This window comes from Hirundo rustica, chromosome Z (assembly GCF_015227805.2).
Source record: "Hirundo rustica isolate bHirRus1 chromosome Z, bHirRus1.pri.v3, whole genome shotgun sequence".
NCBI lineage: Eukaryota > Metazoa > Chordata > Aves > Passeriformes > Hirundinidae > Hirundo > Hirundo rustica.
In genome coordinates, this window is record NC_053488.1 from 78856492 (window position 1) to 79000289 (window position 143798).

The 143798-nt window shown below is 40.6% G+C and overlaps 4 protein-coding genes and 1 long non-coding RNA gene across 12 annotated transcripts in view; 2 read left to right on the forward strand and 3 right to left on the reverse strand.

The window, feature by feature from the left end:
• PHAX (phosphorylated adaptor for RNA export) overlaps positions 1–7166 on the forward strand; it is a 10448-nt gene extending 3282 nt beyond the window's left edge. The window contains exons 3-5 of the mRNA XM_040090771.2: positions 857–977; positions 2732–2815; positions 3820–7166. Of these exons, the coding sequence (XP_039946705.1) occupies positions 857–977; positions 2732–2815; positions 3820–4089 (475 nt within the window). The 3' untranslated portion in view covers positions 4090–7166. The remainder of the gene's footprint in view (positions 1–856; positions 978–2731; positions 2816–3819) is intronic.
• Positions 7167–25780: 18614 nt separating this feature from the next.
• On the forward strand, positions 25781–47886 carry LMNB1 (lamin B1). Its single transcript, XM_040089320.2, has 11 exons — positions 25781–26127; positions 34701–34857; positions 35721–35846; positions 36827–36997; positions 38346–38471; positions 40943–41163; positions 42469–42694; positions 44681–44785; positions 45231–45350; positions 46053–46166; positions 47164–47886. Exons 1-11 carry the CDS (start codon positions 25781–25783, stop codon positions 47203–47205), a joined length of 1755 nt encoding a protein of 584 aa, XP_039945254.1. The 3' UTR covers positions 47206–47886.
• On the reverse strand, positions 45848–113127 carry MARCHF3 (membrane associated ring-CH-type finger 3). 6 transcript variants are annotated; one of them, XM_040089322.2, is made up of 5 exons: positions 112727–113084; positions 71693–71912; positions 70469–70673; positions 57989–58198; positions 45848–47340 (listed from the first exon to the last, which is right to left on the reverse strand). In XM_040089322.2, the coding sequence occupies exons 1-5, from the start codon at positions 112983–112985 to the stop codon at positions 47155–47157; spliced, it is 1080 nt and encodes a 359-aa protein (XP_039945256.1). In that variant the 5' UTR covers positions 112986–113084; the 3' UTR covers positions 45848–47154. The 6 variants fall into 6 exon arrangements, with proteins under 6 accessions (XP_039945256.1, XP_039945255.1, XP_039945259.1 ...); XM_040089321.2 differs by having other exon boundaries at positions 70469–70676; positions 112727–113077; XM_040089325.2 differs by lacking the exon at positions 112727–113084 and adding an exon at positions 111922–112041 and having other exon boundaries at positions 70469–70676.
• LOC120765064 (uncharacterized) lies at positions 103885–106324 on the reverse strand. The gene is made up of 3 exons (XR_005704364.2): positions 106245–106324; positions 104528–104646; positions 103885–104081 (listed from the first exon to the last, which is right to left on the reverse strand). It is a non-coding gene; the product is annotated as an uncharacterized LOC120765064 (long non-coding RNA).
• A 4231-nt stretch (positions 113128–117358) lies between the features above and the next one.
• CZH5orf63 (chromosome Z C5orf63 homolog) lies at positions 117359–127057 on the reverse strand. 3 transcript variants are annotated; one of them, XM_040089328.2, is made up of 5 exons: positions 126699–127057; positions 124398–124528; positions 121642–121762; positions 118912–118968; positions 117359–118162 (listed from the first exon to the last, which is right to left on the reverse strand). In XM_040089328.2, the coding sequence occupies exons 3-5, from the start codon at positions 121759–121761 to the stop codon at positions 117986–117988; spliced, it is 354 nt and encodes a 117-aa protein (XP_039945262.1). In that variant the 5' UTR covers position 121762; positions 124398–124528; positions 126699–127057; the 3' UTR covers positions 117359–117985. The 3 variants fall into 3 exon arrangements, with proteins under 3 accessions (XP_039945262.1, XP_039945261.1, XP_058279960.1); XM_040089327.2 differs by lacking the exon at positions 126699–127057 and adding an exon at positions 126089–126131; XM_058423977.1 differs by lacking the exon at positions 126699–127057 and having other exon boundaries at positions 124398–124946.
• Positions 127058–143798: the final 16741 nt, after the last annotated feature.

The window sequence follows — 143798 nt, forward strand, 5'->3', positions numbered from 1 at the left end:
TCTTCTTTCAGTAGTGCAGGGGAAGAAAATGATGTTAGGGAACAAGACTTAGATTTACTGACAGTTAGCTTGACGTTTAACTCAAGTTCAGGTTTATTGGACATAGTAGCTTTTATACACGTGGTATTCGGAATCTGGCAATACTGCAGTAATTAGTTATTAATGCTGTTAATAGTTCTGGGTAGTACCTCATTTATTAACTTGAAAACTTTGAGCGTATTTCTTGCAGTAAACTCCTTTTTGTTATATAGAGCTTCATTGAAACAGGGCAGAAGCATTTTTTTCTATTTATTTTCTAATTGTAATAGTGGTGGCACTGAGCTGTATCAATGGGGTTCTGGTTATACTGTAATTTTTGTTGTTTCCTTTTAATAGATTATCACAGATCAGTCAATAAACTGATTTTTTCCTTGTTAGGTAGGTTTGTCTGAAATCGCACGTGATACAGGGGAACTTTTACACTTCCTGTTTTCTCCAGTTGCTGATTAAACTATAAAAAATTAATTTTAACTGTTAAGTGTGCAAGAAGCTTTTATACTTTGACTTCAGAGGTTTGTGCAGGTCTTTGCTGTTTCCTATTTGGTTTGATATTTCACACATCAATAGAAGAAAAATAACCACTCAAAGCATTTTCTTTGAAACAAGTTTTTAAAATGTGTGCTTTAGGGAAAAAACATCCCTCAGAAGCTCAGTATTTTGAAATCTGATTCAATAAACCATTTAAGCACATTTGAAGGCATAGTCTTTTCAGCAGAAAATGAATTATTATTCATTGTGGAAGTCCCACAGTCAGTTATACTCCAGGAATTATCCTGACAATAAATGTGCCTTTCCTTTTTTCCCCCTCTCTGTTCAGACTGTGTGAGCCAAAGAAAGACTTAATTGCTCGAGTAGTGAAAATAATTGGGAAGAGAAAAGCAATCGAGCTGCTGATGGAAACAGCTGAAGTAGAGCAGAATGGTGGACTGTTCATTGTGGTAAGGAAAATGTCATCCTGTGGGTTTGCCAGGGATGGGGAGGGAAACACAGCTTTTTACCTGTAGAATATTCACACAGTGCTGTTGCAAGTCTCTTGTGCTGGACATGTTCTGGAGTTTTGTGGCCTTTGCTTGCCATGAGACCCCCCCCTTAATTAAATTCTCATGTAACCTTCCAGCAGGATTTAAGCAAACAGTAAGGTGAATGAACTGTAAATTACCTTGGTTCTTGTGCTGAGATTGGTGTCTGATTTGCAGGGATAACATTGTGTCTGTTACTGTGGCTCTGTTTGGAAACTTTCTCTCACAGACTTGAGCCTGAAGGATTCTCAGGCTTGAATAAAGAATAGCATTCCAGTATCCCATTTGCAGAATAATTTCCAAAAGGCAAACTGTATGCTTTATTAGGGAACCACTGGCTTCTGGCAGAGCAAAACTGAGCACTGATTTCTGTTACAAATCATGGTAAAAATTCCTATTCTCCATGTCGACTTTTGGTATGTTTTTGTTCTCGTTGTATAATAAGCCTCAGTGTAAAAAACACAGTTGGTAAGAAAAGCCGTGGGTGAAAACTAGGAAATACTTTCTCTTGATTACGGATTTTAAGTTCCATCACTTGGAAGTAGAGAGGAGGGGAAAAGCAAGTGGGTCACAATCTAAAAAAACCCACCAAAATGAACTAAAAACAAAACAAAATAACCACACTTCCTTCCCTCAAAAAAGAAAAGGCAAAAAGTTCCAGCTAGCTATTTGTGCTGCAAGTATTCTGTTTTCTTGAAAGTTAAATTAAAAAGTGTTTAGTAGAGGAGATGAAGGGACGCAGCTCCTGGTGGCACAGGTTGCTTTGGGAGTAGATCAGAGTACACTCTTTGAAAAGCAGATCACAAAAGGTGCCATGAAATACAGGTGATAAAAAGATGTTCACATATGCTGTTTCAAGAACCTACTTAAAACCTGACCTTCCCTGTTCTTAAAATTTTTAGATTATATAGTACATTATTTAGCAGTAAAGTATCACATTTTGCACCAGTATCATCTAGTTTTTACTGGAGTAAAAGTAGTGGTTTATACTGCAAATTTTAATTGAATAACGGTATGGTAATTAGCACTTGTAATTTACAGGTTTCTAAATTGAGCCCATTCCATGCACTGCTGTTGCAGCACTGAAAACTGCTGGGTCAAACATGGTGGGGAAGAATTTTAAAGTACGTGTTGTGTTTCCTGTGCCTTCAACAGGAATGCAAAATTCTGTAGAAAACACAGACAAATTATAGCATTTCAGAGCACAATGATTAAAAAAACCCCTGAGACGAACATAATTTTATTAAATTAGTTTTAGACATTTTAGACATTTTACTGGGCTTACGTGTTAGGAATACTCTAAGTGTTTAACCTAGTGCATAACTTGTTGCAGATATCTGTGAGAGAAGTTAGAATATTATTCATATTTTGTTTCTTCTCTACCAAAATCAGGTTTACTGTGTCGTTTTAACAATTTAGCATTATATTCTAAAGGATTTTTTTTGTAACTTCATGATTTTCTGTCCAGATTTAGCAGGCTGATTGTTGACCTTCATATGACTAATTCAATCAAAAATGAGACATAACCAGGGTTATTTTCATGTGATATATGACACGGTAGAACTTAAATTGGCTTTATTCTGTCTCAACACTGAGAGTTGTCTTACAGGCTATTTTTTTGTCAGCACGTAGCATTAAGCTTGCTATTCCCAATTTTCTCTCTCCCTATTAAGAATGGCACTAGGAGAAGAACACCTGGGGGTGTTTATTTAAACCTGCTGAAGAACACACCGAGCATCAAAGAAGAACAAATCAAGGTAAAAATGTCAAGAGTTCAAATGTACGTTCTCATTTGGTTTTTTTCTTCCTCCTAGAGATGTTATGACTGAAACTCTCTAATTTCTAACAAATTTAACTGTGTATTCCATTGAAACCAGACTTTCACATTCAAAAGACAGTCAAAAAATAAAACTCCTACTCAAAAATTATTGAATTGCCATTAACTCTAAGCAGAGAGAACTCACTTTTGCATGTTGCCAGTCATAAAAACCTATCGAGGAAGATGAGGTTGTAGAATCTGGCAGAGGGAAATGTTAGATTTTCCTAATCTGTCTGTTTGTATTCTTTACAGCAAAGTTGTCTATATTGTGTTTTTCCCATTGGAGCTTTGTGTCATTGTGCATAGATTGAATGTAGGTCTCTCAGGAGAATATTTTTGTCCTGTATGTAGCTCCACCTGTGGCAGTAGGCAGAATTTCTCATTAAATCAGTCGGTGGTTTGAACCTAATTTGAATTGCTCACTGGGCTCATCTGTGGTGCACTTTAAATCCGTTTTGTAAGCTTGTAAACTTTTTTTTTTTTTTTTTTGGTGGCATGTGCATAGAGTTTTGGATAGCTTTTATTTTGCTTTTAGGTGGCTACAGGTCATTCTGTAAACCCTTCTAGGGTCTGGTACTGGGAACTGAGAAAAAAGTCAACTTTGTGTCAATATTGTGATTGTTTGTTTGCAGGGGAAAAAAAAAAGAATCAGGAAAATAAAACGCTAACATCCTTTTCATAGAGTACAGTGGTTCAGAAAAAAAATTTAAAAGTTGCAAGACTGATCACTTTACACTATTAAAAAAATAAATTTTCCATTCTACCCCTCTTCCTTAAGTGCAGTCTTTTCTCACGCTTCTGCTCTCAATCACAGGTATTTTAGTTAAATATTGACCAGTATTTGTAAATTTTTTTTTATTACTTCACTTTTTTTAGGAAATACCAGTGAAATGAATATGCAAAAATTTTTTTGTTATTGTTGTATATGTGTTTTCTTTCAAGGAAATATTCTATCTGGAAAACCAAAAGGAGTATGAAAACAAAAAAGCTGCCAAGAAGAGAAGGATACAAGTTCTGGGGAAGAAGATGAAAAAGGCCATCAAGGGGCTTAACCTGCAGGAATATGATGATGCATCTCGTGAGACTTTTGCCAGTGACACAAACGAGGCTCTGGCTTCCCTGGATGACCTGCAAGAGGGGCACCATGAGGCAAAGATGGAACCTGAGGATACTATTGAAATTGACAATGCCCATGATTTGGAGATCTTTTAGTTACTAATATTCTTAATAACAGAGTCTCTATAAAAACATGTTAAATGAGCCTTTCTTCTAATCCCGTGGCTTCTTGTTTTTAAAGCATGGGGAATACTTGATGCTGAAGAGGAGGAGGTAATTCTTAGTTAAATTTGACAGCATGAAAGACTTTTTAATTGTCCTGTTACTTGTTTGCTGAGTCCTCAGAAACTGTTAAGATTTTTCTAGATAACAGCCCTGCATCACATTAGGAAGTGTTTTTAGTCACGTGTTAGGTTTAAGAGTTCTAACTTTAGGACTTTCTAAAGGCTGTTTTAACCAAATACTTGTAATATAATTTGCTGAAGCACACAAAGTCACCAGATGAGCAGTGCTCTTTACTACAGATGAACAGAAATGACAGTATAAATTTAGTCTTGATATAAAATATTATATATTCTTAATGTGGCAGTGTATTAACAAAAATAGCAGTATTTATAGGATACAAGACCTGTAAAAAAATTGGTTTGTGAAATAAACTTAATTTTAGTGGTCAGTGACCTTTGAAGAACAATCTTGTAAATAAGTGGAATTGAGCAATGTATGTTTCAGATTTCTGCAGTAGTTTTATTCTTTGTATTCCAATGCTGACTTGAGCTTCCTGTCTGTTCTGTCTAAACACATCAGACACACATTTTCCACAATAAGACACACACCTAAGGTCCATGGATTTTTTTGTTTGCAGACAAATATAACTGAAAGCCTTGAAGAGTAGTGAGATTTTACTGAGTTGTGTTCCCTTCAGGGGTCTATATAGACTGTATGTGCATATATAAACCCTTTACCCTGTAGTTCTTGTTTCTGTCCTCCTGTGTGTAGTGAAATAATGTGCAGCTTGTAGAAGATCTGGAGTTTTTTCTGTGCTGACTCTTGCAGGGGATTTTTTTTTTTTTTAATTACTTGATGCAGGAAATGATTGTGTAGTTTGTTAGTTTGGCCAAAAACAATTTTTATGTTGAATATTGCATTTAATATAGCTAAAGAACATGTGCAGCATGGATATGTATGATGTCTGAAGTATTTTGTTACTAATAAGTTGTGGCTTTTTTTTTTGTGAGTAGACACTATTCATCCTAACTTTTGCACATAAATTTTGTTCGCCTTTGAGTCCTTGAGTTTCAGAAGGAAAGTGTGTGACTACGACACATAATCAGTTTATAAGATTGAACAATTCAGTACTGCCAAGAGCTGGCATTTAAAGGATTGCAGCACTTGGAGAAACAATTCTTACATATAACAGCACATTCCATTACCTGCCTTAAATCTGGGTTTTGTCTTTTCTGCTTTTTTTCTGTTCAAGTTTCAGAGCTCCTAATTGTTAAAAAGTTGCCCCTCAGATGTGCAGCATGCCTTTGCTCCTGCTGAAATAACAAAATCATTATTTTTTTCATTAATTTTCCTAACCAGTGATGGCCAGAGTAAACCAGTAACTCCCATACAGGAAAAAGAATTTTGTGCTGTTTTATTGTTTTGGGACTGTACCATTTCATCCTGGTTTTGGGAACTGCTTGGGGATATGTCTTAACTGTTTACTGGATAGAATCAGCAAATTGTAATGTTGGTTTAAGCAAATAATTGTTATGTAATTTGCATTGTGTATTTTTTTAATGTTAATATTTCTAACGTTGATTTCCCAGGGAAGGGGTACTGAAATGATGTGTAAACTATTGTCTTCAACAAAAGGGTGATACGGGCATTAAGGTATTTGAGAGGGCGGTGAGGTTGTGGGTGGCCAGGGGGACTAGTGGCTGAGGGCACTTCGTCTTTTCAGCTGGAGAAAAGGAGACTGAGGGGAGATTCACTGGGGTCTTCAAAATATTCAGAAGGTGAAGAGGAGGGGCAGGCGCTGATCTCTTCACTCTGGTGACCAGTGACAGGACCCCAGGGAATGGCCTGAAGCTGGGTCAGGGCTTTCAGGTTTAGACTGGATATCAGGAAAAGTTTCTTACTCCAGAGGGTGGTTGGCGCTGGAATGGGTTCCCCAGGGCAGTGGTAACAACACTAAACCTTACAGAATTCAGGAAGTGTTCAGACATTGCTCTGATCAGGCACAGGGTGGGATTGTTGGGGCTGTGTAAGGCCAGGAGCTGGACTAGACTGTCCCAGAAATTCCACGGTTGAGTTTCTTCCCCATGTCTAAGAGACCTTTTCTTCTTGTGGTTTTTCTCTGTTTTCCCTGGCTTTCAATGGAGTCCTTCCGAAAGCAAGCCCGTTGAAAATGCTGAGGTCAAACTCACTCCTGTTCCAGCAGCAATTTTCTTTGGTATGAAACAGGTTGAAATAAGCAGCACCAGTTTTTGTGTGTTGCTGCAGTTGAGACTGGTTTTCGCTCTCAGCTCCTACTTACCTTCAGTCTGTCCTGGGCTGATCTTGCACAGGAAACAGCCCTGCCCGTGTTTTGTTTGGGAGCAGATCTGTCTGTTTAGATTTTGGTAGCTCATGTTCTGCAGACAAAAGTACAGGCAACACGGGTTGGGGTTAGAGCTCTTCAAGTTTCTCTGATGAGCTGGTGTGGTTGAGGCATTATCGTTACTGCAAATGAAGACTGTACTATTGGTACAAGCATCACCCTCCATCCCATAAACTATAGCAGCATTATGAGCCATCTCTGTTATACCCGAAGAAGATGCTGAAAAAATGAGGGAAATGTGCTTTGATCTGAAAACACAAAGCTTGTTTTGCTACCTTGCACCCAAAATTCCAACTGGAAAACTGATTTTTGGTACCACTGGAAAAAATAGTTTATTAACAGTTCAGTTTTACTGAGGATCTTGAAAGCATCATTTGAAGTATAATCGCAGTTTTATAGATTCTCCTTCCCCTTCCAAGTAGATGATCTCGTTAAGGTGTTCTTATGCCCTCTGGGCTTATTAACTGCTGTTTTGCCAAAATTCTCAAGCAAGTGTGGAATGACGCAGTTCAAGGTATAAAGGTGAAGGGAAAGGGACATGACTGTATTAATTATGACATTTTATGTTACAGAGAACATGAATTCCTTGTATTTTTTCAGGGTAAAGGTGATGGGGTAGACTGAATAATAAAGACAATTCTTGAAAGTTGGGGTGGGTTTTTTGGTTTTTGATTAGTCATAAAATTTGAGTTTGACAACACCCATTATTTATCCCCTTAACTTAGACCAGCACAGACAACTCCTACAACTCATACAATTCTGTCACAGGCAATATTTAAAAAAAAAAATAAAAAATTTCAATCTACAGAGGAGAATTCATGCTCCAGTGAATGCCGGCTTCTTAGGTGCCCTGCTCCTGTTCCTAATTCTTACTGGTCAGCAGCTTCTCAGAGATCCAAGCCTTCTTCTGAACCACTCTGGGGCTTCAGTGGATCTGGAACTATCCAGCCAGTCTCAGAGCTTTGGCATCACAGTTTCCTTAAGGAATGTTGCAGAGACGATGACTCCAATTTCTTGGCACCACCTCTTGAATTCAGCGGGCAGCTGGAAAACATGTGGCAACCTTTGCAGCTGCTATGGCCTCTTGGTGATTTTGGACCTCATGTATACCATCTTATTTGTGACCTGCCAGACCTAAGAACTTCTTGCAGAACAAAGATTTACTTAAAATTTACGTATTTGGAGGTTTCTTGTCTCCCCATCTGCAGTTCTGATAAATGCCACTTTTTCAGAGCTGTGGGAGGGGCACTCAGCTGTGGTACATTTAATATTGCCCTGCAAAGTACATTTCTAGAATCACAAACATAGGACCTAAATACTGACAAATAAGAAAAAGCTGTATCAGAACGGAGACTACACACAATTTAGCTATTCTACACACTTTCAGGTTGTTGGGGTTCTTGTTTCTTTTTTTGACTAGACTAGAAAGATTTACTTAAAGAAACAAAAAACCCAAAACAATAATTTTGTATCATTAAATTCAAACAGAACACCCCCCCCCAAAAAAAAACTTTACTATCTCGAAAACTTTTCCACAAATAGGATTTTTTATTAATTGAAAACTTACTCGTGATTCAATATACCTTTGAAAGGTATTGTCATTTTTCTGCAGAAGTTGTACTTTACTAATTTGCATTTGAATTTTTCATGTTTTGTTAATGATTAATGGTGATTTTTGGTTTTTCCCCAATGTATAGTACAGTTATTTACAGTAATTATTTTACATTTGATGCTTTGTACTGACATTTGAGTACATACTGTACATTTGAGTTTTGTACTGACACCTTTCCAGACACTAAAATACCTTTATTCAATGTGCAGAACTGGGGAAAATAGATCATGGAAGACCATTCTGTCTTGGAGCAGCAGGAGACACCTTGCCATGGAGCTGAAAGAAAAGCACCTTCCTCCTAAATGAATGAATGAATGAATGAATGAATGAATGAATGAATGAATGAATGAATGAATGCCTTGAGAAATTTTAGTTGCTGATATCCTCACACATTCCCATTTCCAAATGTTGGGCAACTCTGATTGCTTTTCCATTTGGAAAACTCATGAGCTGCTTTTTCCTCTTAGAAAACAAACTGGAACAGAATAGTATGTAATGTTTAAATAGCATATAGAACTGCACCAAACTGTTGTGTGGACTACTTTATTTATAAAGAAAAATAATTTTAAAACCCCAGCAATTTGCCTTTATGTTGACATGCTTTCCTTGTTGAAGAATATGACAACCTAAAATATTTAGGACTCAAGGTTTTGGTGGAAAATCAGAATGACTGTTCAGATGTACAAGGGCTATGTAGCAGCCCAATCTTCTTCTTCTTCCCTAAGTAGTCTCAAATCTAAAACACAAATTGCATTTACATTTACTCACAAAATATATCTTGCGCCTTGCTGCTGCTCCATGAAGAACAACTGTTATAGTAGATAAAGATCTATGGTTGACACAAACTTCTTTTCTACAGAATTTGCTGCTAATATTGAGTCTTTCCATGCTTTAAGAACAGGTAACACCTGTCTGCTTTTATTTGTTTTTGATTTTAATGTTATTCCTCTGAGCTATTTTCTGCAGACTGTTTATTTCTTACTTTACACAGATATTCCCCAGTGAAAGGCACTGAAGATGAGTTTCTGTGCCAGATCCTCAGTACCTCTCAAAAGGCTGGTGCTTTTTGTAGGCTTGGATGCCTGAGTTTAGCCAAGAGTTCAGAGCAGAGGAATTCCCAATCACCACAGCTGGAAAGTGCAATAATCTGCAGTTTGAAGAATGATATAATGAAAAGATCAGGGTACCAAGCAAGCAGATGAAGAAGGGTCTTAAGGATTCCTTAAACTGAAGATATATTTTCCTGGGTTCTGCCTGCCATGGCTGACTGCCTGGGCTCTAAGGAACACTCTGCTTGGCAGCCTGCTCTGGCAGTGATCTTCTCCAGGAGTTTCCTGTAGATAAATCCAAAAGCATTTTTGGGGATAAGCTCCATGCCCAAGAGCCCTGGGCTCTTAGGACACCACTTCCTTTCCTCTCTCCCTCCCTTCCTCCCTGCTGCAGTTTTGTTTACTCTCTTCACAAATGAAAAGAGGGAAAAGACATAATACTGCTGCAATTTTCTCTGCACAGCAACCCTGTAGAGAATGGAAGGGGGTGTGCATGTGAGACAAGCCATAAGGTAATTCTAAGAGTCATCTCAGCAGTTACGAGAGGAGGTAAACAGATGAGATTACAGCAGGCATGAAAGAGGTTGTTCTTGTAATTAATATATCACCCTGCTGCTATCTACAAAACCATAATCCTTGCCCAAGAAATAACTAAGAGTGAGATCAATAGATTCCTCCAGCAAGCCCTTAAAAAAGTGGGAAATGAAATGAAATGAAATGAAATGAAATGAAATGAAATGAAATGAAATGAAATGAATAGAATAGAATAGAATAGAATAGAATAGAATAGAATAGAATAGAATAGAATAGAATAGAATAGAATAGAATAGAATAGAATAGAATAGTTCCTATGGAAATCATCTAGTTCAACTGCCTGACCATTCTAGAGCTTTAACCAAAGGTTAAAACCTTTTATTAAGGCCATTGTCCAAATAATTCTTTGTAAGGCAGTGGGGTATCTATCACCTCTTTAGGAGTCCTGTTCCTGAACCTCCTCTGAAACAGCTTTGAGCCATTCCCACCCATCCTGTCACTGGATCCCAGGGAGCTCAGTAGCTCCCTCTCCGCATCCTCTCCTCAGGAAGCTGCAGAGAACCACAAGGCATCCCTCCAAACAGGACAAACCCGAACTCCTCAGTTGTTCTTCATGGGACATGGGACTCTGGATGCATTCCATTACCTTAATTTGCTGTTTAAACTCTGCCCATCCCTGCACACAGAAAACCCCAATGCTCCTTTGGCCTTTTGGGAGTTTTTAAGAGCTGCCAATTTTATGAAACTTTAGCCTTCCAGCAGTGAACAGGAACTGATAATGATGCTAAACCGCCTCTGTGAAATTACTTGATTTGAGTAATATAGTTATAAAATAATTAAGACTATTTTATTTTTATGAGGAAATGAGTTTAAGTGGGAAAAGCAGAATTTTTTTCTCTGAAGATGTAATTACTTGCAATTTTCAAACCAGCACACTTTCAGTGTGGTTCAGAAATTCCTAAAAATGACTGAAAGTAGATACAAGTGCCTTGGAACTTCAAGGTGAAATAGGTAGATGTTAACAGCTCATCATGTAAAACTTTTAGCCTCTAAATTGAAACCACGCATTAGGATTTAATGAGCCTCTTTCAAAAGTGTCAAAATTATGTGCAGAATGCAGTCCAGAGTTGGTTGCGGGAAACAAAGCTGCACTACAACTGTCATTTTCTTACAAGTCGTTGATTGGCATTGGGTAGAAAAGAGAGAAAAACATTTCCATTGAAATGTAACCCAGTGATTGAATCTTGGTGAGAGGAGTAATTTCATTGGAGATATTTTACCACTAACCAGGGCAGGGGAAGAAGGCTTTAAGAGCAACGTGTTGGAAAATGTCACCTGTAGTTTCCCTACTCCTTGCATGGCAATTTCTGCATGCCCACAACTCCCTCCAAAATATTCCAATTTAGCATTGTGATTGTCCATAACTCCTCTTCCTCACACAAACACAGCAGAGCATTTGGTCCAGTTGTCTCTTAAGGGTGATCAGACTTCACTAGCAGCATGCAGACCCCTGGGCTATCCTAAATGTTTCAAAGCTATCAGAGCAATGGTTTCTACTATGTTTATTGTATAGTGTTTTGGAGAAAGAGAGTTAGAACTTCCAGGAGGTGGAACTCAACCTCACCTGGAAGTGAACTTCCTCCCCATTACCGGAAAAAAAGGAAAAACATTAAGGGTCTATAGGCTAAGAGTATTTGAAAGATTTCAGAGATCTGTTCAGGAGACCTGAGAGAAATTAGCTGGTCTTTCTTAAACTGAAAGATAAATAGGAAGGAGTTAGGTTCAGTGACTGGTGGTTCAAGCTGAAGATATGAGAATGGCACCAAATTGAGCAGTTGCATCGCTGAAGGAAATCCTCTGCAGGTGCTGGATAATGTCTGTGAATCAGGAATGTGAGGCAGCCAGGAAGAAATCTGGATCTGCGTGTGCTCTGGGAGGACACACTCTCCCAGAGGAAGAGTAGATGGAGGAAATAGCAGTTTGATGTCGGAGAAGTTAAGGAGGTGTTATCAGCAGGACCTGGTGCCAAACTCAGCAAGCTCCATCATCTAAAGCGATGCTGTGGGCTCACTGAAATCCAAATGGAGGAACGCACCATAACACTGCCTTGGCATATGCAGGAAAATTAGTTTTATTTATATATATTTATTTAGTTATATGCAAAACTAATTTTAAAAATTATGACAAAGTGTGTCATCTCTGCCGTCCTCTAAGTGTCACTCCTGCCCAAGCATTCCCCAGAGAAGGATATGCATGAAAATAGTTTTTTGTCAACAGGAGTTGGGTGTGGGAATGTTTGTGCCACTTGAATGTGCTTATCAGAGACCAACAGTATTTACTTTTAAGAATAATGGTAATTAAAAAGATAACGCATTAGCACTGCTTTGTGTTTCTGAGCCACTTCTTTGAAGACGGTTTTATGATGTTTGTCCATAGAGCTATAATTTTCACCTTTAAAGCTCAGTCAGGCAATTATACAAGAATTACCAGGGGAGGAGGAAGAAATAATGAATTTTCTGTTCTAAAGCATAAAAACACTACTTGCAAGTGAAAGGGTTTATCGCAAATAGATCAACTGATTAGTAAAGGTAACAATTAATTGGATTTTTCAGGTATCTGTGAGTAGGATAGTTCTTTTGTACTAGGACTTGGCAGTTGATTCAGAGCGAAGCGTGAAACTTATCACGCAGGCTGAATTAAAAAAAAATTACTTCCTTATTCTTTATTGGTTGTTTCTGTACACCATATTTCTCCAGCATGATATCTTTCCATATTGGTACACACAAGAGGAAGTGGTATTTTGCCAGGGCACATTTAGGGGAAATCACAGACAAGAAAAATTAGCTACATCCTGAAAGGAAAGGCAGGGAAGAAAGAAACAGATTTTGTTGCTTTATGTCTTTATTCCAGAGCTTTGGAGAGGATTGCCTTGCAGGTCCACTATTGCCTATCTGCAAGAATATTTTCAGAATTAAGTCATCTCTGCAAGATGTTCAAGCAATCTTTGGCATGAGGCCTGAAATGATTATTCAGATATCTTTAAATTTTTGGAACAAGCAGAGTACTGTTTGAGCCTTCGAGAAGTTTGGGAGATGATGAATAGATTCTCAGAGTTCTAGAAAGCATAGGAGTTTTCTTCTTAAGCCAGCATATCAATACCTTAGCTATTACCTTGTTTGCATTACACTACTTTCTTTGTAAGAACACAGAGGAAATGCATTATCCTTTAAAAAGCTTTGTTGTCAGAAGCTGTTTTTCCTACTCACAGGCTTCTCCAAGGCAGAGCACCTTTCATTCATGAGGTAAGATTTCTGTCTGCTAATTCCAAAATGTTTTTTTATCAGTAAGAATATTAACTCAAGTTCTTTTTGGTACCCTTAGCAGCATCTAACATAGCTTGCCACTTCAACAGCGCCCAAGAGATGCATGAAGTATTCACTTTTGCAAATGGGTACAGAATCAAATAAGAGCCTCCTGTGAAATCCTGTCCTCTGCTGAACAGAGAATTAAAGTTGGCATGGATGAGCAGTCATTTATCCCTGGAGATGGAATCTGGCCCTTTGTGAGATGCCATTTGGAATTAATTCCTAAATCCCTTAAACCATGAGGAACCAAGCTTTTAGGATTCCAAAAATTCTTCATGTGCAAGGCAGCCAATTATCAGTGCAAAATAATTTTATGTATTATTGTAAAATAGTATTACATTGATGCAAGTAAAAAAATTTAGCTCTGTATGTAGAAATTGCTTTTCTGCTGTAGACTCCAGGACGGTGTAGATAAATGTAGATGAGAGATCTCTGAAGTTCGGTTTTAGAAGATGAGGTTTATTGTAAAGGATATGAGGCCTTGCTCTGAGCTGCCAGGCTGCAGCTCATGGCAAGGCCTAGGAAGGTGAGGGAAGGGAGACGTAGGGAGAGGAAATTCCAAGAGCAAAGAGCAAAGAGACCAACCCATCCTCGCAGTCCCCTGATAAGGGGTCTCAAGGTGGGCTGGAACAAGCCTTGGGCCAATGGGGTTACAGATACCTGATACTTCAGGGGAGGGTTACAGGTGTGGGATGAACCATACATTGGGGGTGAGACAGAACATTCCATTTGACCTCTGGGTCTATCTGCAGGTGACCTTCAGCTGGCCACATAACTGTTTTCCCCGACATCCTAGTAGCTAGGACATCTCAAACATCAAAACTTACTTTCAATTTTATCTCACTTACAGGTTTCACATTCTCAGAATCTAAGCAATCATATTTATAGGGCTTTCTGACTTCATCCTCCCCAACATCTGTAGGAAATGAACAAAAGACCTGAAACTTAGGAAGGTATGACTTAACAACAGTGATTCTCTCCTCAACCTCCTTTGAGAAGTTTCTAAACATAATATGATTTTAAATGTAGTTTTTAGCAGTTTAAGCAAGAAGCACTATAGTGACCAAGAAGTGCATGTGTACTCAATGAACTCAGTGTGAAAATGAAGCTGATTTGGGGAACTTGCTGCAAACAGTGTCCATTTGGTGACAGCTAAGGCCAAAATCCACAATAAGACACTCACAGATCATGGAAAGTCTTATATTTGGAGACTTACCTCACAGAAAAATAAAATTAAATAAAATACAGGAGCGTGAATCTACAAGAATACATATAAGGCTCAAGGAAAATAGTTGCAGGTAAAATAAAAAAGAAATAATAACGAAAGAATTCTTGTTACAGAACAAATAGTCCTGTCTTTAGTCAGTGCTTTGTTATTTAGGAGCTGAGGGGACTGGTAAAGTTTTCCCCTCCCATCCCCACCACAGGAATTGTGATCCTTGATCTGAAAGATCAGATTTTGTGTTATTGGACCTTGGTTTATCTCACCTTAATTTCTAAATTCATGTTCGGGCACTGAGCTGATCTTTCAGAGAGCTTGCTAGCTGAATACTAGAGGAAAAAACAAAACATAACTTTAGCCACTGAAACCAAGTGGAAATAAGCAACTTTTAACTCTCTGTAGTTAGTTCCAGGGTGCTCTTGCACTATTTTTAATGGATGTAGGGAAACTTCAAGAATTGGTGTTCTATGAGCAAATTTGTTCTGTGAAAGGCAGTTTTTAATGAAAATTATAGGGTGAGATCAGTTTTGCTGATTTACTCAGGATCTGTACAATTATACTCTTCACCCTGGTATAGATCCTTATGAGTAATTTGTCCTGCCCGTACCTGTGCACTGAAAAATGTTTATAATTATGTTATTAGTAATTTAAAAGGTAAGAACCTGCCAGTAATGTGCATTTCCTTCCAGAAGTAAGAAGCATCATGCTAAAATTAAATAGAGCCATAGTTAAAATGTAATAAAAAACAAAATAATAATAAAAAATAACTCTTAAACTTGCAGAATTGAAATTTTCCCATATTTGTGGTTGTAATGTTGTATTCATGAAGCCCATGACTAGAAACTTATAACCAAATACATTTCCTTCACAAATTTTGGCAAATCTTTACATTTGTTCTCAAAGATTTTTTTTTCCCCCCTAAAATGGCTACTCAAGTGCTTGTATAGTTTTATGGGGATCCACAATCCCACCTAACTTAGGATCACAAATAGCTGGGCTGTGAAAACACACTGCTATGACAGTTTTGAAATTGCAATCTTTTTTCTCTGCCAAATAAGAGTTAGATACAGACAAAACAACACTTAAAATGAAAGGGTTTCAACTATCAACTTCAGGAGCCTGAGAAAGTCTGCTCTATTCAGACTTTTCAGAAAACTCATTTAAAAAACCATACAGAATTTCCACTGGAGAGATACTGTAAGGCAGTATTACACAGCCAAGAAATGAAGTTTTCTTCATTTAGCTTTAGGTAGAAGACTCACCTTAATTGCATTGAAATTGTTTTGTAGCTTACAGTATTTTCCTTATGTTAGTGCTCTGCATCAGAAATCCCTTGACAGGTTGAAGTAATCAAAGTTTCTAACTCTGAAACAGTACAATTTTCACTAGGCTTTTCCATGAATGTGACTTTGAAAGAATATTTCTACAGCCAAGATGCCAAACTTTAAAATCCTAATTAGTACCTTGCTGAATCATTTAACAAAACCATAAGGCTTTTATACGCCCATGTCCTCAAAGTATGAAAACTGGTATTTCCAATGCCTGTAACACCCTTAGAACAAACTCTGACACTCCTTATCTTTGCAGCCACATAAAAGAGACTATTGGTATAAAACTAAAAAAAAGGGCATGTCTCAGCTAGAAATCTACTGTGTGTTTATTGTATGTGCACTGTCACCCACGGCAACTCCTGTAGAAGAAGACAGACTGTCCACATGTTAAGATTTTAGTGTTTTCACCAAAGGTCTCAAAAAGCACCCGACCCCACCCCACCTCATTGCATCAACCCTTCCTGTGCTGACAGCAGCTCTGCAGGTGAGGTCTCACCTCAGTACGGCAGAGGGGCTGATTCTCTCCTCTCCTGACGCCCACGCTGGAGGATCAGCCCAAGGCACATTTGGCTTTTTGGGCTGCAAAATTAATAATTTGTGTTATCTCTATAAATAGAGTTGGTTTTCCAGTCTGAATCCTGTGAGGCTCAATGACACCTGTGTGATCCTTTAGACAATAAACTGCTAACCAGCCCTGGGGCTGGGGTTGGATCTCCTCTCTGAGAAGGACTTCATAAAGTCCTTCTTTGCCGCTCATGACATTGTGGGTGGACGTCTGATAATGCCCAAGGTCGTGGCTTTGATCCCTGGATGAGCCATTCACTTAAATGCTGGACTCGAACAATGCTTCTAGGTGCCTTCCAACTCCGAATTCTGTGGTTTCTGTGAAACCTTGTCTGAAGCTCCCACCCTGTCTGCCACGGGCTCGCTGCTGGCTCCGTGACAGCACCACAGCACTTGCAGGGAGCGTCCTGGTCTTTGCTGCTTCCTTGGTCTCCTCTGGATCAAGGCAGCCTGAGTTGCCAGGCAAAAGATGGTGGGATCGAGGTCCACCTCCAGGTCCACCTCCAGGAGCCCTTGTGTCTGGAGAGAGCCCCCGGCCGCCCCTAGCTCTGGCTCCCCACTCTCCGCCGAAGATGGGAGGGAGGCTCCTCCTCACCCTGCCCCCTCAGGTACCGCGCGGCCCTCCCCGGGCACGGAGCTCCCTCAGCTCCCGGTGCGCTCCCAGCAGCTCCCCCAGCCCTGCCCGCGCCCTTCAGTGGGGCTGGCCCCAGTGACCGCCTGTAGCCCAGGCGCGGCACTGGGCGAGGCGGCCGCCCAGCCCAGCTGTGAGGGCAGGAAGGGCAGGGGGAGGCCGAGGCCCGGCCCGGGGCGTCCCCTGGTCTTGGCGGGGACAGGAGACAGGCTGCCCAGAGACTCCGGGAAATGGATCTTACCAGTGAGCCTTAGGGCCTCAGGTTCCTGCAAGTACCTGAGGCTCTGTTCAGCCTTGATCCCGTCCTCTGCCAGCAGGAGAGAGCACAAGGGCGCGGGCATGTCACAGAGCCGGCAGCTGGCCAGAGCAGTCCTTGCTGCCAGACCTGCCCCTGCCCCTCGTTGTCCAAAGGCCTCCCTTCCTGCTCGGTGCAGAGAGGGGAGAGGCACCTCAAGAGCCCTTGGAGGTTGTGTTGTTGAGGACAGGACCAAGGGTACGGCTCCAGGCTGTGGCTTTGTCTTCTGCAGGGCAGGTGGGGCAGGGCTGCAGAGCCGGAGGGCAAGGGGCGGCCCTGGCCCAGCTTCGGCCCTGGTGTTTGATGCCTATATAACTTAGATCAAAATTACAAGGTGCTTATATAGCTTAAGTTGTATCAATATAACCTAAATCATGACTTTTTATGTATCAATATAACCTGATATATCTATATAACCTGATATCAATATATCCTAAATAATTACTTTTTATATATCTATATAATCTAATACCTATATAGCCTGAAGCATAGCATTTTATATCTATATAACCTTAATCATAACTTTTTATACAATGTAATGGCTAGTATATGGCTAACTACTTGCTTAATGCTGAATAGACAAAAAAAGAAGAACAAAACTCACCAGGTAGATAGATTTAGAGATAGATAAGTATAGTACTAATGAAAAATTGGCAAGTGCAAAGCCAATTAGCTACAAAACAAAGAATTTAGACTGGTTAGGACCAGAAGACAGAGCAAGGAACACCGTAACTGTGCATGCTCTGAAGACAAAATTGAAAAGTTCAGATGCGAAGGAGACTTTGGAAGTCGCCATCAAAGATCCCTGACAACCCCCAAACTGGGGAGGTGCAAGCACAGTGCAGAAGAACCATTTATCACCATAAGATCATACTATGTAAATTAATTCCCATGTGTATATGATGATGTTATAATGACATAGTAACACTAAGCAGGACTTACCTTATAAATGTTCCACAGCACTTGGCAAAGGGGGGTGAGTTAGGAAAAAATCCCCTCACCTCCAGGGCTGCAATAAACAAACACCTGCTCTATAGACACCAGTCTATAGGGATTTATTTCCAGCCTATCTTTCGGGCATCAGGCTCATCCTCACCAGGCACCTGCTGATCCTCCATGGTTTCTCAGTCTGCTCCAGGTGCTTGAGCTCCTTCAATCTGAGGAGCACTGCAGCCGGAAGAAGGGTTTCCCTGGAGACCTGTAGCACAGCAGAAGCTGGAGACGGCAACAGGGTCCAGGGAAGGACACCTCTGGGCTTTGTTCCTGGAGTGATCCCACCCTTAGAGATCCCCACAGCTGAGATATGCTCCCACCAAAGTGTCTGGGAGTCTCTTGGGGACAGCTGTGAGGGGCAGGGACTGAGGCTTGAAGCCCTGACCTCCGACACCAGTGGGGACAGCTGGGATGCCTCTGAGGGTGCACATGTTCAGCCTCTGTGGCCGGGAGATGCTGCCAAGTCCTTCTGGAACAGGCAGGGCAGGTGTTGGAAATGGCTGTACCAGCTTCTCTGCCCCTGCTCATTCTAGGTCTGCATAAACCCTTCCCATGCACTGGGCAGGGGGAACACTGCCAGCAGCCCTTGCCTCAGTGCCTGGGACTCCTGGAAAGTGTCAGTCCCCTCTCCTGACCCCCTCTCCCCATGCCCCCATGCATTCTTCTTGCCTGTTTTAAAGACACAGCTTCCATTCTGTGAGAAAGTCTAAGCCAGCTCAGCTTCCCAGACAGGCACGAGGGAGGAAGGATGTTTGGAGCAGTCACCCCACCTCCTGACTCCCAGTTCAGGCCAAGCCAGCAGCCTTCCCATTGCCCCAGAGCCCAGCTGCCAGGGTGCTGCCCTGACACCACACTGCTCACCATCTCGGCTCTCTCCGACAGCATCATGAGGCCCCTGAGCAGCAGGGAGACCAGATCACTGCTTGGATATGTTAGGAATCTCAAAGCTTTGTACTGCTGAGTGAATTCCTTTTCCTCACTGTCAGAGGCCAGCAGCTGACAGGAACCCAGCAGTGAGCTCCCAGCAGAACCGGCAGGACTGCCTGCATTGTGCAGCTCCTGGTCCCCAACAGCAGCTGAGGACATGGGCACCGGGGCTTTTCCTGCTTACTCCCAGCCAAGGTGATGAGGCAGGTGTTCTCCTCAGTGTGGAAGAGCCCTTTGTGCCAGAGTTGGACATGCAGCTCCTTCTCCAGAGTCTGGGGCACAGAGAACATCTGCTCACAGTCTGAGGCTCTCGCTGCTAGGGGATGTCCTGAAGCATTCCTCAGGTCTGGCAGCCAGAGAGTCTCAGGATCTCTCTGCCTACAGAGGCAGTCCTGGGGACTGTTGGGGCTGACAGCCCTTATGTGGTGCCACAAAGGTCAACATGGCTGTGGGCCAGTTTCGTGGAGTTCATGTGAGCCAGCTTCACAGGCAGGGCAACCAGGCTCTCCGAAGCTGACACTGCATTGGTATGCACCGAGATTTCTTGGCTGCTGTTCACAATTTGTGCAACCTGGAGGGGCCACAGGTGAGGGTGGTGCAGCCACTGGAGTGCAGCCTTGTCCTCAGCTGCCCTTCCCATCCCTGTCTGCTGCTGTAAGGTGGTTTCAGGTCTACCTGGGCTTGGGAAGGAGACAGGCTGAGCTCCTGGAGCATAGGGCGCTGGCCCTGCAGAGACCCAAAGCTTGCAGTGGGCATGACCGGAGCTGTGCTGGGACACCAGAGTGTCCCCTGCTCGGGGACAGCAGGAGTACTCCCTCCAGGGACAGCTCTGTCCTTTTTACATTGTGGTGGATGGGAGTCCCTCCATGCGTGTGACATGCAGCAGAGTGAGAAAGCCAGCCACATGTCCAGTGGTCCCATGCAGGCAGCAGAGTGGGGGGTGGTGTGTGTGTAAAATTTCAGGGTTCCCTAAACCGTCTGTGCCCACCCCATAGCCATCCCCCATGCAAGACCTGCTGGAGAAGGTTGGCTTTCCACCCCTATTATTATTTTGGGGTGTGCAAACATAGCAAAAATAATTGTGCTTAAAAATTATTTTATAGTTGATAATGACAATCTTCCAGATGTGGGTGTGTGGAAATGAGACATTTTTCACTCCAGAAATAGCACTAAATTATTTTCTAGAGGAGCAGCTCTGGAAGTGAAAACCCTCCAGAGCCCCAAACTCTCCAGATGTCATTAAAACAGAAGAGAGGCTCTCTGAGCGGCAAGAGAGCAGCATATGTGAAAGACAAGCAGGCTGCTAAAATCTGTTTTTCTGAAATTCTGTGCTATACTTGTCCAGAGATGTGGAGCACATCAGCTTCACAAGCACTCACCTTAACTCAGAGAATCTAGGAAACTCACCATGTCTGCTGTTACCTGCCACATGCCAGATTAGACTTAGGGCAAGTGTTTAATTTTCTTTAGGATTTCTTTTTTTTACTGACTCACACAACAGTTTTGCTTTTCTCCCCCACCTGTAAGGGGACAAGGATCTGTTAACTAAGACTTTGAGTTGTGTTTAATCTATTTCATATAATTAACCTTTGAAAACAAAGCTGACACTTTCATAAAACTAATAACGAGGTCTCAGAAGACAGCAATAATTGATGTATTCTCTAACCATAAACATACAATGTAAAATAAAGTTGTCCTGTCCCAGGACCAGCCACAGCAATGCGCTCTCATGTACTAGTAGGGTCAACACCTCTGTAACTTCATGGCAAAAATAATTTTTACCAAAAACTAGTACTTCTGTATAAGTGTAAGCCATCTGTGCTAACAACTGTGTTCTTTAGCAAGGAGATTCTGTGTTTACAGTCTGGTTTGTAGCCTGTTCTGCAGAAATGTAACTTTTCCAGTTTTGCATGGTCTCTTTTAAAGTGATCCTAACCTGACCTTCATGTGGAACTGTGTTATTATGAGTTCCTGCTTCTCCTTTGCCTTCCACAGCTTCTCTCTCTCTCTCTCTCTTTTGGTGTTTTGCAATCACTGTGGGGAGTGATTTCAACCACAACTAACAGCCATATCAGTGCTTCTCCCCTGTGGGTAGCTCTGCAGTGCGAGTAGACAACTCCCTGGGCTGTTCTCAGCCAAAATCAAACGCCCACCCCATGTGTTTATCCCTGCATGGCCCAGCATCTCCCTAAGCAAGGCAAGCTGGAGAGTGGTGGTTTAGATGATGATTTGGATGATGAAGACCAGCATAGTGATGGCTCTCTTTGCTTCCGTTCCTCCTGCTCTGCTTCCCCTGCCCTTCTTGATCTTCCAGCCTCTCACAGGCACATGCTGTGTGTCCACATCCCAAATGTGTTTACTCATCCTATTTCAGCTTCTTCTGGAGAAAGAGATCCCACAGAACACTAAATATGGTTTTTGAATAAAGTTCATTCTGCTGAATGAAAGATTCAGCAGAAATGAAAAACAGACTTTCTATTCTACCTGAAACAGCAGTTGAAATAAATGCAAATTTTTTTTTAATGTCATTTGTTTATTTCCATTTTATATACTCATTTAGCTCAAACAGTATTGATAGCTCTGTTTGAATCCTGGTAAGACACAGTGCTAAATTAATATTTTTAAAGTATTTTTTTGGAAAGGCTTCAAGTTCTGCATGAGGGAACCTGCGAAGTGCAGTGTAGTCATACTTAAGTTATTGCTATACAGAGCAGCAATTAGAATTTGCACAGGGACCATGCAGCAGTCACAGTTATCATTTTCACATCACTGAAGCCAAAAGCCAGGTAGGAGTATTACTATTACCCCATCTGCCCTTGTGAGGAGTCTCCAAATTTTGCTCTTTCTAAACAGCTGCAGACACCCCCATGCTCTGTCCTGCTGCCATGGCTGTTACAGAAAAAAACCTTTCTATTCATTTTTTGTTGTTTTGCTGGGTTTCTTGAAAGCCCAGACTGAGTCAAATTCTCTTTTTGACTCTTCTTTAGCAGAAATTCCCCAGGTGGAAACAAACAGACAGTATCTTCTCATAAGTACTCAGCTTAGGTAATATAAAGTTAAATATTTGTAGGTTGTTTTTCTTTAGCAGAACAATATCTGAATCACTGAGGTTACCTTCAGACTACAGACATATATGGAGAATGTATTCACTATGTCCACTTTAAAAGTAAATATGGTATAAATACAAATTATATATATATATATAATCTATTTTAGCAATACAAAGTTGGCAACAGCAGAAATGGCTCATTTACTAGGATCTATGCAAATTTCCCCCAAATTTTCCAGATTCTAGAATTTTGCTTAAATCATTGTACAGAGAAAACCTTTTGCTATTAAATGCTCCATATTGGAAGGCTTTTGTTTAAAAATGTCTGTTATTGAAATAGTTTCCACATTTTGAAGAGGTAAGTACAAGAGTACAACAAGTCTGTTGGATCTGTTAAGTTGTGTACATGTCCCATATACACAATTTATGCTGACTGCAAAGTTAATAAATTAAAATTAATAAATTGTAATTGCAGTGGCATTTTGAAGCCATGTGGAAAGTACTTGGGGTGCATTTCAGAGGTGTGTCAGAGGCAGGGCTGAGTCATACAGGTAAACACCACATTCATTCCCTTTTCTTTGTTTGTTTGGGTTTCTGATGGAGAGAAAACACTCCTGGTTTTCAATCTTTGTGAGTCTCTGAGCACTGGATCTCTGATGGGTTTAGCCCTGGCACTCTCAGGCTCTTCTGGACACAGGAGGTTCATCCCATATGTGCCTTGCATCCATCCAGAGCTGTCCTAAGTAAAGAGGAACAATGCTGATATTCAGTTTTATAAGCCTACCATCAACCCAGGCACAGTTTGAAGACCCATCCTTTACTCCCTTTTTCAGACTAATCCAGCAGGAAGAATTCAATCACACAAGCAGCAGACAGAAATCTCAGATATAAGAAAATGGCAGGAAAACTGGCAGCAGTAATGATTACTTTTCTTTATGGAAGATAGTCTTGCTGTTGAAACCAACACGTTTATATTTTTAAATAATGAGATATCAATAGATTCAACTATTATAATTTTATGTGCTTAGGAAATGCTACATTATATATATATATATATATATATATATATATATATATATATAAATAAATCAGGTGGAAGCAGAAACCTGAAACCAGACTTGTGAAAAATATACACAGAAGTGGCAAGATTAATATTTAGTTTTTTCACTGGGTGGTTACAATAAGTAGACTGATCTGACTAGCTGCTACTACTACAATATTAATTTCCATTTAATTTTTATAGCATTAGCTAACCTTGACTGCTAAATAAGCACCATTTAGTTTTATCTCATGTGGTAACCTGGGAAGTTAAAATGCAGTGGTTTCAACAACAAAAGGATAAGTTGTGAGTCTACTGAGGGGAGAGGAAAGCCTCCTTACAAGTAGTTTGGATTTTAAATACATCCTTTTGATTTGGGAGGTGAAATGGAACACATCACACCCATACCTCTCTTGGGAGAGAAGAGTGCTTTGATTCAGACCAGCTGCAAGACAAATATCAGGGATTGGGGAAGGGATGATACCACACTTTTTTATAACGAAATGAAAAGTCTATTTAAAACCAAGCAGATTTAAATTCTGGAAGCAGACAGAATCAAACCCAGCACTAAAGACCTGCAGAGGGCTCAGTTTGTCTAACAATAAAACCTCCCAAACTTTGTCTTTTTTACAAAGGATCTGTGAACACAGATCCTTTCACACCAGTGCCAGCTGCAGGGTAAAACTACCCTGGGTTATAATCCTACTGTACTGACAATTTTATGTTCCAGCAGGTGCTGTAGAATTTTTTTTTTTCCCAGCTGCTATCACTCTTGTTACACAGCTTTTCTAATTTTCCAGTGGAAAGGGAGCAAATTCTAGTAATGGGCAGGGAAGGAAAAACAAGAAAGGGATAATGGTTTGTGTCAGCAAAGGCACCATGTGGGAAAAGCAGAAGCTCCCCATTCTGACTAAATTACTTTAGTTATATTAATCTCTGTGATTGGAATATATTCTTTTTTCACTTTGAAGGGCTGTTACCTAGCAGTGGAAATTTGCAAAAGGTTTCCTGTTTTTCCTGAAGAATGAATGTTCAACCTGAAAGTGAGTACCTCTCAGTAACAGCAAAATTTCAGGAGCCACACTGACATCAGCCAAGGAATATGAAAATGCAAACTCCAGATCTGGGCTGAGTCCACCTGAGGAACTGCACTGAGTCCTGAAACAAAGGAGACTTGCGGAATCGTGGAATCAGTTAGGTTGGAAATGAGCTCTGAGGTCATCAAGTCCAGCCTATGATTGAACATCATTTGTCACCCATTCCATGGCACTAAGTGCCACTTCCAGTCTTTCCTTAAACACCTCCAGGGACAGTAATTCCATTATCTCCCTACACAGCCCCTTCCGCCCTCCCATCCGGTCGCTGGTCACCTGGGAGACCCCTGGATACCAGACTCCTTCAAGGCACTACATAGGGTGCCCAAGCAGAGCAGGAGTCTTTTAATCACAGCGAGCAGCCTGTGGGTGAGGGAGAAGTAAATTCGGGGGATAGAAAACAGCGGCACAGCAAAATTCCTTATTTATGAGGCGTTTATAGCTGCCGCTGAAAATGAGCCCAAGTGTGCCCAGGCACCTGAGAAGACCAACGGCCCCTGGGCTGTCCCAGCCATGGTGTGGCAGCAGGGGCAGGGCAGTGACCCTCCCTGTGCTGGCACTGCTGAGGGACCACCTCAAATCCTGGGGGCTCCTCTGGGCCCCTCACGACAGGGAATTGAGGGGCTGGAGCTTGCCCAGAGAAGGGAACGGAGCTGGCGAAAGGGTTTGACCACCAGGAGCGGCTGAGTGAGCTGGGAAAGGGGCTCATCCTGGAGAAAAGGAGGCTCACGGGGGACCTTGTGGCTCTGCACAACTCCCTGACAGGAGCGGACAGCGGGGGGCGGGGGGTTGGGGAGGCGGGGGGGATAGGGAGTCGGGCTCTGCTGCCAGAGAGCAAGAGAAAGAGGGAATGGCCTGAAGATGTGCTGTGGTGGGGGGAGTTAGGTTGGACATCAGTAGGAATTTCTTCATAGAACGGGTGGCCAGGCAGTGGAAAGGGCTACTCAGGGTTGTACTGGAGTTACAATCCCCGGAGGTGCTTAAGGAAAGCCTGAAGGCGGCGCGCAGTGACAGGATCTTGTTGACAGGGTGGTGTCCGGCCATACACTGGGCTCGATCATCCCCGCCGGATTTATCCCGTAATTCTGCAATTTATAACCACGGCACCAAACGAGTGCATCTCCCCCCGGACCGCTCGGCCAGGCGAAGCGCGCTGCAGAGAGGCCGTGCGGTGGGCGCCGCGGCAAAGCGGACTCCAGGTCCCTTTGTCCGGGGCCATGGGCGGGAACGGGGGGTGGGAATGAGGGGCGGGAACGGGGGGCGGGAACGCGCGCGGGGCGTGGGCGCGGCCCGAGGGGTGTGGCCTCAGTGGCGCGCCCTCCAGCCGTTGGCGGGTTTTGAATTTAGCCCGCGCCAGAGAGCGGCTCGCGATTGGCTGGCGCCCGGTCACGTGGGCGGGAGGGCCGCGAGCGCGGTCCGGCGGGGTGGGCGCGCGGCCATATTGGATCGGTGCGGAGCCGGCGGAGGAGGAGGCGACGGCGGTCGGTCCGTGCGTCCTCCTGTCCGTCCGTCCGCCCGATCCCCGCCCCGCCAGTGTCACCCCTGCCCGCGCTCCATGGCCGACCCCACGCCGCGGACCCGCGGCCCAGCCGTCGCCGCGATGCCGCAGAGCCCTACGCGCATCTCCCGCCTGCAGGAGAAGGAGGAGCTGCGGCAGCTGAATGACCGCCTGGCCGTGTACATCGACAAGGTGCGGAGCCTGGAGACCGAGAACAGCGCGCTGCAGCTGCAGGTGACCCAGCGGGAGGAGGTGCGGGGCCGCGAGGTCACCGGGCTCAAGGCGATCTACGAGGCGGAGCTGGCGGACGCGCGGCGGGCGCTGGACGACACGGCGCGGGAGCGCGCCAAGCTGCAGATCGAGCTGGGCAAGCTGCGCGCCGAGCACGAGCAGCTGCTGGGCAGGTGGGCAGCGGGGAGAGGTCCGGGAAGCATCCGTGGGATGAGGGGATGGAGGTCGGAATGCGGTCGGAGCGCTGGCGGAGGCACCTGCGGTGCGCGCCCTGCGGTGCTGCCCACCCGTCCCGCGGGCGCTCCGCCGGGGGCTGCGCGGCCGGGAATGAATGAGGGAATGAATGAGGCACGGGCAACGCTGCCGCCGCTCCGCCCCGGCGGGAAGCGCCGGCTCCGAGCGCCGCCCCTGCCGGGTGCCAGTGCCCCGGTCCCCGCAGCATTCGCGGCCGGTCCGGCACCCGTGTGCCCGTCGGGATGGCTCCGACCGGTGCAGACAGAAAAAGGGGGACGTTTTGGTTAGAGAGGTTAGATACTAGGCAGAAAACTCGTACTGTGCGGGAGGTGAGGCGCCAGAACAGGTTGTACAGGAAGGCTGGGGCTTCAAACAGGAGGTGAAGCGCTCTAATTGCCACCCGCAGTAAGAGGGACCTTAGAGCAGCTTCCTATAACTAAAGGAGGCTGGAGAGAGATTTTTGACAAGGGCACGGAGTGGTAGAACAAGGTGGGAATAGCCTTAAACTGAGGAAGAGCAGGTTTAGATGGGATATTGGGAAGAAATTCTTGGCTGTGAGAGAGGTAAGGCCCTAGCACAGGTTGCCCAGGGAGGTTGTGGATGCCCCATCCTTGGAAGTTCCACACCAGGCTTGCTGGAGCTCTGAACGATCTGATGTAGTCATTGGCATCCCTGCCTCTGGCTGGGGACTTGGAACTAGACGGTCTTTAGAGACCATTCCAGTCTCTTAGCATTCTGTGATTCCATGACTATTAACTGCCCCCTGCACGGACAGTGGGCCATCTTTAAGATTCAGGCTGCTTTGGAATGAAAAACAGAACTTTTCTGAAGTAGATTAATATCATAATATGAAAATGCTCACTGGGTAATACATGGGGCATATTTAAAACAAAAGAGAACTGTAATTTCTGTGTTGCTTCCAGGATGTACAGATGTTAAAAAAGATAGAACTTGTGTCCACACATCCCCCAGATTGAGGGCTCTAGGGCACAGTGCCAAGATCCTTGTTCTTGCACCGAACTGATTTTGAGACACTACATTTTGCTTCTTAAACTTTCGAGTCGATTCAGTTGTTTATTTAGTTCTTTCTTTGTGTTTACCTTCAATTTGATTTCTGTGACTGCTGCAGTTCTAGGCATTTACGCTTTATTTAGTCTTGGAATCACAAGGTATGTCAATATTGGGAGGGGAAAAAACCTCCAGAGTTGTTATTCTTCCTCTGCTACTGTGTCTTAAATGCCCTCTCAGCCCTGATTTTTCATGATGAAAAAGATACTTCACGTATAACCAGCATATTGATGTTCTTGCGCATCTACAGATAGCTCGGATATATTTTGGACTCTGTTATTTAAAAAACTAAAACCATGAGCTTCTAATTAGTAAGACTGATTGTTCTTGAGGTTACCTTTCATAAGGTGCCAAGAGGTCTTAAAGTGGTCGTTGACAGTGATAGGGAAAGCCAGGTGTAGCCGCAGACAGGCAACAACATTATTTGACTCTAAGGTCAAGCCAGGAATTTCCACTTCTTAGTGATTTTATTGAGGAAGACATGCTCTTGTGTTAGCTTCTCACAAGATTCCATGTGTGGGGTTAGGATCTAAATGCAGTCTGTAGTGGATTCCCCATAGTGGACCAAGGCGTTGATAATGTGGACATGGACATCTGCATGTTCTGTCTTGCATTTGCCTGTGCTGGGATACTTGGCAAAAACTTGATTTTTGCTGGGGGCAGGGTGTTTATCACCAAGAACTCATGGGTAGTTTAGTAAAACAAACACTTAATGCTGTCGGAGGCTCCTGGATTCCACTTGTTTGTGGCTTTTTGGTGGTGTTTGGTGCCAGATGTCATGATGGGCATGCAGTTCTTAGTCGTCCTTGAATATTGTTAAGATGGATATCTTGGGGATATCTAAGCTTATCTGTAATTCTATTTGCAAAGTCTTTAAAAGGAGCAAAGGGGTTTTTCACTTGAACTGGAGCACACTCCTTTATGGCTTCTTAAAGCTGTTAAGTCATATTATAACCTGACAAAAATACTCTTAAAAACACTTTGCACAAATGTGCATAAGAGTACTGTAGAAGTTTGCAAGGTAAGATGAGAATGTGTACTCTCAACAGTATTTTCCTTGCCCTCTCTGAAAGCTGAACTGCGGTGTGTGATGCATATGCTGGCTTTAGTTTAAATGTGAGTATGTAGTAGTTTGGATCTAACAGCAACTTGGGGAAAAAAATATAATTCCTGGCATTGTTTGGTTTGCGTGGTTTAAGTATTCTAGTAGCCATGTCATAACTCAAATTAGTGATGGTTTTGGTTCGCTGCAGAGCCAGTGGAGGTAAATGTGAAGAGAAACAGGTCTCAAGGTCTTCTGGGTCTGTGGAGCGAGCAAATATGATTTGCTCCTTAGTTATGTGAAGCTAGGCAATGTCATTCATGGTCTAGTTTACCTTCTTGTGCTACTTGAATATTTTTGCAGGTGTTATTCTTGTGCAGCCCTGCGTTATGTGTTTAGCATGGCATCCTTCTTAATTTCTTGAACCATTTTATTCCAATCATCTTTCAGTCGTTCTCTGAATTAGTGCATCAAACTCAAGCTTTTCAAAATGCTGTAGGACTTCTCTTATTCTCTGTTTACAAAAATTAAAGATCCAGTCACCTAATTGTTGGATTTGCTGACTTCAGTGCCATCTGTATAGTGTGATGCACCAAAAAGCTTGCCATGTTCATACTTCTGATCCCTCAAGGAAAATTGCATTTGTTTCTTTAGCTCACACTCCTATATATAGCAGACATGTTATATGCTCTCCTAGATGCTTGCCATGTAATGGGTTCTGCTGTAGCTAAATACAAAGGTTTCCTTGATACTTCAAATCTCTAAGGGCTAGGGGTGGGGGGGAGAAAGTGAAATTAAAAAAAAACAACTTCCCTATTTCTGTTCTGGGGAAGGGATGGGAAAGTGATACGCATAATTGTGTAGGGAGCTTCTTATGGGCAGAATGGAGATAAGGGAAAATAAATCTGTGTATCTCAAGACTTGGGTGAAAAAATCCCATGTAATTTGAATTTAGGTGTATAAAATTCTTGGAGTGCTCTTGGGAGGTGTAGAAGAGGGAGATCTCTGTTCCATAGTTTGAGAAAGAATTGAGAGACCATGCCAATTCCACAGTATTTCCTATTTTCTCATTAGTGATTAGGCAAGACTTTACTGTATGCTTTGCCATTGGTGGTGGCTGTTGTAGAGACATGCCTCTACTTCCCTCCTTTAAATGGTATAGTTAATTGTGACTGCGACAATTTTGCAGTCAAGGGCTGGGGAAGATACCAGAAGTAGCTCCAGAGGAAAAATGTCTCTTCATATTGATTGCCAGCTGCCGGACTTGCTCACGGGTAATAAAGGTGAAATGAGGTAGTTGCCTGTAGATGGCTGGATCCTGAAGTCTTAAAGTGTGTGATGATACAATTAGCAACAAATTATTTTGGAGTAACAACTGTTATTTTTAGGTAGAGTGCACTTCTTACAACAGAGTAGCGTTGCCTTCACTGGGAGTTCAGATTGCTGCAAATTCCACACTTCTTGAGAAAAGACTTGAGCAGACAAGACATAAAAATCAGTGAAAGATGTCATCCTTGGGCATGTCATAAAGGCATCATTTAAGGAGCATATCCCAATTGCTCCATCATGTCCTACAAGACTGGATGAAGCTTCTGGTTTTGAGGGGAAACATCATGGGTTCATAATTTCCCCAAGTGCGCACCAGGGAGAATTGGTGAGCCAAGATGGTGGGGGGGAAAAAGTGTCCTGTGTCACTGGAGCAATTGGCTTAACAAGGGTGCACATTGTGAAGTTTGGCACAGCTGTGTCACCAAGTTGTGTTGAACAAGGGCTGTTCAGAAAGCCAGGCTGGCTGTTGTGTGGCTCTGCTGGTGGGTCAGGTTTCAGAATTGTTTTCTGCTGGTGGGAATGGTTTCCAAGATTAAGAAAATTTATTTCAAAGAATGCTTGTGTCAGGGACTTAATTAAATGTGCAGCAGATCAAAAATCCCCGGCTGGACTTGTCCACATTCTGGTTGGTCTTGTGAGGAAATTGTCTTCTTTAGGAGGCATAAGCTGGTGTTAACACTAGTTCATTTAGGAAACCTATTGTTTACATTTGGTTTTGGCAGGCTGAGGTTTCACTGTGGCAGTTTGCCAGTGCTAAGGGACATCTGCTATCCTGGAAGAGGAGACAAAGTGATTAAAGTAACTTTGAAGGAAATAGTGTGTTTTATTGAAGATGTTGGTAAAGGACTTAACCTTCCTTTATTATCTTCAGGTGTTTTGTAGAGTGCAACTGTTAATAGCAAGTGTAATTTGTGGCAAGGAACTAAACCTTAATTTTAAGTATCAAAGAGATAATTTATCTATCTGGCTGGCTTTGAATTTCCAGTTGGCCTTCCTCCCCATCTACGCTCTGAAGTACATTTCTGCGCTGAGGTTAGGCAGTAAAATATCAGGAACAGCTTCCCATCAGCCTGTGGCTTGAATTACTGTGCAAATGTGTGGCACTCTGCAGCTGATACCCTGAGCAACTACACAGAACCATGTGGTATTGGTGCAGGCAAAGATGTGACACCTGTTCCAGGGTTTTCCAGGTTGCGTATGTGCTACAAAGGAGTTGGGGAAGAACTGTGGGTAGGAAGCTGACTTGAAATTTTTGAGGAATTGTTTTGTTATCGTAGGGGATCTTGAAAAGTGAGGCAAAGACTGGAGTCTGGGGAACTCGAGAGCTTTAATCTGAGATCTGTCACTCTTTTGGTACGTACCATAGAGCATCCAGAGGAGGAAGGAGTGGGATGATTAACTTGTTGCAGAATAATTCAAGCCACTGAAATGCAAGAAATAATATTCTCAAGTAAGTATGCCTTTTGTGCAGTGTAGCATATAAATATTTGGTCTCAAATATGTGGACACGTAATGATGACATGGTAGCAGGCAGTGGCTTGATATGTATTTATGCAGGTTCTGTTTAGAAATGGATTATAGTAATGGGATTCACATAGATGACCATGAACTTCGGGTTGGATTTCAAGCAGGGTCTCGGCTGAGAAGTATGTGACTAGAGATGGTGTGTTGTTGTTGGTTTCAAACACTACATTTTAATAAAATCAGTGACCTGAGACAAGTTGAAACCACATTACATATATTTATTTACCGGTAAGCCAAACTTGTCTAGTTACTCTTATTTTCATGTTGATCTCTTTTCAAAAAATTGAATGCTCTTAGGTGCTTCTTATGTTATTTTAAGTCGCTTCCTTGCAAAATACAGCCTTAGTATTTTGTCTGCCATAGGGAAAAAACGTGGAAAACTGACTGCTAGCTAAATAAAACAGAGATTTTGTGACTGTAGTTGGGTTTTTTTTAAATTATTTTCATATTTCTCCACAGCTGGAGTAGAAGGCAAGCCCACTGTGCAGTAACTTTATATGGGTCTAAATATAGGTCACATTATCAGGAATTACAACACGTGTGTATCTATGTCATGACTTGGCCGAAAGCTGATGCTTTTCGAGGAAGGTTTGATTAATGTTGGTAATGCTTAACTTTGGGATCAGCCTCTTGAGTAGTGGCAGAAAAGAGTGGATGGGGTGTGGGAGCCGAGAAGAATCTGCTGTAGGGTGGTGGCATCCTGCACTTGGTCAGTTTCAAAGGAACCTCCTGAGGTCCGGCTGCTGGCTGCTTAACTTGAATTAGGTGTGTGGTTCGTCTGGCTCCGGATGATCAGTTCAGCATATTGAACAGCTAGAAAATTACTTTTTTGGGTTTTTTGTTTTATTGGGGTTTGGGTTTTTTTCTTGTTGTTGGGGTTTTGTTTGTTTTTGTTGGGTTTTTTGTATGGCTTTTCTATTAATTTAGCAAGAAGTTTAAGGAGATTATGGGAAATTCTGTGTTGTTGTTAACAATTACGTGGATAAGAAGATCCACACACTTTGAAGTCAAAAGAGAGCTTGCTTCTTTGAAAAATATGCAAGTCAGCAATTACTTCTTTGCTTTTATTTTCCTTTCGTGAGTCAAACTACTTGAAAAGAAGTACAGTTTAGGTAATTTCTGAACACTGCAACAGGAAGGTGTTTGAGGTTTTTTAATTTGCTGTATTCAGATGTAGCTTTGGCTCTCTGGGGACAGAGAAGCCAGCTGTTGTCAAGAGGCTGAAGTTCTTCCTCATGAAAACTAGTGGGTGTAAGGGTGAAGTATGTGTTGTATACATTAGTGTTTGTTTTTATAAATCACAGACGCATTTCTGATCTTTCCCTCCTTTCCTGTATTCCCTTTAGGGCTGGGATGACACTGCTGAGTTGCTGAGATTTCATCTGGCTTCCAGTGTTTGAAGTGTTGAGCTCCAGTTTCTGTTTTCCCTCTGAGAATGTGTTCAGCTGAGCTGTCTCATAATTAGACAACTCATGACACTAACAACTAATAGGGCTTAATTTTAATTCTCCACCCACCCACCACCCCCCCTGCTGTGGCTTTTGTTGCATTAAACTATAGTGTGGCTTCACAGACAATCTTGTTGCAAACAAGCCAGAAAGGGCTGATCTAATGGGTAATATTTACCTATTGTGGTACAGGTACTACATTGGGTTTTAATCACGTTGTTGTTGCTAGTCCTGTTTATAATACCCTTTTCCCTCTGCTGATGTATGGCAAGCATGCTCTTCTTAGCTGTCTTCCAGTCTGTAAATGCATTAAAATAACTTAAAATCCAAGTAGTTTTAAAATATTCGCACACTTTGGATAGTGGCATATTTTGGAGAATCTCCCTGTTTCGGAGTCTGGGATAATTTGGGGCAGACTGGGGAGTAGCATGTTGTCTATAGTTCTGCAACTTTCTCATTTCAGGGTCTGACTTGGTGGGCTTGGTTTCAGCATGGGAGAAGCAGTTTCTTCATATTTTGATTAAAGCTTTCTTCCCCAGCAGTGATGAAACAACTGATGTCTGCTGTGGGCCCTCATACTTCCTAATAGGGGACGTAGAGATTGGGTTCTTTACAGACGTACTAGGGCAACATACCTTGCCTTCCTTCTTTTTCCTCTTCTGCTGCACACCTTCCTTGCATGCTGAAGTTCCCACAGGCCTGGCTGGAAGAGGAAGGACAGGGCAGAATCTCTAGGGAATAATGCGGAGAGCTGGAAGCAGGAGTGTCCAAACCCTAAATCCTGCGGTTTTGTCCGAGCTGTGGACCCAGCTGTGGGTCTGAGGAGTGAAATGCCATGAAGGGAGTGGGAAGTGTTGAGCAGGAGGAAGCAGCTGAGTGCAGAAGAGAGTGTTTTTGTGTGTCTCAGGAGCTCTCAGCCTGCACCTTGGATGCCATGGGGGCAGCAGGTGCTAATCCCACTGGATCGGGATTAGTGAGCGCTAAGTCTGTTGCATAAAGCTTGCCATGTGGTGTGGCTGTGGTGTTGAAACCTCCAGACATATGTTCCATCCCTGCATCCCTCTGTGTGCACCTGCCTCTCCCGAGCATGATAAGTGCAGGTAATCTTGAAAAAAGGATCTTTTAAAACTGAGGGTCTCTCCTTTTAAAATTGTGTTGATTTTGTGTTAGGTCTCATTTTGTCGAGAAGAGTTGCTGTTGTGTCTTACAAGCTGTACAGTGATTAAAAAGAGTAGTGGATGTATTCTGAATCTATCTTTATTCAATTTTAAGTCATCTCAGCATTATGTTGTTAATTCTACCCTTTTTAAATTTTTTTTACATCTGGAAAGAAAAGCATGACAACTGAAGAAGTATATGCCAGCTGTGGTATTATTGAGCCTAAATCTGTCCATTCTTATAAAAAGTTCGTAGTTCAATTAAAACCATCTAGGATTTCTGCGTGCTACTGCCCTTGATAGACAAATATGGGTATCCCAGACAAAATATGGGTATCCCAGACAGAAAATGATGAGCTCCAAGGTTGAAGAACTTGTTACATATTTAATGGCTGCTTGTGCCATCTAAGGACAAGAATCATTTTGATTTCATGAATTAAGGTTTCCTTTCTTCTGTTTTTAATAGTAGCCATTACAGCATTTGATAGTTACAGCATTATTTTTGGATAATGAAGTTGAGTTTATGTGACCTTACTTTTTGCCCATTTGACTTCTCTGTTTGAATATGCTGGTTTAGGGAATAAGCACCTAGAAAATGCTTGACTGCTTGTCTAGACGCAAACTAATCTGAAAGTAATTTGAAAATCATCTGTGCTTGCCTTCATACAGAAATCACATCACCTCTGCACCAGTGTAATTTCTATAATGGCAGATATTGTTGTATAGACAGGATTTGGGTCTGTTTCCTCTGGTCTGTGGAAGTTTGCCATTTTTGAAGGGTGCTGCAAAGCAAAGTGAATTCAGCTAACAATGTTTTTGACAAGTGTTTCTCAAGTTTTTGACAAGTTTTTCAAGTTTGAGATTCAGATTGTTTTATTAGTCAGCAGTTGACTTTGGTGGTATTTCTATGTTTTCTTGCAATCATTTTCTCTGGTTTGTTCCAGCTATGCGAAAAAGGAATCTGACCTCAATGGAACCCAGGTCAAACTTCGTGAGTTTGAAGTAGCCCTGAATTCTAAAGAAGCTGCACTGGCCACAGCCCTTGGTGATAAGAAAAGTCTGGAGGTAGAAATTGAAGATTTGAAAGATCAAATTAGAGAGGTGAGAAGGAGCATTAACCCATCAATTCCTATTAGCCAGTTGAGGTGGTTTTCTATATTATGAGCTGCCAATCTGATAAAATATAACTTTGTAAACCAAAAAAAAAAAGATGGAAATCTGTAATCTGGTCACAGCTTGAACAAGTCATGATTCACTTTCAACACTAGAAGCAGTGTTGAGTAGGTTTCTGAGTCCACTACTGTTGAGTTTTCTTAATAACATGAATGGTGGAAGAGGGAGCTCTTAAAATTGCAGACACTGAAATTGCAAGGGATACTTAGGAGGAAGAAAGCAGGTCAAGACTTAAAGTACACTTGACACTTTTAAGATGTGTTTTGGAGGGGTGGATTGACTTCACAAGAACAGATAATAACTGACAAATAAGTTTCTCTCTGCCCTCCTTTTGGTTCTGCCTGTGGTTCTCCATGTTCTGCTGGAACAGTGAGCAGGAAAACCTCTTGTCCTAGTTTTGTTAGCCTTTTGATTTGTCATCTTGAGGAGCACCGCCTCAAGAGGACGAGCTGTGGAAACCAGGAAACTAATGATTTCCATGTATTAAAAATTTATTTGTAACAAAAATTATAAAGTCGTAATTTTAATGCTAGTTACTAGCACATTACTAGCTAGTTACTTGTCATTACAAGCATGTTACTAGTCACTAGCTAGTTACTAGCATGTGAAATATATAGAACTCACTTGCATAAGCAATTGCAAAAGTGTGTGGTATGTAATATTACTGGGGTGAAAATTGGGATTTGATTGTGAAGTTAAGCCTTACTGTGTAGTTAGCTGTAGTTCTGTGGGCCTCTGGCCATTGTGTGAGTTCTGCTATATAATTGTGTTGATTCTTTTGTTTCTTAAAGCTTGAAGGTTCTCTAACTGCTGCCAAGGACCAGCTAATAAACGAAACCCTGCAGAAGGTGGACCTTGAAAACCGTTGTCAGAGCCTCATTGAGGACCTGGAATTCCGCAAAAATATGTATGAGGAGGTAAATTTAACCTCAAGAATTAACATTTTTAAAGAGAAGGCAGCAACTGGGAGGTCATTCTAGAATAGAAAAATAGTTCAGGTTGGGAAGTACTTCTGCAAGTTGTCTGAATTCCTACTGAAGAGTAGGATTTACCTCTGTTCTAGCATGAAGATTTCTAACTTCTTTTTTCTAGGAAAAATGATTTTAACTCTTAATTCTTGTGGCAGAATAACTTCATGTATCATGTTGTTTCATCTTAAATTCTGATCATAATATGCAATGCACATGTCTTTTCTCATTAATGAGAATGTAGGTTAGTAATTTTCCACATAATCCCATTATAAGAAATAAAGTGGAGGGAGACTCAAACAGGTGCTCTGGACCTGCAATGTTTGTAATTTCAAACCCTTCTAATAGGATGCTTTTGAATAATGGAAACAAAAGTGGATGAATAGTTCTTTCAGAACTTTTTCTTGTCACCTTCCCTTTCACCTGTGGCCCTTGAGACTTTCCAGCAGGAACCTCAGGGCTGTAACAAATGTACTTGACCAGATGTACATTTGTTCCATAGGTACTTTTTCTTGCTAGGAGAATTTTCAGCTTTTTTCATGTTGTTGGCATCTGTTTCTTTCCAGAGAAAGCACAGGCAAGTACACAAGTAACTGGGGAAAGTGGGGTGACTGTTATTTCATAGTAGTTTGATTTTGTTGAAGCACAGAAGGTACCTCAAGATAGGAAGGAAATATTTCTAAAATCTAATGATGTGGAGGTATATTTGTTGAAAGCTCAGACAACTCTCAGAAAAAACGCTGATGGTATCTAGCTCTCATTTTAGTGGCTATTGCAAAATAAGACTGGGGAGACTGTTTTTACTAAAAGTTTCATGTCAAAATAATCTTATCCTAGAACTTGCATTACTTGCCACTCAGCAGGACAGTCTTCTGAAATTTTTGTCCTGTATTTACTGAGTGTTACCATGTTTCTTCTGGTTGCCACAGGAAATCAATGAGACAAGAAGGAAGCATGAAACTCGCCTGGTTGAGGTTGATTCTGGGCGTCAGATTGAATATGAGCACAAACTGGCCCAGGCCCTTCATGAAATCAGAGAGCAGCACGATGCACAAGTGAAACTGTACAAAGAGGAGCTCGAAGAGACTTACCATTCCAAAGTGAGAACATGTTTTCACACAGTTGTTTGAAGTACTTTGTTTTTGTTTTGCTTAATAGCATAATTACTGGCAGCTCAGAGGGGTTTATTAAGGAGCTGGGTTTGACATTAGCATGCGTTGGAGTGCAAATTTGCATTTTCACGTCTCACTTTGGGAGCAGGTTTAATCCTCAAGTACAATAATAGAAGGGAAGGAAGCACTGTGTGAAGGTGATCTGGGGGGAAAAGTGATTAATGCTGGGATGACTGTGAATTCAAGGAAAGTTCATGCATTGTTAGGCATGATACAGAACAATGATCAATAAGGTGTCCTATGTTTTGCAGAAAGATTCATAATGGGGCTAGCTGAGAAGAAAGAAGATAGTCCTCTGACCCTGTACAACACATGGGGAAGTTTAACAATGCCTAGTAACTTCCATTTTTCACTCATCTAGGCAGAAAGCTGCAATCAGTTATACCTCATAATTTCCTTCCTCTGCTGTTATTCAGCATTTATGTCAGGAAGCGCCCTGATGTCTCAACTGAACCTGGTTTCTGTGGCTGTACTTGTTGCAGTTAGTATTTTTTAACGAGGGTAGGATGTTACAGCAGAAAAGTTCATGAAAACTGAATTTATTAGCATCGGTTTTGACCTTTCAAGCCTGCTTATCTCCAGGCCTTCAATCTGGCTTGGAAAAGATTATTTTAAATATGATCTAGCCAAAAATGCAACCTCTCATTGTTTTCTTGGTCTTTCTCATCAGGTATACTTTTCTGTATTTTTGGAAACTTAGTTAAAAAAAATAAATTAGACTGCTCTGCATCATCATCATCAGCAAGTTCAATAAAACTGTGGTGCAGCTGAAGCGTGTGTGGTAGTGCTCAGTAGGAATGATTTAGTTGCTTTTATAAAAGTAAAGCTATTCAAGACTGAAGTGATAGAATGAAGCAGTAGTGGTTTAGGGTGCTGGTTCTGGTACCAATTTGCTTATATTGCCTGAAAGTTTGCCTCCTTTTAGATAATTGCTAATTTCAGTTTAGCTTCTTCAGTTTAAGTGTATTAAATAAACTTTGGCCAGCATGACAACTGAATTTAGTAGTTCAATTTCAGTTACAAGAGAAAGTTTTAATCTTAAAGCAAATATTCCAGGCAGTTCCAGGCCTGGAGAATTGAAGTTCCAGGCAGGACAGTCCAAGATGGTAGCTGAGGCACCATATTTTAGCCCTAAAGAAGAGTTTCACTGCATTGGAGTTGCAGAGAGGAACTCAGTGGCTTCGCATCTGAGTTCGTGTGTGGGTTTTTGGTGATTCATTCCTTCTTCTGTTGAAAGTTACTTTGAAACTGATGTCTTCACTTTGGTGCCCTGCAGCTGGAGAGTGCCAGGCTGTCCTCGGAGATGAGCAGCTCTGCAGCTAACACCATCAGGGAGCAGCTGAATGAGAGTCGCATGCGCATTGAAAACCTGTCCTCCCACATCACCAGCCTCCAGAAAGAGGTAACCAGATGTGCCTTCTCGGTCCTGCTATTTACAGCTGTTGATCTTTGTATTAAAGGGCTTTTCTTTCCGTTACCATTGTTGGGCTTTGTATTAAAGGTCTGTCTTTCCCTTAACTTGTAAGTATGTTCAGCGTTGTGACCAAAGTTTGTCTTTTCTTCTACTGCTCTGCACTTTTTCAAATTCCATAATGTCTCCTTTGGAAAAACCTCTATTTTCTTTTTCTGTGTGTAGTATTCTGCTATAGAGCTAGTGTTTGAAATGGAGTTCTGTTAACTGGCTTTTGTGAAATTTTTTATGGATAGATGAGGCAATTTTAAACTAACATATATTAAATGTTCTTGACACTCCAAGCAGTTAAGTAGTGACTGTACCAGCCTAGTGTAGAATTCCGTAAAGCAACATTCAAAGCCAGAACTGGAATTTGCAGTCTCTTTTCATCCTAGATCCAGTTTGCTTCTAGACTTCTAAAAAAACCAAAACTAATGATGTGATCGTGCCCAGATTAGGAATGTGAAATGGAGTAAAAACATCAAATAACTGTACTTGAGCATCTGTAGGACAGGATCTTGAGCAGAAATTGGTTATTCCTAGATCACAGAGGACACAGATCACACCCAAAGAAGTATGACATAATGTATGACAAGTGATATGTTAGTACTGGCCTATTTGTAACATTGTGTGCACTGCAGGGGGAAATCCAGAGTGAAAATGAGAAGTGTTAGGAGTTGGTTCTGCAGCAAGCTTGAAAATGCAACAAAACATTTAAACTTTTTTAGGAATATAAAATACTACTACTGTTTGATCCTTTCTGTGATACATTTTGAATTTCATTCCTCCTGTACAGTAGACTCTAGTAGGACTTCAAAATCCTGTGTATTTTGAGTGAAAAATATAAATGTGGGGGACATTATTTCCGAATTTTCCAAATAAATTGGCAGATAATAGTAAGAATCTTCCTAGTTTTCCTTCTATTTAGTCAAGTTAGTCTCTGGAAAAGTAAATGTGGTTCTGAATTCAGTCTCGGAATGTTTATGAGGTTCCACAGGAATTGGATGGGAAGTTACAGCTATTCAGATCTTATTTCTGCCTTTAGATTACCATCATCTTCTGGGGGCTCAGTCAACAGGTTTTTTAAGTTAGTGCCTCTGTTTTCTTCAGGAGTGACAGCTTGATTCAAAGGTCTTGCTTCTGCACTGACAGAAGTGTTTGTTGCTAACTTCAGGGCAATCAGCTTCAGGGAAAATCAACTTATGTGATTTTAACTATGATTTTCCACTGAAGAAACCATTTTGCTGTAGGTTTCGAGTGGGATTTTTTTGGAGGCATTAGTGAAGTCAGCCCGTACACTTTCATTTTCCATTTTGCTAGCACTAAGTCAAGCTTTATTTTCTTGGAAATCTCTTATCCCTGGTGCTGGTCTGGTTTGAGTTGCCAGCACTGAACTCTAGTAGACTTCTATTGTGATCTTCCATGTGACACAAAACTCCATTTATTAAATTCCTTATCTGACTCTTGGCATTGACAACCAGTTACACTGGTCCCCTGTGTCAGACATGTAGACTCCCTTCTCTGTCTCTGGAATATGTTGTGACTTCCTAAATATGGGCGCACGCATAGCAGACTTCATGATCACGGGGCATTGGTTCCTGCCCTTTAATTAAAATAAACCAAACTCAAGCGGCTATGAAACAGAAGAAGGCTTGCTTATGGAAAGTAAACTCCGAATCTGCCATCATTTTGGGCTTTCTTTGATAAGCATTCCATTATGGGTGTACAATTTTAAGATCTGCTGGCTCGATGGAATTTTTGAAGCAGGAGACATCACATTTCTTCAAGGAATGCTTATCAGCACACTTTGAGCAAGCCTTGAGGGCTTTAAGGTTAGGCAGGCAGGTTTTCACTGACAACAACCCCTGTTGCTTTAGGGGAGCTGCCTCCCAGAATTCAGGATTAGCAACACAAAGCAGACATCTGAAATCTACAGAGCACTTAAACACCTCCAGGGATGGTGACTCCTCCACCTGCCTCCCTGGGCAGTCCATTTCAATATCTAAGCACCCTTTTGGTGAAGAAATTTGTCCTAATGTCCAGCCTGAACTTCCCTTGGTGCTGCTTAAGACTGTGTTCCTGTGTCCTGTCTGACACATTAAACAGTTGAACTCTTAAGCTCAATTTTCCTTTCCCTAGTAAATTCAAATACAGTTGCGTATTTTCAGACCTCGGAAAAATGGAGCAAAGTAGTTATTTTTCCAAGGATGTTGCAAGTTTCACTGGAATTTGAGGAGTTTACATTTGTAGGTGAGGTGAAGAGCCAGAAGTTGAATAGAGGTGAGTTTGAACTCAGAAATATGGGAGGATATAATTTCTGTGTTTTAGATTCCCTGTTGCCTGAACAGCAGAGCACATGGAGGCTTGGGTGGGCTTTCATTTGTACCATCATTGATGCTTTCAATGCTTTTTTTCTCTAGTCTAGAGCATGGCAGGACAGAGCACAGGAGCTGGAGAACAGTTTGACTCAGGAACAGGAAAACTGCCGCAAAATGCTGGCAGAGAAGGAGAAGGAAATTGCAGAGATAAGAAATCAGATGCAGGAGCAGTTGACTGACTATGAGCAACTCCTGGATGTTAAACTGGCACTTGACATGGAGATCAATGCATATCGGAAATTGCTGGAGGGTGAAGAGGAGAGGTACGAAAGGACATGGCAACAAGGTGGTGTCTCTGTTATCTCTGTGCTTTACTTGTCTCGTTCTCTGTTAAAAAAGCAGTTTTTAGTGGTGCTTGACTGCTTTCCAAGGTGCTGGGTTTGCCCCCTCCTGTCTGACAGAGTTCTAAGTCATTGTGGGACCAAGCACACTGATTATCAGACCAGCTCTCAAGGCAGCACCTTTTTTCTTTTTTGTTTGGGGGTTTTTGTAGGTTTTTTGTTGGTGGTGGTTTTTGTGTTTGTTTGTTTGTTTTTGTGTTTGTTTGTTTTGTTAGGATCCAGCACTGAAGAAGTAATGAATTGTCATTTGTATGCCTGCTTGGTGCTGTTAATATTCTTCTTTGAAGTTAGTTGCAGGGTTAGTTAATTGTTACCCATATTTCTTTAGGTATAGAATAATTTTAATAAAGTCATAGCCATTATGATTGCCCAGCTTATCAGCTGGCTGCATTTTCCACATCTGGCCTCAGAGTTCTTCCAATACTGAGAATTTTCACCTCTGTCACAGCTGTCATTTAAAGCAGTTTGATTCTTCACTGTATTCTGAGCTGCTACTACTGATTCCTCTCAACTGTGGGATGAAGCAGCCAAAGCTTTTATGCCACTGTGTCTTTGAATTAATTTCCCACAGTGGCTTAAGTCTCCCTAGGGTTTTTGTTTGTTTGTAGTCTTTAACAAATGCACAAAAACACTTTTACCCTTGTAATGTAGTAGTCCGTCAGTATTCTGTGCTCCAGGAACGTTAATCAGCTGTTTGACAACATTTTATTCATCTGTTAAGTACTTAAGCCTTCACTTCTTCGTGTAACATGTTTTGTTTACTATGTTGCTGTATCAATCTAAGGGAAGAAGAGGAGACAGAGTAAAGTTTATTTAAAAAGAAAGGTGGAAAAAGTAAAACCAAATAATGGAATCATTAAGGTTGGAAAATGTTCGAGTACAGCTGTTGACCCAGTACTGCCATGGTCAGCACTGAACTATGTCCCCAAGTGCCGCATCTATGTGTGTTTCCAGCACTTCCAGGGATGGAGATTCCACCATTTCCCTGGGCAAAGCCTGTCTGCCTTTTCATTGAGGAAATTCCTCCTGATGCCCAGTGCACACCATGCCTGGCCCAGCCTGAGCTGTCTCCTCTCTCTCTGTCCTGCATTCCCTGCAAGCAGAGCTCGATCCACTGCTCACTTCACCCTCCTGCCAAGGAGCTGTAGAGAGCAAGGAAGTCCCTCCCTGAGCCTCCTTTTCTCTGATGGGATGTGTGCTGTGTGTTTTCTCCCTTCCCCACACCAGGCTGAAGCTGTCCCCCAGCCCCTCCTCCCGGGTGACCGTCTCGCGAGCCTCATCCAGCCGCAGTGTCCGCATGGCTGGAGGAAAGAGAAAGAGGATTGACGTGGAGGAGTCAGAAGCCAGCAGCAGCGTGACCATTTCCCACTCTGCCTCTGCCACGGGGAACGTGTCCATCGAGGAGATAGATGTGGATGGGAAGTTCATCCGCTTGAAGAACACCTCTGAGCAGGTTTGGAAGTACCCACACATGTCACGAGTTGAGGCACAAGGGCATTCTCAGTGCCCTTGCAGCTCCTGGACTTTGTGTTGATCCCAGAGCTTGTGGCATTAAGGAACTGGTGTATCTCAAAGAAAGCTTTCACACACTGTTCTGGATTGATGGTGGCTTTTCTTCCAAGATTTTCAGTGCTTTTACTTTAAGGTGGCACTTCCACCTTGAAGTAAACCTCTCACTTCTGCGTTCTGCCTTGCGAGTAATGTACCTGTAAAACCTTACAGATGACGTTGTTTCCTGATAAGGAAATACTGCATAAAAAGAAGAATTGGTTAGGATGAGAAGTACTGCAAGCAGACACCAGGCTTTAGAAGCCTTTTCAGTACTTTCTCTGCCTTAAAAAGGCCCAAAAGAAATATATACAGATGCAGAATAAAGGTCTAAATGAAATTAACTGCCAATGTCCCTTGTATCTGTATACAGCTTTCCTAAATCATGTTTTTTCTTCCTTGGCTGCACCCACAATTTATGAGCCCTTCCCACGCCAAAGCCACTGTTAGAGTGACTACTGAGATTATTTGATTCTGTGATTAGGTTGGAGTTTATATTTATTGGGAAGGGTACATGTATATACACAAATGAAGAACCCTTTGATAAACAATAATCACAACTTTTCCTTATGTTGCAGTCAAAATTATGCTGTTGCAAGCAGTACATTTCCCTCCTTTATCTTCACTAAGAGTCAACTCATAGTGATAATTTAGGTGACAAAGACTGCCCTGGTTCCAAGTGCCTCAGTCCCCTCTAATCAGTGGGGATGTGAATAGGCTCCTCCAGACAGAGATAATGTGGGTTGTGATTACCTGTAATTACCACACTTAGGGAGCGATGGTTTGGTTTAGTGAATTCAAGAAACCTTGACATTTCTCTTGATCTGGACACTTCAGTGTCTAGATGACTCAATTCAGCCAAGTTAAAATCTACTTCCAGTGAGTCAGGACCTTCCTTCTTTTGTTTTTTTGAGGGTTTTTTTTGAGCTTCTCCCCTGCCACACACACTACTTTTTTACTACATAGATTTTCTCCCTACATTTTATTGCTTACACATCCATTGTTTCATAAGGAAGGAGAAGCATCAGTTTTGTTCCCAGTAACCATGGGTGGTTCATGTTTTTAGCACTTTTCTGGAGGGTCTAGATTTGAGCAACTCCCTGTAGTGCAGTGTAATAAACTTGGGGAATATTCACAAGTGTTTTGACAGTTTATATAAATGAATAGATTTTTAAAAAGTATAAAATACTCTCTAAGTATGGTATGTTTTTGGTGCAATGGCAAATTGAATGTCAGCATCCATTGAAATATATAAGATCATGTATTTTAGATAATTTTAACCGACAGTGGCAATTGTTGAATGATCAGAAACTATGTTGGTGAGAGATTTAAAAAATGTTTACTCATGTTTTGAATTTAAAAAATACTTACTCTTGTTTTGAAGCAGTAATTCTGTGAAGATGACTTGCATATGATTTGGTAATGCTTTTCAAGTGGTTGATAGGGAAAAAAATAAGACAGGGAATATGTGGTGGCAGGTGTGCAGATGAAAAAATATTTCAAGAATACTAACAGCAATATTTTGTTTTCTAGGAAGCCTGCTTGCCATTCTATGCTTCAAAAAACAATAAATATTTGTAAGGGGATTTTAATATTTAATACATATTACTAATATGTATTTCTCTGAACCAAGTGATAACAAAACTGATGTAAATCATAAACATTAGTTAACATCAGAACTCAAAAGCAGGATGTATTAAGCTTTAACTTCAAATAAGAGGTAAGATAAATTTACCTAAAATTATTCTAATTTCATGCTGAAGATCAAGTGATAATAAACCCTTTCACTGAATGTTTTATGCGTGTCACAACCCTAAAGATATAACACACTACATGCATAACAGAAAGTGAATGCTAGTGGAATTTTTTTTTTTCCTCTCTCTTTTCTTAGGATCAACCTATGGGAGGCTGGGAGATGATCCGAAAAATAGGAGACACTTCTGCAAGTTACAGATATACCTCAAGATATGTACTAAAGGCAGGCCAGACTGTTACAGTAAGTTGTCAAGTTTCAGCTGCTCACTTGAAATGGACTTCAGGCCAACCTCTGTGGGTTAGAAAGACACAAGGTTTTTTAGTTTTGTCCTTCCTATTTACATGTTCAGGAAATAATCACCTGTGTTTGTGTTGGGCATTCTTTGTGTCAGTTTTTGGGACAATTAATACAGAGAGATGTTTTCAGAACTTTGCCTTCTCTATGAGAAGTAAAGGTGAAAAAACGTTTCACCATGTACATGTAAAAATTTTACATCATATTACCTATTCTAAAGTCCCTGCATTAAAAACACAAGTGTTTTATTGTACAAAACATTGGAAGATACTTTGTTTTCTTCACTTGGAAGAGATTCACGTTCACTGAAATGAAATACATTAACTGAATCAGTAATTTGGAAATGTGGTAAGACTGGCAAAAAATGTTCCTGTGTGACTTCTGTTGTCAGATCTGGGCTGCAAATGCTGGAGTAACTGCGAGCCCTCCCACTGACCTCATCTGGAAGAACCAGAATTCCTGGGGCACTGGTGAAGATGTGAAAGTTGTGCTGAAAAATTCTCAGGGGGAGGTAAAGCACCTCAGATCTGTGTGATCTTTTCCTGTGGTGGCATCACCTACAAAGATGGAGGTTAGGGGTCCATGCAGGAATGCACTGCAGTGTTTTTTGGTAAAGTTTTCTCCTTTTGGAGAGTTAGCTGCAGTTTAGAAATTCCTTTGCTGAAGTCTGTGATTTTTTTATTCTGTGTTGAGTCTAAGTCATGAAAAAATTACTTGTTCAGGCACCTCCCTCATGCCAGGAGATGGGCAGTGCCTTAGAACACACTTTGAAAAGAAAGTTTTGAAAATCTCTTCAGTGATTTGTCTTCTAAATTAGTTTTCCTAAAGCCTGTCTACTTATGAGGAGTGGAGAATCCCACAGAGAAATCCACATGAAGTAATGAGGGGTTAATTCAGGTGAGGTGTGATTTAGAGCTTGGAGTGGGACAGTTACTGTGATATGCTGCAATTGAAATAAAATATTTAAATATAAAAGGAAAAAAGCAGATTTTGGAAGAACCTGATGAGTGTTTTGTCAGAAACAGTCCTTTTAATCATTAAAATACTTAAAACTAAGCTCTTTATGCGCAGCAATACTTGAAAAGTATACAAACAAAATGAATAAAAGTAGTTTCCCCAATATCTAGAGCTTTCATTTTTCAAAATTTAATCAGGTGAGCAACAGTAGATTTTTTTTTTTTTTGAGAGTTCAAGTCTTGAAAATGTCTTGCAGGAGGTTGCTCAGAGAAGCACTGTGTTCAAAACAACAGCACGTAAAGGAGAAGATGAGGAAGCTGAGGAAGAAGCAGCTGAAGCTCTGGATGAGGAAGACATTTACCGTCAGCAGGTATTTTCTTTTAGGGTTAACCAGGTTATTTAAGTTGAAAAAAGGGAGATATTAAGTCATGAATTCTTTAAAAATAAATTTAAAAATCAAGTGTGGATGTTCTTTTATTTTTATTTTTTTAATTAGTAATTAATAAGCATGGAGCTGTCTTAGTGAAACCAGTGTAAAAATATTGCCTAATATATATTGTCTTGCAGAGAAGTACACATTTTTTCAAAGTTTAAAGATAGGAGTATTTTTTTCTCCTTAAACTCTTCTCCCAGTAAGATTCCCCGCCCCCATGCCAATTGTTTATGGTGAAGTTTTGCTTAACTAGGTAAACTTATTGAAAGTTTTGAGAATTTAAATCTCTTTATCTCTGATAGAGAAAATCATGTGTGTCTCTTCTGTTCCTCATGTTTTTTCTGAAAGAGAAAATTTGAGATTTGAAAACTCTTTGAGAAAAAATGTCACTGGCATGCTGAAAAAAGAAGTTCTAAAGTCCCAAAAACCAAAAAAAAATACTGTGTTGGAAATCAGAGATTTTAGATTTCTTATATGAAAACCTCTCATGGTGCTTCTATATGCTCCCTGATTCAAATACAGCAGTTATTCTTATTTTTCTGGTACCTGTTCTCTTTTATTCCTAAATAGGAAAGGACATGTAACATTCTTTTAATTCAAGGGTATAACAGGTTTTACAGCTTTGGTGACTTTTGTTTGTACCATGCCAGGCCAATAATTTAATATATTAAAAAGTGTGTGTGTGTGTATATGTATATATATATGTGTGTGTGTCTGTATGTAATTGATATATTTAATATATAATTCATATAAAATTAATATATATTTATTTTAAATTATTCTGTTTAAAAGCATAGATTATTTTGCTTAGGAAAACATTTTGCTGCTGGGGTGATTGTGTTTTGTTGTTTTGGTTTGGGGGGGTTGATGTTTCTTGTTGGAGTTTGTTTGTTTGTTTTGTTTTGTTTTAAACAGTTCTCCCTGTTCACAACAGGCAGAGCAAAGGGCATCCAACAGAGGCTGTGTGGTCATGTGAAATTCCAGCCACTCCAGACTCTTCCAGCTGTGGTAATCTCTGCCTGCAGAAGAGCCTTCTGAGAAGCACAACGTTGTTTTCCTGTCTGTGAATTTTTAAAGCTGCGAGTCTGATGGCCTTAAATTTCCTTTGCCACTGAAAGAAACAAAAAAGGAAAGTTTGTTACAAGCATCTCAACTTCCTCCCTGGATGTGAGCCGGTGCCTCCTGACAGGGAGAATTGAGAATTGATGCTTCTGTCTCTCTCAGATTTATATGCCAGTCTCTCTTCATTGAAACCGTGCTGGAGTAGGAATATTCCAGTGTGTTTTGGGGATCGATTTTCTTTAGATTACACCACTATAGACTAGTTGCTATGACCTCTTTGTATTTTAGGTGCTGTTGGGGATTGGTTTAGAATTAATTCTGGAAGAGGATTCATGTTACACCTTGTAGTTTGTGTTAAGATAGTGTTGCCATCTTAAATTTTCTTACGTGTTTTTTTCCTAACAATTTAGAAAGATGTTTTAATATGGATTGCCTTACTTGTTTACAATTTCTAGTAACAAAACAAAGTCTCTAGAGGTCTAGTCTACATTTGTATGGGATACAGTTGTAATTTTACCAATGTTGAAACTTTTTTGTCCTTTTCACATTATTCTGATGTCTGGAAAACATTTTAATAAAGTATCTCTGTGCTACAGAGTAGTTTTTGGGATTTGTTTCTTCATAGAACTGTGTTAAAAGTTGAATGAGTATTGAATCTTTTAAATTGATGGGCTTTGAAGCTGAAGAAATATCCTTTAAATGGAACAGTAGCATTTGAGATGCAAGGATTTCTTTTGAATACTGAGTGATATTACTTCACATTTGGAAAATTAGTTCTTTAGAGCTTTATTCACACTTCATTGCATTTGTGCTTTCTTTTCTCATGGTTCTGTTCTTACTGGAATGGCTTTTACCTGCATCATGCAAGTACCAGGCTAAGCAGTTTGAGCAAGCACAGTAACATAAAGATAAATTTAGAAGTGCTATAAAATAGTTGTCTTTGACATAGCCTGAATGTATTGTTTTAAATGCATAGCCAGAATTTTGGAAGTTGATTAGAATTTTTTTAATTGACTGGACTAATTTTTTTTTTTTTCCCATGGCAAAATTAAGACTTGTCTTTCATCTTGGATGAGCCCTTTTCTGTGGCTAATGTAGTAGCATTTAAACCACGTGCCAGCGGAAGGTAGAAATGGGGGGCTTGATGGACAATTCTTAAGTTATGGTAGTAACCTTCCTGCATGATCAAATTCTTGGTTATAACTTTTGTAGAGCCTGTTCTTTGATGACAATGGGAGAAATACGAATTTTAGAATAATTTTTCTTTCCTGTGGCAGGAATTCCTGTAAATTAGCAGAAGGGAGTATTAGGAAACACAACTGTGAAACATCCTGCCACAAGGTGGAGGTCTTGTTTTGCATCTTTTTTAATACTTGTTCAGAAACAACCCAACACTTCCTGCACTTAACCTGCAAGTTCCATAACTTGATTATCATTGGTATTGGCATTAAATATAAATTGCATCCTCCTGCAGGTGAAAACTCCTTAGCAATTTAGTGCTTGTAGGTGGATAAACACTTAACCAGAAATGTTTCTGCTCAGAAACACTCATTCCTGTGAAAAAACAGATTAGGAGTTTAGGAAACAAGTGGTTTGACCTGTGCAACAAACTTGTGAACTGCATTCTTTGTTTACAGTGTTCATTATAAATACCCCAGTGTAATCAAAACTGGTGCAAATTAGTTTATGGTGTTGGTGACAGCAGTTTTGTGCTAAAAATTGGGGTTTGCTTTGGATTTTCTTGTCCATGATTTGCATATGCACATCACATTTATCCAAGCATATAGCAAAATATGGACAGAGAAATTAATATGTAAAATCTATCCAACTGGCTAATTACTAATTTTCTTCTATAAATTATGCAATTTCAAATGCTGATCTTAGTTTAATTTTTTTCCATGAAAATTTGTCTTATCAGAGTATGATTTTGATACTAATTTGGGGGGTTCTGGATTGAAAAGATGGCTTTTATCTGTGAAACTCTGTATTTGATATTCATACTGCACTGTAAGCAGTATCTGTACTTCAAGTTAAAAAAATGCTGCTGCTTTTACAGAAATAGCCACGTGATAGCTCTGAAGGATTTTTCTCCAGGCAAAGAAATCAGGTAGTTGATGGAGAATAAAAACTCTTAAAGCCCCTATCCCGAAGAGGACATCTGGTAATAGTTGGTGATTTTTAGAAAGGAAGTGGAGGCTGTGTGTGAGGGATGTGAATGCTTATTTAGCCTTTCCTGGTATATGATGGTTGACATCAACTAAATGCTGGGACACTTAATTATTTGTAATACTCAACTAGCTCCATCACAGGATTATGGCAGAAATTAGCTATTTCAGGTTTTGCTTGGTGTGCATTTATTGCTCAGAGCCTTTTGCTGACCTCTTGATTTCTTTTTACCGGGTTTGCATAAATACAGGATTTCTGTGTGATAAAAACATGGTGTGATTAACCCTGAAGAAAAGCTGCATTTGGGGCCTCAATAAAGGAAGGCACATTTCAGCTTAAGCTGATTGATTGATTGATTGATTGAATTTTCTTACAATTAAAAATTAACTCCTGGATGTGAGTTTTCCTAGCTGTTCTGCACTTTCAGAACAAAAAATATTATTGGCAAGCAGATCTTACTTTCTGCATAATAATAATAGAAGCCATGGCATGAAACTGTGATATTGGTTTCCCCTGCAACTACAGCGTCTTGTTTTTGAGGGTGGTGTGTTTTTATTGTTGTTCCTAAGGGCATGTTGTACATAGAGTATCAACATTTATTCTCTATTTTGACAAGTTTTATTGGGAAAGTACTTGGTACACTTAGAATAAAGAAAATTCCCATCAGTTCTGTAAGCTTTCAACAGCACCAAAGGGAGGACAAGTGTTTTGTTGCCTTGCCACAAGCAGGTGTGGAGAGGCCGTCAGGAAAAGATTTAAGACCTAAAATCATGTTAAGGACTGAAAGATGTAACCCTTGATTTTTGATAAGGCTGTCTCATGTGAAAATGCATGTGAAACCAACTTTGAAATGTGGAATAACACAGTGGATTAGTGAGGTCTCATCATCAGTACATACTGTGTTGCAACAAGCTCTGGTTATAATTTATCTTTATTGATCTGGAGTGTTCCCCCAGTAGATTTGCAGATAATACTAAATTGGAGTGTGGATCTGCTGCAGGGCAGGAGGGCTCTGCAGAGGGGTCTGGACAGGCTGGGTACATGGGACGAGGCCAGTGGGATGGGGTACAACCAGGAGAAATGCTGGGTCCTGTCCTTGGGTCACACAAAGCCAACCTGCAGCTCCAGGCAAGGTTTAAACAGGATATTAGGACAAGTTTCTTCACTGAAGGAGTGGAATTATCCCTGGGACTGTTCAGAAAACCCATGAATGTGGCACTGGGGGACAGGGTTTGTGGTCAACATGGTAGTGCTGGGTTAGTGGGTGGACTCAATGCATCTTTCCAACATTAAAAATTGTGTGATTCTGTGAGTGTGCATTGTAGTTTTTAAACATACTTTTGAGTAATTGGCAGTAAAGAGGCAGGGCTCAGTTCTGCTTGCAAGGAAAATGCTTCTTTAATTAACCAGTTCTGTGTTAAATGAAGAGCCATGTCACAAAAAGTAACAAGATATTTAATTATTAACTGGTTTGGTTTGTTTGTTTTTTTTTTTTTTCTTTTTTTCATATGGAGAGCTTCTTTAGCTCACTTAGTGTGTGAGTCTGTCCCAGTATCTGTTTTCGTACCTCTTTCTGATAGTACCTGTTGCATCAAAGGCCAGTTGCAAATATTGGCTCCAGTCCCTTTATGCAGAGCTGTCACTATTCCCTGTGTCACTTTGTATTGGTGCAAAGCTGGTTTAAATAAATGAAATGTAAATTACATTTTGAGGTCTCAGTCTGGCAGAAAAAAAGAAAAAAAAATCCTTAACAACACCAAAAACTGAAGTATCTTTAATAATTGCTTCTCTTGTGACTTCCTTCTGGGGTATTTCTCAATCTCTATGTAATGTGATAGGCAAGTCCTGCAGGGAAAAGACTATTTAAAAAGTAAAGCTACCTCATTTTGCATTACACTCATCACACTGAATCAGGAGAGGCTGCTTTTATCATTTGCGACTTAAAATACTGGCTCAAATACTGTTGAATACTCTTCCTTCTATATATCTTCTTATCTGGAAAAGGAATGTAAATTACAAGGTCAGCTGCATGAGAAGAATGTATAAAGTTGCTCGGAGGGAAGTTGAGTGACATTAAAAAAAATAAAAAGGTGGTTAGTCATCCTGTCATTATGCTCTTTAATTAATTTTGGTTTTTTAAGGAGAGCATAAAAAAGGTGTCCTCTACTGCCAGGAGCTTTGCTGGCTATGGCTTCTGCTTCTATTCAGAGAGTTGCTGCTGTTGTAGAATACTTGCTGTAATTATCCAGTTTTTTAATGGAAAATTTGGCTTGGTGTGGCATTTACAGCATCAACTCATGGAAGAAAAATCAGCTCCCATCTGGCAAATTCTCCTGTCTGTAAATTTTTAGAGCAGAAGTGGGATTAAGAAGTAATACTTCTCACGTCCCAGTTCTTGTGTTTTAGGAAAAACAAGGAATAATACAAGTATGCTTCTTTTTCATGAGTTTAATGCAATGGTAAGTGTCTGACTGGATCTTTCCTGACACTTTTTCCTCAAGAAAATCTGAGACACTGCTGCTGGTGACTTCACCAGACAGTCCTGTGCTGCTGCATCAAGCACAGAGGCTGGGTTAGTAATGTATGAGCTAAACTGGACCATACTTTTTCTCTCTGTCTGCTACAGTATGCCTTCTTCAGGTAAAGAAAGATGTATTTACACACACACACAAAAAGAATTTTAAAAAAAATTGAAATAATACAAATGAGCTGGGCCAAACCACTGTGCTGATCTCTGTGCATAGACTTTACAGCTTCACTTGAATAAATATTTCCCTGAATGTTTTGCCACTTAATTCTGTATCACCCTGATTTTTGGTTTCATGAGGCAAAGCCAAAAATAGCCCTCACTAATAATTCTTTCAAAGAATTTGAGAGCAGTAATAAAGTTCTGAAGAAAGTTTACCTAAAGTATATGTGCAGGCATTAAAACACTGACAACATCCTGACATCCTGACCCAGCTAGGTTTGCTTTATTTCTTTGCCCTTGGCCAGCAGCGCTTTTTTTTTTTTTTTTTTTTTTTTTTTTTTTTTTTTTAATCTGGAATTCTGCTTAAGTGCATTTTCAGTCTTCATTCCAAATAGTTATTTACCTTTGGGAAGAGGTATATTAAAAAAACCAAAACAAAACAAAACCACACAACAACACTACATGTTTTAGGCTATCAGAGAGATTGTGGTATACTTATCTTCAGAGCCTTGTATAGTTTTCTCTAGAACAGAAACAGTTATTCACAGCCAAACATGAGCAACCCCAGCTTTGTCAGACTGATGAGTACAGATCTGCAGGTTCATGATTTTCCTGCACACCTTGGCTTTCTGTACCTTTCTGTTGGAATGAGGCTGTTATTGCTTTATATCCCCATGATTCTCCTATCCCCATGACTGATAGTTACAAAGAACATTGTTAAATAACATGCTCACAGCTAGACTGGTCCACAGAAAGAATAAAGAAACTTAACAGATTTGGCTTTGTGTACTAAACTTTTCCCCTCACAGAGAACACACAAAATATCAAATAACTTCTTGTCTGATGGTAAATACCCATAGCATCTTGAACTTTAACAAATTATTAGCCTTCCTGCTATGTCTTCCTTTGATTTTCAGTTCCTGCAGCATTTGGAAAACAAAGCACATAGTGGTATGGCCATCCATGAACAATTCTAAGAAATTTATCTGTTCAAAGGGTCTCTATCAATTTCTAATTCTAGCAGCATTTGATAATGAGATTTTGTGTAGTTATTTAAAATAAGTCTGTCTACATAAGTGTGTCTCTTCTGTGAGTGAAGAATGGCTGAATGAATTGGGCATAAAACCAAGGGGAAGCAGATAAAATCACCCAGGAATAAGGTCTGATCTTTACACCCCAGATTCAATTTGGTCACCATAGAAGACTGTGTATTCCAAATCCTACTTGTCAATCTGGAGTTTCTGGTGCATTAAAATAATGCTGTTCTTCATGCAAGATGAGTCCCTGCTTCCTAAAACTTATCTGATAATCTCATTCATTATGTATGTGGAGCTTTCATTATACAAAAGTAAGCTGTAGAGTTAAATTCAGCCTGGTGTAAATGTAGGATAAATTGGCGAAGTTTGAATTCCCACCAGCAGAACGTGCACTTCACCGAAGAATGTGGTGCTTCTTCATGGAGAAGTACAATATTTTTTTCCTGAGTGCTATGTACTATAATACTTTTGACAGGAACATTATTGCAATTTGTCTAATTCTTCTCTTGTGCATGCTAGATTCCTAACAAAAATCTTCCTGTCAGACGTTGACTGCCAAATAGGAAATGTGTAGTACAATTTTCTAATCACTTTGTAGCATTTAAAAAATAAGTGCCAATTTGTAGAGCTCGTTACACGCAAGTTTTAATAATCAAAACATTGGTATAATGGATCTGCAGATAAAATCAAATGAGGAAATGCCATTGCTGTGCTTTAGGAAGCAGAAAGAAATATTGGTTACTGTCCAGCTGCCTAAAGAAACAGTACTGTTGGAAGAAGAAATCATAAAAGCAAAGGACTTTTTAAACCTGTTTTGCATTGTTAATGACCATAGTTTAATACTTCTAACAAAAAAGTTTGCATCACTTGATGATGCAACAACTAACATATATGCAGAATCCATAGGGTCCCTGCTAACTAAACACATTTGGCAGCTTAGCAAATGGCTCAAATGACTGCAGCATCCATTACTTGAATTCTAACTGTGATTCAAATTGCACATTCCTGGGTGCTGGATGCTGCCCCAACCGACCCCAACGAGTGAGAAAAAAAACATCTTTAGTGTACAGTTCCACCCCAAATCACACGATTGTCTCCTTGGAGCTCCTTTTGAGGGGCTGCAGGCCCAGCAGGGACTGCTGGGTGGAGGGGACGTTGGCAGATTTTGGGATGAGGAGCATCACCCGCTGATTGTTTCGACGCCACTCGTGGTACAGCCGGCAGTGGTACCTGAAGGACACCTAGGGACAGAAGGGACACGAGCTGCCTTCAGTCACTGCTACCCTGCAAGGAGTCAGCTGGAGCTCCAAATACCTTCCAGTGGGACAAAATGGGTGAAAACAGCTGAAAAGAGAGACCCGCCATGCCCCAAGGTGCCACAGCAGAGAAAAGCAGCCTGTGCCTATTTTACCTCTCATTCCCCTTTTTCATAGCCTGAAAAATCAGATAGCTGCCTTTCACAAGAGCTGTTGGCACACATAGAATGAGAATTTGGGATATCCTGTCTTCAGGTTGCTAAACTGACAGTGTAATTGTCTGCAGGCAGATGAACTTTACTGCTGAATGTATCAATCTGGGCTTGCACAGAGGCAATGAGCTGACAACTTGTGTGTCTCAATTTAGATTGTCTGAAAAATCTTTGTTGTTGTTGTTACCAGGTAATTTCAACCTTATTGTGGAAGAGAAATGTGTGACTGGTGTAGAGATGCAAGATAGCTCGGCCCCATGTTTTTAAAAAATAGTTTACAACTTGTTTTAGTGGCAACCAAGCATTGTTGGAGTTGTAGTTGTGTAAGAGCATGCATATGTGTAGTTTAAAAAACAAAACCAACAAAAACAATCAACAAACTAATTTTTGAGAAAAATGTGCCAAGTGATGATTGTTTTGTTTTTTACAAACTCCTGCTGTGGGCAGGAGTTGACCCATGCACTATATCCTTTTCTTACTGCAAAAAGGGTGCTTTTAACTAAAGAAATGTACCTTTAAATGATATCCTACAAGGACTAAAAAAATACTTTTTTTCATTTTATTATTTTTTTAAATTTAGATATTTTTACAGCTCTCTGAGGGAAACCTATAAAGCTTTGGTTTACAAAGCAGTTTTGCAAAGACAGCTCTTTGAATTGATTTCCTCAACATTCAACCCCCTCTTCTCCCCCTGAAGGAAAGCATCCTGCACCTTCTGTTTCTGTGGAGAAGTGTATATGAAGGAATATGAGAAATCTCTTCTCAAAAGACACTGCAGGAGCAGCAGAAACCACTTGGAGTAATGAGGAAGGTAAAAACACCCCAACAACTGGAGTTCAGGCTGGGTTTTCAAGCAGCAGAACATGAGGTTCTTTGAGTAACAGCTGCATGTATATGTTATACAAGAGAAAGCAAAGTGTTGCCCTGAATTCTTTGTTTAAGTACCACTATCTTTTTTGTGTCTGAATCTTTCTTCTTGGAAGGACTTTTTGGTATGTGTTAAAAGTACAGAGTAAAAAGCAATGGTGTTTTATAGATAACTTATCTGTGTTAGAGGGAGGGCTAAAACAGTTTCTGGAATGCTAAAAATAGCATCCCTCCTGTTCACTGCTCACTGGGATAACTGTGATGTGTAAATAATCTGTATGCTAGCTTTTGCCTCCAGAGAAGGAAAGCTGATTTAGTGGAAGTAAAATGAAGTTTTAGTTCTCCTAATTTCCTCAGGACCTAAAGGAATATTGTATCATGTTGTGTGTAATTTACCCTGCAGCACTGAACCTACTCCCTGCCCAGCCATTGCTATGTAACAGGATTCTCCCACTTCCAAAAGTGACAAGGCATGTGCTGCTGAAGAATTATATAAAATTAACTCTCCTTTGTGTAGGACCATTCCTTCCTGCATGACAAGGGCAGCCTAGATCCCTCCCCAAAGGCAAACGCAAGCTGGGGTTTTCCTACATCACTGAAGGGAGGGTTATTTTCCTCCCAGCTTCAATCATTTGGTGATTCAGTCCCCTAAAGGCCTTCCTACCTTGCCCTTCTCAGATGAACACAGTGCTTCCTTAGCCCATCCATCTCTTACTGCCCTAAATAACAATTTAGAGTGGAATTACAGCTGTCCACAACTGAATGAGCATCAAAGATACTGAATTTCAATTAAATCAACCAAGGTATGCATTTACATGAGGCTCACTATCACTATCATGTTCTCCAAGAGCCAATAGCACGTTTCTCCATGTGCTTTTGAAGTGGTAAAATTTATAAAGTTAAAGAAGGGATTTTTGCCTCTTATTCTGCAAATGCAATACCTAGATAGGAACTAAAATTGAGATACTGCAGTAGTCTCAATGAGCAAGGTTGGATAAGTCCTTGTGTCACAGCTAATGAAATCCACCTGAAAAAATGCCTTTTACCACTTCCAAAAATTTTGGTGATGGTGAATTGTGTTAGGTAAATTGTTCAGCATTTTGGTTTCTAAGACAGCCATACACAAAGGAAATCTGAACAATATTTTCTTGCATACCTGCCAGGCACATCTACACCCAGCACATTAGGAAAAAGAAGTGTGGCCTCACTGCTGGAGTACACGGCCTGTCTCAGGAGAGTGCTGCTGCTTCGCAGAAAAGCAGAAACAACAAAAGGATGAACTGCACAAGGCTGAGGCAAAACTCAGAGCTTTCCCTCCTGTCAAGCACTGCCTGCATTCCTCTGTGGGTGAGACAGGGCTCACAAATGTGTAAATGAGATGTTTCCTTTCACAGCTTTCTTGGAGATACTCATGGGGAAGTGTGGGGTTTTTGTGTTCCACTCACACCCCCTTTTCCTCAGGGCTCAACACAGGGGGTTTCTTGCTCTACCAATGCAGTTTTTTAGAAGTGCCACCCCCTCAGCAACTTACATGGGTCCAAATCTGCTGGAAGGGGTCTGGGCTATAGCATGGTCCTACGCAGTGAGGGGAAGAGCTGTGTGCTGGCCCTGTGGGATGTGGCTATTCCAGCACTGCAGGCAGGCTGGGCTTTTCCTGTCCCAGCAGCACAGCCTGGAACTATCTGTGTGCATTGCTGTGAGTGTTTTTCCTCTGTGCCCACCCTGCTCTTCCCACTCCACAAAAGGAGGTGTGAAATGTCAAACACAGCATTAACCTGGGCTTTTCAGTGAACTGCTACACCATGGGTTGATAAACACCCATTCTGGCAGCTGTCCCCAGTGTTCCTCTCGTTTCTGCTAGGCCGGCTGCCTGCTAGTGCACTAGGGCCAGTAAATGATCTCAGTTCAACAACTTGACACTGAACAAGTGGCTCTCAGCATGGATTGGCATGTGAGTGACTTGTGCTGGGGTGCAGGATGCAATTTCACCTGCATTGCAAAGGCAGCTCTGTTTTAACAGACCTGGGCATGTGGGTCTTCTGCTGTTCAACACTTTTGAATTTTAAGATTGGCAAGACGTTGCATTAGAAAAAAACCTGAATCCTCTGTGGCAACCAAGTTCCTCACCTAAATCTTTTTGCATGTGTGCTTTGCACATGATGTGATGAAACTCCCTCTGGTAGCATCTGTCTTGAACTCCTCCATGCTATTTCCCTGTCTCCCTCCTGCTGTGCCCACTGGTGTGTGGGGTTTGAGAATCCTTATCCCAAAGCAAACTGTCTTTCTGGCATTCCAGGGAACTTGAATGGTGTGAAAACAAGGTTTCTTGCCAGTGCAATTTCCACTTACCAGCTCAGGAGGCAAGCAGAAGCAATGCTCCGTGCAATGGTCTAGAGCCCTCTGTGCGATTAATTTTCCCGTTTGCTCTTTCCCTTTTTCCTGTGAGTTAAATAAATGCCCTGACACTTACCAGGGTCCAAAAGAGGTAAATAGTGAAGAGTGCCACAGTGAGTGCAATGAGGCCAACAGCTTCCAGCCTACTGCTAAAGTGCAGGTGGTCCATGGCTCCTCGCAGGCACAGCCAGCCAGAGACGGTCGCCAGCGGGGTGATGAACAAGAAGCACACGATGTCCCCAAAGAGAGTCCTCTTCTCGTGCTGGGGGCCTGGGCTTCTCAGCCACTGCAGGCAGAACAGATAAGGCAAGCGTCAGCACAGGGGGGGTTTTTTACCCTCAGCTCCAAGCACAAACCCACCCCTTTGACGACTGAACAAGGAGCACGAGCAGGACGTGGCTTTCGGTGTCCCTAGGGATGCCTCTCATGTATCTGTAGATTTTTAACATATAGCTGTATAGCTCCGAGTACTTTTCCTGCCCTCTCACATCACAGAACAGTAAGCCAACCCTTTCTAACACGCTCATGACATTCTGTTTAGTCTCATTCCCAAAAAGAGAACTTCTAACCAGGATACCTTGTTTTTCACCAGAGTTTGAGAGGAGTAACAAAATATAGGGCAAATAACCCCCTGGACTAACTCCAAGGGGCAGACTTGGGGGCAGCTGCTCTCTTATTGGATGAACCTGCCAGATATACTAAGTAATTAACTTCAATAAAATTGTAGAAATCCTGTATCACTAATGTGCATACCTATACTTTGTGCACCTGAAAACTTCCATTAAATTACTGCTTTTTACCTTACCACTCTTTATATTGTTTGCAAGGTTTTTCTTTGTTTTTAGGCAGCACTAGAGACCGGGATATCCCCCTCTTGCTTCCTGCAGGTGTCCACCTCTATCTGTACCCACCATATCATTTATTCAGCTGTAGTAAAGGCTGCCTTGAGAAGTGGTTTATGTAGTGCAGCCCCTAGCATTTGCCCACTGGTTTCTTTGAAAAACTCCCTTCTTAATGTGTAAATGAGCGTGCAGAAAATGTTTTTACGTTTTCCATGCTATTTTAGGATTTCTTTTTTCACACTGCTCATAACGTTTGCAAAGCCATTTTCAAGTTGTTTTCAGATACTCACATTTAAGCAGAGTTCAATGCACACAAGGTTATTTTTATTAAGAGGGTAATAATCTTGAGAAATAGAGTCAGCTGCTGAAGCAAATGTTAGGATTGAACAGCTATCAAGCCCACACGCCCACATTTCTATAAACAGGATTTGAGATAGCAGAGGTGAAGGAAGTTCTTCCAACAGTACATTGAGGGCTTTTAATGAAAAAATATATATATTTAAAACAAACAAACAAAAAAAACCCCATACCTCTTCACACAAGTCAATATTTGAACAGAAAAACTACCCAGCCCTGTAATTTTTGCCAACGTGAGCTGTGAGTTTGGTCAAACCTGCTCTGCAGCATCCTTTTAAGGGTTTTGGGGCCAGCAGAACCAGATGAGGCTCATGCATCTCTAAACACTTTGGTCCTCTTATTTCTCCAAGTGTGCTACACATGGCAGTAGACGTTCTGTCTCATGTACAACTCAGGAATTTAGAACACAAAAAAATAAGATCATAAACTTTTTGTTTGCAGGATGTAGGTTTTTAACTTGCTTGAATGCTGAGGAAGTGCTTCTGAAATGCTAAGGAGGTGCAAAGTTCTTTAAACCAGCTATGTATTACTATGAGCAAAAAGCTGTAAGAGAAGGTGCCATTTAAAGAGGAAGGTTCAATACTGATTTTTTCCTCTCTTTTACCAGGAAAGCTAGTCACCAGTCATGGTCAGTTTACTCCAACAAGCAGCTAAGCCCCCACACAGCCATTTCCTCACCCCTCCACTCCATCAGTATGAGGGGAGAACAGCAATAGGCTGCAAGCAGAGTTTTCTTCAGCAGAGCTTGTGCAAAATAAGGGGACATACATTTACATTTGAACATATTTTTAATTTACTGTAGCTTTAAAGAGAATGACAAAAAGTAAGTAAAAGTCTCACACTACTTTCCTTGGAGCTTTCAATCCATTTACTCAAAAACACCCCCAAGGGTTTATGCACAACAGCTCCAGGTTATAGCTGGTTGCATCTGAACAGGACTGATTGCAACCTTCCCCTTGTTCTATTTCCAGGACTCCATGCAATGTGAAACCACAAAGAAAATGAGAGGAACTGAAAGCACCTGATAGAGATTGCACTTTTAAAGGTTTTAAAGGCTGCAAAAAATGTTTTCTGTAAAGTACTTGTTTGAAAGGTGACCTGGAAGAGAAATGCCGGGCATTTGTATGCTTCTCCTTGACCTCAACAGGAACTGCAGGTGTTCATCACTTTCCCATGACAGACTTCAAAATTTTGGCACCCATGCAGCTCAGGTAGTGGAAGAAATAGTTCCTAGTTCTGAGCAAGGAGGAAGAACACATGTCAAGGCAGGGGAGGGAGCACACACATCAAGGCATGTGCTGTTATCCCCACCCTGTGACTGTCATTAGACACAGCAGAGTGCGCCTGAATTAAGACAGTATTTTGCACTGTGCCATCAAACCTGATTGAAAGTTTGAGCAGATTAAAATGGTGTGGAGCTGCGTCACAGGCTGATGGCCCCCTGCTCCTTACACCCTGTGACACACGAACAGAGTCAAACCCAAGCAATTCAAATATTAGATGAAGCTGTGACAGGCAAGAGTAGTATTAAATAATAAGTAAAGACATCACAATTCTACAGTCTAGCCTCAAAAGGCAGGAAGATTTAATTAGTTAGCTCTGAAATAGAAGTCAAAAGCTAAGATTAAGCAATTTCAGTGGTTGTACAGATTTCAGCCGCACCACTTATTTTGCTCCTGAAGTAGTGCACACCTGCTTCCAAATCTGCTTCTGTTTCTAGGTTTCAGTCATTTGTTTTGGGAATGAAATAGTCACTGTCAAGTTACTTTATAGCTAAAAAGCTGTCAGCAAATCCTTTTGTGCAACTCATACTCACAGAGAGATCCTAACAAAGCCCTGAGCTTATTAGTTACTGTGGCAGTATGGTATGGACTGCCCTGCTGGCAAACAACAAGATTTAAGGCCAGATGAAGCTGTCAGATGTGTACTGTGACACTCTGAAATCTCTCCTATTAAAATGTGTCAATGTGCCCAATTATTTCTGCATTAAATTAAGACTCGCAGAGTGATAATTTCCATTTAGGGGAGCAGGGGAAAAAAAAAAAAAAAGGTTATAAAAAGGTTATGAAAAGGTGAAAAGGTAAAAGCGTTTACGCAAAATTGTAGCCTGTCTTGCATTTTGTGAGGTGCAGCCTTAAATTGATCAGTGTTCCATGTTTCTGATCCACAGGTAACTGACGGGAGCTGGAGTAAAAAGACATTCAATGACTTCAGCCATGGCAGCAAAAATTATTTCAAGAAGTTTAAGGACAGCACCTGATGCAAAACCCAAACTTGACTCATGACTGAGACAAGCCAACAGACCCTTTCAGAATCCAACAGCTCAGACAGATGGGAGCTAACACTGATCTTAACAAAGTCACTTTGTAAATGCATCCTGAAGAAAACCAGAAGGGAGAACTGAAGGGGGCCATCGGTGAAGTAAAAGTGCTGCTTAAGGTAAGGGACAAGGTTGACTTAAGAACAGATGGATAAGAGTTGTCCCCAATCAGTTTAGGATAAGAACAAAAAAAAAAAAAAATCCCCATCCTTCAAAGGATCCAGCTCTGGAGTAGCCTCTCAAGAAGAGCAGCTTAGGCTAAAACCCTTAAAAGTTGAAACAGTTTTGAGAAGGAACTTGCTTACATCCTGAAGGAGATTTTTGATGCACTGTATTCCAAAGAAGTGACAAAACCCTGAACACACCTGAGGCTTCTCCACCCCACATGTGCAATACACACAGAAAGATTTGCTGCAGTCACTTCACAAGGCTGGGTTGAAATTGGAGAAGGAAGTCATTGGAGCAAGCAGCAGCCAAGGACCAGAACACCCTGGAGAGGCTCAGACTCTGAATTTAACTATCCTGACCAAAATGAGCTGCCAGTAGAGCACTGCTGTAAAACACCTCCACAATTCTGAGCTGCCTCACCACTGCCAAAAGCCAAATCCTGGAAGTACTCATCTCTGCAGGTCTAACTTCAATTAGATGACTCACAAATATAAAAGTAAAGTGTGTGCACAGTGCTTTTCCTGATCAGATCCTAAGGCTACAATCTTTTTCTGCTGGAGATCCTCTTCTGGTTCAGTACATTTTCCTTGGAGAAGTTATTTTAAACATTACTGGAGTTACACCATGAAGCTGAGGGGAGAGGACAGGAAGGAATTATCTCCCAGAAACGCGTTGTCCTTTGAGCAAAAAATAGCTCATTGCACATCAAAACTTATCAGATCATTTTGTCATTTTTACGTGGATGGTTCAGCAGTGAGTCCTGGTGGAAGCAGGCTGTATACAAGCTGAAGTGCTGAAAATTACTGTGGTTTCTGGTTTTGTGCCAGCAGCCACCAAGGGGAGCATTTCACCTTGGACTTTAAGCACAGAAAGGCGGATATTCCCTCTCTTTTTTAAAGAATCTTTCTCTGGAATGAAGAACATTTTTAGAGTTCAGAAGGACCTGAAGGACCAGAAGGACATTGCTCCTCCTTCTCCCATTTATTGTCCGTTCCCAGAAAATTGCATCTGAGCAATTTTTCTTTTTTTTCCTGACATAATTTTTACTTGAAATATTAATTTTTACATTTTTCAGTGAAATGTTTTGAAACTTGGCTTCACTATATGTAATTCAAAAATAAAATCTCCCAGACTAGAATGGCAAATATGCTTGTTTTCAGTGTCATGAAAGATTTTGGTTGACTTGGAACTTTCCTAGGTTAATGTTTTGCCAAGGAAAGCAAACATTTGACAGCTACTTTTTGGCTGAAAAAAAAATCATGCTTCAGTTTTTTGGTCTCTTCCCTATATCAAACATTCCATTATTGGCACAGTGATATTGTCGCTAGTAGGTGCCTTTAGAAAGGCCATGGCAACAACTCACAGAGATGTTTCTTTGGTCTCAGAGACAGAGGCCTGTGTATTTGAGAGCTGGAATCAAATTTATTTGATCTCTGTAATGTTATCGTGACAATATCATAGCCTCTTTGTAAATGAGTCTGCTCTTTTTTAAGTTTAACCCCTATTTTAAGTTGACTTGCAGGGACTATATTAAATGTGGATGTCTCAATGAGCCAAGGCTTCTTTTTGAAATAGCCAATAATTTTTGCTATGTCTGCATGTTTCTGAAAGGGGAAAAATTACATTTCCATTGTAAGGACAGTGTACGATAAAACTTCAACTTTTGTTTTGTTTTCTAAAGGGGGTAAATCACAGTGCAGACAGCTACCACCTAGGGTTGGTTCCTTACTGGGAGGAAGGCTCAACTCAATCTTCAATTTAGACCTTGGGTCACTTGCCGGCTGAGAAACAGGAGCAAGAAATTGGGCAGGGAAGGCAAGAGACCAGCAGTAGTTACCTACTGGCCAAAGGAAAGGAAAGGAAGCAAATGCACAGGCAGTGAAAGCAAGGACAGATGACCTGAGAAGAGTCTAGAGACTAAATTCTCTAAGAAGTTGTGGAGGGTTGCGGTCAGGAAGGCCAAGGTGAAGCTGGAACTGAACCTGGAAAGGAGGAAAGAGTAACAGGACATTGTACAGCTGCATTTAGCAGAAAACGAAGGTCACAGAAGGTGTTTTCCCCCACTCTAAGCAACCTCCAAATTGGTGATGGGATGGGGATCAGCCTGACATACCCAACAGCCTTTTCGCCTTGGTCTCCAGTGGCAACCTCTCCTCCCAGCCCTCCTGAGTGGATGGAGAGCAGGATGGGCACTGGGGAACAAAGGCTCTGCCACTGAAAGGAAAGATCCTGCTCAGGACCAGCTGAGGAACCTGGACATGCTCAGCTCCGTGGGATCTGATGGGATGCAGCCCAGAGTCCTGAGAGATTTGGCTGCTGGAGTTGCCAAGCCACTGTCCATGATACTGGAAAAGTTCTGGCAGTCAGGTGAGATCCCAGGTGACTGAAAAAAGGGAAATATTCAAAATCAGGGGAAAGGAAGACCCTGGGAACACCCAGTTGTCAGCCTCCCCTCTGTGCCCGGGGAGATGATGGGACAGACCCTCTGGAAGCTCTGCTGAAGCTCATGGAGCTCAGGGAGGGGATTTGGGGCAGCCAACACAGCCTCACCAGGGGCAAATCCTGCCTTACCAACCCAGTGGCCTTCTCTGAAGGTCTGACCACACCAGTGGACAAGGGAAGGGCTGAGATGTCATTTACCTGGATTTTTGCAAAGCCTTTGACAGGGTCTCCCAGAACAGCCATTTGTCTAAACTGGGGAGAGATGGATTTCACAGATGGATTGTTGGAAGTGTTCCAGGCCAGGTTAGATGGGACTTGGAGCAGCCTGGGACAGTGGAAGATGTCCCCGCCCATGGCAGGGATGGCACTGGATGAGCTTTAAGTTCTCTTCCCGCCCAAACCATTCTCTGATTCTGATACACCAACTCCACCAAGCAGTAATAATATAGTGGCTAATGGATGTGATGTCCAGTTTCTGTATTACCCATACTCAGCTTCTTAAAAAGGATTAGTAATTCTCTGGCAGTGAAAATAAATAGCAGACCTTGCTAAATGGCTCTATAAAAATCTATGAAATTTCTTGCAGGTCTAATTACAAAACAGTATCATTTTTTTACGTTAGTCTGGCTCACTGCTGTTCTGTTTTCCTACTAGGCACTTTTAATTTATAGTTCTGGAGATCCTTGTTAAAAAAACCAGGATGTATCAAGAAAAAAAAAGATTTTGTGGAACTGTGGGAAAAGCTGTGTTTCTTTCTATCTTGGTGTATTTGCGATGCTCTTATTCTGTTTTGGACAACTGTATTCCCAGTTAGGCTGACAAATATATGCATTAAGGAAAATCAACAAAAATCACATTTCACATTTTAAGACGAAAACAATGCAGATTTGCTATGGGCAGCACTTATTTCAAGACCTTGTAAATGTCCTGATCTACAAGCTCAAATATATGGGAACCAAAGACATGATAGAAGATAAATGTTTGATAAGTGTACAAAAAGACATACAATAAATCTTACCACTTCTTTTTCCGAGAAAATGTAAACTTTGACTGTCTCCTATCAGTGGCAGGAAATGCTACCAGCAGGAAGGACAGAGATAGATCTCATCTGGGCAGTTTGGAACTATTTCACAGGACCATAAAGACCCAAGAAAAGTCACCAAATCCATTATCTAAAACAAAAGGAGCTGTGCCACTGAAAAGTTCAGCATCTTTCCCCTATCTTGCTCATTCTTGAAAAAAATCTGATTGCTGAGTTACTTTCACCTGGGAACTTTCCTTGAGCTTTTTTGCCCCTGATTGCTAAAAATTTAAGAATGAGCAGTTACACATGTGATGGTTTGAACTAGTCTGGTCACTGACAAGTAATTTAATTTTTAAATTTTTTTTTATGGGGAGTGGGTTGCTTTTGTTTGCACTCTTCTTGCCAGTAATATAAGAAAGATTTGTGTATTGTAGCAAATCCTTGCTGCAAAGAACATAAAACAGCTACTTAAATTCCCTTTAAAGGAGAAAGAACATTCTGGTTTGGTCTTTGGAGTTCACTCCATTAGGAATAAACAGATATTAAAAAAAAAAAGTATCTTGGAGAGTTTCTGGTTTTAAATTTGTGTGGGGTATTTTATTACCTTTTTTTTTTTTTTTTTTTTTTTTTTTTTTTTTTTTTTTTAATACTTTCTTTAGCTCTAGACATACTTCAACTGGAAATCTACATGGCTGCTTCAAATTCTCCCTGTGTGAGTTGGTCTCAGGGGGATTATTTTCACACCCAAAGAAAACTAGGTACAAAAATATTTCTATCACCTTGCCCTTTTAATATGCCCATTTTAGGTCAAGAAAAGAAGGAGGAGAGACACACCTTTATTATCTGCTCCCAGCCCTAATATGCTGTATGGACAGTTGCAGCTTCTCTGAAGTTTGATTTTTGAAAGTTTTCTGGGTTGGTGACTATGCTGACTATTTTCCTTTGGGCTTGAGGTGTGATCCTTTTATAAACTACCTGCAGCAAATCTGGTGTCTGTTCATTGCAGTGATTTAATCCTAATGACTGGCTTCACTGAACAGTGGAGAGGAAAAATAAGTAAAAATTATCCAAACAGATACAAAAATTGTGACTCAAAGTCATGCACAGGAAACAAATTCATATTTCAGTGTAAGGCTTTGGGAGAGTTTAATTTATAATGCAAGATAATCATAATACTTCATGCATAGGTGTACTTTTTAGACGGCTTTTATATTTATTTTACCTTAATGATATAAACTCTATAGCCAGCAACACAGCAGGGAAAAACTGAAGTTAATTTCTGCCCAATATTGCTGTGATTATCCTGACTTTGTTTCTTCTCCTAGTCATGCTGTTTTGCTAATGAGCTTTGTGTTGTTAATTAAGTGCTTTCTGTTTGTTTGGGGAGGAAAAAAAAAAAAAAAAGAGTTGAATCAAGAGATACCAAATCCTGGTTGGTTTTAAACATGAAAGTAGCTTGAAAGCAATACAAGCCTGACTTATATGGTCACATAATATTCTCATACCATTTCTATTTTGTAGCTGGTTGTTCTCTAACCTTTTATTATTGCACATAAATATATTTTTACTGCCACATATCGTGGCTGTTTCTGCACTGAGCCAAGTGGAAGCAACACAGATGCAATGTGGAAACTGAAATTAAGATGACACATAATACTTACATAAAGCTTGACTAATCTTTACGCTGAAACACAGCAAAAGCAACTATGTCACTGATACCACACATTCCTAATGCAGATTTTTTTTTTTTCCTGTGGATTGGTTGCATTAAAAAGACAGCTTATATAAAGCTGGAAGGTCCATAAAAGCCAGTAATGGAATTACTGCAGTTTGAGATTTCACTGTGCAGGTTTTGAGGTCCTTGGCTGGCTTGTCGCAAGGAATATCAGCTCTGTGCATATCAACCACCATATTATAGATTTCTCTTCCCTTTGTCATGGGGTGGAAGGAGTGGGTTCAGACTTCGCTAACTGAATTTTGCACTGCTGTGAATGATTAAGGAGGGTTTTAATCACCACCATGGCGCTGATTCACATTCCCACTGTGGAAACACAATTCTTCTGGGGAGAATAATAAGAGTTCAAAAAAAGAAATGAACCAAAGGAGCATCTCAAATTTATTGTTGAGAGGATGTATCTGCCTAACAGACTGTACTACCATTACCTGCTGCTCTGGTTGGGTTTTGGGCATCAAACAGTCAGCTCATTGTGCAATTCCAGGGAGAAGATTCTCCCTGAGACAAAAATATATAGAGAGACAAATAAATAAACAAAAAACAAACAAACAAACAAACAAATAAATAAATCCTGTGGCAGAGACAAAGGAGAAGCACAGAGTTTTGTCTGGTCAACTCCTCTACTGCTTCCATAACAATGGGCACAGGGAAGAAGGAATATAGCTGAACCATCAGCCACACCACTTATTCCATTTCAAACTCACTGTTGCTGCAGCCTTTCCTGCTAACAGCAGGAATAAATTCACATATGACATATGAAAAAAATGAGTGAAGTGCCTCAATTTGTTTCTGCTGAAACAGATTACTTTCACACTCATGTCTAAGACACAAGGAAGCAGTGATCAATCCAGTGAAGGGATGAGGAGAGAAAACATAATAGCATGCTGGGGGTAGTTTTGTTTCTTGTGTTTTTTGGTTTGTTTGGGGTTTTTTTGTTTGTTTGGGTCTCTCTCCATTTTTATTTTTATTTGTTGTTGTTGTTGTTGTTGTTGTTGCCATTGTTGTTGTTTAGTTGCATTGGGTTGTGGGTTTTTTGGTGGTGGTGGTTTTTTGGCCCTTTGAAAAAGAGTAAAATATGTCTTGGAATAGTCGGGGTTTTGGGGTTTTTTTTCTTCTTCTTTTTTTTCCCCACCCTGGTGGCAGACGTCTCAGAGAAAAGATCAATATGATGACTGATTGCCTCAAGCATTTCTTCAGTACCTGTCAGTGACCCCTGGGATGCATTCACTCTGTGAGATAGGGCCTGTTGAGGAGTTACCGGATATGTTTTTTAGAGTCTGTGCTCTATAAATCACTTTATGAGTACAGTAGCCCCTCTTGACTTACTAAAATGCATTGGTAAAAGTCATTGTTCACCTCCAGTGAGAGGAGGACCATTTACTCTTTCCATTATCTAGGTCAGGGAAATCTTTGGAGAACTAATTACCTCACTAAATGAAGAGAACTTTGACACCCCACACCAAGCCTACAAACACTGTGGTGTTTAAAGCAGGTGGCCACTTTGGCTTGTCACTGATCCAAATGTTACAGCAGGGTTTTTGTGAGAAATGGTTCTACTACGTCTGATAAACCTCTTTCCATGTCCTCACACTCTAGGTAACACAGAGAGACAGGCATGAAAGTGCTTTTAGGACACAGAAGATGAGGGCATCTGGCAATCTTGCATCTGCTTTAGTCCTGTTGTGGGAACTTTCCAATTTTTGCTGCAATTATTTGCATGGGGAGGTCTTTGCATTTCAAATCACTGCATAGTGAATAAGTAGAAACTTCCAGGACAAACTTAAATTACGCTGACAGAAATCAAGAAGTTCGATTATCTTTCTGCTTAATGTTCCCCCTGGCATATAGCTCATTTTAGTTACTCTTTGTATCTGTTGCTTTCAGCTTTGAAACTACACCTTCATTTTCCTTCTAAACTGAGAACATATTCCCTTTATAAGATCACAAAGGATTGGGGTTTTTTATGACCTTTCCTGCAACTGCACCCAGCTGTTGATTTCTGCACTAAAGTAAAATACTTTGGGTGTAAGTAGCTGAGAAGTCAGAAAATAATGAGTAGTAAAGATAAAAACACTTAGCTGTGTTCCAGAAATGTTCTTGCTCAGGGTTTATCATTTGTCCACAGCTGAGAAAATACTGGCAGGTTTACCATTATTACTCTAAATACCATTGTTGTTGTTTCTACTACTTATTACTGCTTTTGCCAAAAAGAAGCCTCATTTCATCAGGAAACAATCAAGAACCACAGTGCCCCAGCCTGGGCAGGGTCAGCTTTGCTTTCATCTCCTTCCATCATCATCAGCTCTGGCCAGCACCACTCAAATTTGAGCAGTATAAGCCTCACCAGGAGCCATCACAAGGGAACAATTTCAACAAGCTGAGCTCTAAAATCAAACTGTGATGCCTCAGCACTTATCTGTCTTCTCAGAAGGCAGATACAGAGTGGCAAAGCTCTTGCATCAAAGATTGAGAGGAGAACTAGACAGCAACCCAGAGTCAACCAAGCACAGCTGGGCAAGACTTTCTTTAGGTGCAGGATTTTTGTTAAATGCCATGTCATGTACCTTTTGTGGGGGGATCCTGAGGAAGAACGAAGATATCTTTAGGCTTAGACACAAAATGCAGGTGCCTATCTTACTCAAAGCAATTTTGGTAGTCTTGAACTGCTCATCCCCTGACTCACCTCCCAGCAGTCTGTCCTGTGTCCTCTTATCTGTGAACGGGAGAAAAACAAAACACTGCTTTCCCCTACCTATTTTTAGTACTGTACCTCTTTCCACCAGTTTTGGCACAGTTTAAAGGAACAATTAAGATGCACAGGAAAGACACTTTGTCCTGAATCCAAGCTCTGCATGTAGGTGCCCATGTCACTAAGAGGCACAAAATGCTTCTTCTCATTCATTAGGTCAAATGTTATTTGTATTTCACTTTTAATTCCAAAAAAAACCCCCTAACTTTGCTTCATCTTTTTCCAAAATAAAATAAGGGAGGAAAAAGTCATTAACAGTGTCAAGAGATTGAAGTTGTTTTGGTTTCTTTTCTTGTTCTGAGGGCAAAAAATACCCTAAAACCTGGAAAAATTCATGAAGCTGCTATCTATATTTGGAAAAAAACCTGAATTTTCGTTGATAAGGGAGGAAAAATTGTCCAATTCACTGTCAAGTCTGGCACATAGGCAAGAAGAGACCAAAAAGTTACTCACAAATGTCTAAACGTGTCAGACACTGAACAAGAGCAGTTCCTTCTTGTGAGCTTGACATGTAAACTGGGTTTCTAAGGTTTCTGAGTTTGTTACCTCTCAAAAGCAAGAAGAAAAAAAAAAAAAATCTGACCTATATTTAATATGCTGAGTCCAGACACTTGCCCCACATTCCACAGGAGCTGCTACTAACCTCTCTTCCACCTTCAACCAGCTGGCATTCCAGGAATTTACTGCACACTGTTTCCCAAACCTCCAGTCGGGTTTGCAGTGAAGCAAACCCAGTGATCCCATTCTAATAGTTTGTTTTTGAGTTGCTCCAAAATGAGGAATTTTGTTATTTCCAGCCCTCATATTGCCAAACCCCAAAACCCCAGTGGAGCCACAGAGGCTTTGCGATGCCTGCACAAAACCAGGAATGATTATGACAGCAAAACCAAAATTTCAGTGCCGTGCCCCACGTACTGACCTCCAGCAGTGGCCGGGGCTTGCGCTCCACTGCAAACCTGAAGTGGCAGAGCTCACAGTAGCTGGTGTTGGAGGATGACAGCCAGTGCTCCAGGCAGCTGCGGTGAATGGTCCCCAGCGTCCCTGTGCACTCGCAGGGGGACAGCAGCTCCTCGTGGCTGCTGCCCTCATGGCAGATCCTACAAATGGGCCTGTCATTGAAGGGGCTGCTGAAGGAGAGGGAGAGAAAACTGCTGGTCAGTGCACAGGCCGTTGTGATAGCCTTTTTCTCTGTCATGGACTAGAAATATTTGCATTTAAGTGTGCTTTGCCCTTTAATTAGTAATCCAAGATGCTGGGCTAATGGTTTAAGACGTTTTGGTATTCTTGTTTAAAATTTCTCTTCTGTTGGAGTGGGGGGAAAGTATAGAGTGAAAACCATCAGAGTGGCAGATAAGAGGCAGAAGACCAAATCCTTCTGTATTTTGTATTTCCCAGCTCCTCAAAAAGCAGCAGTGCAGCCACCTCTGGAAATCCCAAAGTACAACAGAGGGTTGTAAATCTGCCTCAGCTGGGCACTTCTTGTAGTGGTGATCCTCTGACCTAATATTGTTTTCACTGGCCAGCAGTAAAGGACTGCTGAAAGAGCAGCAGCTTGCCTTGTAGTACCCTGAAGGCAGGGCCACAACTTCAGAAAAGTACATGAAGGCAGAAACATCCTCTCCCGGGAAAGGGTTTCCCTCTCTTTAGGACACCCCACAGGTCAAGGAGTGATACAAACAAAGCTGTGCCAAACATCTCTCTGCTGTGTGGCTGCAGGTAGGTAGTTCATCTGCATTGCTTTAAGATCCATGGAGTCTTTCCAGCCCACCACCAGCAAAGACAAATTTAATTTTGATTCAAGCATCAAGTCTGGACAAAGCCAAACACATCAGAATACTCTTTCTTGCTTTTAGTGAGAACAAAGCCAGCCTGATGCAAGCTTGAAAGTCATAGATTAACAATATATTTCACTACTAATCTGCCACTGTAAACCAGCAGCACAAAGAACTGGTCAATCACTTGGACAACGACAGAAGCTGCAACACTGGTGCTAGAAACAGCTTGTCTAGATGCTCAGCACACCGGCTGGGGAAGTGTTTAGGAAGTGTGATGCATTCTGCAGCATGACCACTATGATGCTGGGATGGGGGTTTAATCACACCAGACAAGAAGGGGCCTGTCTCTCCTTCTGTCCCCCACATACCTCTGCACAGCGAGGGTCCGCACGACAGATGAGAGCAGCTGCCCATCCTTGGAGGACACCTGCATGACATACTGGGGACAGCTGGTGGCCAGGTCCCCGCTGCTGCTGGGCAGGCTCTTGCCATCACCATCAGGGGCTGGAGGGCGAGGGCACTCCGGAGGGATTCCAGGCAGGTGGCTGCAGTGGTTCGTCCTCATGGTGCTGGGCAGTGGGTCCCCATCTAGGCAGGAACAAGGATAGGGTGGTGCTCTGGGACACATCTCTCCCTGTCTGACCAACACCAGGCATGACAAAGAGCATCCCTCACTCCCCAACCCAGATTTCTGAAGGGAGTTTACAACATTAAGTGTCACAAAAAAACCCAGTTTGCACATCCAACAAGCAGCAAGCCCACAACCTTGTTTTCTTCTCTCTGCAGACTCCTGAAGTCATGAGTGATGAATAGAGAGGCTGAATCTTTTGTCACTTCCCCTCCAAATATTTCAAAGGAATATACAGTCTTCACCCTGTGCACTTTCAAATTTAAATGCTGCCACTGTTCACCAACAGAGAAAGTTATGTACTGGAGGAGAAAATGGCTGATGGGCTTCAAATCCCCTTTGAAAACACTTCACTTCTTCTTAGTGTCTTGTCACCAACCCACAGCAGAGCACAGGCCTGGCAATTAATCCTGTACAGGGCTTTAGTCACACAAACTGCTTAATCAGAGCCTGCGTGCAGCAGTAATTTATGCCACAAGGTGAGGCAGAAATCACAGCCTCCCCGTGTCTCTCTTCTCTGCTTTGCTCTTTCTCACATCACTGTGTGTTTTTGCATGGTGCTTTCAACTATGGCCATTGGGAAGGAAGGTTTGTGCTGGGAACAAGGAGCTGGGGCATGTAAATTCCTGATGCCTTGGTGGGATGGATGCTCCTGGCTGGGTGTGCTTGTCACGGAGAGCTCCACCAGGCTGTGCCCCTGCCATCCTCCTCTTCAGGTCAGGCACCAAAACCACATACACAGGATGAATTGATCCCTCTGCAAAATGGGGAAAAGATTCCCTAGCATGTCTTGGGACACTTGGCTGCAATGATGATATTCCTGTGTTAAAATCAGGAGTTTTCCCCTCAAAAATTGTTCTGTATCACTCACCACAGCTGTATGGTGTCAGCATGTTTTTATTCACGTCAAACATGAATAAAACCCTCTAAACAGGAGTGTTTCTCCAAGGATATAGAAGAAAACTTGTGATATGGCTTTGTTGGATTTGAGTAATAGCAGCACTAACCTTCGGAAGCCACCTGAAGGGATGTCTTTGGCACTAAGATTCTGTAGCACATGAGGACTGCTGTGGAGGCTGGACCACTTGCACCACACAAGTTTTCACACAGAGACTCATATTCTTAGAAAGACATCTAAAATAGGAAAATGCTTTGGCAAAGCTTTTATTTTGCAGGATTACTTCAGCTATTTTCAGACCACGCATACCCGAGGGAGTGAGCTGGAGGCTGATGAGACAGCTTACAGTGAAGAGAGTGTTCAGGGAATGGAGAAGGCAGTTGGACTCTGGGCCTCATTTCCAATGAAAATGAAGCAAATGGCTGATTGTCAAAACCATTAACATATAAAAGATGTAGACATTTCAAGAGAATAAGAGCCACAGACTCTCTAAGGAGACCATGGTGATCAAAAGCATTTTAGTTTTAAAATCCATGCTGAGATGGTTTAACAAGAACATTCAGCTGCTGAGTAGCTGCTTCATTAAACTTAAAAAGCCTAAAAAGTATCATGCTTACAGACCCACACTGCAGAATTATGTATAACTTTCCTGATTGCTTCACTGACCCCATTAAGTACAACAGTGGGTTTATAATTTCATATAATATGACCATTCAGGCCTTTACAAACAAATCCATCAGTCACTAGATGAATTTGGAGCATTTGCTGGAGCATCAAAAGATGCAACTAAATGCAGAGCTTTAAAGCATTTTATGGGAAATAATCTGGCTACATCTCAGTAATGTTAATTCAAATTTCTGCCTACAGCATTGCATTGATAATCACTCTTTGGCAGAGCAGATACAGGTAATCCCTTTCTACTTTTTTAAAAGGGAGTTGAAAGTTACAATATATTTTTCTGAGTTCAGAAGAACCATTTTCACACAAAATCAGTGCATGTGCCTGAAAAGTGATACACTTATAAAATTAAGTGATATGTGCTTTAATACTGAACTCCATGATAAATAATGGAGATTAGTCATTCTGAGAAGCACAGAGATCCTAAGCAAATCCTAAGTTAAAGCTGGCATTAAGGAATTGCAAATCTTAGCAGCCTCAAACCCCCAAAGCCAGTATTTACCCCTATGCATGTATTATGTCAAAAGTTTTTTCCCCTGAAACAAGTGGAAATCTGTCAAAAATGCCTCAATGAAAAAGAAAATAAAGAACAAAACCAGGAGGATGTGTTTAGATAGTATCTGTGAAGACAGGTAATATTAAATTGGGGAAGACAGAATACGAGTATTTATTCCAGATGCCAGAAAATTCTGATAAAAGTGCTTGAATCTGGCATGATGAATGCATGGAAATATTTAGCTCTTTGTTTTTTCTTTTCTGTGTTGTCACTAGACCTAGTTCAATTATATATACATACATCTATATATATATATATAGGTTTATGGGTATCTGAGTAAAAGTAGAGGTGTTGCAGGTATTTTCTTTATGCAGTAAGTGTAAAAGCAATGGCAAACCAACCAACAAACTCAAGCAAATTATCTGAAGACACATTGAAGCCAGGCAGAAGACTCATGTGCAGAAGACATCATTTGCCCAATAATAATTTACGGGATGCTATATTCCTATTTAAGAGATTTATAACTTCTGTACCAAAAACCCACAAGGCTCAACAAGTGACAGCGAGCAAGGCACTTCCACTCCAACTGAGTCGCACTCAAATAAGATGTTAAAAACCAGCATTACTGCCCTGAAATGGAATTTAAAGACTAAGCCATATGCAGACCTGGAATACAACTGGAATCCTTGTTGCACTCTTTCTGACTTGTCATGAGTTCACCCCAATTCTTAGATCCACAAAACATCATCAGCATGATGAGCTAAATTATCACAGCAGAGCTTTTTTAAAGTAGTGTTGTTTTCCTGCTGAAGCTGTGAGTGGTTGAGATTTGCAGCAGACAAAATAATCTTTACACTTCAAGCAGTGGGTTGCAAATGTTGAACAAATACTTGTGGAGTTGCTCCCTTTTCCTTTTTTTTTTTTTTTTTCAGCATCTCTGCTAAGAATAGCACTTATTCCACCTCCCAGTCATGGTTTCAAACGTGGAAACCCATTCACCTCTCTTATTCCATGTTCCCATGAGTTCACCCTATTAATTTCAAGAAATGTGATGCAAGCTTGCATCAGTCAGCTTCAAGACTTAAAAATATATGTGAAAAACCACTAGAATCCCATCTGGAGACATTTTCCCAAGAAACACTGCATTATTTTAAAAAGGCAGATGAAATACTAATACTAATATTAATAATGACAACTACAACAAACCAAACCAAACCAAAAACAAACAAAAAAACCCCATACCAACAGAAAAATCCCAAATACATACCCACACAGAAAAAATAAGAATTTAAAGAAACAACAAAAGTCCCAAAGAAACAAAAGAAAAAACAATAACAACAGCAAAACCCCTAAACAACCAAAAAAAACACCCTCCAATTTTCAGAAGTTTTCAGAGATACATTTATGTAATCTCACACAATTTTGTGCACTTTACTCCAGAATTTTGGATGCCAGTGTTGTGTAGACAGTTTTTTACCTGGGACAGGTCAGCAGATCTGGAGCACTGACAGAATTCTCTATCTTACTGCAAGCTGGAAGAATGGTTCAAATCACAAAGGGGCATCTCCCACCTTCTTTTCTGCTATCAATCCTGGCTGGCTACTCAGAATGCAAAGTGTTGCATTCCAAGTAAAAAAACTTTCTGAAGCTGTCAGCAATGCTGCTGTCAGAGACTGTGTGAAAAAGGTGTTCACCCCTGGCCCAAGAGTCACAAGATCATGCATTAACTTTGTTTCCAGAAATGGGTAATAGGAAATCACCTTTCCCTCACAGGTTTAGACAATGATTTTATGCCACTTTAGGGTGTTCCAGAGACCAAAGCAGCCATTGTACTCACTGGATCACACACAGTTGCTGTGTGATCTCTGTTTCCCCTTCCCACTAAAAAAAGCAAAAGAAGAACCAAAATTCTCAACTCCAGAGCACTCTGAAACCTCCTAGACTTTCACCTATTAAGAAAAAATGCAGAGCATTGTGAAGATGGAATAGACAAAACACTTTTTAAAAAGTAAGAACCTCTGGGGCACCTGAAAATCCTATTTTAGTGGACAAACATCGAGTTTTGTGTGCGTCCTTTCTCAGACACTCATATCTGGAATAGTTTGAAATGTTTAATGACTCTTTCCTCCACAATCCACCACAAAGAGCTTCATGGGTGCCCTCCTGGTTTCAAATACACTAATACTGAGTAAAGAAATTGGTGGACTAACTGGCAGTTGCAGCCAAAGCTGTGGATGCTGCACCACAAGACCCCCAAGTCCCCAGAGTAAAAAATTAATTTCTCTAAATTGAGAAGATGAATTCCTATATTTGATAATGACATGTGGCTCAGCACAAGGAGAGAAAAAAAATGCTACCTGACCTGTTCATTTTGGAGCTCTAAATCCATCAGTGAGAGAGACAGCACGAGAGCACGGCAGTTCTGGGACATGGTGACAGGACAAGGCTGGAGAAAAATTTTAGGTCAACAGCAACCAGTTCGCTATATTACACCCCCACCTCTTAAGGAGCTATGAGAGACCACTGAAAGGTGCAAGAGGAAGATGTGGCAATTGCTCACCAGCTGAGGAAGACAGATTTCACATTGAAGCATTTCGACATATAGAAAGTAGCACAGTATCAAACCTGGATGACATTAAGCAATTTTACTCTGTTTCAGCCCACATTTTACTAATTTTTCATGCTGTAAATAGCATTTCCTATTTATCTGGTTTGACTGCAGAGAGGTCCAAGGGCTTTTAAAAACTACATGGTAGGCTGCATTCAAACTGCAATTTTATAAAAAAGCACATCAAAAAAAAAGAGTGCTCATCTGAGGCAAAGCAATCCAGCATAAATAGTCTTTAAGAGTCTGATCGTGCATTTAAAACTTCACTACCCACTCATAACTCATTGTTATTTTGTTATGTACTGAACCTTGAACCACTTTCCATGAGAGCAGTAGACTCCCTTTTTTGGCACTGTGAACTCTAATATCTTGCTTTATATGCCTGCACAGCCACAAACTTGAGTAATTTGCTTAGATTTGTATGCTTTTGTTGGTTGCTGAAATTAAAGTTTTCAGATGACAATAAATACCTTAAGTACTCGTGGTGATGGCATGTCAGCCTTGTGTTAATAAGGAAAAAAACCAAAACAAACAAAAAAAACACCCCCAGAAGATACAAATTCAGTTTACAACTGATCTGGAATTTTTTTTTTTTTCCCAAGGTATAAGGAAATATATATATTTTTTTTTCCTGTCATTAGTGTTTTTCCTAGCAGAAATGTCTTTCCTTACAGGTTACAAAGGCACTTACTCTAACATGTTCCTGAATTCCCTTTTTTCATTGCCACATCTGCTTCAGACCCCCCTATTTCCCCACTCCAGTCCACAAACTTCCTGCTTTTTGCCTGGAATGTGGCTTAAACCACAATTGTTTTCACACTTGGACACCAAAACCCAGTGAATGCAGTATCTGCTTATATACGCAAAGCTTGCATATTAAAAGGCACATAAGTTTGGGGGTTTTACACTATGAAGTTCTGGATTCTCTTTCCTCTTCTAAATTAGGTCACTTTATACAAATGAGTCAAGCACTTCTTGGTCTAAAACATGAAAGATGAGAATTTAATTTGCTCTCAACAGCTGTCGAAGGACAAAGAACTGCACATCAGCCCTTAAAACCAGGGTTCATCTCTAAAAATCATTAAGTACTTTGCCCTGAAGTGTGACAGTATTTTTTTGCACACTGTGTTTTACTGACAAGGCACTTCCTTCATCATGGGAACTGTAAAACTTTCAGCAGTCCCATTCTCTGCACGTACCTTGGATTTCATCAGAAAACCTGTCTTTTGCAATTTCCAGCTGTAGCAGTTTTAACTGCATCAGCCAGTGCCTCTGGACTCTGACCTCTGTTCCATTTAGGTGCTTCATTCCTGCTGCTTGTTTTGTCAGAAAAAGCAAAACCGAGATTGCAGGATGCTCATTCCACCCTCTGAGACTCACACCACACCTGCACACAGCACAGTGCACCCAAGAAATGGAACAGAAGTTACACCTGCCACACCTTGTTGTTTTCAACTATTCTTTCAGCACACGGGGAGAATCAAGACAGTGTGAGGACCAAAGTTTCTGTCAAATAAAATGTCTTAACGTCTATCTTAAATACAAGATATTAGGAGGGCAAATTCAGTCAGAACTGATCAAAATGTGCTGCATTTGATGGCACTGTTACTATTGACCTTCCCCGCGTTTAGGCTGGGCTCAGAGCTGCTGTCCCACTGTTGTAGGATGGAGCACAGGGAAAACTGCTCAAAGTTAAATATTTATGTACTCCCAAGGCCATGTCTTCACGTTCAAAAATAGCTCTCCCCATTTTCACTGCAAGGCTAAAAGGAGGGCTGCCAACATCACACAGATCATTGCCCTGCCCCACATAATAAATCTCTAACTTGGCTTCTTTTTTCGCTCAGGCAGGTAAATATCAGCTGAATCCAGCTAATTGTTCCTGTCCAGGTAAGGCCAAGCTGAAAATTACTTACTTAGACTGCAAATGGTGTAAATAGTTAATACTTATGGCTTAACTTCATGCCTTGGGTTTGCTAATGAACTCTCATTCATGTAAATCTTGTGTAAATTAACTCTTTGACAAATGGAATCAGTTCTTAACTTGTGATTTTACCTGCTCACAGTGGCCAAATCCACACACATTTTGAGGATGTGACCAAGCAATGTCTCTGCACAAAAGTCTGAGCAACAGAGAATGCTGGCAGGTGATGGAGACAGGAGCCTGAAAACTATGGGGCAAAAAGAGCCAGCAAAAAGCAAAATGTTTTTAACTACTAATGGGGGATACTTGTAGAAATGTGGCCATGGTATTTCTACTGACAGCTTAACAAAAATACCAATTCATCTGTTCATCATTGCTAAGCTAATTATTTGCCCGTTTTTTAGTACGTTTGATTCTTCCAGCTCCTGCAGCCAATACTGCACACAAATATGATCCTATTAAAATTATTGCACTTATACTTCTCACTATTGATGGGAAAATAGTCCAATGTAACTTAGAAAATATACTAAAACCACTTTCAAATTAAAATAAGTAGAAAATTGAAAGTATTTATCTTTTTTTATAGCTTTATATTTTAATTCCAGATTTTAGCAATATTGGCTGCATCAGTCTTGCATTTGAGAAAAGCTTCATGAGAAGCTGAATGACCACAACTTGTCTTTAAGACTCCAGTTTTGAAACAAAGATTATTATCATACCCTGCATACCTGTGTTTTGATGTATTGTAATTTAACCGGAAATTGTTCAGGTACCTTCACTTTTTTTTTTTTTTTTTTCTTCCTTAGTCTTCATCTGCATAAAAAATTAATATTAACATTTAGTTCCTGCACAGAGGACTTCTCTGCTTTCAATGTGATGCATTCCAAACATCTCACTGTCTACAAGGTACCTGCGTTACTAAAAATGTTGTCTGGTGCTCTGCATTGAAGCCTCTGTGCATTAAGTGCAGTCAGAAGACCTTTTTCTTCTTCCCTAGGTACTGTGTTTGTCACTTCTACAACAAGACTGAAAACCCCGTGGGGTGGATTCAATTCTCATGTTTTATGCAGCAATGAATCACCTGGATGGCAGTCTGCAAATACACGAAACTTGACTTGTGTGTGATGCTTTGAAAGTGGGTCCCAAACTAATAATATATTTACATGTGGAATATGTGCTTTCACTTGCTCTAAGACTGTGGGATCACGCCATGTGTTTCTGGAGGTGCCATCTAACAAGCCACTTTCCTTCCCTGAAGAGAATTTACTTTGCATTATTTTATCTTGCTGTGTTTCAGTTGGCAGCAGCTGCATGTTTGATGTTTAACAATGGGCGAATTAGTCTTCCAAATATCTCATTTGAAAAAGAGAAAAATGCTTTTAAAGGCAAAATGCCTCCAAATGCAGGTCTATTCCTCTCTCTTTTCCCTTTCTACTTTTCAGCCAAAAGCAGCTAAAAATATTCTTGTTGCATTATCCTTCACACGGGAATATAAACCCTTCCTGATCCCATATCAGGCTCTTTCTCTCAGCAGGAGCACAGTGTGGATTCCATGGGTTTCTATAATATTAACATAAAGGTTTCCCTCTGAACTTGAATTTGGGGAAGGGGCAGAGTATTTCATCAAACTCCAAGACTTGCCCTCTAATCCAGAATGAGACAAACACATGGGACTATTGTAAGTTAATTAAAATCAGTGATAATTTCCTACACTAAATACTTTTACATGGGTATGTGATGCTTTATATAAACTATATGCTGTGGGGACTGAACCGCTCCATTTCTTTTCCAGTGACAAGAATGCTTTTAGTCATCATCATATGAAGCTGGCATTGGTCAAACAAGCCAGATCTGACATGTACACCAGGAATGGAGAAGTTATTGCTGCAAAATAAAGCACATAAAATTCAACTTCTCTTCAGTAATCTTCAAACAAAATATTGAAAAGCTGCACAAGTGAATCAAAACTACAATACAGATCTAAATGAAAATGAGAGAGGCAAAATTTGACTGGACAAAATCATTGTCCTTATCAAATCCAAGATAAATACCAACAAGAAAACTAACAAGAATTAGAAGTGAACTAGGTATTAGCCTTATTTCTATGAGAAGTTAAGGCAGTGGAAGTCTGGAGGGGGTTTGAGATTATCTCAGCTGGAATTTTACTCTGTGTGTTATTGTGACTTCTGCACAAAAACATACAGATTTTCTTGCATACCCAAGACAAGCTTGGTTTAGGACTCTTAGAACTTTTCAGAAGAGCAGTGAGCCAGACTGATGGTAAAAAAAATATATTATTGTGTAATTGGACCTGCAAGAAATTCCATAGATTTTTATAGAGCCATTTAGCAAGGTCTGCTATTTATTTTCACTGCCAGAGAATTACTAATCCTTTTTAAGAAGCTGAGAATTTGTAATCCAGAAACATGAAACAACATCTATGGGCCACTGTATTATTGCTGCTTGGTGGAGTTTTGTGTATCAGAATCAGAGGCTGGTTTGGGCGGGAAGAGACCTTAAAGCTCATCCAGTGCCATCCCTGCCATGGCAGGGACACCTTCCACTGTCCCAGGCTGCTCCAAGCCCCAGTGTCCAGCCTGGCCTTGGACACTGCCAGGGATCCAGGGGCAGCCACAGCTTCTCTGGGCACCCTGTGCCAGGGCCTGCCCACCCTCACAGGGAAGAATTTCTCCCTAATAACTAATTTAAACCTACTCTCTGTTAGTTTGAAGCCAATCACCCTTTTCCTGTCATTCCGGATACTTATAAATAGTCTCTTTCCATCTTTTCTGTAGCCTTCCCTCTGCATCAAAGAGGTCAAATTGGGCCACCTAAAACCTTCCCTTCCCCATGCTGCTACCTGGAGTTTCCCCAAACACTCGGACCAAGTCCCACTAGGTCTGAGAGCATGAGGATTGTGATATTCCTTCAACCACACCTTTAAAGCAGAATGTTATTAAAGATTCACTTACATCTCATCAAAACATTAGCACATCCTTGTACCCTTTGCACATCATCAGACATCACCAATGGCACAAAAATCATCCAGAAGTGTGGAAACGCTAAAACTTGGCTGAGCACCTTGGCTCTGTTGCAGAAGAATCTGTGTGAAGTTAGTTGTTGCCAAAGGACAAAGTAAATAAAGAGCTCCAAGTTTTACCCTGAGGGCTGCAGAATTCTGGGGTTTCTGGAGATATTGTGAACAGCCAGAAGTAAAATGTAAGAGAAAATACTCATTTACTTTCAGCAATTTTTACCAGCCTATTTCATCCTCCAAAAGTTTTTTCTTTCTTAGCCAACAAGCAACTAAAAGATTCTCCCCCAAGACCTGCCCTCCTGCCATCTCCTGATGCTGAGGTACATAAAAAGGAAAACCCTGCTGGAATTTTAGGATGTAGGTTTTCCAGAAACTCTTGATTGATTTCTGTCTTCCACAATGCAGGATTTTGTGGGTATCTGTCTCCATCCACTACTCTAAACACCAAAGTTTAGGGTCAGTCAGCCTTACCTTACTGTGGTGCTGTGGAAATTTCTAGAATCTATTCACTCACCTTCCAGCTTGACACTTATGGTGCAATGGCTGCAACAGCAATTTAGGAGAGTTTAGGTAGAAACAATTACCAAAGGAAACCTAAAAATGGAAACCTTAACACTACTAAAAAATAGCCCTAGTTATGGACTCCAGCTCCATCTCTTAATCAAGAGCAATTTGTATTTACACAGCCCATAAAAAGTAAAGTTTGAATATCCCGGCTTCAAAGGCACTCTGCTATTTAATAGAACAAACCAGCACACCACATATTCCACAAGAAGCCCTTTCCTTGGTTCAGTTAATGCTCAGGACTGACCTTTCAAAGCACACTTCACAATAACCCAAACCTGGCGAGCAAACACACAGGATCAAATGCCTAGCTCCCAATTCTTTCTGCCTGTTTAGCAACTGATGAGCACAGAACTCTGCTGTTTGACAGAGGACAGATGACACTCCTCCTCCCTGGAGGCCTCCACACAGAGATGTCTCACACACAGTGGTAAATTGAGTATACAGATGATTCTGCTGGTTCTGGCAACCAGAAGGAAAGCAGAAAGACTATTTTTAGCATGGCACTTCATTACCAGTTTAATGGCATCCCAAGGTTTAGCAGCCTGTCAGGTCAGAAAGAAATTACCCCTTGTTTGAGAAAAACACTGAAACAAATTTCCTCATTAAGTACCACGTCCCCTAGCCTTTGCCTATTGCTGGAAACATCATTATTCACCTTGTAAATTGGGTAAGTCAGATTCAATAATTTTTTTTCTTTTATGTTGGGCTATCTCCATCACTTTTATCTTGCTTGCCATTGACTAGTTAGATTTTAAGCTGTTGTTTCTGGGTCTTTAAATAAAAGCATTAAAATACTTCCACAAGTATTTTATCATAGCATTGATGCTGAAATTGAAAAACCAATCACTTTGTGTACAAACATCTTAATAAACTAGTGAATATTAGTGAATCTTTGTATCATCATTTTGCATTTGCAAAGGTTAATTACATTTCCTATGCCTATGCCATCTGGGCATTGTTCTCAGCTCGTTGTACTAGTCCTTAAATTTGTTCAATGCTTCCATCAAATGAATCCCTGATGGTTTTCTAAGGAAGCTGACATCCTCCAACAGCTCTCCTTCCTTTCTAACTCCTGCTTTATCTCCTACCACAGCTGTGGGAACCAGAATGAATCCCTGATATCCCATTGTTCTATAAAGTGTATCTTAATACTCTTGCCATACTTGTCTGTGTAACATCCTCCAAACATACAATGTATTTGTAGCCCTAATGGAGATCAGTGAGCTAAAACAGTGAAAAGAATTAGTTTAAAGTAAGCCAAAGTCTTGTTCAAACCCCTCTTCTGTCCAGCTCATCTCCAAAGCTGAACATATAATAGCTGCAATAATTAAAGCACATATTTGCTTCCAGTATTTGTGAGAGCTGTCCTTTCTGACAGTCAGTATCTGTTTCAAGGACATTACATTCCTGGCTGCTGATACAAACAGAGGATGAATTAATTATGGATAGGAATTTGTGACCAAGTGTTCCCAGAAACTCGGACTATCTGTCTCATTGCACAGAGCCATCAGCCCTCAACTGCCAAGCAGGACTGGAATGAGCAAAACAGAGACAGGAAATTCACTGTCTCAGCCCCAAAATACTGAGCAACCTCAGCCCAGGCCAGAGCACACTTGTCTTTTGTCAAAAGCAAAACAACAGAAGCCTAATGATCAATGAAGGCGATTAATTGCAACAGGCCAGCATTGGAGAAGGTGAGGGAGTCCAGGTGGCAGAAAAATTCACTTGGATTTTGGGGATGGATTTTTGTGTGTGCAAATGGGAGGTGGCAACGGATTCATTGCCTTTTGAGTCTTCAGAGAGGAGACAAAGGCACCTGCACAGCCTTGAGCAGGTTCTTCTCCTAACAAAGTGTGAGCTGGCAAACAGTAAAGGTCTGGCAGCCACAAACCCAGTGAGGTGGAATGGAAGTGCCCTTGTGTCGCCCAGCTTTAACACAGATATATAAAAAACATGTGGAAAACTGAGCCATGGTCACTCTCCTTTATCTGTCTTTCCATTTGATATTTCATTATTTAATTTGATTTAGTTGATAGACGCTTTTAAATCAAACTATCTGGAATCTGTTTGAGTGGGTTGAGAGCCAGTAAGGACAAGCAACCTGTATGTGTATAAAATATTTCAAAGAACTGAGAGAGCTGTCTCTAATTTCTCAACTTTGGTCGCAGCAGAGCCTCATTACAGCAGCAATGTCCAGTGAAGTACTTCCAGTTGTTCTTCTCTGTTGCAGTTTTTTCAGCCATTATAAAACCCCTGGCTGTTCATATCGGCAATCAAACAGCACACAACTGAAGAGCAGACAGTCAAACAGCAACTGGAAATTAACTCTGTTGTGTGTCACAGCTGAGAGCCCACACCAGCCTCGAAGCTGTCAATTACTCTTAGCCCAAGATGCGTCCTTAAAAGCAGGATTCTCACAGAACCCTGCAGTCACAAAAAGTAAGCGACCAACCATTGCTGCACAATGAAATCAGCTTACAGGCAAGGAGCTGGCTTTAAGAGCTCTATTATGGATGAATTCCTCTTGTGCTGTTGGAAATACTTTGATCTCCTGGGTTTCAGAACATGTCTAAATTTAAAATAAGTTGTGCAAGGGAAACTATCCTTTTATGTTGCAATTGAGCTGTATGGATTGGAAGGTTACAGGCACAAGTAGAAGCAGGGCAGGAATGGGGAGATTAGTTCCCACATTCATCTTCCTGCCTGTCTTGGCACAGGTGCATGTGCTAAGTCAGAGAACTACAGCTTCAGTAGCGGTGAAAAAGTGGATCTACAATTTGCTAGGAGGGGAAAAGAGAGGTGGGATTCAATTCCAGCTTCTGATCGTCTTCGGGGTCTGGTCCTAGAAAACAAACCTTATTCTGTGTGTTATTGATACTCCCATTGTCATTGAATTAATAACTCCTCCCTCTGCTTCACCAGCCCCCTCAGACATGACATGGCACAGTTCGCCTTAGGAAGGAGCAGCCTGAGGATCTCTGTAACATAAAGTTCATAAGGTCTCCAGTGGCATCCATAGAAGGTATTTTATTCTGTTTTACAGAGACCTTAAACACTAAACTGGGGATTCAAACAGCCCAGAAGATGAAGGTGTAAACCTGTCCTCATGTAAGGATACCAAGGGCTTAAACAAGGCCTTTAGATTCCAGCTACAGCCATGAAATGCTACATGGTTTTATTCCCAAGTGTTTTAGAGATAAATGCATTTGATGGTTCTCATAAACAGCCTAGAGAAGATAAGCAAAGAACCAACACCGACCTTGTGTCAGATTTACAATTTTTATTTTTTAAGCCTTTGGAAAATCAATTACCTAATCCATAAGCTAGTTTGGAGAAAACTAATCTCCCCAGTGCTCAGCCCAGTGAGGCTTGTAAAGCACCTAGCTGACAGAGAGGTAGGGAGAACCACATGGCTAAGAAAGGATTCAAGACTATTGTAGCTCTGACCCTGCCTCATGCTTCTCATGCTCTCTCTCTTTGAGGTAAAGCACTGATTACAATGTGACCTGGGACAACAGCTGAAATTTGATGACTGGAAACAAACAAACAAACAAAAAGTCTACTTGAATTGTTTCGTGTTGCAGTGCATTAATTTGGTTTATATAGTATTTCATTTTTATATTGGGTTTTGTAATGGTTTCTTCTGTATCCCCTGCTCCCTTGGAAAATGTATCATGCAGTGTGTCCCTGCTCCTCCATCCTACCCATCCTGCCACACTGGAATGTAACCCAACTCTGTTCCTCTCCCACCTTGTCCCTGACTGAGTAGCGGCTTGTCCCTGCCTCTAGCCCCTTCCCCCTGAGTAAAAGCCCCTGGGACTGCGTGGGGATTCCTCTCTTGCACTGGGATGGGGAAGGGGACTGAACTGAGCTCCGGACTCTGCAGGGGCAGAGTCTAAATAAAGCCATGATTCCCCCCTGGAGCAAAGAGCAGACTCTTTCTTTTTGCCATCCACAGATGCCTGCTCTCTCTAAAGACAAAGGTTTGCAGCCTCTGGGTAGCTTTAAGGCCCTGAGAAGGAAGATTCCTTCTGGCATGGGCTCTCTCTCTCAAGCTTGCTGAGGCTAAAATGGAGCACAGGCTCCAAAGCGGGGGGAGAGAGAGTGGCTTCAGTTTCTTCTTCCATCGTGTCACTGATGGTGGCCTAATGGAAGGGTTAAACACCAGTAAAGGAACATCAGGCTATGGGTCAGCAGCTCACACTGAGCACCCCAATGCAGCAGCCATCATTCTGAGTGTGCAGCTTTAAATCTCTCTGAATTGCATATCAACCTGTAGGAATCCCAGATCTACTGAAAGGATGAAATGCAGAAAGCCCTGAACAACTGCAGTTCTGCAGCAGCATCAATCTCCTGACTTTATCCCCGGAAGTGACCAGGGTGAACCTGAGCTGTTTAACTCAACAGTTTAATAGGTGAAAGTTTAGTTTAATTAGATGAAGCTAATCTGGAACAGGGGCTTCAGAGAGAAGCAAAAGAAATGATGGAGATGGTCCCAGTGGAGGTTGGCAGCCACGGTATGGTGCCATAACCTGATTGCTGTATAAAAGGTAAAATGTTGGATGAAATCCCATTGCAGGAGGGAAATATGGCAAATTTCTTTCAACACTAGCTTTTTATAAAATACCAGTTCTAAAAAGCTTCAGACTGCCTGGGTTGTAACAGTTTCACAACAGTATTGCTTCATTGTGTTTAGTGTCACATCTTAATAAATATCACAGTCTATAAAAGCTTTATGCCTGTTGCCTGTATCCTTTGGTTAACCTTCTGCAAAAATTTGCCTGTTCATCATGACTGTAATCATCAAGCCAGAAAGAAAATGAGTTTTCTTTTGCTAGTGTGTTTTGTTTTGTTTTGTTTTGTTTTGTTTTTTCCCTGTGTATTTTAATACAGAGATGCAAATTTTATGTGTTAATGTTTTAAGACTTGCTTAGTGGTCTTACAACACTTGCTGTAAAGTGTAGGCAGCCTAATATAAATGTGCCAGAATAATAAAAAAGCCAAGTATTGGTCATCTCTATCTAGCAGAACTTTACTGTAAAATTCCAGTGGCCAACTCCACTGCTGCTTTATACCAGGAAGAAAAGCAGGGCTTCTACCTTTTAAAATTATTTCTTACAACATTAAATTATTTCTATAACATTTGAGCAGCAGTTTATCAAGGTCCCTTGGCAAGTTTCATGAACCACAGATTTATTTCATGGCTTTCACTATTTCCCCACATTTTAGCGATCCCCAGTCTTGCAGAGACTGACCGAAAGGCATGATATGTTTCCACATCTCCCATAGAACAGTTAACACTAAAAAATCAGTAAAACTGAATGGAAATAAAAGAGTTTGTCAGAGTCAGTGTGTTCTGTTGAAGCCAATGTGTTTCTCTACATGAAGCTACAACAGTTAGACAAGGAAATTTCGTCCTCAAAATTCAGCAGTTTCATGTTACAAGTAGAACCAGATTAATTCATTATTTAAAAAATAAAAAAGAAAACAGGTTAAAAAAAAAAAAAAAATCTGCTCACTCCGCTTCCACAGCTTAGTCCAAATTGCACCAGGGGAGGTTTAGGAGGGAGATGAGGTGGAATTTTTACACACAAGGGGTGATTGGTCATTGGAATGTGCTGCCCAAGGAGGTGGTGGAGTCACTGTCCCTGGAGTGGTTTAAGGAATGACTGGATGTGGCACTGAGTGCTCTGCTCTGGTTGACAGGTTGGACTCAGAGCTCTTTTCCAACCTATTTAATCCTGTGGTTCTGTGTATTTTCACAAAAGAAAACTCAGGAAAGACCTGCATGAATCAAAGAAAAAGCACCCAAGATCTGTCTGGAACATTTATAGTGTTTTTTTTTTTGTTTGTTTGTTTGTTTTTTTTTTTTTGTTTTTTTTTTTTTGGTTTTTTTTTTTTTTTGTTTTGTTTTTTTTTTTTTTTTTTTAACAAAGTGCTAGACTAAATAGTTTGTCTCTGCTTTAGCAGTGCCAGCAATGATTCATCCCTACAAAATACTGTTGAATAATTAAAAGTAGATGATATCTTTGTTCTCTCTTAATAACATTTTTTTCCTACTCCTGATTTTTTTTCTTTGAAACAAATGTCTACCAGTCAGTTAATTAACATCCATTTTTCTACGATCTGCTCAGCACAGGAATACACCTGATTTTTCAGGTAGAAGTAATTTATAGACTACATTATCCAAAGTTATTTTCCATTCCTTTGTCCTTGGCAAAGCAGCATTACAATGACAACCAACATCTTAGAGCAGAACACATTAACAAGATTGTTAATTTCCTGATTCTGCTAACTAAAAAGAAGCCTCACCACTCCATTAAATAAAAAGGAATGGCAACTATTCCAATTTTATTATTTTTCCACAAAGAACAGAGGATGAAATCCTCAGTCCAGTAAGCTGTTAATTACTCCAGAGGATAAATCTCAAATCCATGAAACTTATTATTCTCTGTATTGTGGGATTGTGGGGCTTTTTTAGACAATGCTGTGGTGGGGGGGAAAAAAAAAAAAAAAACACCAAGGGGGGGGAAAAAAAACCAAAAAAACCCCCCACCCTTCTCTATTCTGAGTAAGACTGAGAGGGCACCTCAGCCATTCACTATTATCACAGAGCTCCTTGGCCATGTAACCACAGAGAAACATTTACAGGGGTAAAAGGTTGGGTCCCTCCCATAAAATTTAACATTTGCTCATCAACTAGCACAATCTCATTTCAGGAGTCTGAGGATCAGCACACATTGTCCAAGATGTCCCTACTGATTATCCCATTGCTTATTGGGCTGCTGAGTGCAATGACCTGCATGTGGGACTTCACCATAGTCAAGGCAATTTTCTCACTGACCCCCTGGACCTCTCTTTAGAGCACAATCACCTCCACTGCCTTATAAATCACTTGGTGGAAATTCACATTGTGTTTCAGCTAAAGGAGTAGCAGAGCAAGAAAGAGTTTTCTCAAGCCAAACTGAGTTCAAGCTTCACTTTCAGTACTTCTTAGAAACAATTACAGTTAAATTGTGAAGAAAAACGTGATGCAAAACTATGACTTTTGGTCACATTAAAGTGATGCCTATGTAAATGCAATTTTTTTCTTTTTTTAGAGGTAGGCTTTTCTGGAAAACTTGGGGTAATCTGGAGAGCTAGAGATGTGACTGTTGCACCAAGTTTCTAATTAATTTCAATTTTATAAGACTTTACTGGAATCACTTCACGCTGGGTTTTATGATACCATAAATCGTTTGGGGTTTGCATGCCTGTCTACGTGCTTAAAAAGCAGACAAAGCAGTTAACCTGGGCTATAACTGATCACATACTTTCCTTTTATATCTGATATGGAATAATAGGATTTATTCCACCATTGGTAAGAATTGCATCTTAGTGGTCATCTTATTGAGAATTATATATTTTCAAAGAGTTTATTTCCTCCTATTTTGGGAGGACAAGAAAGGTACAGGAGTACAAGAAGTTTAGTGGAGTTTAGGGTCTATTGAGAGTAAACTGTACGTTAGCTGTGGGTAGAGTCTGGGTACGGTACACACAATATTACCATTAGTAGTGTAATACTACTAAATTTAGTATTTTTACAGTATCTACCAGTATTTTGTTCTTAAACCTGTGTCTCCTGTAATGCAATGCTTCTATCCTTCTGCCAAGAACAAATTTATAATGTATTTTGCTTTATTTTATTCCCTTGGGGGGAAAAAAAAAAGAATCTATGTATTGTTTGGAACATTTGACCTGATTGCATATGTAAGTATATACTAATTTTCTTCAAGGGCTGAAGTTAACAAAAAGAGCTCTATTTTTAATTTTAGGTTTTAATTTTTAAGTAATTGCAACCCTAGGCATGATATAAGAAAATGGGATACAGAACAATGGACCTGCTTTCTTCCAAAATTTATTTGGCACCTAATTGGGCCCAGAAGCTTGGTCCGTCACGTTCTGTTGGACTGACCCAAGAGTAGCATCAGACTCATGACTCATGACAAAGACAGCAGTTTTGTAAAACTCTACTCTGAGAGAAAATGTTGTAAAGTTTTATAAAGTTTGAGACAGGAACAAAGCCCAGCAGCAGACAGCGAGGCAAGCTCATCATGAGGGAGTTTAGCCAGCTGCAAATCATATGATGCAACATAAGCAGAGGAAAGAAGAGAAGGAACCCATCCTGTCCTGCTGACTTCCTCAGCACAGATTCCACCAGGAGTCTCCCACCTACTTCCAGCAACTTTCAGGGGCTCTGACCCAGCACCTAAGATGACAGGAATCCACTGATTTTTAGGACAAGTTTGCTGCTGTATTCAGTAGGGTCAAGTTTTCCTTGCTGTTACATTGGCCATCATCATCCTACTGCTTTAAAAAAGGTCCATCTCAGTAGGTTCTTGGCAAGATTAAATATTCTGCATGTCTGCAGAACAGGCTGGAAACCCGATTTACAAAATCGTTAATTAGAAAGGCTAATAGTTCTAAGAAACAAATTTTACAGCAATTAAACTCAGCTCCTTTGTGCCAGCTGAAAAAATTATTATTTCTCCCTGATTCTTCATTTGATATTCAGCTATTTTGTGTCTAATATTGGGTGGCTAATTTTGCTTCCAGCATCTGAAAACCCAAGTCAGCCAGAAGTGCCTCATACCAGTTCTGAGGCAGGCTGAGAAGCCTTTCCAACAGTTCAGGTGAGGATACAAGATGTGAAAATTGAAGTTATGTGTTTCTGTCCACTCAGGGACGGCAGTTGTCTCTACCCATCCCAGGGACGCAAGTTGTCAGGGGCTCCTTTTCAGGAGTTTAAATTCCCCGGCTCTCAGGTGGTTTTAGAGTCCTGGCCCTCTGCAAAGCTCTGTGCCAAACGCAGGAAAAGACGGAGTCTTCAAGGTTACATACTTCATTTATTAGTTCTTATCTTACAATTTTCTCAGTGTCCAAAGGATGTTTGCCGTGGCTCGGACGTCTGGTGACTCCCCCTGTCTCTGGGCTGTCCTTATCTTTTATACTAATTGCTACGTATTCTTTATTTACTATTTATTACCAATGTCTATCACTATTACTAAAAAGGTCATCTTTACTCTGACCCAATCCTCACTGACTACTTTGTGCCAATGTCACTGCAGAAATGGAGTGAGGGAACAAGAAGGAAGAAGAAGGAGACAACGCCCCAAATTCTTCATCTTGCCCCATTCACTTCAATGCCAAAAATCCCAAACTCACTGTTTTTTCACCCTGTGATATACTAAACTACTATTTTTCACACTCTTGTGGCCTGCAATGCTTCCTGCAGTGCAAGAAGCCTCTCCCATGGACTGAAATCAAATCCAGTGTCTCTCTGAGCTCTGGGCTGGGGTCCCAGACCCCCCTGCCCAGGTCCCTGACCCTCCAGGGCAACCAAAGGAATGCCCTGGACTCCAACATCTCCCCCTCCTGTTTGAACCAAGAACACCTCCTTGGCCATTCTGTCCATGGTTTGCTGTACACATGGAAACAAACACGGCAAAATCATGAGAAGGATTACAAGCCCTACTAAAATATATATAACTATCTTCAAAATTTCCTTTCACAATGGTGAATGGTTAAACAAATTGAACAAACCATCCATCTATGACCCAGTTACCTCTTCAAGTTTGTTCACATTCTTCTGCAATTGCCTGATGTTCTCATGAATGGATTTGGAATGATCTGGAAGCACATTCTTTCAAATTTCTTACACCCATGCCTGTGGGTCGGCAAAAGATCATCAATCGCTGCCCTGTTTTGGAGACTTGCTTGTCTTACACTATCAATGTCTAACAACGTGTCACTCAGTGCAGGAGAGACAGCTCGGGCATGTTTGCTCAACCAACAACCCACGTGATCCAATTGTGTCAAGGCTGCTCCTGACGCTGCCTGTGGTGAAAAAATTGCAACTGCAATTCTCTGAGCCTTGCTCCATGTGTGAACATCATTACCACAATTTGGATCATACATCTGAACCGATCTTTTCCCTCTCTGTTTTAGTTTTCTCATCAGTGTCATGTCAGGTGTTAGCAATGAAAGCATTCCAATGCTGCATGGACCACCTGTGGCACTTGCCAGGATTGTGGGCCAAATTTCGTCCCCACAAATGAAAAAGTTTCCCTTTGGCAACTGAGCTGGGACAGGTTAGTTGCCACAGCACTACAACAGGACAGAAATTTCAAGAAAAGAGTATTTAGCTCATCATTCAGTCATGTATAACCGTCCACATATGTAGCTGCTCACTGCTCCGAAATTCATCCAGTCAGTCATGATGCCACAGACACAAGGGTCAATATTTCAAGGCTCTGGGAATTAATGTTTTGTTATAGCTTAATGTATCATTAGACCAGCAGATGGAAAACAGGCTTCCACGAGATGCATTACCCTGGCAAGCTCAAAGTGACTTAAGCATAAGGCTGTGGGGGCAGATCTCTGGCTCAGCTGGCCAACCTATCTCTATTAAAGCTTTAACGCAAGAAGAGCTGGCATGCCGTTTCGTTACACCCAGGCTTGGTATGTATTGGAATTACAATGCAGTTCCAGAATAGCATCAGCATGTATGAGCAGCATGGTTTTTTGAACCACAGCTTAGGCAAAAGGCAGAGATGACTTTAAGCTTTTCAGCATCTCTCTATGAATGTTTTGCTTTACCAAAATTCAATTCTGCAGAAGCAGAAGGGTACTCAGTTGTGTGATGCAAAAGAACACACCAGGTACTCACAGCCCATTTTATTATTCCTAGCCCTAATAAGCAGCTTCTCTAAGCTCATGGCAGTAAAATCAACAGTTTATTTGTTTAGCCCTCCTGACGATACAGGAGGGAGATCTTGTTGTCTAAACATAGCCAAGCTGCCTGAGAAACCCCTGTGGACAAGAGCTTTCAAGAGCTGATTCTCCCGCCAAATTAATTCCAAGCACTCACACAGAGCTTTTTAATGGTTCAGCCCCACAACATGTGTTTAATTATTTAACAAAACTGAGTACAATGCATTTGTGAGGCTTTTATGACCATCGGCATTCACAGTAACACTGCACACACACTAACAATTCATTTAGTATTCTATAACTTTGAAGATACCCCTCATGCCCCCAATATTGTTTTCTTGAGATTAAAGGGCCAAGTAAAGTGTTTTAGTTCTGTCATATATAACTGTTCACTGTATAAAATGCAAACCCATCTTCTCCTACCTTTTCTCCCATTTTCTTCTGGGAGAATAACTTCAGGAACCTTTAAAACACAATTATTAGATGATATATTCAAATACTTCAGATATACTGTAATACTTCAGTATATCCAGTACTTCAAATTATCCATCCCTATGATTTTTGTCTCTGGTCTTCAACTTTCAGTTTCAATATCACATTTTAAATGTTGCAGAGTTATCACTAACTGTGACTTCTGCCTTTTAAATATACTATATTTACTTTCACGTTTTTTGTCACATTTAGAATGAAAACTTCACAAGAAAATTTCAAAGCTTAGTGTGCCTAAAAGAGAAGCATTTTCCACACCCAGAAACATATTCCTTTTCTCTCCTGTATCTTAGTAGACTGTGTGAAAGTAATTTTCTTTCATATAGGGAAGTGTAAAAAGAACAAAAATACAAATCCTGTGTACAAATCCTTTCCTCTCCAAACCACAGTCACAAACATCAACATCTGAAAGCCAATGTGTGCAAAGCAAAATCAAGAAGCAGGCTTCACCCTGGATATATTTTCCTTCCTTTCCTCCAAACCCAGAATGACAATTCTTGTGCTCTAGCTCCCTGTGCACCTTTGGATTGCAGTTCCAAAGCAAACAGATGTTTCCCTGATAACTTTTTTTTTTTTTTTTTTTTAATTGTTCCATGCTTCTTTGTAAATTAAGTACTTTAAAAACTTGGGGAAACGTACCCATGAAATCTCTGCAATGTCTAATTTTGCATGTGAACTGTGCATCATCCAAACTTATTCCCACAGGGGTATTGTCCTAGGGTAACTTTATGACGTTTGTATCCCCAATCGTCTGCTCTGTTTGTGCTGTACATTGAGTCCTGTGCCTTTAAGACTGGTTCTAAGAGCAAGGAGAAGCGCGGAGTTTGTTTTGAGAAAACTGCCTGACTCCTCCACATTCTTCTGCGGACGGGGTGTTCAGCGGAGGCTTGGAGAGACTGCAGGACAGAGATTTTTTTTTTTTTTTTGCTTTTAGTTAGTTTCACCTAGCTAGGGCAGAGACATTCCCTGGACTGTTTTTTTTTTTTTTTTTTTTCTTTTTCTTGGAACTGTTTAAACCTGCTCTGGACTGAAAACCCAGGGGAGCACTTGGGGGCTGCACCTGCGGCCCACCGGGGCCGGGACCTCGGCATTTTCCAGCAGCGCCGGAGAGACTGGGACTGAGGAGAGACTGAGAGAGAGCCGAGCTACACCCACGGCAAGGACTTTCTCAATTTGCCATCTCACTTCAGAAGGAGAGGGTTTATTGTTTCATATTAATCATTCTTTATACTTGTATGCACTTCGTTTTTTTTAGTAAAATAGTTTTTTCCACTTTTCTCCAAAGAGTTATTTTTTTTTTTTTTTCCGGACCGGTTGGAGGGAGGGGCCACTTGGGTTTGCTTCCTTAGAGGGATCCTATACAGGGGTTTTCTCCCAAATTTGTCCCAAACCAGGACAGGTATTCAACTGGAAAAAAACTAATTCATCATGAAATGCATCACTCTTCTAAATAAGTCAGGATTTTGAAAGAGCTGACTGCTCTATAACTTTTTGCTACCTCTTCTAGCTCACATATGTGTTAACAGCTCAATGGTTAAAAAGTGATCATAGAAGGACAGAACTGATAGAGCTGAGCATTTCCATCCTATTTTTTCCATATTTATTTTGTATTTGCATTAAAATGTAAACAAATCAAATAAGAATCCATATGGCAAAAGAAGCACAAGTTAGCTGCATTCTTGTTATATTTCATTAAACACTTTAAAATTTTGTTTTTCTTTTCCATCCTTACAGACTTCTCATCCTTTCAGCAAAGCCGCAACTGGGCATTGGACATTTATAGCTGCATCCCACAGTATTCCTGAGGTCCTGTCTTGCACACACAGAGCCCTAACTCCTTCTTAGCCATTAATGCTGAAATGCCTCTCTCAGCTAAAAGGATCAGACACGTGACTCCATTAAGAAAACTGCGCGGCCAGAAAGAGTGCTATAAAAAGGCCGAAGGCATATGCAGTGGTCTCTGTCCTAGAGTAAGTGTATCTCTGACAGCACTGTCTGCAGAGATGGGTTATTTTCCTTCCTACCAAGAAGGAGAACAATGAAAGGGAAAATAAACAAATAAAGCCCTTCCACCACTTGGGTGCTTTGCAGTCACCTCACACCCAAAATATAACACCAGAACTGTGAATGCCACACCACCCCAACAGAACAAGCCATGCTGGACAGTCCAGGGGCAAATTAACACTGGTTCTCTCTGCTTTCTCTCAGCCTCTTCACAATGTTTTGAGTTTTGTTGCTTTTTTTTTTTTTTTACCAGTCTATAACTCACCCCCGAAGCCTCACAACCTGTGATACCCTCCTGTTTATCCAGCAGCAAGCAAGAGGATCTCTCATGCCATGTACATGCCACACAAAGAGCTGCATGTCAGCTTCCAGATACAGAATTAAGAGAAATGTGAAGTTATTTAGGTGTGGTTTTTTGTTTGTTTTTTTGGTTTTTTTTAACTGAGGCCACAGAAGATGCATTCCAGCAAACAGAGAGACTCCCTGGTGCTCACCTGTACTTTCAAGACAGCATAATATCCAACAGCAGAGAATTATGTTTTTAAACACACAGGACACGATGAATGCTGAGAGGAACTATGGCACTTTTACCAGAAAAACTCACTTAGCCAGGTCACTTAACAAAACAAACTCAAACAAACCACACAAAACAGTGAGTGGTTACTGCTGTGGGTTTTCCTAATAGTAGTTTTTCAATTTTCATGTTATTTTTAATTTGTAATTTAGAAATTTTTACATACCATAGTCTTTCTTCAGGGCTAAAGCAAGTATAGCAAACTTAACAATTTCCTACCCATTGCCAAGAATTGCAAAAGCTACTCATCAGCAAGCAGCAACAGCTTTCTCTGAGATGGCTATTTAATTTAAAAAAAAAAAAAGTTAAAATAAGTGAACTGCATGTCATACCTACTTTTGAGAAGACCTTAAATCAAACTGTAATCTTCATCTGTGTCACTCTGTTCTTTCCTCTTTAAAAAGGAGGATATTTAAAAAGGAGAGGAAAATCCTAGGTATAAAGTAAAAAAAAGGTTTGTAGTTTTATTTTTAAGTGTGCTAAGCAAGTACAACTTTATCTTCCCTGATTTTGACAGACCAGCATCTGGTAAGGAGAAAGGACTTAAAACCAACAAAAGTGCTGTCAACCATAAAATACTCAGGACTAGCTGGCACTGGAGCTAGTGAATGACCTGTGGACTCATGATTCCTGTTCCAATACGCCTGTCAAATTAGCTCAGAGGCAACTGGAGTAGTCCCTGCCGCCATTCCCATCAGCACCTTCCCTACTCTTCATTTAATAGGCAAAAACCTGCAAAAGAATTTCAGGTTTAAAGGCCTCTTTGAAAGCATGTAGATCAACATAGTGTAAATCACTTCTTCCTTGAAATCAGAAAGAGATAAGTAATTCATACTGTGACCTTAGCATTTCTTAGTCCTTCTCTTGTTTGTTTGTTTGTTTGTTTGTTTGAATTTGCAGTGCTTTTTCCTCAGTGGAATTCAGTGCATTTAATCTTTTCCTTTCAAATATACACAGTTTTTGTACTCTCTTCTTCCTTCAACTCCTGCATCTCAAGCTTAAGCTTTGTTTCCCTGTGCTAAAACTCTCTTTTGCTGGGTAATTTCTCTTCCCCTCTTCACCCAACTGCTCTCTCCTCCAATACAAGAAGTACACAGAAGGCCTGCATCTAAAAATTAGGGAGGTCAATGTACAAAGCTAATGAGAAAACAGAGATTTGCAAATGTTTGTAAGGCTAAGTCTCTTTCCCACCCTCTGGGAAAAAAGCAAGACACTGGATTTTTCATTGCATGCATGATTTTTTTTTTTTTTTTTCTTTTTTTTTTTTCTTTTCCTCTCTCTCTTCTCCTCTCTGTAGAAATCTCTTTCACATAAGCCTCCACCTAGGAGGAAACATTTCCTAGGAAAAAATTAGACCTCTTCATTCATTCTTGCTGAGTTAATATCTTACAGAGGTGTTGGGTAGGAATGAGCTGGGCTCAGAGGCTGCCTTATCACACATGAAGAAGCAGCCTCTGCAAACACAGAAAGCAAATATTCTGGCAAATATTTGTATGCTGAAAAGTTAAATTACACACACACACACACACACACACAAAAACCTCTGCTTTCCTGTTTCAAAATCTGCTTGGGAGAGTCAGAATGCACTGAAAGATTCTGTCTCTTTCCAGAGTGATGAGAAATGGTAATTCTTACAAGGAAAACAGAGTTTAAGCAAGATTGAAATTACACAGGCTTAGGGCTGACACACAAGGCTGCCAATATGGATTTTTGCTCATTAGAAAAGATCAACAAATGACAGGAAAATATGTTGGTGCACTCAGTCCCTCTTTTCACTTAAAGAACCAGCTTTATTACCCTGAAAGAATTTCTCTCTGCTTTTAGGAATATAAGAGATTTGACTTCTCTGTTTCAGAACCAGGAAAACTCATCAGACTAAAAAAACTTCTATTTTGACTGTAATATATTAAAGTAAGAGATGAAACAAGTAAGAAATGAAATATTTAAAACACTGGGTGTGGGTTTGTTAAATCTAGCTAGCTTCTAATAGAAAGTAAAGGGCACAGAGAGTCTGTGAAAGACTCTGCTCTGTTCTTGCAAGCAGAGCCTGACCAAACTCTTACTCCAATTTATGTGTATTTCAATGAACCCTCAAGCAAGAAGAAAAAGCACAAGAGGAGATTGAAAAGAAATACCACATCTACACCCCAAGGGCTTAGTCAAACTATTTTCAGGCAGAGAACTTGAGGAGAAACAAAATGCATGGGTTTATCTTTTTTTTAAGCACTGTGTCTCCATGTAAAGAAAATCCTAATTTATTCTCAGTAGCATGTACGAAAAAGCTGCTGCTATCTCTCAGCCAGCTGCTTCCCCCACCCTCCACCCCTACCCTCAGAGAAGGCTGAATAAGAACCATGACGTTATGGGAAATCAAGAATATTCCCATGGTTTTTTCCATAGTCTGAAGACATCCTATAAATCAGCCTTGAGTATTTTAATATCTGGCATTAATATAAATATTTGTGTGTATGTATATCCATATCTTTATACACACAGTTTGTGGTGAGATCTTAGAGTACTGGAAGGAAATTGGGCTACTGATTCTTCCCAAATACAAGCTTTTAAAGGAAGATCAGAGAAAAAAAAAAAAAAATCATCCAAGTTCTCTCTTCCCTTAGAAAAGCAGAAAATCCAAATCCACAGAGTATATTCTGGTTCAGATCACATCTACATTATGTGTAATACTAAGTTCCAAGACCCTGCTTTAGGCTTTTCATGACTTTCTATGACTAAGATTATTATTTTTATTTAATAATAAGACACTGAGAAACTCAGCCACTGCTGAAAATGTAAGGGAATGACTGCTTGCTAAATACTGTAATTTGTGTCTGTAATAAAAGTGAAGAAATCAACAGCACAGTAGCTGTGGTTTGGCATAGCTTTACTTTGGCTGCTTCTTCTGGATGGAGCCCAGAGATTTAAGGATCTGCCAGGAGCCCTTAAAAAGTGAACCAAGCTATAAAATGTAAAACACTGAGGAAGAAAGAAAAATGTTCTGGCCAGGAAAATGCTGTTGGCAACAGCACAGCATCCTTGTGCAGGTTTTAAACACCCTTATATTGTTGCATGACACTTAGAAAACCTTTAATGTGGTATTAAAATGTCTTTAAAAAATAACAGGATTAAGCTTCCAGCCAGAGATCCACAATCAGGTGCAATCAGCAACCATCCCATACATGCCCTTGGTTATCTGAAAGCCCAGGATTTGTGGATGTAATTCTTATTCCTGCAAATAACATGCAGAAATTCAAGAGTATTTTTACTTCCCTTTTGGTAATCAGCAAAATATTTCAATAATTTGTGCTGACTGACCATAAATCAAGCTGCACTAGAGGAAAGTAGGAGCCAAAAGGTCACACCTGCTTGGGCAGGAAACTGAGAGCAGAGGATTCTGCCCTCGTGCCCTCTGTACTGGAGTTAGCACCATGACAGTGACACAAGACAAGGGGCACATAAAGGTTGAAATCCACAGTTTGGTTCATTGCTTAAAAAGTTGTCTTTTTACTTATCTGCGATCAAAATGCAGCGAGGAAATATTGCCCTTGAAAAGGTGCTAAATAATAAACCAGTGTTTCCATTTGCTGTTTACAGTGGGGTAATGAATTTAGTAGAACTAACCTACTGCAGCTAGCTGGAGTTTTACATATGGAATAGCGACTTCTCTGTGGAGTGTAGCCTGGATCCAGGACCCCATCAAATGAAGCAGACGTGTTTTATCTTCCTACTGCTCTGTCTGGAAAGATAGACTCATAAGGGGAGTTTATCAGAAGCAGACATCTGTAGAGGACAAGTATTTTCCCAGTGGCTTATGAAACAGATTCTGCTCTTTATGATAGGATGAGGCACAAGCATGTACTGCAAAAAAGGTTTGGTCATCAGCTTTGAAATGTCAGAGTGGGTGAGTGCCATGTTCACCTAACAAAGATCATTGTCAGCACGAAAAATGCAGTGCCAAGGGCCTTTTGTCCCAGAACTTGTGTAGCCAACATGAATTACAGGAGTTAGAACTGAGAGGTGCTGGTGGCTCCTACTGCTAGGAAGCCCTGAGGAGGGAGACCATCAAGGATAAGAGAGAAAAAGGAGATAAGGGGAAGAAGAAGAGAAAGGTAACAAATCAAGGAGAGGGAAGACAGAGAAATTGTAATCAACCAGCAGTTGGCATCATCAGCGGCAATATACAAAACAAAATTCAGCAGGGGGGGGGGGACGGCAGCACAGAAGGGTGTGTGGAACCAACCCAAAACAACCAAAAAGCAAAATTCAGAGGGTTTTTTTGGAAGGGGGACTAAATTGTAAAACTACAAAAATTAATTGAGAACTGGCAAGGTTTAAAAACAAAGAAATGCCATTCTTTCCTTTTTAAATGACCTCTTCAAACTCCTTTCTGTGGGAGTTCAGGACTTCTGACCTACAGAACCAATATGATTTCAGCAGAAGCCTTTTATTGTTTACTTTAAGCTACAGTTATAGATTCTAAGACTGCTTTGTTCACATGTTCATCATCATTTGATTAGTTCCCTCACCTTGACCATGCGTCCCGCACGAACCCTCCAGGAAAGATGACTGGTCCCATGTTATCGCTCTGTGGGCCTCCTTTATCTAGGTCTTGCATTCCTGGTATTCTCTTTCTCAGGCTCTTCTTTTCTTATTTTAGCGCAGTTTTTTTCAGTAATCTTGATGATTTCCTGAGGGTTCTGATAACAATAACTGCAGGTGGTTTGGCTGGGGCACATTCTGGACAAATACATTGCAACACCTTTCTGAAGTGAAGCTTTGTGTGCAATCATTTTATGTAGAAGACTGAGCCAACCTTGGAGTGACTATGTAACTTCTTTAGCACAGGGAAGTGAAATGTAAAGCTAAGGAAAGACAAATCACTCTTGCCTTTGGCAATCATTCATTCCCTACCATTAAGGAAAACCCAGTGACTGATGATCACTGCTGAAATGGTTAATAGTCTACAAACAGGAGTAAGACAGCATATCTGGTACTGCTTTAGAAAAGGTCCTGAAGGGTTTGGCGATCACAGATAAACAAATCCTGCTATTGTAATTTTACTGAAGTTATGGGTAGCACGCAAAGCTACTACAATGTTTCTAGCAAACTGGACCAGTACTAAAATATTAAATCATCACTTTCAGGTAGTCATATTCATTCTTCAAATAATAAAACCGAGGTGGAAGGAAGTACTGACTGGCTTTCTCCACTTGCAGTGGCAGGGCTGACAAATTTCCCTTTTTAACTGCTAGGCTGAATTTGCTCTCTCCAGAGACCATGCTGCCATGGCAGCAATATTCAGTACAAATGAAGTGTAAAAGTTGGTTAGTTTATTAAAATAGCATGGTTCTGTAGGACAATTTTTCATCAGTTTTTCAGAGCACCACGTACCCTGCAATGTGCGCTGAGTAACACAACCAAAAGTGAGCACATTACGGTCAGCTGTGAAACAAATGTTACACAAAGCCAAAGCGCTTCCAGACAGAGCCTTGTTCTCCACCTGAACTTGCACTGAACACAGTTCATGTTCCCTGTTGCCAGCTTAAGCTCCACTTTCCATTCCAGTCTGTCCACACATGCTCCCTCAGATTCCTTTTTGGGATTAAACTAATGGTTTCACCTGAACACTGACAGATTTTCATTCTGAGAAGGTCTGTGTGACCACATGGACACAAAGAGATTCATTCAGACATTAAAATCATCAGAAAATATCAGTAAGTACCCAAAGTTCTTGTCTACAAGGAAACTGCAGTTTCAGAACTGAGAGAGTAATACAAAAGGAAAAATATTTATTTGTACTAGAAAGAAATTTGCAAGGACTTATATTCAATCCTGTTAAATAAATTTGTCACTGAGAGAGGAAGGAAGAGAGGTTGAGAATATTTACATTTATCAAAAATTGGTGGAGAAACACCAAACTTCTGCTGATTCCCACTAAACGTTTATACAGCCACAACAAATCGTAGGGATGATCAGAGTGAGCCAGATTTAACTTTTCCTTAAAGAGGACAGCAGTTTTTTCACAGGATCTCTTTCTGCACTAATTTGCAGTTTTCTGAAACACAGTTTCCATTTAAGATTTTGTCTCCTGCGTTAAACCCCCACATTTCCTCTGGTGGCAGACTCTCTGCTGGTGGCTCCCGCACAATGCAAAAAAATTAAAAGACGTGAACAGGGAGGAGTTTCAGCTTTTGCTTAATAGACAAACTGGATCACACAAAACTGCTTTTTTTTGTTTGTTTGGGGTTTTTGGGAGTTGGGCGTTGGGGGGGGTTTTGTTTGTTTTCGGACAAACTGGATCACACAAAACTGCTTTTTTTTGTTTGTTTGGGGGTTTTTGTGTGTGTGTGGTTTGGGGGGGGTGGTTTTTTGTTTGTTTTTGGTTTTGTTTTTGTTTTGTTTTTAATGAGGTAGGACAAGCAGGTCTGTTTGCATTGCAATTTGTGCCTGCTGGGTCTGTAAATCCAATGTATCTGTAGCTCTGGGCTTAAACTGGTCCTTCCACAGACGCAAGGGTGCTGCTGAAAGGTGTTTTGTTTTGTTTTGTTTTGTTTTTTGCTGAAATTCTTACATATGTCTCCACTGCAAACTGCCTAAGTGAGATAAAAGAGCATGCTCCTCTGCCTTATTTACAAATGCCCAGAAACCCCTTGAACCCTCCTTGGCAACACGGATTGCACTCTGTTAAAGGTGAAGGTCTAGAGGTTGTCAGGGACTCACTATTCCAACAAGAACCAAAGGATAATTCAAGTTTCCTTAAGCATTATGCCTGCAACTAAGGAAACGTGTTAAATCCTAGCACTACTACTAAGATTTTACTAATAAGGATTCCTTAAAAATTTAATTTAGTCACAGGCAGCACCAAGACAGAATTTGTTTTAATATTACTTGTTAAGTTCATAAAAAGAATGAAAATAGATTTAAAAAAACACTTTTGTTCCCTTATTTACAGGTTACTATATATATTCCACAGAATACACACAGGATGGAGAATATTCACATTACAACGGATCACCTATAACTCTATAAACTCCCTCAGTGAACAAATTTAAAGTACCCTCATCCTTTTGAAGTACAGTTGTAGTACAGCCTAACCGCCTTTAGTACAGACTGTACTTCAGTACTGTCTACAGCCAGTATTACAGGCTGTTAGGAAGATCAACAGCACAGCCTTCAAACCTGAATTTCTAAGCACTGTTATGCTTCTATTGTTGTTCTGTGCTGCTGCTCAAACACCTTGAATATTACAGGGACTAATCAGCATTTCAGAGATAGATAAATAATTTCTTTTTTTTTTCAGGTTAAATGAGATCCCCCCATTTTCACTATCAAAAATTTTTAATGTAGGACACATACATTAATATGAAGTTAGGACACATACATTTATGATGTCCTCATTACCACAACAATTTTTCAAATATCCAGAGAGTAAAGAAGAAGTCACCCCCTGCAAAAGGGCAAATCAGCCTTTATTAACTCTGGAAATCCTCTTGGCAACACATGAAGTCAGAGTCTCAAAATATAGTCTGGAGCAGTTTGTTTGGTTACAGCAGGATGTGTGACGGTGCATGAGCAGACCTTCAGCTTCCATTAGGGTTGAAGATTCATTCTGGCTTTTCAGAATCTGCCAGCACGTGAACACATGGACACCATGTACAAACTTGGAGCAACACTCCTCTGGAAGGCCATAGCTATGAAGTGATAGTGTCACCACACCCAAAAATTATTTACTGCTAATTTCTCAATGGTTCTGTTAATATATGAAATATTTTCCAAATAGCAATAATAAGAAAACTCCTCAGCCCAGGGCATTTTTAATCCAAATACAACAAAGTAACAGGGTGTAAATTAGAGAGAAATGTGACAGCTTATTTAGGCAAATGATGCTCACATATAGAAAATTCCCTTTTTATAGTGCTACAGTAATTAATGATGAGATACGACTGGTGCTTAACTAAAATGGACAGTCAGCTCTAACTATACATAGCTAATGCTGAAAACTACTGGGTGAGGGGTTGAGGATGGCTCTTCCAAGTGGAATCAAGGCTGAGGTTGGAAGGGACCTCCAGAAGTCATCTTGTCCAACTCCATCTCCAAGCAAGAACCTTTAGAGGACAACAGCACAAACAACTTCCCACATATGGCAGCACAAATAGAGACACAGAGATGATTACAAGAGACCCGGTCAAAGGATGAAGTGAGGCAGGCTTGAATGGTCAGAGAGATGATACAAGTGGCTATAACACACTGCAGAAGAGAGGGGTCAAGCAGGCAAAGCTATGTGGGACTTTGAAGAGGATTTTAATTCGGTTCTGTGGAGGTACAGAGAGAAGGTGACAAATCAGTGTCAACGACTGCTGTGGCCAGTGGGAAAAACAAGGTTAGAGCCTGTAGGGCAGCATTCAAATTCACTGCTGGTTATCCATTACCTCACTTAACAGAACAGAAACAGGTTTTAGCTTTAGTGGTGCCACTCACAGAAAAGAAAAACAAAGACTGGTTTTGCCACCACATTCCCAGGGTGATCCTCAGCTATGGGGACAGGACTCACCAGTTTAATAGACGAAAGATGAAGCTAATCTGGAACAGGGGGTTCAGAGAGGTAAAATAAACGATGGAGGTGGTCCTAGTGGAGACAGGCAGCCACTGCATGGTGCCATAATCTGATCACTGGATAAAAAGTAAAATGTTGGATGAAATCCCGGTGCAGGAGTGAAATATGGTACAACTCTTTTTCTATACTAGCTTATACAAATTACCAATTCTAAAATGCTTCAGTCTGCATGGGCTGTTACAGCTCCACAACACTATTTATTTATTAATTTGTGCTTACTGATCCTAATAATTATCACAGTCAATGAAAGCTTTATGCAGTTGCAGGACAAGACCCCCAATCCAATTTCCCCTTCCCAAGGTTTTATTGCTGGGCATGACAATATATTCTATGGAAAACCCTTTGGCCAGCACCAATCATCCCCCAAAAACCTACAACACATCCCTGTGGAGGCAGGAGGCAGGGGAGGCACAGAGACCGAAAACATCGACAACACCAGTCCAGCCACAACCCAAAACCTCAGCAATTTATGGGCTTCTACTAAAGGCAATTACCTCCACCCCAGACAGACCCAGCACAAACAGAAAAGGCTGGCTGGAAGCCACAGATAGGTTTGCAGCAGCCTCTGTTAGGCTGATTTTGAACACTGGACAGTCAGACCTCAAACTCCTTTCAACAGTCAGATCACAAATCTGTAGCTTGAAAAGACAGAGAATTCCAGGCCATGCCTACAGACCTCATGATCAGATCCATAACACAATGAAGATGGTGGATCTGAAACTTCACTAAAACCTTCCATGGCACTGGAAGTCCCCTGACAAGAAAAATGCCTCCCTGAATGCTCTTTTCAAAAGGGCTTGAGAGGCTGATTTAAAGTGCATTGCCTGAAGTTAAAAGCATTCAGTCCAGAGAATTGTATGTGAAAATGAGAGCCCAGAAGTTTTTACAGGTTGCTGCAGCAGTCACCAGCTGTATACCCTGTATACCCTGTGTTTGGGTTATTTCTGCTCAGGACTTCCAGTGAGTGAATGATGAGTCTCTCTCATAATAGATTCAAATTCAGTCATCGCTTCATAACTCTACCTACCTTTTTCTAAACAACCTCAGGCTTTTGGGTATCTATTCAACCACTTAAGTTAGCATGAGGAAATGATTCCTATCAGTAACCAGAGCCAGTCTCAGTCTGGCACTAGTAAATATTCTGTAAGCAGCTGGGAGGAAGAAAAGATTTCTGTTTTGCTCCAAAATTCTGCTAAAATTAACACCAAGTTTATTCCCCCCCCCCTTTTATTTTAATAACCACAAATTTCAAAGATAAACTGAGTCAGTTTCTTTTTCCAGTTCCTATAAAATTTGAGGGTTGTCCAACAAGAAGGCTGAGGATCTCACAGACCTGAGAAAGCATCTCTGCCTCTCCCAGTTCACAGGTCAGTCTGTAATCCTTTACTGATAGTAAATACAAAAATACCTTTTAGCAATGATTTCCATTTAAAATATTCATACATTTTAATAAAATCTGAATAGCCACTGGTTTCTCTGACTAAACTAACAGCAAAAAAAACCACTGGCAAATTACTTGAAGTAATCATGTTCAGCTTAACAAGAGCCAAATATTTGGACTGGGCAACAGACACCTAACAGCTAAGATCAACTAAGTAAAACAGAATGTAAGGTAACATAGGAATTTAAGTGAAAGTAACTACCTAAGTTTTACCTGATTACATGTAAGTACTTTTCCCCTTGACACTGTATTTCTCTGTGGGAACTGACAGCGGTCAGAATCTAGATTTTAGGCTCCAGGCAGTAGCTTGAAGCCTCTGGGAAAAGCCAAGTACATAACTCTCTCACTCGGGCCTGGGAAATCATAAGGAGGAACCCAAAACAATCCTTGCAGATATCTTCTTCCTGACACCTGGTGTTTTTCCAACTTGTTTACTGGTAAAGATGTTTACTGAGAGTTGTTGGGACAAAATAACTGATAATATTCATTGTTCTGAAACACTGGATAAAAGAGCTTGTCTTTCAATAAACCTTTGCTATAATGCTCTCCAAAGGAACCGGAGTTCTACATATCATTATCAGAGGCATACCGAATGGTAACGATAATCCTCACTTTTCATTATGCCTAGATAAAATTAAAAACTATTCCTAACAGGAGCACTGAATTATTTCAGATTATAATGCTATGCATTTCAAAAGTGTCTTGACTCCCATGCCTCAGCTAATCCCTTCTAAATGTATGTTCAGATAAGAATAGCAAGACTCAGCTGCTTCATGAGGTAACAGAGGCAGAGATGAGAAGACTCAAAAATCAGAGAACGTCCAGTGAAGATCCTGCTGCAAAGATTTGGTCCACAGCAGGAAAACCTACAACATTCTTAACTTTTCCTTACTATGGAAATAATCTCTCTGTAGACAATGGGGAATGACTAAAGAAGTTGTTCTTCCTAGGATTGTTCCTAAGCAGAGAAATTCTGGATTTCAGTTGAGCACCAACGGACAATAGCAAAAGTCACAAAATGCACTGGTTTGGCTTCTAAAAGCTGTAACATTTCTTGGTTCATGTTACACCACTGAATCACCTCGTCTTTTTTATTTTTTTTTTTTCAAAGCTTAAATATTAGATCTTAAATATGAAAACTGCATTTTTCATATTTCCAGCCCAAAACTCACCATGACTAATATCAGCAGAATATAATAAATGAGATACTGGAAGTGCTCCTGTAATTGGCTTTTTCATCACAGAAACTTTGGGGATATAAATTATGCTTAATAATCCCATGGAATCTTATTTCTTACTGTTTACACTTTTCTTGTAAGACATATAATGACTGATTCTTTGCCATTAGTAAAAGTTTAATAGGATGGGAGAGAAAAAGAACTCTTTTGTGATAAAATTTTTCAACAACAGAAAAAAAAACTTTCAAAAAGACAATTTCCTCAACTTATTATTCAAATTTTTACAGCGGCTTACATAGAAACCAATTAGTTTTAATCTCCATTTAATTTTATGGAATGCCTCCAGAAGAGCTCTTAACACAAAGCTAAGACTCCAGTAAGGACGGTGCAAAGATGATGAGAACTCCGCTAACGTTATCCTCAGAGAGACAGAAGAATTGTAATTCTTATGCATTTCTGATAAAAAGTATGGGCATTAATGTTCAAAACTGTCTCCAAATTGCTCTTTGAGTTTACATCGGCAGTGGCTGCACAAGAGCAAATTTCCTTACACAGATGCTGAGGTGCAGACAGCAGAATTTAATCCAATGAAGGGCAGAAGTACAAGGAAAAGTCACTTACTTGCTGAAAAGCAAAAGGAAAATATAAAACCTCATTTTGAATAATAGCTAGGACTAAAATACTGTGTTAAATGATAATACTTTTAAATCACAGGTATTTGAATTTAGAAATATCTCTCTTCTTCTCAATACCTGGTTGAATGAAAATAACCGTTCTGAAGACTGGCTGGGAGTTATACTGATTACTTATCTGTCAAAGCCCACTCAAAATCTCTGGTGTTTTTTGCTAGCTTTGACCTGTGAGTGACCTGACAAAGGACTATTTCTCTGTGAATTAGTAACAACTCTGCACCTCCCCTGCCCATGCTGCTCCAAAACCTTGCTCTTCCAAACCTCCAAAATAAGGTGAAAGCAGCTTGCAATACACCTGCTTAAAGGTGTTTCAGAAACTCTTAGGAAAAAAACATTTTAAAACTGTTTAAGTAATACATTTAATAAGTGGAAATCGTTAAAAATTGATGGAGGTGATCTTTAAAATTTAATACATATACCTTACGGTGGTAGCTTCAGTGCTGGAGACCAAATACTAATTTACAAAAAACCAGAAGAGCATTTCAATTGAGACAAGAGACTAGCAGATATTCATGCATATATTACTGTTGCTGCAGAGATGGTCATGACATATGGAATGACATGCTATCAAGTTTTCAGAAGAAGGCTCAGAAGGCTCTTTATTATGGCCGCATGCTGTCTTTTTTACAGTTTTTACTGTATAAACCTCGAGAGCAACTTCTAAATGGTTCATAGCCTCCTTGTTAATTGTTCTATTGGCTAGTAAAGGACATTTTACTTGTGTATCAAATCTATCTATTCTAGGATTGTTTACATACTTTCTTTACTGATTCTGATGAGACAAATCCCTTATTATTACAGGTGCACTTATTTTTCACCCTCAGAATAGGCTGTTATGTTAAAGGAACTTCTCATTCTCAAAACAGTTTCATGTGGGAGCTTACAGATTACTTGTTAGCTGCACTTAGAAGAAATGACAGGCTAGCTTTTTACCCTATTCGTACATATTACCACGTGGAAATATCAGGGACAGATTTATTCATAACTTCAATTTAATACTGAATTTAAAGACAAGTAAACGGTAATCTCTTTTGCTATCACTTCTTTCAGGTATGCCTTATTTTCTTCATCACTTCATACCAGCTACAAGCTTTATGGCCACAATCTGCTTTATAAATAGCCCCTTTATCCTTTCTGTGTATTTTGAAATACCAGGGTGTCAAGCACTGGGTTTCACCAGCAGGAATAAGTTTGATATCTGTGGCATAAGCAAATCAAACCGAGTGGCAACTCCAAGAGGAAGCTGGTTGTTAGGAAAGAAGCATTCTAGTAATCATAATTTCTCAGAACAGAGCATAACAAATGTACTGCTGTTAGATGGGAATTTGTTACAACATCCATATACCAAAAAAAAAAAAAGGATGGGAAGGTGCAGCTTTCAGTTCAAGAGCCAGGGAGGATCCAAAGATCAGGAATTTATGAGGTGATACTCAGCAAGCTAAACGGGCCACAGTTTCCCCATATTAGTCAAATTTCATTGGTGTCAGGACTACATTCCCTTTAACCCAGGTGATGATCCTCATTCCCTTTCAGCTTTCCACTGGTAACTCACACTGAGTGGTCCAGATTTGGGTGCTGAATTATCCCCCCAAATGGTCCTACTAGAAACCAAGAAAGCAGTTTTCCACTGGCACACCTCTCTGAGACATAATCAAAGAAATATCACTGTGATCACCACAGCAGTGCATGCTGATGTCCAAGCATGGGGACAAACACAGAAGGGTGACTGAAATCCTTCTCCTGAGCTGCTCAGAGTGTTCAGACTGATGCTGAACAGAGAAGAGGAAAACACAAAAGTAGATAGATTATGCTGGCAATATATACTGGTTCTACCAGCTATTTAAACAGAGGTAGGAAAGAAAAAAAGTGAGGTAAATACTACCAAACTGGGGGAAAAAAGGAAAGTGCAAGAGCTAAAGGCAGAAAAAAGGTGAAAACCAGGAGTGTGGAAGAATGCTAAAGTGCCAAGGCATGGACATACTCCAGGTCAGAAACAGACATGTCTGAGGCATGTCTGAGGCAGAGAACTAACAGTGGTTTTATTATAACTAAGTGTTTTTGGACTGAACAAGGTCTTCTAAAGCTGTCTGTAATGAATGAGTATCACATAAAAACCAGGGTTTTTTCAGGGTGAAAGCAACTACCAAGACACCAGAATTTTTAACAAACAAGAATCCCCATTTTGAGGGTTTACTTTACTTTTACTTGGCAAAGTCATGTTAGGCTTTAGGAATAAATAACTTCTTCCCTTCTCCTCGCCCTTCTCTTCCCTCAAAACCCTGAACAAACCTGACTGCCATCAGGACAGAGAGAGTTTTATATTAAACTAATGCCGTGGGCCACCCAGGGCCACTCAGCTGGATTAAGTCAAAGGGACTGCTGGCAGGCTTAAAATAGGCATGTTTTTAAGAGCTTGGCTGGCTTTGTAGCTGCAGTGGGGGAAAAAAAAAAATAAAAAAAAAATGCTGCAGATGCATAAATTTGAAATTGAAAATATCATCAATATCTCCAAGACACAAAGTATAATTAGACTTAGTAATTTATTCTGGTCTACATTGCCTTGCACAAAGCTAAAATGAGAGCAAAGTGAGATAGATACCAGATACTCCTCTTTTTCCCTTCCTGTTGCTTTGTATTGCTATGAAAACAGGTTCAGTAACCACAAAAGAGAAAGATAGGAAATTCTTTGCTGTATGGAAGGGTGTTTCGTAGCAAGGTCACTGAAAAACATCTATAGCACAGCACGAAGGGGGCTGAGGATGACACCCGAGCAATGCAAGAATCCCTTGATAAGTGTCCTTACTATCACTTTGGTAGTTTTCAGTACTTTGATTTTGTGATGAGCCTTCCTGCACTGTATCACAAATACTGTCCCTCCCTTTCAGACTGTGGCTCTAAGCAGCAGCAGCATTTCTTCCTGCCAGCTTCCATAAGGAAAGCAGGACACCCTCCTGGCAGCAGAAATCTGCCATGACCATTTTTGTGATGCTCTCAGATGCTTTTCATTGGTCTATAGTCAGTTTTATTTTAAGGGAAGGATGCCCACAATGGCCCTTCTGGGCCTGCTCCAACTACCTAGAGTAATCTTTAGGATAATATTGTCATCTGATCAATGGTGGTCTGATGCTGAATCTGTTCAGAACCTCATTCAGAAATGACCCCTCCCCCCCCCCCCAAATTTGTACTGAGACACACTGCAGGGCTGCAAAGAACATGCTATGTAGAGCGTTTGCAAACATAGGTGAAGTTTCTGCTACTACAGAAACTACACACATCTCTGCATCTGCCGCAGAGAAGAGCATATACAAGTTCAAAGAGAAAGTGGCTCTGCCAACACAAGTACCACAACAACTACAGTTACCCTAAAGTGTTTTAATAGGCATTATCTGCAAAACCATATTTTGATAGATCAAAATAGCTGTCAGTCTAATTACAGTCATCTTAAATGGAAGATACTACGCACCCTTTCAGAGCTCAAGCCTGTGAGCCACCAGGAAGTGACTCAAACATGCTTGAAGCCCTGCCATGGATGGAGCCTGTCCATAAGGTCAAGTGGAGACCTCACAGAAGTCGTGGGCTTGATGCAGAATTTATTTGTGAAATCCTTGTAAAAGCAAGAGATCAGAAAAGGTATTAGAAGAAGTCCCTTCTGGCTGGGAACTCTGGCAGCCAACTATCTATGTATTCCCAGGTGAGTCAGATGCCTGCAAACTCCCAGACACAAGCACCCCATGACCTGGAAGCTTCAGAGTAGACACTGCATGCCCCGAGATGCCTTCACAATAAAAATTACTGCAGAAAGACAGGCTGCAGTTTGCCTCATCAGCCTTGCAAACAGCAACAGATTAAGCCATTAGCAATTAATTAAAGATCAATGGCATGTAAAACCCCAAGGAACGCACATGCAATTAGCCAGTGTATTTAAAGCAAGCCACAAACCCACAAGCTGTTGTCTGACACCACTGTCCACCTCACCCCACTCCCTTTACAAGCCAAGGGGGCTGTGGGAGGTTTACCTACAGAGTTCCACTTGGCAAAGCACATTTCCAACGCCGTGCACTTGTCCAAAGCCCACAGACATGAGTCATCATCAGTGAGAGTTTTCCTGTTTATTCCAATGGACCTTGGACAGGCTGTAAATATCCTTGCCAAAACAAGTAATCTCTAATAGATATGTGCTCTCTCTCACTGGTTTGATGACTTGGGAATGGCAGGATTGCCCTGTAGAGTCGAGACACTGCTTGGTAAACATCCTGCATACACCATCAGCAGCTCCAGAGGGTGCAACAGAGGGTTAAATTTAAGTTTAAACAATTGTTTTGCATTGAAAGTTAAACTCCTCTGACATGTGCAGGTGCATTACTGAGTTTCATAACCCCTTGTATCTGCAAAGAGCCCCATGATTGCCGGCAATTAAAAGGAAAAGAATTTTTAAAAATAAAAGGGCAAAAAGATGTGGAATTCCTAGGCTGAATCCCAGAAATGGCTACAGTTTGTCACAGACTCTGGAATAGAAAGAAACTGTATTCCTTTCCTCCCTGGCTCCAAAGTCCCGAAGGTAATTCTGCCTGAATGAGTCTCCAGCTAGATCGCTCCACACTGGACATTATTACTCTTTATATGGTTTTGCTTCGTTGTTTTAGTGAAAGAGTTAAAACCAAACCTCAGTTGAACTACTGGAAATTTATGATGACGATGACAATAATATCACGAAGAATAAGAAGAAGGAGAAAGAAGCAGCAATTTACCCCCGTACAGAAAACGCAACCCCCTCCCCCCGCCCAGAGCCATGCATTTTCTTTCCCGTGTGTCCAGTCACACTCACTTTCTCCACCCGGACACTCAGCTGTCCTTCTGAAAACACGGACGAAGCGGCCAAACCAACCACGAGAGCCACGAGCAGCAGCCGCCAGACCCCGAGCGACACACGATCCGTGCCCCCGGCTCGGCTGCGGCCGCAGGACCTCGCTGGCATCAACCCCTCCTTCGCCTCCTCCTCCTCTTCCTCCTCCTCCCCCGGCGGTACCCGCGGAGCAGCAGCGACACAGAGGAGCAGCCGGGTAGCGACAGCCCCCTGCGAGCATGGAATAGACCGAGGAATCGAGGAATTAATCGCTTTCTTGTCGCACGGGAGTTGAAAGCCTCAAAACAGCCGTGTCTACAGTCCGAGAGGGAAGAAGCTTTCCCGGAGCCGGCTGCACCTCCGGAGCTGCTTCGGTGCTGATGTCAATGAAAACGTCCGAGTTGCCGAGACTCAGCTGAAGCTGCATCAAAAATGACAGCTTCAAGTTCCAAAGATAGCGATGGATAAACCCGAAGGCTAATATTTCTCCTTGCCTAACAACAATTCTCCATTTCACTGCCTCTGTCACGCTTGTTTTGTTCGGAAATCAAGGACCATTGCAGGGCTGAGATGGTATTTCATAAAATTGCTGTGTTCCCCGAATACCGCTGCCCATTAAAGCAGCAAGATGTACTAAAATTTTACTAGAAGGCAAATCACAGGGGCAGGGAGGACTTGCTCTTGGTTTGCTTTCCTGCCAATAAAGCAAAAAAACGCTACTTATATTTACACCAGCATGTTCACCGCCAGTGACACAGCTACACTTCCAGGTTGAAATGGAAACAGCACACAGGTGTTACCTCTGTATTAAAAGGGAGAGCCTGGCACGGGTTGTCCAGGTCGCTCAGCACACCTTAGCAGGAGGCAGGTAAGGTAAATTAATCAGAAGTGTGGGTGGTCAGTGTACTGGGAACAGCCACAAAGTTGTTTGGATCCCAGCCTTGCACACACATCTGCAGCTTCAACTCCGGGCACCTTGGAGATCTTGTTTCAATGGATATCTCACCTCCGGGAGAAGAAGCTTGAATGAGTGTCTAGTGTATAAATTAAAAGTATGTATATCAATGTGTTTTGGTGGTTTGATTCACCACGGTTTTCTCCACTGGATGGAGAGATATGTACCATCTTTGTGGGAGGAGATCTCTGGGAAATGTTCAGGGAATGTCATACTAAGGAAAAAACCCTACCCAAATCAAAACAGAACAAACCAAGCCAAACAAACAAGACACAAACAAAAATAACCATCAAAAAACCCACCAAAACCCCCAGGAAAAAAACCCAGCTGTATCACCTTGCTGAACAGCTCCCTGGGTTAAATATTCCTGGGAAGGATTCAAGAAAGGGAAAAAGGAAGGGAAGGGATTGGACTGACACAAGATTACATGGTCCAAGTCTCATTTCCTTAGGTGGCAGGCTAAAACTACCTGCCCTGTATTAAGACCCTGAATTTTGCACAACCTGACCTCTTGTGTAGGTGCATTCATGTCACACCATTCTATTTTTCCCTTCTCCCCAGGAGAAGTGAGTGGACGCACTTGTGTCTCATTTCAAGGAGATTTGTGTACAACTGGGAGGGTTTAGTTTTCACCCTTGCAATCAACCATATGTGCCCTAGAAGGCAACACTGAGGGAAAATGAGGAAGATCTGGGGTGCCCTCAGTCCCTGCAGTTCATTCCATGGACAAGACAGACAGCTGAGAGTATTTGTCTCCTGCAGAAACCCATTTTACCCTTTGGATAGCCAGGTCATTATGTCATTTATCTCTGGAAGATCTACACCAAGAAACAGAATTTGATCGGAAATGGTACCAGAGGTGAGGACAGAGGACAGAAAATGGTTTTGTTGTCTTACCATGATTTTTCTACCAAAGCAGCTCAAGCCATTATTCTTTCAGAGTTCCCTAACTGGAAACTGTTCTGTTCTCACAGCTTCAGTGAGAACATGACTTTCAAAAACTCACATTTGTGTGTACAAGATAAAGGAGCTTCACAAGAATAGGATGGAGCTTTCTTGCCAGTAGGGCATGATGGAAGAGAGATGTTATTGGCAGACTATAAAGCAAAACTGCCTGTAAAGTGATATTGCCACTGGAATCTTTAAGAAATAATAATAATAAAAAAATGAGCTGATCTTGTAAACACTTGGACATGGTGCTTTGTTTACTTCCATAGGTGGTTAATCCAGATGGCCGTGTGATTACAGCTGAATCAGAGGCCAGTTTGGAAGGAAGACACTGTGCCTGGAGTGCTGTGCCTAAAAGAAATGAGACATTTTCTTCTATGACTTGTGTACAATTTAAGGATACAAAGAAAAAAAGAGTCAGAGAAGCAGAACATGTAAGAAAGTAAGCCCAGTGAGTATTTGTTTATAGTTACTGGAAGAAGATGGGAAATTGTCTATGTGCTTTTTAATTGGCCAGAAATAGGACCTAAATCCATCTTCTATTCAAGCTTTTACTACAAAGATAGTGCATTACGAGGTTTTGTACTCCTGCCAGTACTCACGGTCAGAAGAGTAAATTGCCAGTTTTCATGAAGTTGCATATGGCTCCATAAATATATATACAGCAGGCACATATACCTTCTCATTTGAATATCTGTGCTATAATCTAACAAATTTGATTAGAGAGATGCATGTTCTGGGAGACTGCTGCATTTCTTACATTTGAGAAGAAGAAAACCCCCTCAAATTCATATACGAAGCACCCTTTGTTGCATTTGGAAAATGAAGGTGAGGCTGTCCCACCAATGCTCCATATTGACACGTGCCCAACTCCTATTATCCCTGTGTGCTAACAGATGAAAAGAGGGCTTCCATTCTCTTAAAAGGTTAGAACGGTTAAGCCACTGGAAGGTTTTTGGGCAGCACAGCCCTAATGGAAAAGCTCCATCTCACTATCTCACTCATAAAAGCTACACAATGGAAAAAAGCTATTATGGAAATGGTGTTATTGTTCACTTAACAAAATAAATGGGGAAAAAGGATCTGGCACTGACTACAGAAGAAAATCTCCACAGTCTGACAGAAAAAGGAACAAGGGATTCATCAACTCTAAAATGATTAAGAAGTTTGGGTTAAGCGCCTTATTTCCCCCCCCTCCCCCAAACAGACCTTACTGAAATAAAACAAAAGCAACATTCTGAGAGCTCTGCCAGTCTCTGTCAGTTATATATTTTGGGAAATGGGGTGAGTCCACACGACCTCTGTTGTCCCTGTCTTTGAGATAATGCTGTAACATTTTAGAAGAACACTTGAGCTACGGTTGACAAGTGCTTTATGCAATTCTCCTATCACAAAACTTCAGTAAGGGAAAAACCTGGGCCCTCTGAAGCCATCTCAAATGACATAAGAAAAATAAGTGGCACTTGCTGATACAGAGGTAACAGTAACCCGTAGAACAGTTAGAAGTTAGACTGCAGCACCATGATCTGCAGAAAATATAGAAGTTTTTGTCTCTAGAACCCCATTTTCCTGCTAATAGTGATGAAAAACACTGTGGATCCATGATCTGGCTGAACTTACCTCAAGTTCTCTGCTATAAAAATGGCACAGGTCTCCCTCCTGGGCAATCTTGGATAGTTTCAGACCCCAGCCTGAGTGGACTGAAGCTGCTAAGCTGGAAGAAAGTTTTAATTTCTTACTCTCCACTCTCCAGAAATTTTTCATCTTGGGGAATACATCAAAACTGGATTTCAAATTATCTGTCAAATGGTAAAGACACTGCAGGATGAGGCCATGAAGGGACAGCCCATTTTCACCACAGCTGATCAGCTGACTTCTTATTAAAACACACTCCAAAACTTAGTCAGTCATGAATCTTGCTCTATTTCAGTTTGCTGTTCCAGCCAGGCATTGCATCTGGATTCTTCCCTCTGTGAAGACACATCTGTCAAGTGAATCTGCTTAAATTCCTAGTGAGAAGACTGAGTATCACCACAGTAAGAACAGAAATGCAGTAGGTAGGGATTAGCTTCTGTGTTAAAGAATCTATTAAGTACATCAAAAATACCAGAAACTTTCTCCAGTCTATTACAGACTACTTAACCTAAAATGGTTGACTTTTCCTGAATCTATCATTCTCTTCCTCCTGAAAACACGTTTAACTTGAGCATTCTGTCTCCTTCACAGGCCTACACTGCCTACGGGGCACTAATGTAACTGCAGCAATCCTTGATAAAATGGCATTCTTGCCACATGATAAATGGATTTGCAGCTGTGCAGCAGACAGAACTGAAATGTGAAAAACAAACTATTCAGTGTTAGGTGTCAGCAATAACTGTATCAAATTGTGATGATCATTCTATAGATACAATTCCAGCGAGAGTGTGTGGTTTTTAGTAGTGTCCTTTTAACTTAATCGCAAATGCCCTCTTTTCCATTTCAAATTATCATTCAGGATAGGTTCCTAGACTTCTTCAGGGAATTCTCCTACACATCTACAGTCTACACACACTAATTGTCTTTTAAACACTGATCGTGGCTGGATGCCACACACCCACAGAAGTCTCTTCACCAGCTGGGCAGGGGAGAGAAAATACAATAAAAGGCTTGTGGGTTGAGATGAGAACACAAAGAGAGATCAGTCACTGATCACTGTCACAGGCAGAAGAGACTTGACAGGGAAATTAGTTTATTACCCATCAAATCACAACAGGATAAAGACAAAGGAAATTCAATCTTAAAGATTCCTTTGTCCCACCCTCCCCTTCTTCTCAGGTTTAACTTCACTCTCAGTTTTCTCTTCCTCTTTCCCCTCAGCGGTTTAGATGGAGAAATGGGTTTGTGGTCATTTTATTAAACGTTCTCTCCTTCTTCCTCATCATCACTGATGGTCTTGGATGTGGCCAGAAGGTCCATCCTGGAGCTGGCTGGCACTAGCTCAGCTGGACACAGAGGAAGCTCCCAGCAGCTTCTCAGAGAAACCCCCCTGTACCACCCCTCACTACCCAAACTTGGCCATGCCAATCCCACACAAACAGAATTTACTTTATCTGGTGTTATGGAGCGACTTTTATTCTGTCAGTGAAAAACCAGCCCCCAAGAACAGCAAATGAATGGCACAGAAAATGTGGCTTCTGGTGCAGCTGGACTGGGTGATTAATACAAAATAGAACACAAGTCACTCAAGTTTTTCAGACTCATATGTCCTAAGAAATTTAAGGCCAGATAATGAATATGGTTTTCTTCACAGAGTCCTTTTCACCTTTGAGATCTGCATCAGAACAGCTGCATTCTCCTTACTAGTTTCCCTCACTTTGCAACTCCAGCTTCCTAAGTCGCTCCTCAAACTTTTGAATGTTGACTCGATGCTTCATTAAGAACTTCCCATTTAAATGAAAAACAGGTATGTCATATTTATATTTATCATACCATGCTGAGTTCTCTGGAAGAGTAATATCCACCTCCTGCAGAATAAACTGTGGCAGAGAAGAAATATGTCAGTTCCTATTAGACACTGAAAAACAATACCTATTGTCTTCTGATCAGGGCTTTCCTCAAAAATACAAGGCTGTTTTCTTGAAGCTTGCAGGTTTATTCTTCGTGTCATAGATAAGGGTCTGGTTTTTTGAGTACAAAAGATATGTAACCACAACCCTTGGCTGCCTCTCCACAAGGGACTCTTGCCCTAGCCCAGAATATTCTTGTTCTGCTGTGCAGAACTATTCTCCTGTGGGCAGCAACCACAACAAACACACAGCTGGGAACAAAACAGGCAGCAGAGTGCAACAATGCTTTATGCCTTCATTAGAAGTCTCATCCTTCAACAGAGAGATTGAAAACTAGTTGAAGAATGGCAAAAATTGCAGTCAAACATAGTTCATACATTCAAAGCCCCGCTTAGTCACATCCCTCCTAAATTGTAACATTACCTGCCTCATAAAAGTTGCAAACTCCCCCTTCAGACAAGGTAACAGTATTTACAAAAGGAGTATTTTCAAGAACTATATATTGGTTTAGTTTGCTAATACTTATTTGAGTAGCATTGTCACAAAATGCTTTTGGATAATGAGTTTTATGTAAATCAGTGCTGAAATTGTCTTGAAGAGGTCATCCATTAAAGAATAACAGATGCAAATAAATCCAAGCAATTTTCTTTTTACAAAGAAAAATCCTGATTAACTGTTCTTTCCATATAGAAAACACATACAGTATTTCCATACATTACCCTTCTCTTGTATGGCTCAAGAACTTCTTTTGCTTCATCACACAAAGGGCATGGTTTCTAAATTAAAACATTCAGAGCAGCTTAAGGCATGCAGTAAAACACAAAAGTTGTTTGTACTGTAAAATAACACAAACAGACAGCATCACTCATTACTGTAAATGAAGGTTCCCTTCCCTGCACTAAGCACCCTGTTGCAGGGCTTTCTAAAACTTTACTTACCAGTGTAGTATGGATGAAAAAAAACCTAACAAACTATCTAACCACTGAATTTAACTATTTTACATTTGCTATTCCATTTCTCATGGAGGAAATTAACAGTCCTCTAAAACTGATTCAAGGGAATGATCTGAAAGGTCCTGCAGAGACCCCTCGTTTTGGTCAGCAATCGATATTCAAAGCACCGTCATCACCCAGTGAAGACAGCTGCAGGTACCATTACTGCTAAAAGAGGAATGAGAAAGCCACACAAGTAACTTCCAGCCTGTCTCAGATCAAGACACGTGGCTCAGTTCAAATGGGAAAAGAAGGCAACTGAAGATAACCTGGGTGGCTTTGCCTGGAAGAAATTAAGCAGGATCCTCCACACTGCAGAGCTGGAAGGAGAGTAACCTCCAGCAGGCAGAACTGGCAAACAGCTGCAGTGCTTTGACCTGTGATGCGGTCAAAAGCCCTCACACTTTTGAGAACTCCCTCACCCTCCACTACAGCTGATCATTTGAGTTCTGCTGACCACCCAGGCCGTGACTGCAAAAGTAACTCATTTGAAGGCATGCTGCTCCAACGTTTGCAACAGAAGAATCTGGCCTATAATTCACATGGAAAAGTATATGGAGATGAACATGATCGCTCAGTCGCCCTCCCCCAAAACACCTTCCACAGGTGGAAAATAACTTCTTCTCCTTCTCCCACTGAAAAGTCTTTCTAGGGCTTGTTTAAATGTGAAGTTAATCTGAAACAGCTACTTTTTATTTCCTGCATGTGAATTACTTTGAATTAAACACTCCACTTTTACTTTGATCTAATCTAAATTGCCTTTCCCACATGGACAAATCCTTGTGCTCTGAAAACCTATGCAGGATACTAAAGTGCTGTGATTGAAAGGAATGACCCAGAATCCTGCACATCAGTTTTGTAACACAACAGGCTCCTTCCAGTTAAAACAGGACACGCTTGGCTCCTCTAGGCCTGTGGAGAGTTTCCTAACATACCAGGCACATAAATGCATTTGGCAAAGGAAAAAAAAAAGTGGAAAAACCCTATTTTTCTAGGAAAAAATATGGTTTTACTCTCATGGCAAGCTTAGGCACTAGGTAGTGCTAGTTTAAAATCAAAAGTGAATTATCTTAACAAACAGTGAAATCTTTTTTCAAAGTAGATTTATATATACAATTGTTGTACAAGTGCTGGAGTGGTCAGAAAAGGGGATTGCAAGGGGAAACCCATTTGGTAGTTTCTATCAGTTTAATCCAGAAGTCGTAACTCGCTTCTGCTTTTTCCTCCTCTCTTCTCCTTTTTAAAAATAAGAAGGAGGCAAACGAGGGGTCAATTACCATAAGCTAACAGTGTAGATTAGTTTTTTTTAATAGTCTATGCTTTTCTTTGCAATTGCCAGTGAACATTTAAAGTTAATTTAGAGTTGAAAACACCTTAAACAAAAGGCCATTCCAGAGAACTACTGGAAATATGCTACTAGAAAATTTGATTTCACACAGTGCCTTACTAGTTAGGAATTTTAACACACAAAGAATTCTTTCCCCTATTATTAACCCAAAGGTAAGAGCATTATTCTCTACCTTACCCCATTTGAATTATGAATGAGTTGAGACTGAACTGGGCAGGGGGAGAGAAAGATGCAACTTTATAGTCCTGATTATTAAATGGATACTGCCCTATTATTTGTAACCTATTCAATTGCTGCACAGTTTAAAAACTCCTGTATAGTTATTGATGGAATGAACAAACATTGTGCAGGAGGAGGAAATTTTTTAAATCATATTTTAAACCACCACACTAACATCAGTACTCTCAGTGCTTTGCATTTGTAGTTATTCTGTTGAAGGCTACAACAACCACAAAAATGCAGCATAACCCACCCTGTGACATCCTTTATAAAACTGCAGAACTATGTAGGTAATAATCAAAAACTATTAATGGAACGTAACAGTCCACAAATGACCTTTCCTGCTCATCTCATCTGTTTTCTAAATATGCCTAGGAATCCTACACACATTTTATCTGCTGCCAATAAAGCAAAAAGAGGGTAAAACGAAATCTACTTTTCCCTCACATGTTCCCAACACTATTTGGATACATTTTATAGTCTCACAGGCAGTGCTGAAATTAAAAATGAGCAGTTTGAAGAGCCTGCTTTGACTGTTGATGCTTGTGGTCGGCAGATTGTGTATAACAATTCATCTCTGTTCTTCATTTTCAGGGTGAAACACTGGCAGCTGGGCCATATCTTCAACTAGTAAATGAACCATAGAATCACTGAGTCATTGGGGCAAAACTGTCCTGAAGTATTTGTCGACTGCTAATCCTTGCTTGCTACAATGGGAGCAGGATTGTGCTGCAAAGCCTGGTGTGCAGAAACCCACTAAGTAAAACGCTCAATTCTACTTTGAAGGGGGGAAAAAAAGGGCAAGAACAAGTAATTTCCAACTATGATACCTGTGTATCAGATCTGATAAACACAGCCTTGCCCAGCTTTATTGTATAAACAGCTCTTACCTTGGTGAATAAAGTCAACACTGGCTTATTCGTGCTGGCTGTGCAGAGTTGGCTCCTCAGTGGGCTGGGTGAATGCCTCGCTCGTGGCAGGGTTCTGCTCAGAAAACAGAGCACCATCATCCTGTTTCAGGCAGAAATAAAACTCTGAGTTGCTCTGTGCCAAGTTATAGCTCATGAAATTTATATCAGGATAAATGTGATGCTTCTGTGGCGGCTCTAAATCACATACAATCAAAACATCCATCACAGGGTTTTTATGCTCAGGGTATCAACACATTCATCATGGAGGTGGTTTACTATGTGGCAGGCCAGAAACATTATGCAGCTCAAAATTAGAAGTTCCATTAAAAAAAGAAAAAAGATCAACAAAACACCTATGTTTCCTTGTTGAAATGCCTCTTTTAATTCCCTAACATGAATGATGACATAAATGCATTATGCTCTTCCAGCTCCACAGATGTCAGCTGCAATGACATACTTAAAAATGCAAAGTGCAATGCTTTGAACCTCTGTAATCTTGCTGCAGTGTTTGACATAGTCTACTTACCCAAATTATTCCATAAAAAAATAATCTGTACCTAATCAGAATATTAATATAATGCATTCTGCAGTGAGTAAAAAGCTGCAGCCAAGATGATTTAAGTTGGTAATATTAAAAGCATTCACACTGACCCAAGTTCTTTCTGCAACAGCAAATTGATTGATGCGTTTGTGATTCTTTTGAGAAAGTTTGAATAAGTTAAGTGCTATTGAAGGGTGCCATGGTGGAGTCTTGAAGTCACCTCTCATAATGTCATGAACAACAACACCATTTCTACCAAACTTCTGTCCCAATGTGACCTTTTACAAGGCATTTTAGGACTGAGGGGCAAAAAAATCTCAGAAGCTAAAGGGAGTCTCCATGGTGATTATCAGCAGACACAACACCTGATATCAGAATTTACATTGGGAAAACAAAATCAAATCCCTTTTTTCCAAAGTCAAACTTATTCTGTTCAGTTTCAGGCCTGACTTACCTGTAGCTCTATTATCTAAAGCTAAACACACAACCTGATTTCACAATGTTCAGTAAAATGTTCACTACTTCAGTAGTGAAGGATGTTCAGTAAAAAAGAGCCCAGTGCTCTTTTGCTTAACTGGATCTCTCAGTACTAATATCACAAAGCTTTTTTTTAAGAGGACAATTTATTCAGCATAACCACTAAGGAAGAACACTGCAGTAGATTCTAAACTTTAATGCTGTATTTCTAAGCTACAATCACAAGAAAAATAAAATGGGCAACAGGGCACTGCTCCACCAATCTTCCTGCCAGCCCAAAGACAGCAGTTGTTAGTAAGAGTTAGCTGCAAGGCGCAGAACAGTAAAATTCCGGTCACTGAGCAGTGACTGGCACAGCACACACTGCCGAAGGTCACAGTCCTTGGCAGCTTCTGCATTTGTTTCACTTTGCCAGGTGGAAGTAGAACTGCCTGGGATTTTGCATATTAAATGTAAGAACAAGCTTGGAAACTTTTGGGAAAACGCAGATCTGGAAAAGCTTCAGTCAGACGTGGAAAATTTTTAAGCCTACAATAAACAGAAGTCCAGAATGGATGAAGTTTTGGCATGAAGTATTTACAGCATGTTGACCTATTCACATGCAAGATAAATGGGGAAAAACGAAGGGGTCTGCTTTCTGACAAGGTTTTTAAGAATGCTTCTGTTGCCAGCCTAGCAGGTCTTCCAAAGGGGGAAGATGCTCTCAAACTGTTTTGTGGATAGCACAATGAATAAAGCCTAGATTTCAATAGATCACATTCTCCCTTCCACACACATATGTGCATAAAACAGCTCCAGTTCAGTCCTATATAACCCCTTTTTGATCCCTCCATGCTCTGTTGTCCTGAGGACAACTCCTATCAAAACATCAAACTGAAGGGGAATAAATAAAACAATAACAATACCTAAGCTTTGAGACCCTACAAAAAGAAATCAGCCAGCAGTGCTTTAACTTCCTTACCAATCTTACATAATTACAAGCAATTCTATTTTCAGAATCCAACAGCAAATCTTCACTGACCAGTACTGCTACTGAAGAAAGAATCTGCTGTTTCCAGGGCTAGCGTGAGACAGGCTAGACAATTTTATAAATAACTGAAAGAAAATAAAGTCCTGTCTATTTTTTCACCAAAGCAAAACGATACCAAAGACACTAAAATGCACAAAACTTTCCATATAACTATTCTGGATCTCTCTCTAGACTACCCTCAATTATAAAGATTTGCTTGAGGGAAAAAAAATGAGTACATAAATGCAAAGAAGGATGCTTGCAAACTGGAGAATTTACCTTCACCTATACCACAAAGCTACAGATTTAACAAATTATTCTTTTGACTCTGGACTTGGCCCATGCTCTGTTTTGCAAAGCCGAGTTGGATTCAATTCCTGTAAAGAGAATTTCCATCACCTAATAAATCCTCATCTGCAGGAAAAGTAAGTTGTGACACTAAAACCATCTGTTATTTAGATGAGATGACAGTACAAACTTAATCTCAGTTTAAACTGGTCTTAATCAATCAAGGAAAGACAAGCATGGATGTTTTTTTTCTTGAAGTATTTACCTTTTAAGTGATAGCTGAAAAAGAATGGGGGGAGCAAGTAGGTGCAAATATCAGAATGCATGTTGATGGCTTTTAAAACACCTATCTCCTGTTGTCCCTCAGCCATGGCCATCAAGGAAACGAAATCTTCTGGCAGTCTGCGTTTGATTACTTACCAAGGAAATGCTGAACAGGAAAATAGGTGCCACAGCCACAGACCAAGGAGCCCAAGTGAGTGGGGACCACAAATCTTGCAGCTGTAGAGATCCCCACGCAGCTTTTACCCCACCAGAAGTTCTGAGGAGGCCTGTAAAAATACAAGGAAATCTTTCTGCACATGCACATAACTCTAAAATTCTTTCAGGGAGAATCAGGTCCTTGCAACAACTTGAAATTCAAAGATATAATCAGCAATTCCAGCTGTATCTGTGGGATCATGTTATGCATCAATCAGTGCAAGTTTCCATGCATTTTCTCCTCCAAAGTACAGTAACTTGGGGAAAATTCCATAAACACACTGCATTTCATCCCAGAAAGGATTGAAGTATCACTTCAACCCAATGAAAAATACGTTTTGTTCAGTTATCCCACCAGGGGTGTGCATCCTAGAATCTGGCCCAGGGCCACACTCCAAATTTCATATAATTTAAATAACATCCAACAGCTTGTTGTAATGGCCTGTTCTGTATACTATACAGAGCTTGCACAAAACAACAGACTGCTATCATAATGTAAAGTTTGTAAGGGAGTTTAAAAGATAATAGTAATAATAGTAATAATAGACTATAGTATATATGTCATTTATATTACAGAACACAACATATAATACCTTATATATAATCATGTATCTAACTAAATTATATTAAAATCTTAGATGCTACACATCCTATAACATCATATTAACAAATATATCAATAATATTAAAATATTAAGATATCACTGACATTAATACATGTTAGTATTTATATAGACCCAATAGAAGGTGGTATTAATATATCATTAATATGTAGTATTGCTTTGGTATATTGTATTGATAATCATATTAATGATACTGTTATTGTTATACACAAAATGTATATAATGATTCTGTATATAAATTATGTACATAATGATATTGTATATTATATGATAAATTATGTATATACTTTATGTATAGGTACAGCTTGGATGTTTGAAGTATATACATATACACACATATCAATACACACCTATACATATACACACACACACACATATGTCTATATCATACATTATGCACACGCAATGCATACATATACACATACACATATACGTACCTACAGACATGCATATAAATAGCTAAAATATGGATTGTATATATGTATAAACATAATATATACATATAACACATATTTGTGTATATATACATTTAATAATATATAAGGTATTTTTGTGTGCATATATATGTGTGCATATATATACATGTACAACACATATACATACACAACACGATTAAAAAATAGCATAATAAGAGTTTTAAACACTTCTGTTTGGAAACCTTTGAGCTAAACCACCCAAGCCCGGCCGGAGAGCCCAGCAGGGTACAGTGTACCCAGAGGCCTCGTCATCACTCCCCGCAACGAGCCAGCCGGACTGGTGATGCCGATACTTGCAAACCTGTAACTGGACCCTCCGCAGGAGCCGGGGCACCGCGCTCCGGACGGGCCGCGGAGCCGCATCGCGCGGGGGCCGCATACCCGGCGGTGTGTGTGCGTGTGTGGGCATGGGTATGGGGAGGGGGTGTGTGTGTGCATCCCGAAGAGCCAGTTCCTGGGGGAGCAGCATCCTGAGGAACCAGGCCCCGAGGAGCCGCAGCCGCTGGGTGTCGGGCCCGCCCGTCCGCACGCACCTGCGGAGCTCCGCCGGAAGGCGCGGGCCGCGGGCGGGCGGCGCCGGCTGTGACGTGGGAAGGGAGCGGGACGGGCTCGGGGAGCGCTCCCGGGAGCCAAGGGGGCGGCCGAGGTCCGCACGAGAAAGTGAAATGCTAACAGTAATAGCGATAATAGCAATAGCAATAATGATATCACAAAGTTTTGTTAGTAAGCTGCAGACTCACCATGGAAGTTGGTGTGTTAGTCCCTGTGCTACTACTATGAGCGCATGGAAATGGAGTTTGGGTAAAAGGGGTAGGGTGAAAGGTAGGGGAGAAAAAGAAGGGAAATTAAAAACAGAAAAAAAAAAAGGGGGGGGGGGAGGGAGGAAGGAAAGGAAAAAGGAAAGGAAAAAGGAAAGGAAAAAGGAAAGGAAAAAGGAAAGGAAAAAGGAAAGGAAAAAGGAAAGGAAAAAGGAAAGGAAAAAGGAAAGGAAAAAGGAAAGGGAAAGGGAAAGGGAAAGGGAAAGGGAAAGGGAAAGGAAAGTCAGTCCAGGTGATGAGATGCCCAGGGTCCTGGGGGCTTCGAGGGTCTTCTGTTGTCTCATCCCCCCTATAAATCAACTTTTGAACATCACTTCACACATACCTCCGTGCTGATGCTGCCTTTTATTTGTTGTGTCCTAGAACAAGGATGTTTGTCCCAGAAAGGTGCTGCCTGGCCTCCGCATGGCCCCTTTTCCAGTCACATCTTGCTCATTCTCGGTTTGTTGGCAACAACAACCCTTGGCTGGCTCCACAGCCATCAGGCCCCCCATGGCCAGCGCCAGCACTGCTCTCGTTCTGACACCAGAGCACAATCCTGGCTGACAGCTCCTCCACTTCCCTCACTCCATGCCCTCTGCTATGCACCAGAACGTGGGCAGCAGCCTCAAAATCTTCTCCTCCTTCCTCCTGCAATGTGGATTTTGGGCATCCACTCAGCTGGGTGTACTATAAAATGGAAAAAATCCACATTATTGGAGGGTATCATTAAAGCAGTGACATTAAAAAGAGGTGACTGAGATGGGCTCTCATTAGTGCATATAAATATCTCCAAGGCAGGTGCTAAGAGGATGCTCTTGACATTCCATTTAATTACTCTGAGGTGTTTCAGTTGTCAGGTGTGTTCATTTTCCTTTCTCCAGAAAAAATTTAAGTAAAAAATAGCAAGTGTCCGCTGCTGGGCAACTAAAGCTGAAGGCTCATGTTTACACACAGTGGCAGTATTTCTGTCAGGATTTGGGGTTTGCCATAGCAGTTATCCCTACGCTGAGAGTGGGAGACAAATCTTCCTGGTAGAGGCTCAAGTCATCTTTCCCTCGTCATCCATACTTTGAGAAGCACAACAGCACATGGGGGAAAGGCTCTCCTAGGGTGAGAACCTACCCTGCTGATGTGACACGTGTAATTAACCAGCATTTAAATTAACAAGAGGGAGAGTCAGCTCAGGATCCTAATGACTAATTTTCAGCCGCTATCTTAATCCCTGCTGTTCAGCAGAGATGTAACGCTGGCAGCTGACACTTGCTGCTCATTTCTTTTCCCAACATCAGAATATCCAGTGTCAGGCTTCGGTTTTTGGCACTGGTACAGGACAGACCTGACAAGCCTCACACTAGGGAATTGCTGAGCTGGCTCTCACCTGGCTTTTACTTTTTCAGAAAGGATGGGAGGACATTCAGAAAGAGGACAGAGGCAGGCTGGAAAGCAGGTTTAAGTAAAGAGATCAGCATGTTCTTGACATCTCAGATCTCAGATTGATTTTATCCCTCTCGCGCCCAAAGCAAGTCTAGCCTTCTCTGGGGCATGTTTCTAAAATTCCTAGAGGAACCTGAAGGACACAGCTCCCAAAACAAGTCCATTTATTTAAACAAAATTGCTGCTGAAGGCCAGAAGTGATCTGGCTGTGTTCCTTTCCTGGTTTCAGTAGGATTGTCATGCTGCCTAACACAGTTCAATTAATCAAAACACTGGTCCTGCCAAATCAGAATTTTCTTACACTGCCATATGTGTTTATTGTTGTACACCCAGGTGTGGACTGGTTTCACCCTCAGATCAGTTTGTTTATAATATAGTATAAGTATGGGGAAAAAAAAAAAAAAGGTTGAAAAAAGATGGGGAAAAAAAAAAAAAAAAAAGGGGGTTCCTTATGCTACGAACATCTGGTTTGCAATTAACCAGTTTTGTTTTGGCAGGTTTTTGATACACCACTGTAGATACCTCAGCACAGAAGTAGCTTTGGTTTTAATCCAGTATTTATGAGCTAAATCTTCTTAATCTTCATAGTGACAGATGCAGAAATAATTATTATTTAGAGCATGTCTCACTATCTCGGTGCCTGGGAATGAGACGGATTGCTGTAAAGTTTGATATTTAAAAATGTGTTCTGGGATCTGAAGGAAGTTGCATCTCCACTCTATTTTTCATTACGGCATACAGGACATCTTTAAGTTTCAAGGGCAGTTGTGAATCAGTGGTTAAATTTGCTGTATAGGTTCCATGATATTATGCACAGGTCTTCCTTTTTTTTTTTTCTTCTTTATACATATATCTCTAAATAAAGTGTGGACATGGTTTCACAGTCCAAACTAAAAATAATTTATGCTCTGATAGATGACATTCGATTTGGTTCTCCTTCAGATTTCTGTTTTATTTCTCTGTGTTACTTTGACTTAGACTCACTGAATCAGAGGATGGTTTGGATCAGAAGAGACCTTAAAGCCCATCCAGTACCAGCCCTGCCATGGGCAGGGACACCTTCCACTATCCCAGGCTGCTCCAAGCCCCAGTGTCCAACCTGGCCTTTGACACTTCCAGGGATCCAGGGGCAGCCACAGCTTCTCTGGGCACCCTGTGCCAGGGCCTGCCCACCCTCACAGGGAAAGTTTTGTTCCTAATAGCTGGGTTAAATCTACCCTTTTTCAGCTTAAAACTATTCCATGCCCCAAATCCTGGAGGCTGCTCTGGGCCCCTCATGGCAAGAAGGACATTGAAGGTCTGGAGCGTGTCCAGAGAAGGGAACGGAGCTGGGGAAGGGTCTGGAGCGCCAGGAGCAGCTGAGGGAGCTGGGAAAGGGGCTCAGCCTGGGGAAAAGGAGGCTCAGGAGGGACCTTCTGGCTCTGCACAACTCCCTGATAGGAGAGGCCAGCTGGGGGGGGTGTTAGGCTCTGCTCCCAGGGCACAGAGACAGGAGAAGAGGGAACAGCCTCAGGCTGGGGCAGGGGAGCTTTAGGATATTAGGTTTAAAAAGCTCTTCACTGAAAGGATTATCAAGCATTGGAACACGCTGCCCAGGGGAAAGAATAATTTTGTACCAGTGAAAAGTGAAATTCTTAATACTCAAGTCAGTTGAGTATTAAGTTGAGTATGGAAAAGGTGACAAAACAAAAAAAAAATAATCACAGTGTCATATATTCAGTAGCTTCAATAAGGAGCAGAGGAACACTAAGAAAAATGTGTTAGAGAATTTAAATCTAGTATGAGAGAAAAATTTTGCTGTAAAAATCTTTTAGAGATCTTAGCCTGAGGAAAAGCACCTTAAGGAATGTGCTTAAAAAACAAACAAACAAACAAAAAAAACAAAAAACCAAAAAAACCCATAAAGAGCTCCTAAAATTATGCTGGTGGAGGAACATTTTCACTTGTATAAATGACCTGTAGAAGGGAGGGGACTGCCTGCCCATGAACTTTTTACTGTCTGCTAGCCATGGGATCATCTGAGCATTAAGCATGGTGACACATAATTGACACATAGTGTAACAGTGATTTAGGCAGCACTTTGAATTTATTTTTGTATCTCATATTTTTTATTGGACCATTGCCATGGTGACACATGATATTCAAATATTAATTTACCAAGAAAGCACTCAGTTCCAGGATAAGTCAGAACCCACTGGAAATCAATGCCATCCTTTCTCTTCCCCTTAAAAAGCTTCAGGTCAGGCCATTCTTTTGCATGCACCACAGAAAATAATTTGTGGTATGTTTACTCTGAGTGCTAAGATGGAGTTGTGTTTAGCAGCATTTTAATAGTAAAATTTACTTTACATAAATTCCAGCTCAGTGGAGAGTATTTGAGGGAGATGGAAGTTTTTATGGGATCTAGGATGAACACTTATTTTCAAACAAATTAAGGCTGCTCTGGTAGATGGTGTCAGCAAATGCCCTACTCTCCTCATCTCTGAGATTATATAGTTGAAGAATAACAGGACAGTGCAATGATTTGTATAATTTTAGGCCATGTAAATTATGTGAGGGTTGCAGCAGTCACTTTGCTAACCAAAATTTTCCTATCACATGCTCACTATGCCTTTGATTGCTCATAAGTGGCACATGAACAAACAGCATTTGCTTAGCATTATGAAGTGAACGGGAGAAATTTCATTTTACTCCTATACATTCACCTTCTTCCTAGAAGTTTCTCCCTGTGCTTTGTCTTTCAAGGCAAAAAGAGACTCTCCTTATAACACCCTGAAAACTTCGTCACTTGAGAAAATATTTACAGTTTGAAAGAAAATGAGGGAAAAGACTGAGTGTGAGGCTCTCCTATGGTCTTGAAATTAAAAACAATTTCTTTTTCAGGCTAACAATGTACTTTGCAATGATGCGTTAAGTAATGAAGTACTAACTAACATAAAATGTGTTTATTGTCTCCCACATAATACGGGTTTCTTAAGGAAATGGATCTTCTAATACCTTACACTCTTAACACGTCTTTCAAATTAATGGAAAATATAGTTAATATCATGTGAAAGTCGATTATTGCTGTTATTCCTAATTGATTACTTTACAGTGAAACACAAGTCATATTCTGCCCCTTGGTTAAAATGCTAACAAGAAGTGTTAGAGTGTTAAAACTCTGTATTTTGAAGTCCACCTGAATAAAAAAGCAGTGCTTTTACATTTGAAAATACAATTGTTTTAACCCTAGCTATCTGATTAAAGTCAGCAAGGGCACAAAAATTCTCTTCACATGACTTTTTCTTTGGGGATATTTTGTTTCTTTCTGCTGTTTTCCCATTTGCTACCCAGTAAATAATTGACTGACTATCAGCATAATCTCTGTTATAAGCCATTCCCTTTAATGCTATGGACTTTTTGTTTGGTAAGTAGTTTTGTGCTTTGCTAAGTTTACAGCAGCAGTGTTGTGTTTTGTGTTGATGTAAAATCTACTATAAAATTATTTTGAAGTTAAAACTGAAAGGTGGATTTCACCCTGATATAGCAAAATGCTGATAGTGGTTCATCTGCAGAAGAGTTTCCAGGTCTAGAGATATGATGAGTTATTTTTATGATAAAATTTCTCTTTTATCAGTGAGATGGAAGATGAGCAAATTTGCTGCTAGGCCTTTATCTGGGTTGTTTTTCTGCACAGAATGTGATCTAGCACAACATGATGTTACTATGATTTTATTTTTCACAGATGAAAGCTCTGACTTTCTGTGTAAAACCCTGCATTACCAAAAATCTGTTGAGCTATAGATTGTCCTCACCTAAACATCTCAAGGACTTGGTTTGAAATCAGCCAAAAATCAATTGTGGCTTGTTGTGCGGATCTCTGAGTGGGGCTGATCTCAAACCCTATTAAGCTTCTAATAATGGGTTTTGGTTTTGGTTTTGTTTTGTTTTTTCCCAGCATGCAGGGAGGTACTGCCCCTGACACTGAAGAGAGACACATGGGCTAACTCCCGCCTTGGGTGTTGCTGTAATTATTATCCCACAGCAGAAAAGTTGTAAGGGTATCTCACCATACTTTATCGACTGCTCTGGGATCTACATAAAATAAACAGCAAGAAAGGGTGGCAACTTTATTGCAGCAGCATTTCCAATTAAAGCGATCCTGCTGTAGTTTGTGCACAGGTGCTATAAAATATGAACTCTTCATTTTATTCCTGATCAATGCAGCTGTATTATCCTACTCACCCCCTCTGCTATTCCTGTTTGATTTAATTTCAGGGTATTTATTTCAGTACTTCACTACAGATTCAAGACTTTCCTTGAGAGGTTACACTGGAGTTCCCACAATTGAAATAAAAGCATGCAGGCATTTTGGTTTTATTACCCAAAAATCAATTTTTAATCCAGATGTAGCATTTAACAAGACTGTGTAGCTTTCAGTCGGCATAAAGGAGAAAAATTATTGTTTTCTAATCTCCTTTATCTCCTGATCAGCTCTCAGTTTGTGCAGGTGTGTGGATTACTGAGTTGAAAATCTAAAGGAGGGAGGATTCCACAATAGTCACCACTTTCTTCTCAGTGCTTTCTCTATCAGTGAATAAATCCTCAAACACAGGCTCAGCTACTGGCAGAAGCTGAAAATTCTTTATTCTAGACATCTCTACTGTCCAAATGAAAATGTAGCTAGTTAAGTACCTTTTTTTCTTATTTTCTTTTTTACTCCTCTTTGGTTTTTTTTTTTTTTTTTTTTTTTTTTTAAAGTTCTACAGAAGTAAGACATCATTTGCCTCCCTCTGGGTTCTCCATTGCCATCTTGTTTTATTCTGTCACTGTGGAATACTAACACAGTGTGTCTTGTCAGGCTGATAACTGGGCAAACCCTGAAACTCATCCCTTTCTGTCACTGGTTTCTTCTCTGGTCTACCTAGATTTTATCATACAACATCTCTAAACTATTTTTTATGTTCTTTATTATTTATAAATAAATAAATAAATTTGTTTATTGACTATTTACTTATGCATTTAATATTCTTGTCTGCAATGCTTCAGCTCACTAGAAATACTTTCTATTTGTGTTGGAGACAGCTATTTTCAGTATTTCAGAAACTAATGGGACACAAAACAGGTAGTCAATTGGTACCTTTACTGCTTACTATATATATTGCCCTGATTTTCTGTGATTTTCTTCTGTTTCACTTTTGTTTCATATTCAAGAAAAGAAAAAGGACCCTGCTGCCCGGCACCCTGTAGCTTCAAGAAAAGTTCTTGTGCATGAAGCGAATCTTCTCACTGAAGATTCATGCAGGACTGCATGCTGCCCAGGCATCTAAATAATATAGTAGATATCCAACAAAACCAATTTTTGGTAACACCTGCTGAGGCTTTCTTGCAGTTACCTTTCAACGTTTTGTGTCAGTATTGCATGATGCGTATATTTATTTTTTTGGTGAGAGAAAGATATTGAGACAGTTCTGAACAAGGTAAAAAATACCTAAGTAATCGAGAATAATTAGTGAACTCTGGGTTTGTACTGCCATGCAAAGGAAACACTAACTTTTATCTGAGCAGTACAAGCAGAAAGTTTTTGAAGAAAATGTAGAACTTGTATTTTGGCTTCAGTGGGGCTGTGTAGACAGGAATTTGGTGAGTCAGCCTAAATGGAAAAGGAGCTCCATTACAGCTTCCTTGTAAAAAATTATTTTCTTTCCCTGATTTACTTGATTTATTAATATCTTAGACATGCTGCAAAACTTATTCCTTAGGGTGCAATCTTGGGCAAAAGGTGTAGAACCACGGTGTAGTAATCCATCCCCCATCCCTGAGTCGGCATTTCTGTATAAGAAAAAAGGTTTCAGTTTACCTGAAACATATAAGGAAACCAAACTAGAAAGCTCTGTGTCTTTCTCTTTGTAATTGGCTCAATGCCAAGAGAGAAGCACCTGTTGGACCTTGTCACTGTCTTTCAAAGTTTGTACCTTTCCATATTGGCAATTTGCCCGTGGAACCCACCTTGACTATTAAGTACTAAAGGAACTACACAAAGAAACCAAAGAGCTTTTTGGGACTGCCGTAACAGCGTCAGAATGGTCTCTGCACTGTGTTCGACCTGCTTTTTCTTTACCTGTATATGTTTATTGTTTTCCTTGTTATTAAACCTTTTATTTTACAAAGCGTGTCCCGGAAGTTGTCTCGCTACGTGATTTAAGCCATTTCTCTGAACAGGGCTGGACCCTCAGAGGTATTTTGAAAAACCAATACCACGATCCTGTTTTTCAGTCTTCCTGTTAACTAGAAGAAAACTAGTATTTTGAGAAAAGTGTTAAGTGTTCATGCTGATTTACAGATTTTTAATTCAGAGTTGGTTGCTAAGAGAAGTGCATAAACACTTGGTCAACACAATATTACTGATCAAATAACTGAAGTAGATGAGGTAACAAATCTGGATTGATGTTGACAATGATCAACATGATGAAGTGCAGTGTTAGTAATTTTGTTGCAGTAATTTGTTTCTTTTAACTGAAGAACAAAATTAAACTGACATGACTGAGATACAGTATTTGGGGTCTCTTTTTAAAAGTTTTTCCTTATATTTCAAGGAAGTCCAGTTTCTATGCTGTGATGTCCCTTTGGTTTGAGCTGAGTCTTGTCAGGAGGCAAAACTGAGGCTGAAAAATTGTGTGTAATTATCTGTTCAAGGACTTCCAGTTTTTCAGAACAGAACAATAACCATGATTCAAAGTTTTTATGCAGTAGAGGTCTAATTATTTTAAAATGTGCCTAGGACTCTTCAGCCAGACAGTATAAATCCATCAAGGAATCATGTTTTGGAGGTAATATGTAATTTGAATTATCTGATCTTCAGTCTAATGAGCTTCCAAATATTCCTTGCATTTGTTGAGTTTTCCTATAACCATGTAAAGTTTTAAGTACCTTTAATCTTAGGTTTAATCATAACCATGGTGTGCTACCATGGATACAGAATGAAGTCAGGCTTGCAGACATTTTCTTCGGTTGCAAATTAAGATTTTTCTGAAAAACTAGTCCATTAAATAATTGGCATAATGTTTTTCTCACTGTCTTTGCATCTCTGATTACTCTCAGTGGCTGAAATGGTGTGCCCGTGGAATCTATAGTGGGCTGTTATTGCTACTTACATTATTTTTAGTAGTACTGCTCTAACATTTGCCTAATAGTTTTGGAGGGGTGGGGAATTTTGCAGAATTTTATAGAATGATACTAGAAATACTGTATGTTACTGAATACAAATAAAATCTCTCTTAATGATATTTATATTAAATTGTGCAGACAGGTGGAAAGTTTATAAAGAAGATAACTATGTATATAAATAGGAATAAGTGGAAGATTAAAATAATTTTATCTGCTTATGCTTCAATTCTTATTCTAGTGTTTGCCACCCCTTAAGTTTTAAATCCCAAATACTACATAGGTGGTTGTAGTATATTTTAGCCCAGCTAATCCCACTCTCTTGCACTCCATGACTTCTTTCTGGAAACTGTTTTGGAAGTAATCATGACAGTGTTCTACCCATAGCAAAATTACTTGAAATGTTTTTGGTGTTGGTTTTTTGTTGTTGTTGTTGTTGTTTTTGTTTTTGTTTTTGGGGGGGGGGTTGTGTGTGGGGGGGGTGTTGTTGTTGTTGGGGGGGGGTGTTTGTTTTGTTTTGGTGTTGTTTGTGTTTGTTGTTGTTGTTGTTTTGGGTTTGTTTGTTTTGGGTTTTTTGTTTGGTTTTTGGGGGGTTTGTTTCATTTTGTTTTTATTTAACCTAATTGCCGTGAGGAAGTGCTGAGGCCTGGTTTCCATTCCTATTTTAGAATCTCAGTAAAAGGCATGGGAGGTAACTTCCAGTTCTTAGTCAATAACTAAGATGAGAAGTGCAAACAACAGAAATTAATAAATCCAAAAATTTTAGGCACTGCAGTGAGCTGAGGTAGGACAATCTCCTAACTGTCATGATTTTACAGCAGTTCATGGAAAAGTAATTACATTCTCCTCAGCAAGATAGGTATTAAAAAGCAGGAGAATCTGCTATTCTTGAAAATTATCACTGCAAGGTATTACAAAATCTGTATAAATAGCTCTCCATCACTTTGGGGTTACTACAAGAAGCAACTGCAAGGCAGTACAATTTTCCTAACAAGGTACTTTCAGTTTTGGTTACAAAGCAATTGAATAAGTAATTTCTATTGACCAAGGACAGTTAATATCTTCCAAGGCCATTTCAATACAGATTTACCCAATCAGTGCAGTCCATTTTTTCTTGAAGGGCAGGAAAAGGCCATTTACTACTTAACCTCATCCTCATCCCAGGTACAGAAGGACAAGGCTGCCAGAAGGCATTTGCAGCTCAGGAATGAGGCAGATTTTAAATTAAGGACTCTGTGCATAACACCAGAACAGGTGGAGCATCAAGATCTTGGGGGATCAACTTCAAAATGTTAGGAGCTTGTCTAAATACGGTACACACTAATTAAATCATAGACTAAAGCATCTGATCAGAATTCTGTGTGTTGATAAGAGTGGAAAGGAAGAGTTATTCAGAGCTTGTCTGGCTCTGCCTCTGCGTTTTACTCCCTTCTGTCGTTCCGTTCATGCCGAATTTCACTCCTCATTTTAATAATTTCACTGATTGCAGTGAAGCAGCTGTACTACACCCCACAATTCCTCAAGTGGAGTCATCGGGATGCAAAACCATTCCTCAAGCACTTCCAAGGTATCACCGCAACTTTTCCTGCTGTCCCAAATTCACTGGGCACGTAAAATGCAGGAAATGTTCGTTATTTGGCAGAATAGCGGCACCCTGTGGCTCGTGCTTGACTTTGCTCTAAAATATTTTAAATCTTTCAGACTTCCTCTGGTGCATGCTGGTTATTATAACACAACTTAGAAGTTATTTTAGTCCATGAAAGGTAGCAGATTTCTTTTTAGAGACCTTGATGGCCTGCATATGAGATAAGAGCGCGTTGGAGGCAAGATTATGCCTCCATCTTCAAAATGCTATTGAAACGAAATTTTGTGTGTACTGATTTTCGTTATTCCCAGGACGCTACAAAGCCATCTCTAAGGTATTTACAGGCAATTATATGTCCAACAGTATGGAATAAAATTAGTCAAACTGAGCTGGACCTCAATTAGTGCCTTGGGTAGGGCTTTGTGAACCTGATCCCCTGATGTTTAGAAACCTAACATATTATTTCAATTCATTTGTCAAATAAGAAGCCTGGTGCTAATTTCTGCAGGCCCTGTGTTCTGCTGATGCAAAGGACTCTCAACAATGAGGTATTGTTCTGACCACCTTCCAGTATCACACCTCCTGTGCCCGTGACACCTTTGAGTGTCACTGTCATTCATAGAATCTTCAAAAAATCCTGCCATTCCTGTTAAAAAAAAAAAAAGGCAATGACACAAAATAAGCCACTGTTTGCACTCTTATTCATCTATTTTTTAATTTATTCTTTGTTAACCAGCCCTAGTATCACTACCATTTGTTCCACAGCCTATGTGATCAAATTTCTTTATTGATAAATCCCTGCAGAGGTTAGTGCTCTACTTGGAAAGAAGCAAAAATGTTGGCGTGTTTCTGGTTTTTGCTGGCCACCAAATTTTCAGCACTCAGCAGGGCTCAGCACAAGTCCCAGGTGATGGGTTTTGTTCCAGCATCACAGACATGTGCCTCGGCCATGCAATAAAAGCAATAATTAGCATTTCCAGAAGAGTAAATTATAACTAGAACACACAGAGAAGTATGAAGGATTTCTACTGCATTTTTGGGTGGAATTTTGTTGTGTAGGCCAAACAGGGCTCAACTAAAGCTGATCTGCTCAGAACCAGACCAACCTGTGAATCTCTTCTATGTGAAGGTGGATAAGTTTATGTAACTTATGCTTATTTCATATGCCCCATTGTGGCTAGTGTCTCTCTCTCCCAGAGCCCCAGCTTCATTTTTGCCTCGGCTAGCTTGAGAGACAAACCACAGTTGAAAGGATTTTTCCTCAGGACCCCAAACAACCCAGGAGCAGCTGGGAGCCTTTTCCTTTAGAGAGAGCAAGTCCCCATGGATGGCAAATGAAGGTCTGCATTTGATCCAGGGGAAATCAGGGCTTTATTCAGTATTTCTCCTGTGGTCCTGCCCTCACCTGAGACAGGATCTGGTCCCCGTCCCCCAGCCAAGAGGGATCTCCACCTGCTTTTCTGGCTTATATCCCGGGGAAGGGGCTAAACACAGTGACAAGCCACTACCCAATCAGGGATTAAGGTGTGAGTGGATCAGAGCTGGATTACATTCCAGGAAGGGAACAGTGTGGGAGTATGGGTAGGGAAAAGAGGCAGGGACAAACCTCAGGATGATACATTTTCCAGGGGAACAGGGGAGTACTGAAGAAACCATTACAAAATCCAATATGAAAATGAAATACAATATAAACCCAAATAATGCACAGCAACATCCCATCCTGATTTTGCACCTGTATTTCAGGGTTTTGTCTCAGACATTGAAGGAGCAGCTGAACAGCCCCTGCTAGCTGATTTTTCCTCAGATATACTGAAACAAGAATCACAGTTACAGAGCAGCAATTGCCCCTGCAGTTGCGGCTCGGGTGCAGGCAACACTACTAAGGTAAGGAATCCCACAGCAACCTGATGACAAACGTAAGAAAAAAAGGAGGAAGAGAGCAGAGAGAGGTTGGTGGATGTACAGTTGCATCATGAGAAGAAAGAAGATCCTTTTATTTTGTTTTTCTGTATTGACAGGCTTCTATCAGACTATCCCCTCTGCAGAAAAATGACAGCAAAATAGTGGAGATACCTGACTTGCTTTAAAATGACTGCACTGGATCTTTAGCAGGCGAGATACAACATTGCAGATCTCAGGAAGTAATTTGCCCTAATGACAAGTTAATTGGCATGTTTAAATACTAACAGCTGCTAAGTTGTTACTAGTGTTTACTCATGGATTCATATTTTCAATAATCAATGCCAATAAGACCTTTCAGGTTTGAACTGATGGATATTTCATCAGAGGCTTAGGAAACAACTCCATGGTAGGAAATTTACTGAAGAGATGCTGAAAAATAAATGCCATTCTCCTGAATTTTCAACTGTGATGTGAAAGAAAGGCATTATTTTTAAATAAATATCAGGTTCTGTAAGTACATTTGCAACTGTCTATCTACTTTGGTTCTAATGCAGAACAGAAATAATTATTTTAACACGTTAAAAGAAAGCGCAACTGGAATCCGTAAGTATGACATTTCAGTAACTGTGCTCTATCCTGTCTGTAGATAGTGCTGGATGGATCACCAGCAGTTCAAGACTCTCTATATTTAGGTCTTCTGAACATACACCAAAAGTTTGAAAAGGGTGTAGAAGATTTTTACGTCAAATCTGCCTGCATTTATTGTAAAATATACATAGGTGAGAATGAAATACCAATTAAAAAGAAATTCCAAATATTCAAAATGCAGTACATAGTATATGTGGGTTTTGTGGGTTTTTTTCCCCAAATTAAAAGTTATATCTCATGTTAAAATATATTTTACCATTAGCAAGCAAGTAGCATTTCCTGTACTCTGCAATGTGTAAGGGGTAACCGGCAGACAGGCAAGCTAGGTTATTGCAAAAATTTCTGGAAACTTAAATGAAGATTCTTATGCTAACAGAGAATGCTTCTTTCTGGGGAGGAAAAAAAAAAAAGGGGGGGGGAACCAACAAAAAACCCCCCACAAACACAACACCCTGATTTTTATATGTATAGATATTTATATTAATCTCATAGACCTAGACCTAGTAGCTGCTTTGTAACCTCAACTATTTAATAATAAAACAAACTAATTTTAAATTTACTGATTTATATGTTTTCTCTGAAAATTTCCTGATCAATAAGACTGAAGAAGGGTTGCATTTTCTTCCTTCATAATCTACCTTTTTAAACATGTTATTCCATGGAAAAAATATTGAGGTATATAAAATGCCAATATTTCACGAATTTGGTTGTAAAAATATATATTGCTGTTAGGGGTTATATGCATTATAATTGGAAGAAGCCTAATTTTAATCTGTGGAGAGTAGCTCACATTCAAGCCTGTACATTCTGTTTTAGGAAAGCTAATAATGAACAGAATAAAAGATGGATGTTCATCAGAAACTCGGGTCAGGTAAAGCACAGAAACATTTTTAGGCAAAAGCACTTTTTATTTTTAGACACTAAAATACTACATTTACACCCCCACTCCCCCCACCCCCCCCTCCTTTCTGAAGGAGGAGAATAAAACTCCTTAAAATCTGGTGGGTAGGAAAATTCTTGTCCTAATTTGAAAAATGACTCCTCAAGAATTTTACTCAGTAGAAGACTACACCTCAGAAATAAATAAATGTAAATAGCTGCTTTACATAATATAATTTTACCTACAGATATCTCTGATTCACTTTAACAGTGGTTATTATAGTTGTATAATAAAAAAGATATATTAATAGCTAAATAACTTATTAATGTATTTAACAGTAGTAATACACTGTTCATAAACTTTTGCAGAGAACAAAAACTAAAGCTGTAAAAGAATCCTTTTGCTGTAGATGTAAAAACACTAAGGAATGTCCTTCAAAGTAAGAACTCTTCCTCTTAAATACCCTTTTTTTTTTTTTTTTTTCTTCACCTGGACTTCTCTGTGAGACAGGAATGTCTGCTTTAGAGTGTATTTTGGAATCCATAGTCTTGCTTTCATCCAGAGGCCTCTGAACTATGCACTGCAAACACAGAGAGAAGTTTCAGCCTAAAATCTGGCTACCAGTGCAGCACCTGGAGCTAAAAATCAATACAGAGATGTTCACTGATGTTATTTCCTCTGTTAGATTTGATTATTGCAGCATTGGGGATGAACTGGTATTTTCTACATAAGAGCCTTGACTCCTTTCAGCCTTGACACCTGGAGAAACTACCCTCCCTTACCTCTAAATGATTTCCATGAATTTTGGTTGTTGTGTGTACTCTAAGGCATTATAGCACTGGAGTGGCTGTAGTTCCCAAGGCAGCATGGTGAATACACAAAGAAAGTATTGTGCAAGTGCTCCCATTCTGTTTTACTTTTCTCGCTGCGAATCTATAAGGCACCATATCAGCTTCTGCATCTTTCAGATGCTGAAGTGTAAAATTAATTAGTCATTTCTGTTTTATTATGTGGGACAGAAAAAGGGGATAGTGATTTGAGCGTAGTACATAATTTTAAATAATATAGGGTGAAACAAAAAAACAAACCCCTATGGGTAATAAATAAAGTTATAAATTAATATTGACCTGTTGAGTCCAGACACACACTGAAGCCTCTGTGCCTGATCTATTGCCTCCAGGAGCACAGTGATTTTGTTATCAAGAATGCATAGTTGTAAATATAATTGCCTTATGGATTTCTCTCCCCTTAGGTACCAATGTGAACAGCAGCAGAGAGGTGTGCTAAGCACAGGCACAGCTGGCAATGCCTTACAGTTCCAGGCATCACGTTTTCTTTGCCATCCTATTTCCATGAAATTTGAAGCTCTGAGATAAAGCAAAGCAATGATAGCAAATAACCCAGTTGAATTTCAGGCTACTGAATTACATTGGAAGGCAGTAGTTCCTAATTTTGCTTTTCTAGCCTGGCAGGCATTTCTAGTCTTTGAGACTTCCAGCTCTGCCAGAAAATATAGCTGCTACTACACACCAGTTATGTTAAATTGGAAGAATATCCACTTAAGTGTTTAAGTTTAATTAGAAATGCAAAAAAAATAGTCCCAAACCACAACTGTCTTTTGAAAAAGTAAATAAGAAAACAATAAATCCTAGAGGAGGATTGATTAAATCCTCCAACCTTTTAAGTGCTAAGAATGTTATATTTAAACTGTGAGCTAAAGACATGAGGGATCGCTGATGATTCCCAATGCAGCTGGCAGGGCAGCATTCAATGCCAGGTAGCTCATAGTGCTCCAGAGTTTGTGACCCAATCGAGTGATGATCTTCTTCTCCTTGCTTCACACAAGAGATGTGTGATGGATTTACACTGCATTTAGTTTTATGAGGCTCTCAGTATGTTCATTTTTCTACTCTGAGGATGAATTCGCCTAAGAAGGTAGAATTAAATATTTTGCTTTTTGTTTTCTGTAAAACAGATTAGATTAAAAACTGTGGCGGTCCAAGAATTGTTTTATTAAGTTTTTATAAGAAGTTTTATGTTATGGTTCAGTTCACTGTACCCCCAGTTCTGTAACAGTCCATCTCCTTTTGAGTTTTCTGTATAACAAGGTGTTCTATGTCAATTGTCCCACCCCCCACCTATCCGTGTCCATCCCCTCTCCCCCCCGGCTCTGGGGCATCCTGTCTGTCACTTTGGGACCCCTCCCCAGATTGGGAAATTCCAGAGGGAGGGCGTCGAGTGATAGGTTGCCCCGGGGGGAATTCCTTTTCTCTTGGTATCAGTGGTCAGAGGCTTGGAAGTGGACACCCCTTGTTGCCCCCTGAATCCCCTGATTTGTTATCCTGTTGTAACCTCCCCTGAACCTTCCCCCGCTCATAAGATGAGAGAGGGAGATTCAAACTTTCTCTGGCTGGCAGTTTGGACCAGCTGCGGACCTCCCACAGCTCGGCCTGAATAAAACCATCTTTTAACCTGCCTAGCCGAGAGCCATCCTTTCCTACTGCTGCTGCTGTCACGACACTATTTGGTCCAGCTGCTGCTGAGAAGCCGAGTCCAGCAGGTGAAGATAACCTGCTTGCATACCTGGACTGAAAACGTCCTGGCCGCTGTGCAGATCTGAGCCAGCCAGGGGCCAGCGTCCTCCTGGTGTGAAAAAGCACAGCCACAAAAAAACAAACAAACAAACAAACAAAAGAAACCCTTAAGCAGAAAAAAAAATCTTAACTGCCAATATATGCTTTGGTTTGCCTCATTTTTATCTTGTCTAAGTTCTCTTTAATGTTAAATTGCTCAACACACCAACCTGAGGGGATTTGTGGCAGAGTTGTAGCTCGGGAATTTTACGTGAATGCCTTTGCCACCAAATCCATTTCCTTTGCTTCCGTATGAAAATGTAATCACATTCAAGAGGTCACAATGAACTGCTATATTTAACTTTGTATTCTTATAAGATACTAAAACCAGCAAAAGAAGCTCTGCTTCTTCTTGTGGGTCCAAGAAAACCCCTTTGTCTTGGACACATTGCACCAACTGTGTCTAAATGTTACTTGGACAAATCAGATCTAACTTCAAATAAGATTCTTCATTTATGTGAATTTTTTTTATTTATTATGGGATCTAAATAAAACTTGGGGAACACTAACTTAATTTTCTTATTGAAAACTTCATTAGGAATTTTTTTGAAAGTTATGGAGGTTATTTCTGTCACCTCAAACAAATACATTAATATATACCATTTGTTATATGTGTATATGATAATTCATGCAAATAAAATTGTCATATATTTTTATGTACTGTTAAAATATATTCTTATAAGCTTTAAAACTCACAAGCCAGAGACTGCAACATAATGTCAAAACCACCTGGACAAAGGAGGGAGGACTTCATTTACAATAAAATAAGTGTGGCCAGCTCGGAGATGGATCATCCATCAAGGTGATCCGAGGAACGCCAGGCGATGAATATGTGATAAATATCCAGAGATTGAGTTAACCAGGGCCATCAGAGAGATACATCTCAATGCCGGATTCCAGGAACACGATCATGGGTGTTCATCACTTTCCAGACATATTTTGTTCAACTTGCCACAGAGAAAGAACTCCTCATGAATACGTCTAGTCCGAAACAGAAGAAAGGGGACTCAGCCTCAGGCGAAACAAAACGTATAAAAATCACTCAGACAGGACAGTCGGTGTGGAGCACAGGAGACCCTCTGCTGCAGCGGGCAAACCTGTGTCTCACCCAGCGCCGACAGCCAGGCTCGGCACTGACCATTTTTTTTTTCTTTTTTTGATAGTGGTTTTTTGTTGCTCTCTAAAATTCTATTTGGATCTTTTTTTAATAAATTTCCC

What these genes read in the sequence shown, in the direction of transcription:
- CZH5orf63 (XM_040089328.2), bottom strand. Translation starts at nt 121,761, where the DNA reads ATGATGGTGCTCTGTTTTCTGAGCAGAACCCTGCCACGAGCGAGGCAT. An exon ending in TGTTGACTTTATTCACCAAG is followed by an intron (nt 118,969 to 121,641) that starts GTAAGAGCTGTT and finishes GTTTTAATTTAG; the next exon opens with AAACCATGCCCTTTGTGTGA. An exon ending in TTGAGCCATACAAGAGAAGG is followed by an intron (nt 118,163 to 118,911) that starts GTAATGTATGGA and finishes TCTCTGCCACAG; the next exon opens with TTTATTCTGCAGGAGGTGGA.
- LMNB1 (XM_040089320.2), top strand. Translation starts at nt 25,781, where the DNA reads ATGGCCGACCCCACGCCGCGGACCCGCGGCCCAGCCGTCGCCGCGATG. An exon ending in CACGAGCAGCTGCTGGGCAG is followed by an intron (nt 26,128 to 34,700) that starts GTGGGCAGCGGG and finishes GGTTTGTTCCAG; the next exon opens with CTATGCGAAAAAGGAATCTG. An exon ending in TGAAAGATCAAATTAGAGAG is followed by an intron (nt 34,858 to 35,720) that starts GTGAGAAGGAGC and finishes TGTTTCTTAAAG; the next exon opens with CTTGAAGGTTCTCTAACTGC.
- MARCHF3 (XM_040089321.2), bottom strand. Translation starts at nt 112,985, where the DNA reads ATGCTCGCAGGGGGCTGTCGCTACCCGGCTGCTCCTCTGTGTCGCTGC. An exon ending in TGAGTGTCCGGGTGGAGAAA is followed by an intron (nt 71,913 to 112,726) that starts GTGAGTGTGACT and finishes GTTCCTGCCTAG; the next exon opens with ATGGGGACCCACTGCCCAGC. An exon ending in TTTACCTCTTTTGGACCCTG is followed by an intron (nt 47,341 to 57,988) that starts GTAAGTGTCAGG and finishes TGTTTCTTTCAG; the next exon opens with TGGCAAAGGAAATTTAAGGC.